Source organism: Ochotona curzoniae, unplaced genomic scaffold (assembly GCF_017591425.1).
Source record: "Ochotona curzoniae isolate NIBS_2020 unplaced genomic scaffold, NIBS_Ocur_1.0 patch23, whole genome shotgun sequence".
In the NCBI taxonomy this organism is placed as follows: Eukaryota; Metazoa; Chordata; class Mammalia; order Lagomorpha; family Ochotonidae; genus Ochotona; species Ochotona curzoniae.
The window spans coordinates 1-110,614 of NW_024466784.1; the positions used below are offsets into that span (position 1 = coordinate 1).

Sequence of the window (110,614 nt, forward strand, 5' to 3'; positions counted from 1 at the left end):
GGGATAAAGAGGGGGCAAAGCCCTCAAAGGGTCAATATATTTGTAGACCAATGATTGTGGGGAACCTGGATACACACAGGCCAGGAGTAAATAGAGGAAATGAAGTGGAACCCTTAACTTAAAGCATAGACAAAAACCAATCAAAAGGCCCTGGAAGAAGCTCCTGGCTCCTGGTTTTAGCTGGATTCCACCCTGGCCCTTGCAGCCACTTGGAGAGTGAACCAGTTGATAGATGATTCCTCTCTCTCTTCCCTCCACCTTTCTCCCCCTCTGAATCTCAAATAAATATATAACTATTTAAAAGAAAACATTCAGGCCAAATGTTGTGTGCAGATTTTAAGAATTCATTTGTGACCCAGCACAATGGCTCAATGGTTAAATTCTCACGTTCCAAACACTGGGATCCCATATTGGTGCCAGTTCATGTCTCAGCTGCTCCACTTTCTTCCCTGCTCCCTGCTTATAGCCTGGGAAAGCAATAGAGGATGACCCAAAGCCTTAAGATCCTGTATCCTTATGGGAGACCCAAAAGAAGCTCCTGGACCCTGGCTTCTGATCAGCTCTGGCTGTTACATCCATTTGGAGAGTGAACCAGCCGATGGAAGATTTTTCTCTCTGTCTCTCCTCTACAAATCAGATCTGCCTTTCAAATAAAAATAAATAAACCTTTTTAAAAATTCGTTTGATTCACTCACAACAGAATGACTGGGCCAGGCTCAGGCTCTGCTCTGTACCATGGGAGGTACAGTGATGGTTCACGTCTCTGAGTCCCTGCCACCTTGTGGGAGATGGAGATGCCATTGCCTGGCATTCACCTGACATGGCAGCTTCAAGTGCTGTTGGTGTCTGAAGACTGCACCTACAGATGGAAGCTCTGCATCTGTTTTTCATTTTTTATTTTTCCCTGTCTCCTGTCTTTCAAATATTAAACTTGAGGAAGAAAATTATTTTTAAAAATAAAAAAGTATGTGCACAGAGCACATCCACAGTGAGTGATGGTAACCCATGGAATGGGGAAAATAAAACTCCTGTGAGCCAGACAGCAGAAAAACACTGGCAGCAAGCTTGGGGTTTGCAAGAGTAGAAGGAACATGAGGAAAAGACCCAGACTCCCCTGGATGCTGACTCTGTCAATCACACACACACCTGCCCAGGCCTCAGGGTAGCTGGTATCCGTAAGAACAGAAGAAAGCCTCCTGGTGTCCACATCCAACTTCACAAAGACCCACACATGCCCACTGTACTCATCCCACAGCCAAGGACAGTGGCCAATAGCCTGAATACCTCCTGCTCCATCCTGACCCATGGCCCACCCCAGGGGGACAGGAAGCTGAGGCCTGTTGGGCTCTGCCCAGAAGCAGCAACTAAGGGAGAAATCAGAGAGCACACTCACGGCCTCTGCACACAGCACACAGGGCTTGGGCTCCAAAAGGCCACCCTGCCTGCTCTGAGGGTCACCTGACAGGTATACAGGTGCGGGAGGAAGCTTTCCTGGCCCCCACTGAGCCTTCATGACTAGCCTATTGCTCACAATCGCCTCCTTCCAGCAGTGTCTGCAATCGTCTGGCTTTGATCCCTACATCCCAGCAGGTTCTTCTGACCCAGGTGCATTTACCCAGCACCCTCCACTGAACAATGCAGCCTCTCTCCTCCTCCTGTCCTGAGGGATGAAGCATCTGGTCCCTCCTGGTCTCTGTGGGAAAGCCACGTTTTGCTGGAGGGGCCGCTGCACAGGCTGCTCCATCTGCTGGGACTGTGCTGCCCCTGATGCCCCAGGGACAGTTCCACTTGGGAGTCTCTGCTCACCCCTCAGTCTAAGGAAAATTGAAGCTCTGCCTTCAGTCCCTATTCCCCCTCAGACTCCTGTTGCACTTCTCTTTTCTGTAGACTGATCACTGCCCACAGCAGTGTGAAATGCACCTGCTCCTCTCTTCCCTTTATTACTCTTTTCCAATTCAAGCGCAAGGTCAAAGAACAGGCACACCTGTTGTTTGCCAAGCATTCAGAAGTGGACCTGTATGTAGAGGACACCCAGTGAGAGTCTGGCGAATGAGTGAATTCCCAGAGCATACACAGGCTGCTATTGACATTTGAGGGGGTTTTAACCAATTACAAATATGAGTTGATTATGTAATACTAGATATGAATTGTAAAAGCTCAATAATAAAAAAGCAGCCTGCATTCTTGGGCTCAGGGACATTCTCCCGTTGGACGCAGCTCCCCGCCCTGCCACACACTTTCTCCTTTAGCTTCTCTCCTCTCTGTTGTCCTCAGCACTGCAGGACAACTCCAGGAAAATGTCAGATTCTCCTTCCTATAGGCCAGGGCAGTTCTCTCTTTCCCTGACCCACTCATTGTGTTTGCCTGGGGATCGTGTCTCCTTCAATCAGTAGAGCCCATGTGGAACACCTTGGGATTTCTCCAGAACAGAAGCTTCAGCTTGGGAGCCACCCCAACCCCTGCCGCACCCAGAATAGAGCAGCCAGGGCTACAGGAAGCAGCACCTGCCTCTGCTGCTCACTCCCAGGCAGCACATCCGGGACCAGCCCCAAACAGCGACCTCCTGCGGGAGACTAATGCTGGCTGCTGCTTTCTGCTGTGCTTACTTCATTCTCTGTTTGTTCCAAAGTAACTGCAGAAGGCCACCAGACACATGCACATTGCTCAAGGGGTGGCGCTGGGACACTCTGGGTCACCCTGGGTCCTAGCGCCTGGGATTGATCCCACCTCAGCAGTGACCCGGGTTCCTACTAATGTACTCCTGGAGGGTGGCAGGTGATGGCTCAAACCTTGTGTCTGTGTCATCCACAGGGAGATCTGGATCAAGTTCATGACTTCTGACTTTGGCCAAGCCCAAGTGCAGCTGTTACAGGCATTGTGGGGCAGTAACCAGAAGATGAAGGATTTCTCTCCTCCGTGTGTATGTGTACATATATAATATGAATCTCTCTCTACCTTTTATGATAAAATGTTAAAAATAAAATGCTGAAAAGAAGGCCCGGCGCGGTGGCGCAAGTGGTTAAGGTCCTCACCTTGCACGCCCGGGATCCCATATGGGCGCTGGTTCTAATCCCCGGCAGCCCTGCTTCCAGCTCCCTGCTTGTGGCCCGGGAAAGCAGTCGAGGACAGCCCAAAGCTTTGGGACCATGCACCCATGTGGGAGACCCGGAAGAGGCTCCTGGCTTCGGACCGGCATAGTATCGGCCGTTGCGCTCACTTGGGGAGTGAATCATCGGACGGAAGATCTTCCTCTCTGTCTCTTCTCTCTGTATATCCGCCTTTGCAATAAAAAAAAAAAAATGCTGAAAAGAAATCACGTTGAGGGTACACTAGTACTCCAAGATAGCATCAGTCATGGATGTCAAACTCACAGAGCTGCCATGCTGCATCCTGATGCAGGATTTCACCCGTGAAGGCATCACTGGAGCGTTTCAAAAAGGCTACTGCAGGTGTTACAAGTACATCAACATGAAGAAGGGAAGCATCGCCCATGTGAACATGGTGCTAGTGGGCTACATGCTTTTCAGCAACTGTCTTTCATACAAGGAGCTCAAACAAGAATAGTGAAACAAGCACCACTGAAGGTGCCAGTGTGGAAGGCGCACCCTGTATTCCTGACACAGGCCTTCTGGACCCACCTCCCCTCCAAGAGGAACTCCATCGTCAATGAATTCTTTCAAACCATAACAGATCTAGATGGGTTAAAAATGACATTGAACTTGCTATAATTCTGCTGCTTTGACTCCACAGGCCACCGCATTTAGAAATGGGGTTGTCAGAACTATCTGAATGGGGGTGATGCGTGGGGAAAAGTAACAGTTGTCAAATCAATGAATCAGACCTCAGAGATGTCCAATGACAGATGCAGGATCCAGATTATAAGATTTATTTCTAATATTCAAATGACAAAATGACCTACTCATCTGGGGGAGGGGAGAACAGTAATAAGATATCAGTTCATGCAGCTTGATGGATGATTATCAAAAGATGAGAGATAAGGGTCAGGGTTGCATAGTGGGTAAAGCCTCTGCCTGTGACGCTGGTATCCTATTCAGATGCTACTTCGTGTCCCGGATCCTCTGCTTCTGATCAGCTCCCTGCTAATGCACCTGGGAAGGCAGTGGGAGATGACCCAGGTGCTTGGGCTGCTGCACTAATGCGGGAGACCTAGAAGAGGCTCCTGACTGCTGGCAGCTAGCTGCTGGCTCCTGCCACTGCAGCTCTTTAGGAGGTGAGCAACAGATGGAAAATGGATCACTCCTCCTCTCTCTTCTCTTCCTCTCTTCCTCTTATCCTCTCTCTGTGTAACTCTGTCTTTTAAATAAATAAGTTTTCCTTTTCAAAATGAATAACATCATTTGCAGCATAATGGACAGAGCTGAAAAACATCTATGCTAAATGAGAGAAGTCAGACGTGGAGAGACAGATGTCTCCTGTGCTCCCTTATATGTGAACGCTAAACAAACAGGGGCCCACACTGTGGGATAACAAGCTGAGCTGCTAATCTCACATGGGCAACACTTCGAGTCCCGGCTGCTCCGTCTCTCATCCAGCTTCCTGCTGTGTCATGGAAAGTAATGGAAGATGCCCAAGGGCTTGGATCCCTGTCACCCACAGGGGAGAGCTGGATGAAGGCTCAGGCTCCTGACTCTGGCCTGGTCAGTGTCAGCCTGTGCAGCTCTCACTCTCCCTGTGTAACTCTGCCTTTCCAATACAGAAATAAATCTTCAAAACATAAAGAGAGAATAATGTACTGAAAAGGACATAGAAATCATAATCGACCATATGGATCAGTACACACTCCACACATGCATTAAAATGCCACAGTTTATAGAAACACATACAGTAATCATGCATGTGTAGATCAGGATACATGGGACTTAACATCCCAATTCTGAGTGTGAGGCTGGCCTACCATGGATTCTGGATCAGGACGTTAAGCATGTTGCAGTTCCATTGTTCCCTCTGTCTGACACCCACCAGCTCTGGAAAAGCCATCTGCCTTGGCACACACAGCCCTAAGGAAAGGACCCGAGGCCAGGCTGTCTGATCTTCTAGTGGCCCCTGCACCCCTGGGCCGTTGCACACATCCCTGTATTCAATCAACTGCTGATGTAGATGCCACTGGGAATTGATTTTTTCAAATGCAATGAAGGTCTCCATCAGTTGGCCCTGAGACGGGGTTACTCTGGGTTGGACTGGCCCGTCTGGGGAGCCCTTTAAAGGACCGGGTCCTCGCTGTGCGCAGATTCACATGGTTGTCCCTGTCTGTGACAGCCATTCTGACAGGGCCAGGGGTCATCTCCTTGGGGTCTTGACTTGCATTTCCCTGAGAGCTGGTGCTGTCGAGCATTTTCCATATAGTGGTCATTTCTGGTTCTTTCAAGAACTGCTTATTAGGCACTATGCCCATGTCCTAACTGGACTGACTGGTTTGGTTGTTTTGGTTTATTTTGGTTTTAACAAATGCTGGCACAGATGTATGCCGGAGTCCAGCTCCAGCTGAGTTTGGAACTCGCGAAGGGTGCGTGGATGAGGCGCAAAGAAAGAAAGAGACGGACCACTAGGACTTCATCATCATAATGGACTATGCGGGAAAGCTGTCTGCTTTATTTATACACAATCAGTCAAACTCTGTCTCGGGCTTTTTACGTCACAGTCAAGTGGGTGTTTCCAAAGATAACTCTGCCGTTTGTTTCACCTAAGGCTAGGTTGTTATTCACCTGGCACTTGGCACCTGGCACCTGGCGCCTGGCTAGGAAAAGGTTTTCAATAGATGGTGCATATCAGTCAGTAACACATTCCTACCACGATTACTCTACAGCTTTGTCTTGAGACAGTCAAGGAAGGAAGAACTTCACAGGCGGCACTAAAAGATCAAAGAAAGAAGGAAAGAATAGATTCCACTACACCTGAAGACAGAACACCCTTGATTAGCATAGGATCAAAAGGGGAGTTAGCACCCTTGATTAGCATATTGCCACAGGATGCAGCCATAACAGCAATAACAGCTTTTTGGCTAAAAAAACGGCAACAGCAACATCAGCTTCTAAGCTCCTATTGATATTTAACAGTAACTCTGCAGAGGCAGACAATGCCTAAATAGATTACAGAAATCTCAGTGGGGTTGTCCGGTGTCCATGCAAAGGGAGGTGGAGCTGCATTCAGGTGTTGTAGAGACATCCGCTGGGCCTTGCCACACAGCGGGAAGTTCCTTGCGGCCCTGCCTGCAAAGGAGCGATATTCTTCACACATTCCTGTCTTCCACATCCATCACACGGACCCCAGCAGATGTAGAGAAAGGGAAAATTGTATACAATGTTATCAGGAATGTAAATTAATGCAACCATGCTGCAAAACAGTGTAGAGATTTTTTTTATTTATCTTAAAATTGCAGCTTCCATATGATCCAGAAATCTCATTCCTGGACACACAACAGAAGACCTGAACTCATTGTCACAATGGAACCTGCTCCACTGCTTACAGCAGCACTGCTCACAATGGCCAAGATTTGAAATCAACTAAGATGTCCATCATCACATGAATGGATAGAGAAAATATGGCATAAACACACAATAGAATATTATTCAACTACCAAAAGAGTCAAGTTCTCTCATTTGCACCCAAATGGTTGAAACTGGAGGACATCATGCTGAGTGAAATGAGCCAGGCACTAAAACAAATACTGCATGCTGTCTCATGTGGGAGCTAAAAATTTAAACAGTAAACCTTCCCTCTGAACATAGAATGTTATGATTGGAGGCCAGAGAAGAAGAGGAGTTAACGGAGTTGTGACCAAGATAAAGAGAGGGACTGAGAGTGGGAGGGGTTCAGTGTCAGGCATGACATCCCCCCAGTCCCTGACTCTGAGGACCCTGGGACAGGTAGTTGGGAGCCCTGGCTGTGAGAGCTGCTCCCCACTGAACCCTGACAGCTATCCCACGCACAGGACCCCAGCCCTCCACCTGCAAGGAGTTGGACTCTGCCCCAAGCTCCAAGGAAGCTGGAAGAGGACTCCAACCTCAAGAGGACAGCTCAGCTCTGTGAGACCCTGCCCAGGAGCACGGCCACACCAGGCTTGGACTCTGACCAGGGAATGGGAACAGGGAGGAGTGTGGTTCTGAGCACCCAGGTGTGGTAACCTGTGATGCAGGAATGGAAAGCTAGCAATACCTGGGTCCCAGTGTGCACCTGACACCCCAGGAAGTGTCATCCTTGCTGGAGGGATTCGTGAACTCTGGTGAACACTCCTCCCATGAGACAAAACCTTCCCTAATGTTTGTTTTGTATGCTTGTCACATGATGCAAATAAACACTAATACAATCTTATTTGGCTCTTTGGATTAACTGAGTGCCTTTTGTCAGCATGTATCACTCTGTGTGCTGGGGTTACAGCTTTGACCAACAGCCCTAAGTCTGTGCTTATGGGCCCTACATTCTAGAGGTTTCTCTAAAGTGAGATGGAGCCATTACAGTGAGTTACCTAACAGTCTACTTGTTTACATGAAAGGCAGTGTCAGGGAAGGCACTGTAGCACTGGGTAGGTTAACCACCCCAGATGAGAGCACCTGTGTGACTCCTGACTGCCCTGCTCGCTGCTAGCTCACCTGGGAAAGCATGGCAAGATGGCTCATGTGCTTGGGTCCCTGCAACCACAAGGAGGCCTAGATGGAGCTGTGGGCTCCTGGCTCCAGCCCAGGACACAGCAACTCTTGGAGAGTGATTCATCGAGTGAGAAATCCCTTAATTTCCGATGCCTTCCCAGGTACATCAACAGGAAGGTGGATGGAACTAGAACAAACTGGACTCCAAGAAGCCCCGGGATATGTGATGCTGGCCTTGCAAATGACATTTAACTCACAGCACCACAGCAAACGCTGCCGCTGGACTGTTTTCATGAAGCAATGATACACACAACTCACATCAGCGAGGCAGCTGACCACAGCAGAAATGACGGTCCCTGGGTGGCAAAAGAGCGACCATGTTAGGGCCCTAGTTCAGGACTGAGAGGGGGGTAGGAGAAAAGGCAATTATAAAGGAAGAGCTAAGAGGAGGTGAGGACAGGGGCAGAAGTCTGGGTGGTTTTTTTTTTTTTTAAGATTTATTTCTTTTTATTAGAAAGTCAGATATACAAAGAGGAGGAGAGACAGAGAAGAAGGGTTCACTCCCCAAGTGGTCACAAACGGCTGGAGCTGAGCCAATCCGAAGCCAAGAGTCCAGAGCTTCTTCTGGGTCTCCCATGGGATCTAGGGTCACAAGGCTTTGGGCCTTCCTAACTGCTTTCCCAGGCCACAGGAAGGGAATGAGATGGCAAGCAGAGTTGCCAGGATTAGAACAGGCTTCCATACGAGATCGAGGCACGTGGAAGACAGAACTTTAGCCTCTAGACCACCACACAGGGCCCAGAGCTCAGGATTCTAAAGCAGCAGGTGCTCAGGTCTCAACATGCTGTGTCCTGAATATTAACAGGAATGTCCACAGAGCCCAGCTGGGATCCCAGCATTCTGTATTTAATGCATCCTGTGGGGCTGCCTGAAATCTTATGTACTTCTGATATGAATCAAATTGAACAATAAAACACACACAGGCCTAGGTATAATCATAAAAATAGACAAATAAAAATGGACAATCCGGATCAGGTCTCTCAGGATCCCTCAGCCAGCTCCGGACCTATCCTCAGGGAGGAGACATCACTTAGGCCTGGGCAGCCGGGCACAGGGTCAGGGCACAGTCCCTGGTACCCGCCTGGCCCTCAGGGTCTCAGTCCCAGGGCGGGTCTGGGCCAGGGAAGCAAGTGCAGGGGAGTCCCCACCTCCTCCAGGGTCACTTCCCCTCTCACAGCCTGAGTGAGCTGCTTCTGCCCGGACACTCGTGACGCGGGGACACCTCACACTCCCATTGAGAGGGTTTCCAGAGGAGCCAATCAGAGCCGTCCGGTCCCGGTTATAAAGTCGGCTGCGAGGCTTCAGGATCAGACTCCTCTCAGCCATCCAGGATGGAGTCCATGGCGCCCCAGACCCTCCTCCTGCTGCTCGCGGGGGCCCTGGCCCTGACCGAGACCATGGAGCGTGAGTGCGGGTCGGGAGGGAGACGGGCTCTGCGGGGCAGGAGCGAGGGGAGCGCACGGAGGGACACGGGACCCCGGGGAGCCGCCTCCCCAGCAATCCCTAAGCAGAAGTTCCCACCACATTCCTCCCGCATTCCCTTCATCCAGCTCCTTCCCAGACGCCCCCTTTACTGTTTAGCAACACCAAGGACCCTTCCTTCCCTGCGGTTCCTTGCGAACTTAGACCCCCGGTATAACTCCAGGCGGGTGTCGGTCCTGATCTCAGCCCCTCTCTCCCCCAGGCTCCCACTCCCTGATATACTTCCTCACCGGCGTGTCCCGGCCCGGCCTCGGGGAGCCCCGCTTCTTCGCCGTGGGCTACGTGGACGACACGCAGCTTGTGCGCTTCGACAGCGACGCTGAGAACCCGAGGGCAGAACCACGGGCGCCGTGGATGCAGCAGGTGGAGCAGGTGTACTTGGACAGCCACACACAGCGCAGTAAAGAGCAGGCACGGATTAACATTGTGGACCTGAACACCCTGCGCGGCTACTACAACCAGAGCGAGGCCGGTGAGTGACCCGACCCTCCCCACGTGCGCCCAGGGCGCTCCGGGTCCCCGGGGCCGAGGTCCCCCACCCCGAGACTGCGCGCCCCGCGGAGACCCTCGGCGGGAGGAGCCGCGGGACACGCCCGGGTTTCGCTTTCGGTTTCAGCTGAAATCCCCGCGGGTCGGTGAGGGCGGGGCGGAGCTGCGTGGCCAGGGCTGACCGCGGGCGGGACAGGCTCTCACACCATCCAGAAAATGTACGGCTGCGAGGTTGGGGCAGATGGACACCTCCTCCTCGGGTACTGGCAGTGGGCCTACGATGGTACTGACTACATCGCCCTGAATGAGGACCTGCGCACCTGGACTGCCGCAGACTCCATGGCTCAGATCAGCAAGCACAAGTGGGAGGCTGCTGGTGATGCGGAGAGATACAGAGCCTATCTGGAGGGGGAGTGTGTAGAGTCACTGCGCAGATTCCTGGAGTTGGGGAAGGAGACATTATTGCTCAGGGCAGGTAGGGGCTACCCTTGCAACCTCCCCCAGGGCTGCCGCTGGGACTGTGGAGGAGGGGAGGAAAGTGGGACCCAGGACTATGTCCAGCTCTCGTCATGATTACAGCTTGGTTGTCCTCCTGGACTTTGGGTCCAGAGACAGAGACCCACCCTTCCCTCAGTGTGGAAGAGGGACCTGGGTTGTACAGGCATAGAAGATTCTGAAAGGAATCCTCTTGGTGCCCTGGACTCCTGCTGGGATCTGTGAGCCATGGCCCTTCCCAGGCCTGTCCTCATCTTCAAGCCAATGCACTCCAGGGCTTCTCAGTCTCCCTGCCTCCACTCAGAACAACACCAAATCCCTTTGACTCTGTTAGAGGCCAGGGGCCTCCCAGCCTGAACCATACCTGATTCTACATCTTTGCAGACAACAGATGATCCCATTGTCTTTATCCAGGCCAGGTCTGGGCTTGCACTGCTCCCCCATCCCTGTCCTCCTGTTCACTCTCAGGATGGCCACTGAGTATAGATTTGGTGACTGATGAAAAACATGAATGCCCTGAATGTTCCAAAATTTTCCTCAGACCCACCCACAGCACATGTTACTCACCACCCAGTCTCTGACCAGAAGGCCACCCTGAGGTGCTGGGCCCTGGGCTTCTACCCCAAGGACATCACACTCACCTGGCATCGCGATGGGGAAGACCTGACCCAGGACATGGAGATGGTGGAGACCAGGCCTGCAGGGGATGAAACCTTCCAGAAGTGGGCAGCTGTGCTGGTGCCTTCTGGAGAGGAGCAGAGATACACATGCCACGTGGAGCATGAGGGGCTGCCTGAGCCCCTCACCCTGAGATGGGGTAAGGAGGGCAAAGTGGACAGAGCCTTCAGCAGGGGCAGGGCTGAGACCTGGGGTCAGAGCCCCTCACCCTCCCTTCCCCTCTCAGAGCCTCCTCAGCCCACTGTGCCCATGTGGGGAGTCATCACTGGCCTGGTCCTCCTGGCAGCTGTGCTCATTGGAGCTGTGGTTGCAGCTGTGGTGATGATGATGAAGCGCTCAGGTAGGGAAGAGTGAAGGCTGGGTCTGAGTCTCCTGTCCCCTGGGTAGAAAATCCCCCTGCCACAAACCCTGGAAGCATCATGTACACACACCTACACCCCCAGCTAGCCCCCAGGTGCTCACACTGGCTTTAGTATGAAGCAAAAGTGAAAGGTGCACCATTTATACTCCACGGGGATGATACTGCTCAGAGGGACCCGAGTTTCAGTAGTCCCAGGTCAGGGGGATATCCCAGCTGAAGACACACCACAATAATCTGACCGTTTCCTGGATCTGCAGCCACCATTCTGGAATCCTCTCTGAGATGAGCCAGTACTCTGGGCTCCCTCTAAGCAGGTCCTCAGGCCCTGCCTTCTCCTTGCCTCTCACTACTTGTTTTCTCTCACAGGTGGGAAAGGAGGGAGCTACACTAAGGCTGTAGGTAAGCACTGGGGTGTGTTTTGGGGTCGGAGAGTCCCCAAGACCCTTGCCATAATCAGATGTCCATGGAGAAGTTGCCCAGCCAACTCCATAACTCCTCCCTCAGCCACACCCCCGGGGCTCTCACCAAGTTCTAATTGGTTCTTCCAGGTGTGGACAGTGCCCAGGGCTCTGACTGCTCTCTCACAGCTTGAAAGGTGAGACCTGGAGTTTCTATAGGGGGAATTGGCTGGGGCCAAGAGATACAGAGGGACTGCGGGATTCCTTGCATTTGCACATTGTCTCTTTTTTAAAAAGATTTATTTTTATTGCAAAGCCAGATACATATGGAGAGGTACGACAGCCTGGCTCTGCCGGGAGCAATCAGTCCGAAGGGAGCAGGACCCCAGGAACGGTTGGCAAGGATTCTGCAAGTGACAGACATGACAACTCAAGGCAATTGTATCTGAAGGCATTTTGCAAAAGCAAGGCATCAACTTATATGCAATAGATTATTGCAAAGGGACATTTGCTTGGTTTATTCATGTGGTTATATTTCTACAATTATTCCAGAGAAGTAAGTGGGACTGTTGAGGAAAGATTGTTCTCTAATAGCCTGGTGACAGACTGCAGTTCCTGTTTCTTGTGGACACAATTTGGCACCAGCTGCAGTTTTAATCATTAAGTGGTTAGCTCTCATTGTGCCTTGTGCCTTACATTAGTTTTAATATTAACCTGTCTATATTTCTTAGTTTTTCTTCCTGTATGGTTTTTTAAGCTATAGATCTCTACTATAATCTTCTTTTTAGAAATCCTCAAAAACAGTCCCGGGTAGATTTATTAAAGCTAGTGACTTGATAGTTTTTCTCTCACATTGCTTGTAATCCTTGTCCTGTCTCCTGTCAGAAGGCTTCATAGAACTATAAAGGAACGAGGAATCAAGATGGCGGAATAGGGTAAGGACACGTTTAAACGGACGGAGAAGCATTTAACCAGAATGAAGCAGAGAGGACATATTTCAGGAAATACGAAAGGACAGAACAACAGCAGAGGGGTACCTGGAGACTGACAGACACAGGAAAGCAGCGGGCACAGCAGTGTGGTGTTGCAGTGAATGATATTCCAGCACGGCGATCTAAACTCCACCAGCAGCCGGAACTCCACCAGCAACCAGGTGGGAAGGGACTTTGGGAGCTTGGGAGGTGAACCCAGACGGGGAACTCTCTGTCCTGCTGGTCCCTTTTATTTGACCAGGAGCAGAGACAGAGCAGCAGGTCCCAGGCAGGCAGTGCGAGAACAGAGTGGATTTCATAGCCCAGTCAGCCCCCTAGAGCTGAATTGTTCGCCATTTTGCCTAAGGAGGAAAGGGCAAGGGAAAGGACTGAGCATGCTCTGAGAGGGAGTGAGCTCATTTCTGACTCGGTGAACTGCAACAACGTGGCATTCTACGGGTTCCATCCAGGGCAGGTCTGGGTAGCCCTCGGATCTGACAGCCAGCAGATCAAGAACTGTTGTGGTAGCACGTTGGGCGCCATTTTGCGCACTGTGGCAATAGCTTTGGGACTGCAGGGACAACAGTGAACTGCACATGTGCTGAGCTCGTGAGAGCTTGCTGAGTCCCGCAGGAAAATAATACCAACTGTGGCATCGTACCGGTCAAAACAGGTCCGTGTGGCACCCAGACCTAACATCCAACAAGTTCTGACAAGATTAGCGCCACCAACAACCTAACTAGATAGGACACCTGGTGTCTCTTTAATCCTGGAACCCACTCCAACCGGAAGTGGGAGAAAGGTTGCAGAGACAACAGTGCAGCCTCAGCACGGTATCAGGAGGTGGAGAGTGGTGAGTCAAAAGCTGGGCTGTGGAGACCACGGTGAATATCTGACATAAGAACCCAGACCTGGAACTCGCTGGAGGTTGTGGCACAAGTGGCTGCAAGCAAAAAGTTGTGTACCAACTGCAATAAGTAAAATTGCATTGTAGACCTGTGGGTGATATAGCTTAGAAACCTGCCCCAAGAAGAAGACTCTGCTAACCAGAAGTACAATGACCAAGAGCAAAAGAAGAGACAAAGGCACAATGAATATTACTGAAAACTCCCCTGCAAAGGAGCAAAACCCTATGCCAACCTCAGAGTTAACTGAGGAAGACATTGAGAAAATGGGGGACACAGAATCCATAAGACTCATTTTAAAGATTCTGGTCAAAAATGAGAAGTTAATGCAAGAGTTCAAAGAATTTAAGGAAGCAGTAAAGGAAATCAAGGCTGGTATATCAGAAATTAAGAACACAGTAGAGCAAATTACAAGTACAGTGGAGAGTCTCCAAAATAGAATGAAGCAAGCAGAAGAAAAAATCTCAGAATTGGCAGATATCTCCTGTCACCAGGGGGAAGCAAACAAAAAGCTGGAACCAGAGCTGGATCAGGCCAAAAAAAGTATTCAAGAATTGAAAGACACTATTAAGAGGCCAAATATAAGCGTTATGGGAGTCCCGGAAGGTGCAGAAAGAGAAGCTGAGTTTGCAAATGTATTTAAGGAAATAATCAAGGAAAATTTCCCTAATCTGGAGAAAGAATTGGGAAACAAGATCCAGGAGGGACACAGAACTCCCAACAGGCTTGATCAAAAGCGATCTTCACCAAGACATATGATTATCAAGCTCTCTTCAATTGAACATAAGGAAAAGATCCTTAAATGTGCACGTGAAAAACATCAATTGACATATAAAGGAAAGCCAATTAAGCTCACAGGAGATCTCTCACAGGAAACTCTACAAGCAAGAAGAGAATGGAGTGACATATTCCAGATTCTAAAAGAAAAAAAATTGTCGGCCTAGGATAACATACCCTGCAAAGCTTTCTTTCATCTTTGAAAATGAAATAAAATTCTTCCATAGTAAAGAAAAGCTAAAAGAATTTGCCTCTTCCAAACCTGCTCTACAAATTATACTTCAAGATGTTCTCTTGACAGAGAAGAGGAATAGCACCTACCAAAACCAAAGGCAAACGGGAAGAACATCCCAGTAAAATGACAACAGAAGACTAAATCAATGAACAACCCATTCCTAAAATGACAGGACCAAAGTACCACCTATGTATATTTAACTCTGAATGTAAATTGCTTAAGCTCAATCAAACATCATAGATTAGTAGACTGGATTAAAAACAAAACCCATCTGTTTATTGTCTGGAGGAGACACACTCCAACAAAGATCAGCAAAAACTGTATCACATGGGTTTTGTTGTTTTCTGTTGGTTTCATCTCTTCAAAACACTTTCTTCTGATTAAATCATTCAATGACTCGTAGATCATACAGTGGCATCATTTTCTTCAAGAAGGTTCTTGATTTTCACTTCTTCAGCTACATGTTATACATTTAATAGCATGTTGTTTAACTTCTTGGTGTTGTTAATTTCTTTTTTCTCCTGGAAGTTGATTTTGTTTTGTGGCTCTTCATTTAAGGGAAGGTATAGTAGTTGTGTAATGGAGACTGTCATATCTAGTAACATGTCATTTAACTTCATGGCATTGTAAATTTCTATTTTTCTTTCTATTGTTGATTTTGTATCATGACTTTTCATTTAAGGGAATGTACAGTAGTTATGTAATGGAGACTGTCAACCAGATGTGAGGATGCAGTGTGGTCGGCATCTCTGTTTCCAGACAAAGATGGACTTACAGTGAAACTGTTTATATTATATTTTGACAATAGGATTCTGGACTCTCTGCCATTGTCCATGCCTGCAATGATGAACATATGACTGAGTATGAAGAACTATATGTTAATAATGATATAAAAGAACTGGGGGCGGGGAGGGAATTGGGGAGGGGATAGGAGAATATGGAACTGTATCGTAAAATGATAGCAATAATAATAAAATGTGAAAAATAAAAAAAAATTTAAAAAAAACCCACCAAAATCTAAAAAGAAAAAAAAAAGAACTATAAAGGAACATTGAGCCTTTGCTGCACATAAATTGTATTATTCCAGCCATAAAGATAAGAGCAAAAAGAGTACAGCCAGGAATGCCAAGACCACTAGAGATGCAGCCGAATCCAGGAGGCATCCTTCCTTGAAGCTTCTGCCTCGGCCTGGTGATTTCTCACACAGGCTCCACTGGAGGTGGCATGACCGAGAGGAAGATCTTCCGTCCGATAAATCATGCCCCAAGTGACCACAATAGCCAGAGCTGTGCCGATCCAAAACCAGGAGTCTTCTGGGTCTCCCATGTGGGTACAGGGTTACAAGGCTTTGGGCTGTCCTTGACTGCTTTACTGCTTTCCCAGGCCACAAGCAAGGAGCTGGATGGGAAGCGGGACCACCGGAGTTAGAACCAGCGCCCATATAGGATCCCAGCATGTTCAAGAAGAGGACTTCAGTGGCAAGGCCATGGAGCCTGCCCGCATTTGCACATTTTCAGGTGTGCCGGGCTGTTTCTGACCCCATGTACATTGACCTCAATTTCTTACCTTGTTTCTATAGTGTGAGACAATTGCCTTGTTTGGGACAGAGGGAAAGAACCTTGCTCAAGTCCTCATCCTTCTGTCTTCAAAAGCCCCACCCTCCCTTCCTGCAGTCATCTATGTTGCTGTGGGCACAGTGTGATGTGGGAGCCTGGTCCTCCCAGCCCAGCATGGACACCTCCGACTCTGTCTCAAGGCAGGTGCAAATCTGAACAGCAAATCATTTTTTCCAATTCCAATATGAGTGGCTCATGAGAAAATTATAAGAAAATTCCAAAAATTTCAGAGAAAATAAACAGAAGCACCAAGAACCTTCCAGAAGCCATGTGTCTGCTGTGTTGACTACAGGTGTGACAGGAGAGGCAGGGGAGACCTGCATAAGGGCAGGGCTGTGCCCAGGTGGTCCCAAGCCCATCAGTCTATGTCGTGGTCACTGCCAACCCATCTCAGCTGCCCCAGTGTCCTGGTCTGTCTGGTAAGACGTGCTTACCAACACCTTCCATCACAGGACTCAGCCATAGTTAGGCTGGCCTTGTCTCTGGGACCTGAGGTAGTGGAGGCTGGCCTAGGTAGGGCCAGTCAAAGCTCACACTTGAGTTCAACCCCGGGCTCCCATCCTCCTGTGTTCATTTTATTCCTTAGTATGATTGGTTAATTGCACCTGCACTTCCTGTGTGTGAACTCTAGTGGCCTTCACCTCTGTGTGTGCAGGAAGCAGTGTGGGAGGGAGTGTGACAGGAGGACAGAGGACACTTGTGAGAGAGTACAGGCTGCATAGACAACAGAGGAAGAGGATACCACTCTGCAGTGACCACAGGCAGCCTCTGTCTCAGGCTCCACTAATGAACTACAGGGTCTGGAAGGGGCAGGTGCAACATGCTGATCACTTAGCTCTCATTACTATGGGTCAGACCCAGTGCTGGGCAAGGTGGTCCAGAGTGGGTGTGAGGGCCAGGTCAGATGGCTTTCTCACCACCATGGCCAGTGTGCACTGCCCTGAGTTGGTGACCCTGAGGAAGGTGGGAAGGACACAGTGAGTCACCAGCAAAAGTGTCTGAGCAGGTGCTGTGCTGGAAGGGGATGATCAGTGCAAATGCCCTGGGCAGGAGTGAGTCTGCACACAGAGCAGGGAGCTGTCAGGAAGGCTGAGTCAGGCATCACTACCCAGCATGCCATGCACACCCTGGAAGGCTCAGCCCTGATTCTGACTGAGGTGGGAGCCACGAGACAGCTCTGAGCAGAGCAGGGATGTGTGCACCTTCTCCTGTCCAGGAACCACCCTGGCTGCTGTGTGAGGACAGGGCTGAGAGACTGTGAGGCTGGAGACAAAGCTCTAGGGCCTCCTGCCATGTCCAGGCAGGGATGCCAGTCACTGTGTGAGTGTGGGCATCGGCAGAGTTGGAGAGATGAGGTTCTGAATCCTTCTGCAGATGGATGCACAGCACTTCCTGTGGACTGCCTCCAGGGAATGAGAAGGAGGAGGCAAGGATGGACACCCAGGGCTTCAGGCTGTGCCAGTGGGGGAATGGCATTACCAAGAGAGAAGGGCGACCTGGGAGGGTGGATCCCAGGAGGGGCCACCCAGACATTCAGTGCAGGAGCAGTGAGAGCAGGAATGTTGGTGAGAAGTGACACTGAAGGGCTGGCAGTGACCACGAATCAGGGGCTAAGGGGAAATATCTGTGTGGGAAACACACTGTGGACGTGGCTCCATATGGACAACAGTTGCAGTCAGGAGTGGAGATGGGGCACCCAGGGAATGAATGGCTGTGATGAGAGCCCGAACAGTACCAAACCCTGGACTTGCAGAGCTAAGTGAGGAAAACAAGCCCATGGCCCAAGCAGCTGCAGGAATGAGGTCACTGTGAGAACCAGGGACCACAGACGTGCTGAGAGGATCACTTGAGCATTGAGAGGCTGATAAGTCTGGAGTGCACAGGGAATCTGCATGTGACTCAGGTGGGTGCTGACATTGCCACCCCAGAGCACACTCTGGAGGCAGGAGGGGAGACAGGACTCTTACCCTGACTTCAGCCTCCCCTGAAGAATGGTCACGTGAGCACACCTGGGTCTTGAGCCTCATACAGTGAGGAGCTGCTCTGAGTGCAGGTGGCCCAGCTTAGACTGGTTTCACTTAGGATCTTCCAGGCTCAAAAGGTAGGAAACAAATTCACCCAGTTCTTAATCACACCTCCCCCGACCTCTGACCTGTAGGGTATTGTGCTGGGCAGTGGTACCAGGCAGGGCAGAGAGTCCCAAGTCCAGACCCCACCCTCATCAGGCACCTTCCTGTTTAGCTGGGATGTCAGGGGGGAGGGGCAGTCACTGCACTCTCACCTTGTGATGTTTCAGCTCCCAGTGTTCACATCCAGACAGGGCACAGCCAAGGTCAAAGGCACCTGCATTCTCTGAGAGCCCCAAGATCAACCCAGCTGTCACCCACACTAGGCACACTAGGCCCATGAGCAGATAGCACCACAAGATGGGGGAGGGATCAGATAATTATTTTTATTTGTTTGAAAATTTGTCCATCCTTGTGAAAGGAGAGTGCTTCCCATCTCCTGGCCATTTCCCAAATGCTCACAGAGCTGGGAGTGGGGCAAGCCAAAGCCCAGAGCACAGAACTCTGTCCAGGCATCCTCATGCTTCATCTGCTTCCTCCGAGAGGGTGCACTGGTTGGAAACTGGGCAAAACATAGAACAAGGACTCCAACAGAGCACTGAGATGGGATCAGGTGTCCCACGCTGCATCTCCACCTCGGGTCTAGTGCAAATGCCTACATCCATGGTTTTCCATCAGGGTGGATATAAAGGAAAACACAGGATGTTAGAGACACACTGTGTCCTCTCTCCTGGTGGGGCAGAGCAGGAGGAAGGTTCAGGAAGAGCACACAGCTGAGAACATGAAACCTCCCAGGATCCTGCTGCCTCACATGGTGCCCCACACATTCTCACGCCTTGAAGCCCACAGTGAAATCCAGGAGTTGCTAAATTACCCTTCCCTTGGCTGTGTGACACTGTAGCTGACTGAAGGCAGAGGAAATGCAGAGAACCCAGTTGAGGCTGCACAGCCAGGAGCAGAATCCATGGCCTCACCCTGGGTGGTCCCAGCTGGGAACCACAGCCCTGCTGCTGGGCACAGAGGGCACAGCTCACACCCCTGACCCTGAAGTTGGACCAGAACCTGCACCAGGATTGCTGTCCCTGGTGCCCTGATTTTTACATTAGCGATGTCACTGACACGCTGTGGCTCCTGATGTTGTAGCTCTGAGGTGTGATAGAAATGCTTTTGTTGAGGCACGGTCTGGTGGCCCAGTAGCTAAATCCTCACCTTGCATCTTCTGGGATCTATAGGGACTCTGGTTCAAGTTCTAGCTGTTCTTTTTTTTTTTTTTTTTCCTCTTTTTTTTTCAAATTATATTTTTGACAATCTTTACATAGTTAATTAGGGTAAAAAGGTTCAAGGGCTATAGGAAAGTAGGTAAGACTATTATTTCCATATTGTTTCCTTCATGTTTAAAGGGGAGGTATTAAGGGAGAAGGCCCACCCAGTTTCCCACCCTCCCCAGGTCCCGGATGTAGGGTATGCTCCGAGGTTCTTGCTCAAGTGGTTTTGATATTTCAACAGTTATGAATCGTTGCCAATCTTGCCACTCCAAGCACTATGAGGTCTTTGAAGAATCCACTGATTGACATAGTCCATCATAGAGTCTCCATTTGCCCTGTATTTCACTGCCAACATATAGCTGAGATGGTTGATTGACCTGTTCTGTCTTCTCTCTTTTCTTGGTTAGGGTTCTGAGTCCAGCATTTCGATTGGGGAGATCTCCAAAGAAACTTTGTCTGAGGTGTTCTCAGACCAGATTCTTGTATGTACTAGCAAGTACAGGGCCCGGCGCAGTCCATCGCCCCAATCAGCTGGTGGTTGCGATCACTGGATTAGTTTTGTTTTCAGCCCGACTTCCACTGGAACTAATGGGTGTTGCAGTTCAGCCTGGTTCTGCCCAGCACATACTCGGCCCTCGCATAAGCAAGTGGGAGCTTCAGCCTAGTTGGAGCGATCCGCAATAACCCCCACCAGACCTGCCCCCTACCCTGGTTTGCCAGTATGTGTAGCAATAGTCCAGTCTGTCCCACACCCCATTCCTCCCCAGCCCCTGTCCTGGTTTTCTTGCCCTCCCATAGAAGTGGTAACCCAAGAGGGAGGAGCCCACTATTTCCCTCCCAGACCTCTCCCACTCCGGATTATGCACTCTCCAGATAGTTCTGTGGTTTGACTTGACAGAACTAGCCCCCAGTGCCAGCTTCTGCCAGTTAATGCTGTGGCTAAGCCCAAACAACCTTCACCCACTCTAATTTTGTTTGCACCAGTAGGAATAATCAGCCCAGCCCAGCTTTTCCCTGATCTAGCCACATGAGGCGTACAGGTGTTGTAGCCCTGCTTAGTCTGGTCTGCCCACATCCCAGCTCATGCTCTCCAGAGGGAGTAGCTGTCCAGCAAGGGACCCCCCCCCACCCGGAATCCCCCTGCCGGCTCTGCCCCCTCCCTTCCTGGTTCTCACACATGCTGGTTGGGCACTGCAGTCACATCCGGTACAGGCAACCTCACCTTGGCATTCCATATTGTGCACTAGTTTTTGTTGCAACCGAACCCAGCTCGACCCACACTGTTCTGGTGCTCGGATTTGCCAGTGGATGATGTGAACAGATTCAGCCTGGTCTGCCCCCAATCCATGCCATGTGTATGCCAGTGGGATAATTTCCATTGCCTGTTCTGGGCTGTTTCCTATTGTGCTTCTTGCGCTTACCTGCAGGGACTGTGTCCTGCCAGAGGAGTTGTCCAGGCTCCTCCATCAGAAACTCTCCCAATGCCAGATTTTGCGCATACCAGTGGGTCCATGAGCCAGCCCTACTCAGTTCACCTCCTGTCCTAGCAGGAACAGTGGCTTTTCCTGACTGGTCTTCAACCCAAACTGGTTCTTACTGTTGGATGTTTCAGCCCAGCCATGGCTCGTCCATACCCACATACAGCTCACACATGGTTCAGTAGGGGTTGAAACCTAGCCTAGTCCATCCCACATCTACCTTGGTCCTCCAGAGCACCAGAAGGTGTTGCAGTCTGGCCTGGCTTGGTGCATCCAATCCCAGTCCGCACTTATGCCAAGGGAGACTACAACTGTTTTCTGATCAGAACGCAACCCCCATTCCAGTTCACGCACCCCTTGATGAGAACCTCAACCCAGCTAAGTTTGTCCCCTTAGCTCCCCAATCAGGCCTGTTCCCAGCCATAGATCACACACATGCCAGTGGTTGCTCTGATTCAGCTTGGCTCAGCCTCTCACCTGTCCTGATCTCTGCCTTAGACACTGTGGTTTAGCATTCCTGGCTCACTCAGACCAGGAAGTGTAAGAGCCTAGCTCGCCGTGACCTGTGCTCCCTCCTGGTTTCTAGTTTTGCTTGTGAGCTAAGGTTTGCTCAGTCCTGCCTGGTCCACCCTGTTCCATTACCAATTGACACATTACAGAGCTGTTGGAGCTACTTTACCCGGCTTGTGCGACCCCCAGGTCTGGACCACGTATTCATAACAGGAACTATGACTCACCAGGGGAGTTTCCCAAGTCCCTCCACTTAATCCACTCCCAGACCAGTTCTCCTACATCATGTTTTAGCTGTTCTGCTTTCTGTCCAACATCCTGCTTTCGTCCAGGAAAAGCAGGAAAGGATGGCCCAAAGTCTTGGGACCCTGCACCCATCTGGTAGACCTGGAAGAAGCTCCTGCCTCCTGGCTTTGGATTGGCTCATCACTGGTCATTATAGCCACTTGGGGAGTGAGCCAGCAGATGGAAGGTCTTTTTCTCTGTATCTTCTCTCTGTAAATCTGCCTATCCAATTAAAAATAATTTTTTAAAAATCACAACATCAACGAAAGAACTAGAAGACATAAAACAATGGAAAAAGTATGCCAAGATCCAGGATTTGAAGAGTTAATATGATCAAATCATCCATGGTGCTTCAAGCAACTGCAGATTCAATTTGATCCCAATAAATAGATGGAGGGCTTTGTTCACAGAGACACAAGATCAAATAAAACTCCAGATTAGCAGGAGGTGAGAAATAGAGTCAGAGTCACATGAGTGAAAATGAAACCAAGACAAATGTGAATGATTAACCAAAATAAAAGCTGCTTTAAAAAAAAAAATAAGATAGGCAAATATTTAGCCAGACTAACAGCAACAACAAAATCTTTAAAAACCTCAAATAATTAAAATTAGAAATTAAAAAGGAGACATTAATGGCCCAGCACATTGCCTCACTGGCTAATCCTCTACCTCCAAGCACCTCCTTCCATATAGGAGCTTGTTCGTGTTCCAGCTGCTCCACCTCCCATCCAGCTCCCTGCTTGTGACTTGGGAAAGCAGAGGAGGATGGCTCAAAGCCTTGGGACCCTGCACCTGAGTGGGAGAGTAAGACGTGGCTCCTGGCTCTTAGCTTCACATCAGCTCAGCTATGGCCATTAAGGCACTTTGGAAGTGAAGCAGTTGATGGAAGTTATTTCTTTCTGATTCTCTTTTTATTCTGTAAAATCTGCATTTCCAATGAAAGAAAATCTTAAAACAAACACACAAATAAAACCAGAAGAACCTGGTGCTGTACCCAAGCGGCTAATGTCCTCACTGTAAGGACTTATTCCAATATCCCACCCTGGACCCTGCGCCATTTCTTCTTCCTCACAGCTCACAGAATTCGCGCCAGTCCAGCCCTCCACCAATCAGATGTAACCTGGCATTCCACCTGAGAATCCCACCCCCAATCTCCCAGCCCCTTCCCCAACCCCGCTCACTCACCAATCATCCCCAGGCATTCACCTGCAGGCACCAATCCCCTGGGGCCTTGACCTCAATCCTTCCGAATCCCCGCCCTCCACACCTGGCAGACAAAAAAAGGCCCCCAGATGGGGTTCTCTCTCTCTTGCTCTCTCTTCTCGGTTCCTCCCCCCGCTCTTCCTCTCTCCTCCTTCTTACCTCCCTTCCCTCCCCTTCCCTTGTTCCTGCCCCACTCGGTTTTCTTTCTCTCTCTCTCTCTCTCTCTCTCTCTCTCTCTCTCTCTCTTTTTCCTTGCTCTCACCCTCCTCCCCCTTTCCCCTTCCCCTTCCCCTATTCCTGCCCCGCTGGAATAAACTTCCTAAGATACCTCGTTGCGTCTGGTGTTTTCAGCTCACGGTAAAGAACCAGGTTGCGAGAATTAGCTGCGCATAAAGTATCTTAATATCGTATGACCTAGAACTAGAACTCTTACACTGTTTTAAATAACTAACACTCACCTTGCATGACCAGAATCCCATATGGCCATCAGTTCATGTCCTGTTGGCCCCACTTTCCATCCAGCTCCCTACATGTGGCCTGGGAAAGCAGTCAAGGACAGCAAAAGATCTTGGGACTCTGCACCCATGTATGAGACCTGGAAGATGATCCTGGCTCCTAGCTTCAGATTGGCTCAGTTTCGATAATTGTGGTCACTTGAGAAATGAATCAGTGGACAGAAGATCTTCCTCTCTGTCTCTCCTCCTCTCTGTATATCTGACATTTACTGAAAAGAGAGAGAGAGAAGGAGCCATTACTGGTAATTCCCTAGAAACACAAAGAAACTGCTGTGATGATACCCTTTTGGGCGCTGGTTCTAATAGTCTGACATCTCCACTTCTAATCTAGCTCCCTGCTGATGGCCAAGGAAAGTAGCAGAATGAATTATATAATATATAATATATAAAAAGTACAATCTAAATATTAAATTAGAGACTGCCATCCCAGCCCCACAGTTCTCAATGGCCACAGGGCAACAGAGGAGGCTGAATACTTCGCTCCTCTGCAGTTGTGGCTGAGCTAACACATGAGGGCCCTGGCAGGGCTGACTCAGCAGCTGCTCTTTGCTTCACTACCTTCACATCTGGTCAGGGCTGTCATCTCCATAACAATGCTGGTCACAGCATCTAAACACCTGCACTCCTCACAGGTGGCTGGGACAAAGGACAGCAGATGGGCAAGCAGCAGACAGACTGCCCAGGCTGGGAAGGAGTGAACAGAGGGATAAGGCTTGGAGAGCTCCCACCTTCACTGAGGAACCTAGGAGCCCACAGGCTCCCCAGGGATAAATGAGCACTCCAAACCTGGGGACCTGGGGCTGCAACCACTGGCTGAGCTTGAGGCTCTGTCTGTTACAAGAAACTGATCCTGGTCAGCAGTGCCAAGTCAGCATAGAGTACACGTCTGAGGATGAAGGAAAGAGAAAGGTTCCCAGATATCAGCACAGCTCCTCGAAAATGAGGACATAGTAGGATGTGGGACACAGCTAAAGAGCAACAGGCATTCATTGGATAATATGAAAGCAGCAAAGATTGTGTAAGGGATGGGAACCTGTCCCAGGAAAACGGGTTTGCTGCAGCTACTTAAGCTCCTGCATGTGAAGCCTACATCCCAGAGCAGAGAGCTGGTTCACATTCTGACCTGCTTCTTCTGATCCAGCTCCTTGCTGCAGTGTCTGGGAAAGCAGCAGAAGACAGCCCAATCATTGGGCACCTGAAAGCTATGTGGGAAACCCATTGAGAGTTCTGAGTTCCTGGATTCAGTTTGGAACAGTACTAGCTTTTATAACCACTTATGGATTGTACAGCACATGGATAGTTCTCTCTCTCTCTCTCTCTCTTTCTCTCTCTCTCTCTCTCCACTCTTCTCTCAAATAAATTACTTGTTTAAAACTATCTCAGCATGATATCTTAAGTGGGGTATCTATCTGAGGTAAGAGGGTGAGGATCCCAGGGCGCTCACAGCTGGAATTGGTACCCTTCTACTGCGGGTCAGGCTGAGGGGATTTCCCTCTCACCTTCATCTGCATTAACAACAAGGTTAGTGAAAGTAGAATCAGCTGGACTCCCAAAAGCCCAGGATGTGTGATGCTGGCCTTGCAAGTGGCACTTATCTCACAGCACCACAACAAAGGCTGTGAGATGAGAGAGAGAGAGAGAGAGAGAGAGAGAGAGAGAGAGAGAGAGGTGGGGGTTGCAAGGCGGGTGGGGCAAGGATTGGGAGGGATTGAGCTTAGTCTCCCATGACTTCCTCAGGATGATTGGTAAGTGGACGGGGCTGGGAGACAGGCTGGGAGCTGGGTGGTGGCTGGGAGCTGGGTGGTGGGTGGTAGGATTAGGTGAAATGCCAGGTTACATCTGATTGGTGGACGAATGGAACAGAGTTTATTTTGTGAGGAGAAAAATGAGCCGGGTCCAAGGAGGAATGTTAGAATCACTCCTTACAAGGGGACCACAGGGAGAAGAGAAAATGACAGGGGGAGTGCTGAAAGGAGGTGAGGACAGGGCCCCAGAGTTCAAGACTCTAAAGCAGCAGGTGCCCAGAGTCCTGAACTCCGTGGTCTGTGTCCTGGTTTTTACAGAAATGTCCACAGAGCTTCACTGGGATCCCAGCATGCAGCATTTAATGCATCCTGCGGGGCTGCCTGACATCTAATGTACTCCTGATGTGGATCAAGTTGAACAATAAAACACGCACAGGCCTAGGCATAAATAATCATAAAAATAGGCAAATAGAAATGGGCACAACCTGATCAGGTCTCTCAGGATCCCTCAGCCAGCCCCGGGCCTATCCTCAGGAGGGGACATCACACAGGCCTGGGCAGCCGGGCACAGGGTCAGGGCACAGTCCCTGGTACCCGCCTGGCCCTCAGGGTCTCAGTCCCAGGGCGGGTCTGGGCCAGGGAAACAAGTGCAGGGGAGTCCCCACCTCCTCCAGGGTCACTACCCCTCTCACAGCCTTAGTGAGCTCCTTCGGCCCGGATACACGTGATGAGGACATAACTCGCACTCCTATTGAGCAAGCGGCTTCCAGAGGAGCCAACCTGCTGCTTGAAAATTTTCCCCCCTCATCGCGGGAACGCCCATAATCAGAGTCAACTTAACTGCAAAAATGAGGTCCCTGCTACCCAGGACCCTCCTGCTGCTGCTCGCGGGGGCCCTGGCCCTGACCGAGACCCGGGCGGGTGAGTGCGGGTCGGGAGGGAGACGGGCTCTGCGGGGCAGGAGCGAGGGGAGCGCGGAGGGGACACAGGACCCCGGGGAGCCGCCTCAGTCCCGCCCTTACCTTCCCCATGGTAACTTTACTGTTTAGCAAGCCGAAGGACTCTTCCTTCCCTGCCGCCCCAAGCGAACTTAGACCCGGAGTATGATTCCGGATGGGGGTCTGGGGGTCGTCCCTGGTTTCAGCCCCTCTCTCCCCCAGGCTCCCACTCCCTGATGTATTTCATCACCGGCGTGTCCCGGCCCGGCCTCGGGAAGCCCCGCTTAATCGCCGTGGGCTACGTGGACGACACGCAGTTCGGGCGCTTCGACAGCGACGCTGAGAACCCGAAGGCAGAACCGAGGGCGCCGTGGATGCAGCAAGTGGAGCAGGAGTACGTGGACAACCACACACAGCGTGGTAAAGAAGCGACACGCTCTAACATTGTGTACCTGAACACCCTGCGCAGCTACTACAACCAGAGCGAAGCCGGTGAGTGACCCGACCCTCCCCACGTGCGCCCAGGACGCTCCGGGTCCCCGGGGCCGAGGTCCCCCCACCCCGAGACTGCGCGCACCAAGAAACCTTTGGCGGGAAGAGCCCGCAGGTTTCATTTTCGGTTTCCACTGAAATCCAAGCGGGTCGGTGAGGGCGGGGGCGGAGCTGCGAGGGCGGGGCTGACCGCGGGCGGCGATAGTCTCACACACTCCAGAAGCTGTACGGCTGCGAAGTAGGGGCAGATGGACGCCTCCTCCTCGGGTACTGGCAGTGGGCTTATGATGGCGCTGACTACATTGCCCTAAATGAGGACCTGCGCACCTGGACTGCAGCTGACGCAGCAGCTCAGATCAGCAAGCACAAGTGGGAGACTAGAAGTCATGCTGAGGACATCAGAGCCTATCTGGAGGGGGAGTGTGTGAAGTCTCTGCGCAGATTCCTGGAATTGGGGAAGGAGACGCTACAACGCACAGGTGTGCAAGGCTAGTGGGGCCAGCCCTCACCCACCTCCCCTAGGGCTGGGGCTGTGGAGGAGGGGAGGAAAGTGGGACCCAGGACTATGTCCCTCTCTCCTTACAGTTACAGCTTGGATGTCCTCCCTTCCCTCAGTATAGAAGAGGGACCTGGGTTGTACAGGCATAGAAGATTCTGAAAGGAATCCTCTTGGTGCCCTGGACTCCCGCTGGGTCCTGTGAGCTGTGACCCCTCCCAGGCCTGTCCTCAACCTCAAGCCAATGCACTGGGAAGATTCAGGGTTCTCAGTCTCTGCCTCCACTTAAACCACATCCCGTTAATCCCTTCAGAGACCCGGGTCCTCCCAGCCTGAACCATACCTGATCCTATATCTTTGCAGACAACAGATGATCCCATTGTCTTTATCCAGGCCAGGTCTGAGCTTGCAATGCTCCCTCACCCCAGTCCTCCTGTCTATTCTAAGGATGGACACTAAGTGCAGCTTTGGTGGCACATGAAGAACATTAAAGGCCTGAATTGTCCAAATTTTCCCTCAGACCCACCCACAGCACATGTGACCCACCACCCAGTCTCTGACCAGAAGGCCACCCTGAGGTGCTGGGCCCTCGGCTTCTACCCCAAGGACATCACACTCACCTGGCAACGAGATGGGGAAGACCTGACCCAGGACCTGGAGATGGTAGAAACCAGGCCTGCGGGGGATGGAACCTTCCAGAAGTGGGCAGCTGTGCTGGTGCCTTCTGGAGAGGAGCAGAGATACACGTGCCAGGTGGAGCATGAGGGGCTGCCTGAGCCCATCACCCTGAGTTGGGGTAAGAAGGACAGAAACTGGCAGAGCCTTCAGCAGGGTTGGGTCCGAAACCAGGGTGTCAGAGCCCCTCACCCTTCCTTCCCCTCTCAGAGCCTCCTCACCCCACGGTGCCCGTGTGGGGAGTCATCGCTGGCCTGGTTCTCCTGGCAGCTGTGCTCATTGGAGTTTGGTTGCTGCTGTGACGATATGAAATGCTCAGGTAGGGCAGGGTGAGGGCTGGGTCTGAGTCCTCTGTCCCACAGGGAGAATATCTGTCACCCCATTCCTGGGAAGCACCATGCACACACAACTGCACCCACAGCCTGGCCCAATGTGCAACACACTGGCTCTAGTATGAAACACAAGTGAAGTTTGGGATGAATACTCCATGAGGATGACTCTAATCACCAGGACCTGAGTTCCAGCAATCCTTTTCAGGGGGAGGTCCCAGCTGAGGACACACCTCTAGGACAGGCACCTCCTCATCCTTTCCTGGTTCTGTAGCCACAGTTCTGGAATCTCTATGAAATGACCCAGTCCTCTGGGTTTCCTCTAGGCAGGTCCTCAGACCCTGCCTTCTCCCTGCCTCTCACTACTTGTTTTCTCTCCCAGGTAGGAAAGGAAGGAGCTACACCAAGGCTGCAGATAGGCACTGGGGTGTTTTTGGGGGTGGGGGAGTCCCAGGACACTTGCCATGGTCACATGCCCATGGGGAGGCTGCCCCACCAACCCTTAGCTCCTCCCTCAGCCACACACCCAGGGCTCTCACCAAGTCCTGATTGGTTCTCCCAGGTGGGGACAGTGCCCAGGGCTCTGACTGCTCTCTCACAGCTTGAAAGGGGAGACCTAAAGGGTCTATAGGGGAAATTGGGTGGTTCTGAGGGGAAACTGAGGGGCTGGGGGATTACTTGCATTTGCACATTTTCATGTGTGCTGAGCTGTCCCTGTTTCCGTGTGCAGTGACCTGAATTTGTCACCTTGTTTTTATAGCATGAGACAATTGCTTTGTATCAGACAGAGGGATAGAACCTTGCTCAAGTCCTCATCCTTGTGTCTTCAAAAAGCCCCACCCTCCTGATGATATTTTGCCAGCCCTACTTTCAGACCAGCAATGGTTTCCCAATGAAACTGTTGAATTTGAGGGGTTGGGAGAATCCCAGAGCCTATACAACTTTGTATAAAATGAAATAAATGTAGTTTTTTTTAAAAAATCTGTCTTTCCAATAAAGATAAATAATAATTAAAGAAGCACCATGGGGCCGGCAGTGTGGCCTAGTGGCTAAAGTCCTTGTCTTGAACGTGCCGGGATCCCACATGGGCCCCGGTTCTATCCCAGCAGCCCAGCTTCCCATCCAGCTCCCTACATGTGGCCTGGGAAAGCAGTCGAGGACAGCAAAAGATCTTGGGACTCTGCACCCATGTATGAGACCTGGAAGATGATCCTGGCTCCTAGCTTCAGATTGGCTCAGTTTCGATAATTGTGGTCACTTGAGAAATGAATCAGTGGACATAAGATCTTCCTCTCTGTCTCTCCTCCTCTCTGTATATCTGAATTTGTAATAAAAACAAATAAATATTTTTTAATTAAAAATATTAAAAATAAAGAAGCACCATGAACCTTCCAGAAGGCATGTGTTTGCTGTGTTGAGTTGGCTGCAGGAAGGGACAGGAGAGGCTGTGAGGCCCTGCATGAGTACGGGGCTGTCCCCAGTCTGTGCTCAGTCCATCAGGCTTTGCCATTGTCACCTATGACCTGACCCAGCTGCCTCAGTGTCCTGATCTCTCTAGTAAGATGTGCCCACCAACACTTGCCATCACAGGACTCACAGAAGCCAGCCTGCCCTATCTCATGGACCCAAACAGTGGATGCTGCCCGAGGCCAAGACAGTCAAAGCTCAGGCTTACATTCAGCACTTGCTCCTGTCTTTCTGTGTTCATTCTGTTCCTTAGTATTGTTGACTGATTGCACCTGCTCTTCCTGTGTGTGAGCTCTGGTGGCCTTCACCTCTGTGTGTGCAGGAGGCAGTGTGGGAGGGAGGGAAGGAGGGCAAGACAACAGAGGACACTTGTGAGAAAGCACAGGCTGCATGGACACAAGTGGAAGAGGACGCCGCTCTGCAGCAGCTACAGGCAACCTCTGTCTCGGGCTCCACTAATGAAGATATCAGGTCTGGAAGGGGCAGATGCAACACGCTCATCACTCAGGTCATCCTGCTGTAGGTGAGACCCAGTGCTGGGCAAGTTGGTCCAGAGTGGGTGTGACGGCTGAGGCAGTGGCTGTCTCACCACCATGGTCAGCATGCATTGCACTGAGAAGGTGACCCTGAGGAAGATTGGAAGGACACCAGCAAAGTGTCTGAGCAGGTGCTTTGCTTGAACGGGGCGACCAGTGCAAATACCCTGGGCAGGAACAAGTCTGCACACAGAGCAGGGAACCATCAGGAAGGCTGTGTCAGGGCACCATCGTCCAGCAGGCCTCACGCACACTGGAAGGCTCAGTCCTGGTTCTGAGTGAGGTGGCAGCCACAAGACAGCTCCAAGCAGAGGAGAGACATGTGTGCACCTTCTCCTGTCCAGGGACCACCCTGGCTGCTGTGTGAGGACAGGGCTGAGAGACTGTGAGGCTGGAGACAAAGCTGTAGGAGTTCCTGCTGTGTCCAGGCAGGATGTCATTCACTATGTGAGTATGGGCATGGGCAGAGTTGGAGAGATGAGGTTCTGGATCTTTCTGCAGATGGATGCACAGCACTCCCTGTGGACTGCATCCAGGGAATGAGAACAAAGAGTGAAGGAGCATACCATGGGCTTTAGGCTATACCAGTGCAGGTAGCATCGTGAGAGAAGGGCAACCTGAGAAGGTGAATTCTAAGAGGGGCCACCCAGGTTTTCAGTGCATTAGCAGTGGGAGCCAGGATGTCGGTGAGAATTGAGTGACACTGCGGGGCTGGTAGTTACCATGATTCAGCGGCTGAACAGAAATATCTGTGTGGGAGACTGCTCCGGCCAGTAGAGCCAGTAACATGGACATGGCGAGGGTCTGGGGGATGAGGCACCCACAAGAGACCAGTGATGGTGGAAGTCTCTCTCAGCCTCTCTTTATTACCCCTTATATAGTCTTTCCCCAAAGCACATTAACCAAACAACAGGATGCCAATGAGTCCCATTAGACCAAGTGCTTTTAGCTACAAGCCCATTTCCTGTAGTGTTCAACTTAAGGAGTGCTAATTTTGCAGTCAGGAGCAGAGATGGGGTACTCAGAGAGTGAGTGGCTGTGATGAGAGTGTGTGCAGGACCAAGCCCTGGACCTGCAGGGCTAAGTGGAGGCACCAAAGCCATAATCTAGCCATGCAAGGCTGAGATCACTGTGAGAACCTGGAACTTCAGATTTGCTGAGGGCATCCCATGGTCACTAGGAGGCTGGACAGCCTGGATTGGCCAGATCTGCATGTGGCTCAGGTGGTCGTGACACACCACCCCCAGAAAATACTCAGCAGCCGGAGGGGAAATAGGATTCCAACCTGGTCCTCAGCCTCCCCTGAAGGACAGTCATAATGGCACATCTGGGCCCTGGACACCACACAGTGAGGGGCCACTCTGGCAGACACCTGGGTGTAGGCGACCCAATTTTACTTAGGATCATGCAGGCTCACAAGGTGGGACACACACGCCGCCAGTTGTGAACCACACCTGCTCCAACCTCTCACTGTCCCCAGGCTGTTGTGCTGGGCAGGACCATCAAGATGCTCGGTAGGGCAGGGAGTTCCAAATCAAAGTCAGCTGTATGGTTCCCAGGGCGGCCCCACCCTCACCGGGCACCTTCCTGTTTAGCTGGGATGTCAGGGGGGAGGGGCAGTCACCGCAGGCTCAGCTAGTGATGTTTCAGCTCCCAGTGTTCACATCTGGACAGGGCACAGCAAAGATCAAAGGCGCCACGCCTGTGTTCTCTGAGAGCCCCACAATCAACCTCACTGTCACCCACACTGGAAACCATTGGGTCATGGGCAGAGAGCACCACAAGATGAGGGAGGTGTCAGAAAATTATGTTTATTTATTTGAAGATTTCTGTCATCTTTGTGAAAAGGAGAGTGCTCCCCCCATCTCCTGGCTCATTTCCCCAATTACCCACAGAGCTGGGACTAGGGCAAGCCATAGCCCAGAGCCCAGAACTCAGTCCAGCTATCCTTGTGCATCATCCTCTGCCTCCCAGGGCATGTACTGGGTGGACACTGGGCCGAAAGTGGAGCCAGGACTCCAACAGAGCACTGAGATGGGACTGGGCGTCCCAAGCTGTGTCTCCACCCTATGGAAAAATAAAGGACACAGGTGGTCAATGCCAACCAAGGACATTGGAGACATACAGTGTCCTCTCTCCTGCTGGGGCAGCCCAGGAGGAAAGTTCAGGAAGCGGCCACAGCTGAGCACACACAACCTCCCAGGATCTCCCTGGATCCTGCTGCCTCACATGGTGCAGAGCATGTATTCTCACTCCTTGGAGCCCACAGTGAAATCCAGGAGTTGCCAGTATACACTGCACCTGTCTATGTGACATGGGTCTGACAGAAGGCAGAGGACCTGGTTGAGGCTGCAAAGTCAGGAGCAGAATCCATGGCCTCACCCTGGGTGGTCCTAACCCTGCATCTGAGGAACCACAGCCCTGCTGCTGGGCATAGAGGGCACAGCTCATATCCCTGACCTGACTCTGGCCCCAAGTCTGCATCAGGATTGCTACCCCACTGCTTCTGATTTTTACATTAGAGATGCCTAGGGGTGCTGATTTTGCAGCTCTGAGGTGTGACAGAAATGCTTCTGTTGGGACACGGCATGGTGTCCCAGTGGCCAAGTCCTCACCTTACACATGCTGGGATCCCATAGGGGCTCTGGTTCATGTTCTAGCTGCTCCACTTCCCAGCCAGCTCCCTGATTGAGTCCTAGAAAAGCAGAGGAGGACAGCCCAAAGCCTTGGGACTCTGCATCTGAGTGGGAGACTGAATAAGCTCCTGGCTCCCGGCTCCACATCAGCTCAGCTATGGCCATTGTGGCCACTTAGGGAGTGAACCAGCTGATGGAAGATATTTCTCTCTGATTCTCCTTTTTTTTCCTCCTGTAAGATCTGAGTCTCCAATAAAAATAAATAAACCTGTTTTTAGAAATGATAAAAGGAGACTTCACTGCTAATTCCAGAGAAGCACAAAGGGTCATAAGAAACTGACTACTCTACTAATCCAGCTCCCTGCTAGTGGCCTGAGAAAGTAGCAAAAGATGGCACAAGTACTGTGTGCTTCGCCCGCATGAGAGACGCAGAATGTATTCTGGGCTTCTGGCTTTAGCCCAGCCCAGCCCTCATGTTGTAGCCATTTGTGGAGTGAACCAGTGGTTAGATTTCTGTGTCCTGTCTCTCCTTCTCTCTCTCCCTCTCTCTCTCACTCTACCTTTGTCAGTCTTCTCTCAAATAAATTGCTTGTTCTAAAACTATCCCAGCATATCGTTAAGTGGGGTATCTATCTGAGGTAAGTGCGTGAGGATCCCAGGGTGCTCACAGCTGGGGTTGGAGCCCTTCCGCAGGGGGGTCTGGCTGAGGAGGATTTCCCTCTCACCTTCATCTGCCTGTGAGAATGAGGCTCCTCACCACAGTCCCCAGTGCTACAGATACCCTGGGGCATCATAACACATGCACCTGCCAGTGCCCACTGTGGGCCCTCCCAGCCCAAGCAGAGGAACTAACACAGGAACTAACACTCAGGCAGTACCTGAGACAACAGCACCAAGGGCACTGCACCCTCATGTCTCCAAGTGGTGGGCCAATAAGATGCAGAACTGCAGCAGGACAATGCACATCCCTCTTTTCCCTTCCTCCTCTGATGACTGCTGAGCTCATGACCAGTCAGAGTGTCCACTCAGACAGATCACTATCACTCCCTGGGAGTTCAGACAGCCTGAGAGAGTGGCTGAGGTTACACAGTCCCCACCTGCAGTCAGCAAGACCAGAGGGGAATCCTGACCCAGAAGGTGAAGGTGTGGTGACCAAGGGCTACAGGCTAGTGGGCTTCCTGCTGATGACAGACACCAGGAGCTCTTCACATGATGCAGCCCATGATGGCTGCAGATGGACACTCGGGGGCTCTGAGAAACACACTGAGTGTAAGACAGGGAGCCAAGGCTAAGGTCAGCTCAGGTGTTGGTCCACTCCTGCTGCAGGCAGAGATCCCAGCCCAGCTCAGGCCACATCACAAGGGACCCTGGATTTTTCTGCCACCACTGCCTGGCCTGGGTGGGGTCTGCCCCTAGGAGAAGTCAGGCCAGCAGACAGGAAGGACAGATCTGCTCCCCTCCCACACAGGCTAAGCCAGCAGTGGCAGCTGCTGGGCTGCTCCCTGCCTGGGCCCGCCACCACTGTATGCAACGGGGCCGCTGCTCAAGTTTCAGATCTGTTTCCTTAGGGTATCGGCAGGTGTTTGAGGAGTACATGCGGGTCATCAGCCAGTGGTACCCAGAAATCCTAATTGAAGGAGAGAATTTTTAAAATTTTTATTTTATATCATTTTATGACATAGTTTCACAGGTTCCGGGATTCCCTCCAGCCCGTTCCCAAGCCTTCCCCCCACATTGAATTCCTCCATATTGTTTTTTTAAAAATATTTATTTATTTCTATTACAAAGTCAGATATACAGAGAGAAGGAGGAGATACAGAGAGGAAGATCTTCCGTCCGATGATTCACTCGCCAAGTGAGCGCAACAGCCAGTACTTTGCCAATCTGAAGCCAGGAGCCAGGAACCTCCTCCAGGTCTCCCACACAGGTGGGCTTTGGGCCATCCTTGACTGCTTTCCCAGCCACAAGCAGGGAGCTGGATGGGAAGCTGGGCTGTCAGGATTAGAACCGGCGCCCATAGGCAATTCCAGCGCATTCAAGGCGAGGACTTTAGCCACTAGGCCATATCACCAGGCCCCAAATCCTCCATATTGTTACAGTAGTACAGATCATATCCAGTCATTATTCCTTCATTGCATGTATGGACCATGTGGAGAGCCCAGCTTCTTATTGTTGAAGGAAAGAATTATCTCCTTCGGGCCCAGCGCGGTGGCGCAGTGGTTAAGGTCCTCGCCTTGCACGTCCGGGATCATAGTCCCACTGCACGGCACTGGAAATGCTTTCACATTAAGGGATTTTACAAGAGCAATATGACTAAAGACAGCAAGGTGTATACAGACCAGATGCTTTTTTCACTGGCTCGTTGACCTCTTCGGAAACCTCAATGCAAGATAGATTTTCAGTGCTAGCACATTTTGGAATTCTGCACATTTCACAAAGTGCAATAATACTGCATAATTTTCTCCCTATCTTAAATTTATCTAGTTAATAAGTGTTGTTTTTTAAATGTAGACATTATTAATTTTCTTAGTCATATTTGAAAAAGAAAATTGAGTAAATTTGACTTATTCTCAAAGATACCTGTTACATCTGCTGTGCTTTTATATTAATTTGTTATGGTTTGAAAAAAATCAGTCTGTTTGGGAACATAGCTGAAACTCCCAAGTACTTTACAAAGAGTTCAACTAGACATCTTTAATTTGGTCATTCAAATTTATGCAGTTTTCAAAATACTGCAGATTGTGAACAGTGCTTATTATACAAGGCTATAGAGGAAAATCTAATATCCAAAGTACTCTACCAATGTGTGTGTGTGTGTGTTTACCAGAGAACTACTATAATATCAACTGCTTTTTAAGCCATGTTATATAATTCAAGCATCTTGCCTTGACCAGTCTAATGAGTTGATTAACTGGGCCTTTCTACTCAACTAAATAAAAAACTAAGTAGATGTCAGTTAAATAAAAAAAGTTTGAATTTGTTGCTCAGTATACCTGTTAACGTATTATTTAGCAACCGTATCTCCTATTTTTTGTTTTCACTATCAGATAATTTCATAAGGCACACACTTGAGGATCACTCCCCATTTTTAGGATAGCTGAAATTCACTCAGTTGAATCTTTGCAACATTGATATTAATTGAATAGAGATCACCTGTCTGATAGTTTAATTTGTTGAATATTTTAGAACTATATTTGAGGAATATAATTGGAAAAATTTTAATATTATCTACAGTTCTAAAATGGCAGTTTAAACAAAGTTAAACTGATGGACTGTAAGAATAACTTAGCAGAAATAAGTCTATAGTGTGGAAAAATAATAATATTGTATCAGTACAACATACAACTTTGAAATTGGAATACAGTGGTAAAGCCAGTGGGAGGCGTAGGTGTGTTAGAAATAAAGGGACTGAAGGCAACATGACGTCATTCAGCCTTGGTTTCGCCTAACACGTAGCTGTTTTTAAGACCTTATTTGAGGATATTTCAATGATTCATGGAACATGGAGTTAAAAGTAGGTTTATTTTGATGTAAAAAAATTAAAATCTATACATTTGAAGAATCTTCAAAATTAGTGAAAATGCATATTATGGAAAAGCTATGCACAGATTAATTTTTGCACCAAAATAAACATCTTTAATCCTGTTTTCCATTAACTGTTTGAAATATTTTTTGGACTTACATGTTGTACACCTAATGTACCATTCTGGAAGCTGGTCTGACAGTTCACTCCACAAACTCATTAAGGATTATCCTTTTTGTTAATAATAATTTAGATTATCTGTTAACAACATCGACTTCTTAATGTAGTGAAATGAAGTATTACGATTTAAGGTCAAATTTCCTTAAAGATTATCATTAGTTATCTCTGAGAAAGCTTAAAATTACCTTTGTTAGTTAGACACTCCAAACTCCTCATCTTGTGCAAGTTGGAATGTCTTGCTGAATCTTTCCAGGGATCTGTCCATAGAACATGCCAGCAGGTTGGCTAATGTTATTGGATTTTTTAGTATAATGGCCATTATGGAAGAAATTGTTCATCATGTTAATAAAAATGCTAGTAAAACATGGCTTTATACCTCAGTTTGTAAAATCTGTAAGACAAGTATGCTTTGGGAATATAAATTGCATTATTTGCTTAAGGCAATAGGATTCTTATTTTGAATGTTAGTTTGGAACTTTGATTAACTGGCCAACATTCCATTAATTCATATTTTAACATTAGCCCTCAGGATTTTTAAACATGGTTTGATACTCTGAAGCTTTAGTTATTATTCTATTTATTTATTTACATCTTTTTGGAGAAATAAGTGAGGAATTATAAAGTTTGGGGACTTACCTCTTTAGAATTGTGAAAATAGACTTTAAAAAAAGAAAGGAGAGACAGAAAGAATCTTCCCTCAGCTGGTTCACTCCCCACAGTCACTACAGCCAGAGTTCACTCCCCAAATGGCTACACAGCCACAGCTGAGCAGATCCAAAGCCACGATTCAGGAGTTTCTTCCTAGTCCCCCATGCGGATGCAAGACCCAAGGACTTTGGCTCTGCCCTGCTGCTTTCCCAGGCCATAAGCAGATGGGTCAGAAGTGGAGTCACAAGGACACAAACCAGCACTGATATGGGATCACGGCATCACAAGCAACAGCTTTATATAATGTGCCCTGTTCTTTTTTTTCATTTGGAGATTATGAAACTGGAGCAGTCAAGCTTCAATTTCTGCCTCTGGGAACTCTAGATTCCTTAGTGGCACCAGGGGACCCAGGAGTTGACACCACAGCCTGACCATTGGGCTGCTTGCTGCCATGTGGTCTCTTGGTGGCCCCTGCTGGTCATCCAGGATAGGCTGGCTCACACAAAGAGAGAAACCAATGTTCTAGAGGGCTTTTTTATTCCTTCAGGACCTTCCCTCCTCAGCTGCCCAAAACTCACAACCAGCCTTTGTAAGGAGATCGGTGACCCATGTGCACTTACTCTCAACCCCTTTGTCATCCTGGCTCCTCTCCTGCACCTCCATCTGCATGGCACCCTGTCCCTGATGTCACCACACAGCAAAGGAGTGGAGGGCCAGTACACGGCCCTCTCCTCCCTGCAGCCCCACATGGCAACAGAGCCTTGGCTCTTTCGGATTCATGCAGGATCTGAGTGCCTACTGTCAGTAGGTATGACTCTATTGCAACTTTGACCAACAGCCCTAAGTTCCTGTGCTTAGGGGCCTTACATTTCAGAAGTTTCTCTAAAGTTAAATGGAGGGTCAATTTAAGGTTTGTATTTGTTTATTTATTTATTTATTTATATGAAAGGTGGGGTAAGGACAGACACTATGGCATACCAGTTTAAGCTGCCACCTGCAACCCAAATATCCTAGATCAGAGTACCTGCGTGACTCCCAGCTGCCCTTCTGCTGCTAATGCAGCTGAGAGAGCAGGGAAAGATGCCCAGGTGCTCAAGTTCCTCCTCCCTCCTCACAGGCCTGGATTGTGCTCCCTCTGCGCTGCTTCAGCACACCAGACAGGGGTTTCCTCTGCCCCTCCTCCCCACTCCTCTCTCTCCTCCCACTTTGTGTGTGTGTGTTTATGTGTTAAATCAATAAAATTTAAACAGAAAGGAAGGGTGTCAGGCAGCAATTGAGCTGTTGGAAGGATGCCTATTTTCCATGTGTCCATGCCCAAGCTTGAGTGACAGCACGCTACCAAACTCAGGTTCCTGTTACTGTGCGCCTGGGAGGCCGTGGTGATGGCTCAAGTACTTGGGATGGTGAAACACTTTGAGTTCTGTCCTCTTGACTTCCACTTGGCCCAGCCTGGGTTCTTACAGTCATATGAGGGGTGAACCAGCAGGTAGATCTCTCTCTCCCTTGTTCCCTCTTAGTTTCTCTCTTTCCATTAAATAAACAAATCAATAAGTAGCAGGTAATGCATGAGCACTGCTGAGGAACTTACTGACTGCATTGCACAGCAGCAAACTTGAGATGATTAAAATGTGCAGAAGCTTCTACTTGATAAACTCAGTAGCTCACTGTGCCTCAGGGTTTATCTGGACAGCATCACTCCTTCCCCACTCTTACACTGAGCATTCCTTGGCTATATTTCACTTTACATTATTGTTATCACTTGGCTATGTTTCACTGTATGTCATTGTGAAATCATTACATGGAGAATTCCAGAAAAAATTCATAAGCATTAAATCACACCTTTTTATTTATGAACTTAATAATTACCACAGAGTGACACAAAGATGGCAAGAGCCCTCTGTCTTCTGATTCTCTCCCCAAGTGCCAACAAAGCCAGGTGGGGCCAGTTCTAGTTCCAGGAATCTGCAGCTCCTCCTGGGTCTCCCATGTGGTGGGAGGGACCCAAGCACCTGAGCCACCACCTGCTGCCTCCCAGGCTGCACAGCACGAAGCTGGAGCACAAGCAGAGGAGCCAGGCCTCACCAGGCTCTGATACTGAATGGGGCATCCAGGGCAGGGATTTACCTTTGTACCCACTGCCTGCTCTGTGCTCCTGAGGGCTTGGAGGAAATCTCTCACTAATTTGTCTGTCTCACACAGGGTGTGAGTCCTGTCTGTGTCCAGCCTGTCTACACTGCACTCACTGCACCCCGTTAGGCACCTGGAGGCCTCCAGGGTTAGATGGACCTGGTGGTACTGTGTTCCTGTGTTCAGTGTCCTGCCCTAATGGCCCAGCTGCCCCCACAGAGCCCATCGCCCCCTCACTCCATCTCATCACACAGCCCTGTACCCCCTCACACCATCACAGGGAGAGAAACAGCACCATGACACACTCAGAAATCACAGAGTTCCTGCAGTGCATTGCTGTAACTGTGCTGTTTTATTATTGCTTGGTGTTGCTAAGATGTTACTGCTCAAAACATACACATTCACTTTGTCACAGGTGTGCACAGTGCAGGGGTCGGTGTGTCCAAGTTATCAGCATTCCCTGGGGGTCCGGGGTTGCATCCATGGTGGCCATGGAGGGACCCCGTGCTGACTGTGCTCTAGATTCACACACAGTCTCAGAGCTGGAGGTGGGGAGGATAACCCAGGGCACAGGTGCACTGTCTGGGAAAGTGCACCTGGAGCGGTGGGAGTGTGGCTGGGACACTGCTCACTCTGAGGTATGAAGGGATCACGTGCCCCTCTGTCACAGACGGGGTTCTGATCATTCAGGGGGTCACCTCTATGCAGCACATGGGGCTGAGAAACTGCAAGGCAGGGCTCCACGGGCTCTTAGATAAGACTTCCCAGGGGAGGGAAACTCGGTGTCTCTCCCTGTGCTCCCCAGGACTGCAAACAATCTGCCTTTAAAGTTTCTGCAAGTGAGTTTCCTTCTATAAGAGTCTGGCTGGGGGTCAGAGGAGTATCAGCTCAGTTCAGGGAGAGAAATCCTAAAAGAGAAGTGGGGTGGGCCTGGTCAGGGTCTCTCCAGCCTATCAGATTCCCTGGGCAGCTTCAGGGAGGGGACTGGGCACTGGGAGAGGACCTAGGGGCAGGCCGAGCCCACAGTCCTGGCTTCCCCCTAGTGATCTCAATCAGAGGACTGAACTGGATTACAGAAGCTGAGCGGTGGGGAGGCCCATTCTCCCGGAATTTCACTCCCCTTCTCAGGAACTGAGCGAGTTCCTCCTGCCAGGACACTCAACACGAGAACACGTCGTACTTCCATTAGATGTAAGGTTTCCAGAGGAGTCAGTCACCACCAACAGACCCTGCTTAGAAAGTCAGAATGGAGTCACTTGATTCAGAGTCTCCTGAGAACCTGTTGATAGGGTTCAAGCCACCCCAGACTCTCCTCCTGCTGTTCACCAGATCCCTGGCCCTGATCGAGATCGGGCAGGTGAGTGCGGATAGAGAAGGAGAAGGACTCTGCAGGGAAGTGGGAGCCAGGCGGAGGGACGCAGGACCCCGAGGAGCCACCTCTCAGATGTCCCCACCTCAGCCCCGCCATCCCACCCTCCCCTCATCCAGACCCTTCCCTGTTGTCCCTTTCCTGTCACACAACCCCATGGACCCTTTCCCTTTCTCCCCAGTGACCGAGCAAACTCAGACCCCAGTGTCCAGCTCCATGTGGGGATCGGCCAGGGTCTCAGCCCCTCCCTCCCATAGGGGAGGATGGCAGTCAGACCAATCTGGAGATTTTCCAGGAAATGCTTGGGTTGTAAAACAGGTTGGTGACAGGATATAAAAAAGCACGTATTATAGCCCTGACAACTGATGAGGTCACCAATGCAGTAACTGGCTGTGTGAGAACCAGGGAACAGATACTAACACTTGGGCATTTCATGCTGAGCTGCCTGATGAGACCACAGTCTGGGAGCAGACTGCATGATTCTGGTGTTGTTTCAGGAAAGGCTGCAGACCAGGGAATCTCAAGGGGATTCGGGAATCACCTGGATGTCACTGGAGGGGGGAGACAGTACAGCAGGAGATTTCCTGTTGGTAACCATGTCAGTGCTGGTGCTGACACTGCCAGTCTGCAGGTCACACTTTCAGTAGCAACAACCATGACCAGCATCCCAGGCTGAGCACCAGCCTCACCCCTAGGCCTTAGTAAATCACTGACTCTTATTGTGTTCAACATCTAACACAGTGGACTTATGGAGAGACTTGTGTATTTTTTTAAGGAAATGAGGATTTTTAGATTTGTTTATTAATTTGGGAGGCAGAATTACAGAAAGAATAAGACACAGAGGAAGAGAGAGATCTTCAATCTGCTAGTTCATTCCCCAAATGCTTAAATAGCTGGGCCATGCCAGACCTAAGCCAGGAGCCTGGAGCTTCATCCTGGTCTCCCATGAGAGTGCAACAGCCCAACACTGATGCCATTTTTCACTGCTTTCCCACAAAAATGAGCAGGGAGTTTGATCAAAAGTGGTATAGCTGTGGGAGTCCTAACAGCATCTAGGTAAAGTGTCTATTCCAAAGTGGTGGTTTAATTTGCTATGCCACTGCATCAACCACACCTGAATGTTTTGAAGCCAGAGATCAGAATGTGTATCATTAGGGACAGGTAATATTGAAATGTTACCTGTTTCCGGGGAAGAGTATATATGACCCTCAATTATGACAATGCAAGATCCATGTCACTTCTCTACCATAGGATAGAACCAGAAAGTTCAGCTCATGGTTCTCAGCTCAGCATATGAAAACCTTGGGATTCTGCTCTTTGAAACTGCTGCTCACATGGATTTCTACCACTTCTGGGAGATCAAACAATGGAATGTAAATCTTTCTAATTTGAACCTAACAGAATTTGTATATTTTGTTTTGGAGTCCGATTTCAATTCAGGAGGGCCACAGAACTTGGCAGCAGCAAAATGCCCAGTCCATCTCAGGGAGGTCTATGCCAGAACCATGACACCCTCTGCTGGGCACCAATGAAACTGATCATACCACAGCCTCAGGAAGCTGGACATGGCCTCTGGCTAGAATTGCTATCCCTGATACTCTGAGAAATATCCCAGTGCTATCACTCACACCACCCTTGCCAAATGCATTTAGACATGCCAGCCTGTTTGTGTCACCTTGTCCCAGGCATATGACTGGATGACATGTAGCCATCTAACCACTGGAGCCCGAGTCTAATGCAGGGGCCAGCTGCAGTGATGTTGGAGCAACTAAATTTTCCTCCTTCGTGGCAAAAAAATGGTCTCTGCCTCCTGCAAGGACTGCTAAGTGTGGGAATTTCCCTTTAAAGGACAGATTTTCTGTCTAGGGCTAGAAAGTTAAGGAGGAATAACCACACATTTCCACTCCTGGCACAGTGATCCGAGACTGGAACATCCGAGACTGGAACATCACTGTATTGTGCAGGCACCTGAGTTTAGCCAAGTGAGTGACTGATTAGTGACATCTGTCAGCTTACTCCCTTCTGTTCATTTTGGAGTCCTGCTTTGATTTACACCAATTCATACTCTCAAATGAATGGACGTGCTTCTCTCTCTTAGGATTAAGTGAATAAAACCTAGGTTTATAAGACAGAGAATCTATATGTACATTGACATCTTATGTTAACTCTAGTATTTTATTGTATATGCACATATTTGCAGAGATTATCCGTAACACTTATCAATTTTATGTGACTTTTCACAAAGATTGTAAAACATCATCATTTACATGACATAGTGCTCAAACTTGGTTTACCAACAGCTTATGAACAAGGTTTCTTGTTTGCTTGTTTGTTTGTTATCCAGATCCAAATGTGAGAGAAGTGCTCAGGTGGTTGACTACTAGCACATTCAGGACAAGGTAAGGTTGAGTTTTAGTGGAAACCCTCACTCTCCATTTCTGTATGTATCTCATTGTGGGATATTTGGAAACGGTCCACAGACCAACACTATTCCACAAAGTAATCCTTGAGTGGGTGGTTAAGAAGACGGACACGGATTTCAGCTTTTTTTCTTTCATTCTTTTTTTTTTGTACCAGCAGATCTTAAGTGTATTCCAATTCTGCATCTTGTTAATACCCAATAATACATTAATTAAAACCAGAATTTTAATATTTGGAGATTGCTGCATCCAACCTGAACCTCTCTCCAAGAAGTATAGCCCAGACAACTCTGCTAAGCAGCAAAGTTTATTGAGGAGGCAGATAAATACACCAACCAGCTGGGGTCAGCTCTCCTTTCCTTCACAGAGTGACCCCAAAATGAGAGTCAGATGGGTCTTTATAGAAAGAGTGAGTTATATAGCCAAGTTATATAGCCATGGGAACCAAGTGAGTTGGACAGCCACAGGAGGCTGCCATGGGAACAATGAGTGAATAAATCATACAGCATTGATTCCTAGAACCAAGGGTTGCTGGCAGGGCATGTTACTCCTTGTGATCTGGCCCAAAAAGCAGGAAACTGGCAAAGCATTTTGTACAGAAGCATAAAGAGCAGGTTAGCAAACTTATGCAGGCCTGAACCAAAGTGACTCCATTTTGTGACTGGATTTTACAGAGATGAAAACAGGCCTCTAGTATAGTTATGCTAGAAGAACATCCTATTGTTTATACATTAAAACAAAAACTTGAAAAACAACCCAGCATAGGAACTATAAAACAATGCAAATGCTTTTTAAATAATGGTCCTCTCCTTCTTTGATTTTTAAGTATAAATCACTCTTTGTTTTCTATTTAAAGTAGTTGCTACAAGAACTCCCACAGCATAGGTGAATTTGGATTTCAAGAAATTGCGGGCCAGTGTGGTGTCAAAAGAAGTTAAGCCTCTACTTGGAGCAGCGGCATCACACTTGGGTGCCAGTTTGCATTCTGACTGCTCCATTCTTGGTCCAGCTCCCTGCTAATGGTCTGGGTAAGCAGCAGAAAATGACTCAAGCACTTGGGTCCCTGCACCCACATAGGAGACCCAGAAGAAGCTCCAGCCGTCTGGCTTTACATCAGCTCAGTACTGACCACTGCAGCCATGGAAGATTCTCTCTCTCTCTCTGCATTTCTCTCTGTAACTCTGCCTTTCAAAGAAAAATAAATCTTTACCAAAAAGCCACAGTTTCTTTCTGCTTATTTTTATAAAACTTGCTTTTTCATACATTTCAATCAAAATAAAGATTAAAATGCCAGAGGAAATACAAAATCCAGTGGTCTTATAAAAGTACCTAAAAAACACAAACTGTAAATAATTTCACTTTCTCACCACACTGTTTATTGTGGAAAATAGCTACTTTTCAGGTTTAAAAATACTATACAATGGTTATCATTCTCAATGAGTGAGGGGTTTTCAAAAGGTTTCACATTTTAATATTATTAAATACAAGTCAAAACAACAAATTACCTTTGGAGTCCTCATTAATTCCTAAGAGAATACACAGATTCTGCTGTATATGCTGGGACAGAACTCCTAGCAGATGGCTCACCAGGTGAGGGCAAAGCCACTGACATCCCAGTTTCACCTTTCCTCTCACAAGGAAAGGTGTTCTTCTGCTGCAAAACTGGGTCAGGTTCTTCTGCCCCAAGACTCGTGACACAGGCCCAAGTCACACTCCCATTGGTTCCTGGATCAGCACCGCCCATTCATTTCCCTTCATAAAGTCCTAGCTGACCTTTCCTGTATGAACTCTTCACTTTCCCCACACTCTCAACATGGCAACTTTGGGGCTCCAGCCCCTCCTCCTGCTGCTCTTAAGGGCATTGGTGTTGAGACAGGGCTAGATGAATGCGGGTCCGGAGAAAAAAAAAGGACACCACGTGACAGGGGCACAAGACCCCGGGGAGGGAGAGTCCCAGCCCTTTATCCTGTCCCTGACCCATCTTGCAACCACTTCCTGCTCTGCACCCCGCGCAGACCAACGCCTCATCCGCCAGACTTCTGGGGAAGCACGCAGATGAAAGGTCTGTCCCAGCATTTCCCTTTGTCCCCTAGGCTCCCAATCCCTGCTGTTCTTCACCATCGCAGAGTTCTGGCTCCTCTCCATCAACTATGTGGATGGCATGGAGTTCGCACGCTTTGACAGCAATGTTGCGAAACCCACGCATGGAGCCCCAGGCGCCTTGGATGTGGCAAGTGGAGCCGGAGTACTGGGACCGGAACACACAGATCATCAAGTGCAGCACACAGATTTACCGAGTTAGTTTGAAACTGAACAGCTACTACAACCAGAATGAGGTCAGTGACTGAGGCAGACAAGTGGGGACACAGCCCGTTGTCCAAAGTCGGTCCCAGGTCTCCCAGAGGATGCAAGACAGCTCCAGTCTCCTTTGACCCTGAAAGTCCCCTTAAGATTATGACTCGGATAGGGGGCAATAAAAGGAACGGCTCTATCCTTTAGGGTCAGTGCCGACCTGGGGGTGTGACTGAGGGGTGGGACCAGGCTTTCACACCTACCAGTCAATCTGTGGCTGCGAGGTCAGGGCGGAGGGGCGCCGTCTCCACAGGTACAGCAGGATGCCTGCAAAGGCAAGAACTACATCACCCTGAATAAGGACCTGCGCTCCTGGATGGTGGCCCAGACCACCCAGCTCAGTGGGAGGCGAGCCCTGAGGCTCAGCTCCACAAGGCCTATCTGGAGGACACATGTGTGAAGCAGCTGCAGATTCCTGGATATGGGACAGGAGACTGCAGTGTGCAGGTACCTGAGACACCTCCAGGTCTCCTTCTCTTCACCTGCTTCCCATGAGGGGAGGAGGCCATCAGAAAACTGCTGTCCCTTGGGGCCAGAGGGGAATGAGTACTGGATTTTCAGATCCTGTACTAGAGATTAACTGTATTCTCTCAGACCCTTAAGCATTCAGATCCTGGACGACCCAAGGGGAAAGCAGCTAAAATGACCAATTGGTCACAGGTTCCTGTGTGTCCTCCATGCTGTACCCACTGTCTTGGACAAGGGAGTCCTGGACCTCGTGTGCATGCCCAGAGCTGACAGCAAGCTTGCGCCACTCCTAAGACCCACAGACAGGCAGCCCTAAGCTTTCTCATGCGCAAAACCCATCTGGACAGTACTGTGAAGCTCAGATGTTCCACTGCCAAACAGGAGAGTCTGCATTGGTAGTAAGTCAGTTGCTGCTGCTACTCTAGAGACCACACTTCTAGTGGCACAAATGGTGACCACGACTGTAAGGTGAGAGAGAAATCCTGGTATTCCACCACGTTGGGAACCACTGTGGTCAGTGGGTAGAGTGCCAGGACAGAGAGCAGTTTTGAATCCACATTTAGATGTTGTTTGTCCCAGGAAAAAGAGACAGTTTGGCTGATTATGAGACAAGATGCTGGCAGACAAGTCGTTTTCTCTACTATGGGCTTTGGCCAGGTAAAGCATAGAGGACATGATTTAGCTTGGGATAAAGCTCTCTATGCTGCTTTCTGAACCTGCCCCCTACACTGATTTATTACTCCTTTTTTAAGATTTATTTTTATTGTAAAGTCAGATATACAGAGAGGAGAGAGAGAGGAAGATTTTCCATCTGATGATTCACTCCCCAAGTGAGTGCAACAGCCAGTGCTGTGCCAATCCGAAGCCAGGAACCAGGAACTTCCTCCAGGTCTCCAATGCAGGTGCAAGAACCCAAGGCTTTGGGCCGTCTTTGACTGTTTTCCCAGGCCACAAGCAGGGAGCTGGATGGGAAGTGGGGCCGCTGGGATTAGAACCGGCACCCATATGAGATCCTGGTTTTCAAGGCAAGGACTTTAGCCACTAGGCCACCATGCCAGAACCCTACCACTCACTTCTTAAACAGCAGAATGCACCATCCCCCTTTTTTTCTCCTAATTTAAACATAAAGGGATTTACATGTACTTGGGTGCATAAATATGGCATTAGTACTCATTGTATCTTGAGCTAACGCACAGAACCAAGTTTGAAGCTAGCTACACATTCAGGGACAGAATTCAGTCTACCTGAGATCAAGTCCCACACAGAAACCACTTCCCCTGCTGTTGACACTGTAATGCTGAACATGGGCCCCTGTGGTTTGGAATGCATCACTGCTAGTCTTGAACTCTGAGTATTACACTCACACCATCTTCAAACACATTCCGCTGGGGCCAGCACTGTGGCTCAACAGGCTAATCCTCCATCTTCAAGCACTGGCATCTCATATGGACACTAGTTCATGTCCGGGCTGCTCCACTTCCCATCCAGCTCCCTACTTACGGCCTGGGAAAGCAGCAGATGGCTCAAGTCCTTGGGACGCTGCCACTGCACTTGCAGTTAGACAAGGGAGATAAGAGGGGGGTGGTTTGCATAGGAGAAACCAGAGGGTATATCTAGTGAAACCAAGGCACTTACCCACATGGGAGACCTAAGCTGGGCTAACTAAGTAGCATCACTTGCTGCCTTCTGGCATATGTGAAAGTTGGCACTGGGGATTGGAAGTTGGGGGACCTGCCAGGCAAGATTAGATTACAGTACCAGCCAGTGAAGTGTCAGGACAACAGATGAGCTGTGCAAGGTTGGGCCATGGTACCAACTGGCTCCTGAGAGAACCAGGTCTGGGCACAGATTCTGTAGGGAACTTGTAGGCTCACCCTTGAATATCTGCAAGTTTGCTCAAGAGCTGGGTGTGGTGATGGACCGAGCCAGGCATGACCACAGAACTCACCAACATTCACAGGAGCTAGAGTTGGAAGCAGGCCATGTTGGGCCAGGCAATAACACCCACTGGAGCACCTCAGAACCAGGTCTGGAGGAGGACCAGGCTGGGCTGCAACACCCACCAACACGTGTAAAGCCCAGGACCTGAGGCAGACCATGCCAGGCAAGAGTATAGCACACACTGACACACATGAGACTAGGGCTGAGAGCAGGTCTAGGAGAAAAACTTGGAGAACTACCTTATTAGGCCATAGTTCCCATTCGTGAGCTTAAGAGCTAAGCTGTAGCACTAAATCTGTGTGGTATGGGCTGGGTCTGGAAATAGGTCAGGCTGTGAGTTATGCCAGGCTAAACAGCCACACCCACTAGTTTGCATGAGACCCAGGGGTAAGGCTGGACCAGCCAGACCAGGCCAAGCTGCAGCATCCACTAACAAATGCTAAGACTAGGGGTGGGCCCATGCCAGGTCAGGTCAAAGCATCCACGGGTCTATGCAAGATCCAGGATTGGAGTAGACCTGGAGGGGGAACTATGGGGACTCCCCTCATAGGCAGCAGCTCCCACTGGTGAACGCAAAGGCTCAGAGTCCAGGCTGAATAAAGCTGCAGCACCTGTTGGCATGCATGTGAGCTGAGTCCAGGGGCAGACAGGACTGAGCTAAGTCCCAGCATCTGCTGGCACTCATAAGAATCAGAATGGGGCCCGGCGCAATGGCTCAGTGGTTAAGGTCCTCACCTTGCACGCCCGGGATCCCATATGGGCGCCAGTTCTAATACCGGCAGCCCCGCTTCCCATCCAGCTCCCTGCTTGTGGCCTGGGAAAGCAGTCGAGGACGGCCCAAAGCTTTGGGACCCTGCACCCGCGTGGGAGACCTGGAAGAGGCTCCTGGCTTTGTATTGGCTCAGCTCTAGCCGTTGTGCTCACTTGGGGAGTGAATCATCAGACAGAAGATCTTCCTCTCTGTCTCTCCTCTCTGTATATCCGCTTTTCCAATAAAAATAAAATAAATCTTAAAAAAAAAAAAAAGAGTCAGAATGGCTGTCCACATGAGAGCCAGGTCTGGGGGTGGGCCAGGCAGGGCTGGGCTGTTACACCCACTGGCAAGAGCTAGGCTGGTCGGGCTAGACCACACTAACCTCCAGCAAGTATGGGGACCACAGCAAGCCATGTCAGGCTTGGCCAAGTATCCACCAGTGTGTAACATTCATTTCTGGCAGCAGGTTTGCCAGGAGAACTCCTCTGTTAAACAGCAGCCCCTGCTGATGAGCTTGAAAGCCAGTGCTGGGAGCAGTCCAGACAAGGTTGGGCTACAATACCACTTGGCATACGTGTGGATCAGATGTGGGGCAGGCAAGGCTGGGCTACTCTACAGAATCCGCTGGCATGTGCAAAACCCGGTGGTGCAAGCCAGGCACAAAACTTGCCAGTTCACTTGAGGGGTAGGAGCTAGCCAGACTGGCTAGGCTATAGCACCCACCAGTTTGAGCCTGGACTAGAAGCACGCCAGGCAGAACCAGGCTGCAGCACCCACTGAGAGATGCCAAGGCATGGGAGGCCATCCCAGACTGGATCCAGAACCCGCTAACACTGCCAAGACCCAGAACTGGGAATGGGCCTGGCAGGGGAGCTCAAGGGACTCCCCTGCTAGGCTGCTGCTTCCACTAGTGAGTGTGAGAGCTTGGAATGAGGATGTGCAAGGCTACAACACCCATAGGCCAGCATGTGGGCTGGACATAGGAAAGGGACAGGCTGGACTGAGCCACTGCACCAGCTGGAGCACCCAAGAGCCAGAATAAATGTGGATCAGCCAGGCCTTACCTCACCACCCACTGGCAAGAGCCTGGGTTGAGCTAAGCCACAGCACCTATAGGTGTGTAAAAGAGCCAAATGGGATGTAAGCCAGATCAGGCCAGGCCAGACCACAGCACTTGCCGGTACGTGTAAAAACAGAGACCAGCCTGGTGAGGATTATTGGGGGTCATCCCAACTAGGTCACAGAAACTGTTGGTATGTGTGAGGATTGGGCCTGTGGTGTGGTGGGCTGGGCTGGACCAGGCAGCTGCATCCACTAGAATGTGCACTGCCTGGCACAGATGACAAACCAAATCTGATCCTGCAATGGCTGGCATACATGAGAGTCAGGTCTGAGGCAACCCCAGTCAAGGTTTCTAGAGAAACACCCCAACTAGACCACTGGACTCAAACCCTGATCACGGGGAAAGTCACAAGATATGTGGTCTGGCCTTGGAGTTCACATGTCAGGTCTGGGTTTCCTCAGTTCCTGATGCTCATGCAATGGAAAAGCAAACACAGATGATGTGCACAGAGGACATGGCAGCCAGCTCATCTAGGACAGCAGAGGATTTTTTTTATATACAATTTTATTTTATTTTTGATGTTGTTCACATAGTTGAGTCCAGTGGTCTAATAAGGAGGTCTCCCAAGAACGCAGGCCCACAAGAACCATCAAATAGGATGGGGAGCAGTATGATATGGGGGGGTGGAAGCTGGGGCAGATATTTCCAATTTTCCTTCCCTTTTCTCCTATTTCTAGTCAGAGGGCATAGAGAGCTGCTCCCAGCTGCCAAACGACATCAGTACACATTTGATGTCATCTCAGAAACCCCAATGTGGAGAAGAACGTTCCAAAGATATTGCTTGTGTTTTCAGAGTTTCGAGGAGTTTTGAGAGTTCGAAGACACTGTTGGTTTCACTGCTCCAAGTTTGAGAAAATCCTCCCAAGGTCCATTGGCTGATAGAGTCCACCCTAGTGCTCCACTCATCCAGACACTTGCTGCCAAAGCTCAACCAGGAGAGTTGTCCAACCTGCTCTGCTTCCCATCTTCTTACATGGCATTCAATGTCCTCTGCAAGCCAAAATGAGCTGGTCATCATGTCCTCCACAGGCACCTGGGCATGTCTTCCATTGCCAGACTATAAATCCTATGATTCTCCCTGTGGCCAGAGTTTTGAGTCCAGTGGTCCAATAATGAGGTCTCCCAAGAAACCTCACGTGAGGTGACCCCAGATCTGACTCTTGCATGTGCCAGCCAGTACAGGGTCCAGTTCAGTCCATCACTTGTATTAGCCTACGCACATACTGCCGATTGTAGTTGCCTGGTCAGTTCTGTCTCCAGCCCCCATGCAAACCAACAAGTACTGCAACCCAGCCCAGTGTCACAGACCAGAAATTTGCGCACACATACTGGGAACTGTAGCCTAGCTGGATAATACCCACCAGGGCTACCCCAGCCCCAGTTCTTACACATGCCAGTATGTGCAACAGACTATTCCAGTCAGTGTCACACCCTAAATGGGTTCTTGCATACATCCATGGGTATTGCAGCTTAGCTCAGCTCACCCCACCCACGAACCAATCCACATGTATGCCAACAAGTGCTGCCACCTTCTCCAGCCTAGCCTGCTCCCACCCCTGGCTATCATGCACTCCACAAGAGCTGCTGCCCAGCAGAGTGCCCAGAGCTTCCCTATTAGGACCAGTCCCGTCCCTGATCTTGCACTTTCCATGGAGTACTGTGGTCCAGCCTGACACAACATGCACCCTGTCCCAGCACTTGATAGCACATGCTGTGGCAATACCTGACCAGTGAGCACTTATCCTGGCCTTTGCATGCACCAGGGAATGCAGTGGCCTGGCCTAACCCAGCCCTCCCACAAACCCAGCTCACATACAGGCTGAATGTTGTTGCAGCAGTCCTGCCTGTCTGCTGCAACCACCATCTGCCCATAGTCCCAGCTAATGTTCACCAGTGAGATCAGTAGCCCAGCAGGGGAGCCCCTGCACCTCCCTTTCCAGGTTCACTCCCAGCCTGGGGTCTTGCATGTGCTGGTGGGTACTATGGTCCATCTCACCCCACGTTTGCTCACAGGTGCTGCAGCCTGGCTCTGTCTAGCCTGCCCTTAGTCCCAGCTCGTGCTAGGGGTGCTTCAGTCTAGCCCAACCCAGCCAGCCCCCAGTCTTGGCCTTAATGTGAATTGGTGGATGATGCATGCCATCCTGGCCTACCCTGCTCCCTATCCTGATTCTCACACTTGCCAGTGGGTGTTGCAGACTAGCCCAGCCCAGCCCAACCCCAGTACTGACCCATGTGTATGCTGAGGGGTACTACAGCTTGGCCTAAACTGGACTCTCCCCAGCTTAGGTTCTTGCACTCACCAGCCAGAGTTGAATCTTAACAGGGCAGTTGCCCAGAACTCCCCTAACAGAACAGCCCCAAGTCACGGATATCGAAAACACTAGTGGGTATTTGGCTCAGCCTGACTTGGCCCATCTCTAGTCTCGATCTTCACCAGTTGGTACTATGACCTTGCCAGACCAGCCCACACCAGTTTAAACTCTCACTGGTGAGTGCTACGGCCCAACCCTACCTAGCCCAACCCAAGACCTAAATCTCATGTGGATCAGTAGGTGCTGCACCTACCTCAGCCCATCTCACATCCACTCTGGCTTTCACAAAGCGCCAGTGGATCCTAGATCCTAGCCCAATCCAGCACATCCCCATACCCAGCCCGTCGCACACGCCAAAGAATGTTGCAACCATGGGCAGCCAGGTCTACCCCCATTCCTGGCTCTTACACTCACCAGTGGGAACTGCAGCACAGGAGGGGCATCTCCTTAGCTCCCCAACCATGCTCGCTCCCAGCCACAGACTTTACACATACCAGTCTGACATGGCCCACCCTGCATCTTGGCCCTTGTCACTGGATGTTGGAGCCTAGCCCAGCAGCAGAGGATACTGAGTGCCTCATCAGAAGATGGAGAGTGGAACAGGTTGGACAGCTCTGATGATCAAACTTTCCAACATCTTTCTGTGCCTGTGGATGCACCAAAGTGGTCTTTGTCAACCAGTAGACCTTGAAAAGATTTTCTTAACCATGGAGCAACAAAACCTACAATGTCTCAAGGCACCCTCAGGACACTCTTACCCACATTGGGGTTCCTAACACATCACCAGATGACCATCCCTCAACCCTAGGTGCCAATGTAGTTATATAGTTTGACATCAAAGAGTAATCCTCTCTCTTTCCCCAACTCTCCACCTTCTCTGCAGATATAAGAATAAAAGAAAAAAAAAAATCCACCTTCCTCCATGCCCCAACCCTCATCACCATGATCAGATGCCTACATGGGCATGCATCCCTCTCAACTGTGTAAATAATATTACAAATAAAGTTTAAAAAATTAAAAAGAGAATAACCCTTTAAGCCAAACATAAATGAGGCAGGATTCAGTCCTCTGCCTAATCTGGAGCCACCTTAGCTTTGGTTTTCTCAGGCTCACGGGTATGAGCCTCGGACAGCCCCTACAGGGAGATCATGGAAGAGTCCGCACCCTATAAGGCCTGGGGAAGGTGTTCGGAGTCACAAAAGAAATGTTTCACACTCCAAACAAGATTGTGTTTAGCAAAGTTACTTTGAATTAGGAAGGAAAAAAAAAAAAAGGCGAACTATTTTATTTGAGAATTTTCAACCACTACTGAATAATTATGCAGATTTGCTGCCAAAATTGGCCTTATAATTTTAGTCAAGATAACTTCAAACTGTGGATTTTGTTTTATAACTGGATTTGTGGCCCCAAAAATGGAAGATACAAGTCTCTAGCGGAATCCATACTTAACCATTGTCAAAAGATTTACTGGCCACCAGCCAATTTGTTTCACATCTATCACCTAGTGCCCTACTCATACTCCCTTACTAAGCAGATGGGAGGGGGACCCTTTTTCTGCAAAGGACCACTGGATATTAATAATATTCAAGGCCATACAAAATTTTCAACTTAAAAATCAGCCTGCTATATAGTTACTGAATTGCAAGTTCCACTTGTGATATCCTTGGCAGGGCCAGACAAGTGATTTTACAAGTCTTAAATGGTTAGTGGGCCAGACATTCCCCAGCCCCTGATATAGCAGTTTACCTACAGAATTTATGGAATCCAGTGAAAAGCAAAAACTGCAGTTCCTTGTTCAAAATTACATAAAGTTTCATAAAGGTAGTAACAGAGTAATAAAACCAGGTAAACTGCATAAGGGATCTGCTCCTGGAGCTAGCCTGCCTCTGGCATACACCTCTGCAGGAATTACTAACTGCTCTTCCTGTAACTTTCTTACTAGCAAATGGGGCGACCTTGGCTTGAACCAAGAGAAGACAGGAAATGCTTGTACCCTACAATCAGACCTCAACTAACAGTGGTGCAAAAACACTCCAGCTTCTTCATCTGTTAGTTGCTATAATTCTGAGTAATCTAGTGGGCTTGAAAAGCAGGCACCTACAGTGGCAACTACGATGCTTTCTAGAATAACTTCCTCCTGTTCTCATATGTCTCAGATTGCCTCTTCTGGAAGCCAAACCAATGCAGGTTTCATCTTACAAGCCAACTCTTAATTATTTGTGGCTATTTGGAACACAGTATAATAAATACATTTAAACTTGGATTCAACAAGAATGGATATAATAATAGTAATGTTGGCCATCACCATAGCAAAGGGAGTGTTTTTTTTTTTCTTAAAGATTTATTTATTTTTACTGCAAAGTCAGATATACAGAGAGGAGAGACAGGGAGGAATATCTTCCGTCCAACAATTCACTTCTCAATTGAACACATGACCACAACAGCCAGTGCTGTGCCGATCCGAAGCTAGGAGCCAGGAGCTCTTCCAGGTCTCCCACACAGGTGCAGGGTCCCAAGGCTTTGGGCTGTCCTCAACTGCTTTCCCAGGCCACAAGCAGGGAGCTGGATGGGAAGTGGGGCCTCTGGGATTAGAACCGGCACCCATATGGGATCCTGGTGTGGATTTTAGCCGCTAGGCCACCGTGCCGGACTCAAGTGGTGGTTCTTTAATCTGAATGATGAAAGACTGTATTTGGATTTGCCAGACAAAAAGCAGCTGTTAAGGATGATAAGCAGCAGCTGATGGCTACCACAGTAACCGGAGAAGGGTAGAGTTTGCCTCCAACCAAACCCAGAATGGATGGCAGAATTCTGGCGGGCCCCTCAGGCTGTGACACCAACGTTGCATCAATGAATGGCACAGACCAATATCTCCCCACACCAATAAGGGCCGAGGCGACCTCATTTCGGCTTCTGTGTCAAGGAGAGTTTAAAAAGCCCCTTCCCCGTCTCTTCCACACTCTTCTTCCTCTGCAGCTCACTCCTTCACATCTAGCTTTCTGCTGCATGGGGAAGGGAAGCCCATGACCATGGTTCCCTGAAATAAAGGCCATCTAAATTCTTTTCATATATTCGGCTGAGTTATTCTTTCCCTAGTGGTCAGCGAATCTAACATTTTTGCAAGAGGCAAATGTAACGGCATTCACAAGGTGATATTTCCATTGTAAATACGTTTGATCAATTTAGAAGCTAGCAACTAGTAAAAAAGGACATCAACCTGGATGAGTCTCCATAACTTGAGAGTAGTTCCTGAACCAAACCAGAGGGAAAGCAAACTAAGATTTGCCAAGGCTCTGCTGCACAAAGGACCACAGTCCTGGGAGCACCTCCAACCTCCTCAGCAAAGAATGGAAAACAAGGAAGGTCAAGGGACTAATTTTGAAAACTGCCAACGAATGGTATCAGCAACAGCTCCTCCTCTAATCATTTCACTGCCCCCTGTCACAGATCTCTCACTGGTCTTGCATGTTCTTTTCAGAACAGTAGAAAGTACTGATATATTTGGACCTATGCTACCGCTGAAACTAAACCTGACAACTCTTTAGCAATTGAGATGTCACACCATGAGACAGTGGTAGACACTGGCTTGAGAATGTGTTGCAGGAAAGCTCTCAAGACTGGGGGAGGGAGGGGTGGCCAGCACAGTAGCCTAACAGCTGAAGTCCTTGCCTTGCACGGGCCAGTTTTAATTCCAGAGGCCCCACTTCCCATCCAGCTCCCTGCTTGCCACCTGGGAAAGGAGTCAAGGACAACTGAAAGCCTTGGGACACTGCATTCACATGGAAGACCCAGTAAAGGCTCCAGCCTCCTGCTTCGGATCAGCTCAGCTATGGCTGTTGCAGGCCTCTTGGGGAGTGAATCAGCAGATGGAAGATCTTCCTCTCTGTGTCTCGTCCTCTCTTACCTGACTTTAATAGAAGAGTAAATCTTTTTTTTTTTTTAAAGATTTATTTTTATTATTTTTTCATTGGAAAGGCGGATATACAGAGAGGAGAGACAGAGAGGAAGATCTTCCGTCCGATGGTTCACTCCCCAAGTGAGCGCAACGGGCCGATACTATGCCAATCCGAAGCCAGGAGCCTCCTCCGGGTCTCCCACGCGGGTGCAGGTTCCCAAAGCTTTGGGCTGTCCTCGACTGCTTTCCTGGGCCACAGGCAGGGAGCTGGAAGGGAAGCGGGGCTGCCGGGATTAGAACCGGCGCCCATATGGGATCCCGGGCGTGCAAGGCGAGGACCTTTAACCACTTGCGCCACCGCGCCGGGCCCGAAGAGTAAATCTTTAAAAAATAAATAAATAGGGCCCGGCAGCGTGGCCTAGCAGCTAAAGTCCTCGCCTTGAACGCGCCGGGATCCCATATGGGCACTGATTCTAATCCTGGCAGCTCCATTTCCCATCCAGCTCCCTGCTTGTGGCCTGGGAAAGCAGTCAAGGATGGCCCAAGGCTTTGGGACCCTGCACCTGTGTGGGAGACCTGGAAGAAGTTCCTGGCTCCTGGCTTCGGATCGGCATAGCACTGGCTGTTGTGCTCACTTGGGGAGTGAATCATCAGATGGAAGATCTTCCTCTCTGTCTCTCCTCCTCTCTGTATATCTGACTTCCAAATAAATAAATAAATCTTTAAAAAAATAAATAAAATAAATAAAAGACTAGGCAGAAACAAAGATAAGCTTGCCATTACAATGGCTAATACAAGGGCTACATCCCTATTCTATTCAAGGTTTAGGAAAAGCCAGCAGAAGGCGGCATGTGAAAACACCTTCCTTGGCAGATTGTGACACAAATTCAGCAACATAATCAGCCCAGGAGTAAGGAAATTTGTCTAGCCAGAGACTAGAGGATTTAAAATGAGGCACCGACCTTGCCAAGAAACCTTGAAGTAACTGCCTGAGGCACTATCTGACTCATGACAAGTTTCAGGAAACACAAACATCACTCTACAAGGCTGGCAGCAATGTTAATTAATTCCACAGTCACCCTGTCTCAGCACTCCAACTCAGGATTTATCTGTTTCTATGTAACCAAGCCCTTTATCGATAAACATGCAACTATCAAGGTAGAACACAACAGTTTTGACTTCAGGCTTCCACTTTTGATATAGAAAGTGCTGCAGGGCCCGCGCGGTGGCGCAAGTGGTTAAAGTCCTCGCCTTGCACGCCCCGGGATCCCATATGGGCGCCAGTTCTAATCCCGGCGGCCCCGCTTCCCATCCAGCTCCCTGCCTGTGGCCCAGGAAAGCAGTCGAGGACAGCCCAAAGCTTTGGGACCCTGCACCCACGTGGGAGACCCGAAGAGGCTCCTGGCTTCAGATCGGCATAGCATTGGCTGTTGCGCTCACTTGGGGAGTGAATCATCAGACGGAAGATCTTCTTCTCTGTCTATCCGCCTTTCCAATAAAAAGAAAATAAATCTTAAAAAAAAAAAATAGAAAGAAAGAAAGTGCTGCAAAGATCATTGTTAAGGTGCTGTTAAGAAAAAGTCAAAAGATCTGGGCCCAGCACAGTAGCCTAGCAGCTAAAGTCCTCACCTTGAACACACCAGCCAGGATCCCATATGGGTACCAGTTCTAATCCTGGCAGCTCCACTTCCCATCCAGCACCCTGCTTGTGGCCTGGGAAATAGTTGAGGACGGCCCAAAGTGTTGGGACCCTGCACCCACATGGGAGACCTGAAAGAAGCTCCTGGCTCCTGGCTTCAGATCGGCTCAGCTCCAGCTGCTGTGGCTGCTTGAAGAGGTGAATCAATGGACAGAAGATCTCTCTCTCTCCTCCTCTCTGTATATTTGACTTTCCAATAACATAAATCAACCTTAAAAAAAAAAAAAGTCAAAATATCAACAAAATCATAACTCTCCTCAATCTCTTTAGAGAGCTACCCAAGTCACCAGAGGCAGAGCACTGTAGAACAATGGCGCCATGATGTAGACGGACACGAAGCACTTGCCTGGTGTTATCTGTGAACTGCTGGAGGACAGCATGAAACGAGAGAACGCCCGGCAGCCACAGACACAGGAGTTATTAGCCACTTGCACACTTTTGTCCAGAGACCTCCACAGTTACTCAGGAGACAAACAGAACAGCTCCCTCATGACACATACGTAAAGGAGGGAAAATGGCAGCATTACAGACAATTCCCACATGCACACTTTTCACCTAAGGAACAAAAGGCACAAAGGTTTCCCTGTGAATTCTAACACCGAAGGAAGAAAGACTACCAATTGTATGCAATCTCTTTCAGGAATCAGATGCAATACTAAATACTAAATAAATATATTCAAAAATTAGGCTTAATTTTGCTTTTTCTGTCAGTTCTCTCTGAAGTCACCCATAGATTTACAGAATACTTTTTGTAGACATCCATAATTTGATTCTAAAATTTATAAGGAATGGTGAAAGAACTAGAATAGGCAAAAACAATGGAAAAAAGATAGTTTGAAATCATAATATTGGTACAAGTATAGATACATTTAAAAAAAAAGACTGTCAATAGTTTCCTTTCCCTCACATTTTTAACAATCTAGAAAGCCTAATATTCTGAAATGTTTCTACAAGAAAACAAAGGATACCAGCTTGGTGACTTTCCTTTGCAATGCTGCCATCCCATATGGGTGCAAGTTTGAGTTCCAGCTTCTCTGTTCCCAATCCAGCTCCCTGCTAATTTAATGGGGTGCAGTGGTTGATGGCTAGCATCCACTTGACAGATTAACTGACAGCAGGAAAGGAGGAAATGGAGTTTCTGAACCCCACCTTTTTTACCTCCTCTAGTGCCATTCAAGACTGGTGAGACCCTTACATTCAGCTCCTGCCTCCTATTGTACTAGGTTAGGTTAATTAACTACAGGAAAACTTTGGGCTCTGGTAACTCCCTTCCTGCCTGCTGCACATGGAATCTTTATTTTTACTGCATGGCTCTCAATCTGATTGAAGGATGAGAGCTTAAAAATCCCTGATTTGGGCCGCCCAACCTGGGGCAGTAGTTCCTGGAATGTAGTGGGAGCTGCTGTTACCCAGCTTTAGCAATAAAGACTCCTCCTAACATCCTACACGTGGGTCCAGTGTGATCTCTCTCCACTCCACAACACTAATGTATTCACTCACCAATAAAATGACAAAACAAGAAAACCTGACAATAGCACCTATGGCACAGATAAAGGAACCACAACTGCCCATACATTGCTGGTAGGAGTGCATGGCATCCCTCAGCGTGCTAAACTACTTGTTTGTTGAAGTTTTCCTCCTAGATTCACCTGGTGCTGCTTTTGTAGCCAAGCCTTACTTTCCAGAATAGACACAATCCAGATGTAATTCCATCATGATGCATCGTGTATATTACAGTTAACCTAAAATACAGGAAGTCATATCAAACTGTTTTATAAATAACTTTCACAATACAAATCTGGAATTCACTAGACCACTCCTTTACAGAAAATTACAGGTGACTCTGCAACTTACAGGTGAAAAGTGCTGAAGTTACATAATCAGTAACAGTAGGAAGTAACAGTTGAACCTAAGTAGATGGAGAGGCAGTACCCGAAGAATCAGATCAGAGAGGACACTCCGCATTTCCCTCATCTTTTGCTTTCCTTTGTGTAACAGAGGACACCTGGCTAGAGACTTAAAACTCTAGACAAATGTTGTTGTTGTCACAGGCAGGAAGAGGGAGCAAGTCAAAGATGGGCTAGAGAAAGCCAGAAAGACTGCTTCCAAGACCTGCCAGCAGCATTCTTCGCAGTATAACCTAGTCTCAACACTGGTCACCTATCAGTTTTAGAGGGAAACAATCCATTACTTTTCACTTCCTAACTAGGACTATCCTCCAACTCCTTCCCCAGCCCCCATCTTTCCAGGCTTGACCTAACCAGAAAGCTTGGAAGCAAGAGCTGAGCAAGCTTGGCTTGGCTCCTTGTCCTTTTTCCCTTCAAGCCTGCATGATTTCTCCTCTCTCCCCAGCCAAGCCTAGCTTAGAAGGCAAGTTCAGATGGGGGCTGGAGTGGAGGTTTGGTGCAAGTTCAATTTAAGAGGAAATAAACAAATCCACTGGCTATTTCAGAGCTATTCCCTCCAATTACAGCCTCACAAAATGAACAGGTGATACTTTACCCTTTAAGGTTTATTTATTTTTATTGGAAAGTCAGATCATATTTACAGAGAGAAGAGACACAGAGAAAAGAACCTCCATCTCTGGTTCATTCTTGTATCTCTTTCAAGTGTTGCAACTGGCATGGAAAAATATATTACCTATTGTGCCCCCTAAAAGTCCCAACAAATAAGTGACTAACACAGAGAATTTTCTTCTCCTTACTAGTGACAACAGGAATAACCTCCTCCAATAAGTTAAAATTCAACTTTCAATCAACAGCCAACAAAATCCACGATCAGGATCCATCTGTCTACATTTAGGATCACAAGTGATACAAGTATCTACTGAAACTTTAGTAGCTTTTACTCTTAAATGCATTCATTAAAGACTGAAACATAAGGCAGGAGAACAGCTCAAAAAATCAGAGTGCTAAAATCTCACACTCAGATGAGCACAACACAACAGCAGAGGCCCCAGAAGACCCAAGGCAGCAGAGCAGTGTGTGCTGGGTAGCACAGCCACAGTCCTGGCAGGGATCTGGGCTGCCTTCCCAAAGCTGTGAGCCCCACCATTTGCCCCCAAGTTGTTTAGCCAAGAAAGCATGAAGTAAAATTTCATCTGTAGTTACGTACTCTTCCTGGACAAAATATATATATATATACACACACACACACAATGCTCCTCTTCTCATTTTCATTATTTCATTGATCATCACCATGGGAGAGGAACAGGGATCCTAAACGCAGAGAATTCATTCCACTTGCCTTGCTCAAAAAACAACAACAAAAGGATTAAAAAAGAAAAAAAGAGGCGAACTAGCAACATGGCACAGTGGGCTAAGCCTCTAACTGTAGCGCCAGCATCCCATATGGTGCCGGCTCTTGTCTCAGCTGCTCCACTTCTGATCCAGCTCCCTGCTTATGACTTGGGAAAGCAGCGGAGAAAGGCTCAAGTGTTTGGGCCTGCCCCGGCACCCTCTTGGGACACCTGGAAGATACTCCTGGCTTCTGCCTTCCGATAAGCTCAGTTCTGGCTGTTGTGATCATTGGGAGAGCAAACCAACCGACAGAAAAATCTTTCTCTCTGTAATGTTCACTATTTTCCCAACGAAAAGAAATAAACCCTTTTTTTAAAAAAAAAATTATAAAGTTTGCACGAATAAAATCTTAAGATCTTACTGAATTAAACACGAATTAAATCATTAAGGCAAACCATTCTTGGATAGGAAGAAAACAGGAAAAATGCTAACCCCACCCAAACTAAATTCTATACTTATTGCTGTCCCACTCAGAATCACAATAGAGGCTTTTCCTGTGAGAAGACAATGAAAAAGTCAATAAAGAAAACCCAAAATGCCAGTGTCAAGAAATGATGAAAGGATTAGAATACAGAATCAAAAGTCAGAAAGAAATAAGGCAGCTCCAGGCAGGCAGCCCCTCCCTGCTGCCACAGAAGTTTCTCTGCTTCTTCCAATAAACCTTCACTTCCTCTTCTTTCCAAGTGCCTCATCGTTGTCCAAAGTCAGGAGACAAAGATGGCAGCACCCTACCCCGCTCCTGCAGAGAAGCTGCAACACAAGACTGTAACTCGATAACCCATGCAGAAAAAAAATGTGACCTAATTGGAGAGAGAAGGCCAGCTTTAACAGGGAACTGCGCAACAGTGACAACACAAAGAGCTGTAAAAAAAAAAAATTCAGATATGCTGCCACATTTCTTGGAGATGAGACAGACTGCCGCAACTAAAGCCGCAGACTCCTCCCGCTGTGGCTCCTGCAACATTTTGAAGCAGAGGGATGGAGAGACAAAAGATTTTCCACCTGCTGGTTCAAACCCCAAATGACTCCAAAGGCCGGCTGGGTCAGAGCCAGTGGAAAGTCAGGACAGGAGAACCCCTTCCCAGTCTCTCCCCTACGGGCCAAGGACGGAACATCTTCCTTTGTATTTCTAGGCACAGTAACGGGGAACCTCGGTTCCGAAGTGGAGTGCTGGAGTTGCAAGCTTCAGCGTAACCCGCAGGCACTTGATCATGTTTCTTGCAGGTCAACGCCCTCTGGAACCCAGGATGAGCAGCTAACGCGGCCCGGTGCCAGACTACTTCCTCTGCAAGGACACCAACATTTGCTCTTTCAATTAGCCCATCCGGCATCCCAGGAAGCGGGCTACCTTTTCTACCCGTTAGGACACACCCCTGACAGCACTGACTCCTCCTCTAGCAGTAGACTTGTCTCACCTCTTCCTCCACACTCGCAATTCTGCAAGGCTTTCCGCTGCAGAGCAGGAGCTATAAGGCAAGTCTCCCATGCAAGCACTATGGTAGAACTCAGAGATCGCAGCTCCCAAAGGGCAATCCCTGGTTCTCACCCGTTAGACTAGCGTTGACCAGACCCAAAAGCAAGCTGCCTCGCGGCGGCCTCCGCCCTAGCGACAAGGGTGGAAACGCTCGGAAGAGGTCCGCCCAAACAGGGGGCAGGATAAGGAGCGTTACAAACCTGCTGCGGGGAGAACTCACCTAATCCTCGCAAAGCCTAAAGCTCAACCAGTCGGAAGTGACGTGCAGACGGGACCTGCAGGTCCGCCACGCAATTGGCCGCAGCCTCAGCTTGGCCACCGGCTCGCCGCGCTGCCCCTCTGAGAGAGGACAAGTGTGGCTGAACGCCGACCACCCGCTGCGGCGTCTCGCAAACCTCCACTCCATCCCTCCAACCCCACGGAGGACCTGCAGAGCCGGGCCAGCGCCAGGGGTCCGGGCCCGCAGCCCCGACAGCACGGACTCACGGGGCGCCCCGGCCGGCCATGGGCTCTCCGCGCTCGGGCGCGCGCATGCGCAGCCTTCCCGTTCCAAAGGATTCCTCGGGTCACCGGGACGCCGGAGCCTCCGGCACCTGTCACCGCGGGTCCCTCGGCGGCCGGGGCTCCTCCCGCCGGCGCTCACCGCCGGCCCCCCGCCGTCGTCCAGACCCTCCCGCAGCCTCCGGCAGACGCGCCGGCTTCCACTGACACGGGTCTGGGCGCGGAACGGCTTCCGCTTCCGGCGAGTATTGTGTGTCGCGCGCCGCGGGGCGGGGGCTGGGGGAGGAGGAAGGAGGGAGGAAGCGCTCCGGCGGCTCCTAGCCGCGCTCTCCCGGACCCCGCAGCCGGGAAGGTAGGTGCCGCCCCTCCGCCGCTGCGCCAGGGCCGGGGCCGGGGGCCTGTCCCCGCCGGTCAGCTCTGCACGCCGCGTCCCCGCGCCCCGCGACTGCGTCACCGGCCCCCCGCACGTAACCACCGCTGCCTCCGCCCGCCTCGGGCCCGGGCGGACGTTTTGCCGCCCCGGCGACGTCAGCGCGTCCGGCGTTGCTTGGCTACCCCGCGGTTCCCCCTAATCCTTGCTGCTTCTCGCTTTCCCGGGTGGAAACTCCTGGCCGCATCTCGACGGGTCTCGGCTGCGTCAGAGCGGCAGGCATCCCACCTGCACGTAACGGCTCTGACTCACCTGGACACGCGTGCCTCCCAACCCCGCGCCCACCATCACGTTTCCTCATCCTCCTCTCCAACAACCCTGCCCCAGATCTGGCGGGAGAAGATGGAGACGCGGGGGGCACCGAGTTTGGGACGTCGCTCGGGAGAGGGTCGCCAAATGATAGCCGTGACTGGAGGCCGTCCCTGAAGTTTGTCCTTGTACGGAGACACGTGGAATGGAGGGTGAGGAAGGATACTCTGAGGCAACCCAGGCCTTCCTGCCGCTATAGCTCCAGGTCGCTCCATCTCTCCCCACCCGCTTTGCCCTTCTTTCTTCCCCATCACTTCTTGGCCCGTGTGGAATCATACTGGTCCCTCACTGTGCATACAATGCCACTCATCACAGGTGAGGAGGAGGCTTCCTTTCTGCAAGACTGGGGAAGGGAGCAGGGGTGCTAGTCAATCATTGCATTCCCACAGGCAAGAGAAAGTCCCATCTGATTTCACTTTTCTCCCCTGTGGAGGGTAGAAATTCAGATGCAAATAAGTTACCAGCCCTTGCTGCAAATCAGATACTTTGTGTCAAAAACTGACACCAGAAAGATCCTTGCTAACCTGGCTGTCCTTTCCTAACACCTAGGCCTACCGGATGTGTCTTGTTAAATTCCCGGGGGCTAGGGCTGGGGAAATGTAGAGGGGATTATGAAGTGAAAAGTGTTGATGTTGTAAGGATGGGGTGGAAGGCCAGCTTTTGTTTTATAAATCTCCTATGCATTTCCAGGTCTTCTCAGGTGTCGCTTGATTGCCTCATTTGTTTCCTCTTAATTCTCAACCACTTCAGAAACCTAATCATTGGAGATAGCGTTTGTCCAAGGAATTAGCAGTCATTAGCTATTTTGAAGGACTTCAGTCTTTGGTGAATTCAGACTTGTCAGCTTTCAAGAAACTACCGGCCTAGGCTCAGTAACATATGTCTCGGAGGAGGCGCAGATTCCAAATCCATACAGCTAGCAGTGGGATGAGTAAGACATGTCAAGCAGAGAGTCCGTGTCCTGTAGGCTTGTCACATTGTCTTGAAGAGCGGTCACTGCCTTCGCCTGACTGACTGAATTGATCACCAAGCGAGACTGTTGCAGAGAATCGGGCTTGGGCTCCAGCATACTGTAATGAAAAACTTCTCTGTGACATGAACCTCTACACATCATTTCAGAAATCTTAATTAAGACTTTGAATTTTATGCCACTTTTCACTCCTCTCTCGTCTGTTAGGAAAAAAAAAATGTGTGCAAGTAGGATACTTTGGTCTGAAAACTAAAGTTCAAGTAGAATGGACCTAGATCAGGAGAAGCAGGCTGGGCTGTGACTGAAGATCTGACTCTGAAAAGAACACATTGACACCTGGGAGTTTTAGAAATGAGGAAACAGAAGGTTGAATTTAGAAGATGATGAAAGACTGGAGTTACTGTGTGTAGCGTGAGAGTAAATGCCAGGCCGGGAATTAAAAAAAAAAAAAAAGTGAAACCTTCAGCTAACCTTTTCTTTGAATGTCCACTTTCCTTCCCCCAGTTAAATGATGGCAGAGACAAGTCTGTTAGAGGCCGGGACTTCTGCAGCCTCCACAGCTGCAGCTCTGGAGAACTTACAGGTGGAGGCAAGCTGCTCCGTGTGTCTAGAGTATCTGAAGGAGCCAGTCATCATTGAGTGTGGACACAACTTCTGCAAGGCTTGCATCACCCGCTGGTGGGAGGACCTGGAGAGGGACTTCCCTTGTCCTGTGTGTCGGAAAACCTCTCGCTACCGCAGCCTCCGGCCCAACCGGCAGCTCGGAAGCATGGTGGAAATTGCCAAGCAGCTCCAGGCGGTCAAGCGGAAGATCCGGGACGAAAGCCTCTGCCCCCAGCACCACGAGGCCCTCAGCCTTTTCTGCTACGAGGACCAGGAGGCTGTATGTTTGATATGTGCAATCTCCCACAAGCACTGGGCCCACACCGTTGTGCCGCTGAATGATGCCAGCCAGGAGTATAAGGTGGGCAGTTCAACCTGACCCCCCATATGTGGGGGAAAGGGAGGGAAGCAAAGGAGAGTGAGATACTCTCCCTGTAGAGAGAACTGAACACTGCACAGGGCAAGGTTGTGTCTGGTCCTTCTGTTGGTTGCCTCAGAGCTACCCACATAGGACACAGTGTTCTGGAACTATAGGCCTGAGACTCAAGTGGGATGGGCTGGACTTAGAGCGAGCTGTGTTTATAGCAGAGAAGAGAGCTTGGGATTTTGTCTCAGTGTCTGGTCAGTTGTCCTCTACATGAAAAGCAGTGGTGAGAGATACCCAAACTTTTTTTTTTTTTTTTTCAAATTTTTGCCACACATTTGAGTCTTGTGGATTAATATTGGTACGTGTGGTCTTGGAATATCATGTTTTTCATGAATGAATGAAATTTCAGGAAAAAGAGTAAGCCTAAGAAAAACTAAGAAGTAGTCTGCTTTCTTTGTCCTGCCACCTTGTTTAGAATGCTGATGGTTTTCCCGTTGGGGCTGGGGCTGGGGCTAGGTGACATCAGCTCTTTCTCAGATAGTGACTGCTGGTTTAATTTGTTGCTGGAACATAGGATATGTGTTTGAGTAATAGAAACTAATTTTTTTTTAAGATTTATTTATTTTACGTGAAAGACTTAACATGTGGATGGAAGATCTTTCTGTCTCTCACAATAAAAAATCAGGGTTGCCGAGAGAGATCTTCTACCCACTGGTTCACTCCACACGTGGCTGCAGTGACTGTGAAGAACCTAGGCGTTTTCTGCCTTTTGTGATTCCGCCTTAATGGCTTGGCTGGGGGCTGTGTGAACCTCAGACCTGATAGTCTACGTGACACCCGGCAGGACACCTGGCAGGTCACGTAGGCAGACCACTCCTCAGGAAGGAGGTACCTGGTGTTTGATAAGATTCACAGCCCAATAGCTCATCGATTTGTACTTTTTGAAAATTGCTTGTTTCAAACCCACCAATAGAAGCCTACTAAATCATGACTGTATAATTAATAGCCTGAAATGTATAAGAACTGGGGGGCTTGGGCTCTGGGCCTTTTTCCCTTGGCTTCTGGCTCGCGTTTCTTTGGTCCTCCTTGTGGATCCTTGCAGCCTCTGCTGTGGCTGCCCCTCCCCCGCCCAGCCATGCTGGGCTGGGGGAGGTCGCTGGGTTACCTAGGCTAACCTGAATAAACCACCTTTTTGCCTCAGCTCCGACTTCAGACTTGATGATTATCTGGGGGTTTCAAAAACCGGCACAACAACTGGAGCCAGGAGCCTAAGGCCTTGGACCATCCTCTGCTGATTTTCTAGGCCATAAGCAGAGAGCTGAATCAGGATGAGCACCTGGAGCTAGGAACCAGCACCTGTATGAGCTGCTGGCACCACAGGCAGAGGATTATCTACAGTGCTGGCTATGGAACCAGAGAGGGGCGGGTTGTTTATTTTTTTAATGTCTTAGCACTTGTCTTTCTCTCTCTCTCTCTTTTTAAGAGAAAAAGAGACAGAGAGGTCTTCCATCTACTGGTTCACTTCCTAAATGGCCACAATGGCTGCAGCTGGATTGATCTGTGAAGTCAGGAGTCTGGAACATTTTTTAGGTTTCCGGTATGGGTGCAGGGGCCCAAGACCTAGTGCCGCAAACAAGGCGCTGAATTAGAAGTGGAGCAGCTGGGATATGAACTGCTACGCATATGGAATGCTGGTGCTTGGAGGACTTTCCTTATGTTAATGAAATATTAGAAACAAGATTTAATGTAATTTACAGTATAAGTAATTAAGCTTCTGCTAGCTCTGTAGGTATAGTTGGGTGCGGAGGATAGGTTTAAAGGAGGATATCAGCAAGCAGAAGGTGACAGGTGGAACCTGTCTTAGTTCAGCGAGGAGAAAATTACATAATGTGACCTGGAATGATGATGGAGAAAAGTTGGTGGCCGGAGGAATGACCAGTAGGAAGGTGACACCCAAGTGACAAGTGAGGAGAAAGGAGTTGGATCACAAGATGGACCATGGATAGGAGGCAAACATGGTTTAACACAAATGAGTCAGCCTCTGAACAGTACCTGACAGCAAATATTACCCCTCTCTCTCATCCTCCCTGCCCCTCAGGAAAAGCTGCAGAAGTGCCTGGAGCCATTGGAGCAGAAGCTGCAGGAAATTACCCGCTGCAAATCCTTGGAGGAGAAGAAGCCAGCCCAGCTCAAGGTAAAGGCCTGTGGGCTGCTCTGCAGGCCATCTGCCTACAAGGAAACTGAGCACACAGTGTGTAATCCACAAGGTCTGGTCCATTGGCAGAAGACTGCTTGCTCTCTTAAACTGGTAGCATTTTACAAGGCTTGACTGTAATTTTATTAAACATTGTACTTAAATTGCTCATCAGGAATTAAATATTAGGGAGTGAGATAAAGGGCAGATAGCATCTTGCCCCTGGTGAACTGAGGAGTCCATAGTTCATGCCCACTGATTCTATTTTGTTTCTTTTTTAAAGCAAGGAAAGAGGCTGCCTGCTAAAAACGCAGGCACAGGAGTAAAGGGACTGAGCAGAGGAAATCTTAGAAAGTTCGAGAAGCGGCGGGCGGGAGGGAGTACCCAAGAGCAACCAGAAGAGAACTCGCCAGTAACATCAGGCCCCCATTCTTGTAACTAGAGGTCCAATATGTTACCTGATGTTGATTCATTTCTTGGAATGTCTCCCCATGATAGGATCCTAACCATCTCTAGGCGAAAGGATAGTCACTTTCCCTGCAGCCTTTCCTAGTCCTTCAAAGTAACTTTTTTTTCTTTTACATAATTGTGCATCTCTTTAGTTGCATTGCTCACTCAGTAACCATGTTAACAGGAAAAGCATAACTATTATTGAGTCCAATGCATTGATTTGTTGTATGTCCTTGACATTTCAAACTTACAGGGTGGTTCTTGGTCTTAGGATGTTGCCCAGATTAAACAGGCCATACTCTGGGACAAGTGGGACAAAGAGCAAACTACAAGACAAAGGGCAAACTTAGATAGCCTATAATGTCAGTATTATTACCGTAGTACACAGGAGGAAATGGAACTTAGATAATTGTCTGGTCCAAGATCATCCAGCCAATAAGTGGCAAAACCAGGGATACTGGTTCTTGTTGAATTGGTAAATATTTATTCAGCTCCTGAAAAAGGCCAAACCCTATCTTTGGCACCAGAACCATGATAAACAAAATGCGGTCCTTGCCCTCCTTGAGCTTAAAGTCAATGGAGAAAGTAGAAAATGACATTGTACAGAAAGCACAGCTCTAAGTTCATAGGACAGAAATGTGACCTAATCAAATGGTTCCAGAAGAAATGATGAGTATTCAGACTTGACATTTAGGGATCGCTGAACATGAGGGTGCTTTTTTTGTTTTGTTTTGCTTTGCTTTGTTTTACAGCAAATGACATTTGGTTATAAAAGTGAGCTTTAAAAATAGTTCTTTGTTCTTTTGGAGGACTCCTGAGAAAATTAAAACATATAAAACAGAAGCTTATTCCCAGTCATTAAATGTCCTCTTCCTGCTGATCACCTTAAAGGTAAAAGATGGATACAGAAATAAGTCTTTTAATACCTCATAAATACTTCAACAAGAGCTATAGTGTTTTTTATTTTAAACCTATTTAAGCTTTTAAAATTTATTTAGAAGAGTGACAGAGGAAGGAAGAGAGCTTTTCCATCCCCTGGCTCACTCCCCGAATGCTCACCAGAGCTGGGGGATGGACTGGTGGCAGGAACTCCATCTGGGTCTCCTGCCCAAGTCGTTAGGCCATCATCTGCTCTGTGCTAGGATTGCACACTAGCAGAGCTCAGGACCAGAAGCAGAGGAAGGTGATTTTATTGCTGACGCTCCCCTGTAAGACACTGGTTGCTCAAGTAAATTTTCTGAGTGCAACCCTGCACAGCCCCTTAGCATTTTCCAAATGACAAATTATCATCTCAGTGGTCTTTGATACCACCACCCACATTCCTTTGGTACCATTTAAATTCTTCTGCCTCCTCCCTCCTCCCACCTGCAGTTATCCTCAGTACTTCTTTTCTAAAGTTTGTCACTGTCTTTGGAGCCCCTGCACCCACATGGTAGAAGCAGAAGCAGCTCAGCTCTGGCCATTTCAGCCATTTGGGAAGTGAACTAATGGATGGAAGATTTCTCCCTCTCTGTAAATCTGCCTTTCACATAAAAGTAAGTACATCTTAAAAATAAATGAACATACTAAATTTTTTTAAGTTTATTTTTATTGCAAAGTCAGAGAGGAAGATCGTCCATCTGCTGATTTACTCCTCAAGCAGCCACAGTGGCTGGAGCTGAGCTAATCCAAAACCAGCAGCCCAGAGCCTCTTCCGGGTCTCCCATATGGGTGCAGGGTCCCGAGGGTTGGGGCTGTCCTGCTTTCCCAGGCCACAAGCAAGAAGCAAGATGGGACATGAGACCACCAGGATACAAACCAACACCCATATTGAATCCCAGCGCATGCAAGACACTTTAGTCACTAGGATACCACATCAGGTCAAAATTTTTTTTAAGATTTATTTATTTTTATTGCAAAGTCAGATATACAGAGAGGAGGAGGAGAGAGAGAGGAAAATCTTCCGTCCGATGATTCACTCCCGAAGTGACTGCAAATCGGACTTTAGCCACTAATCCACCACACTGGGCACCCAATACCTTAAATTTATTTAAAAAAAAAAACATAAGATTGTTATTAACTGCTGCAATTAAAATTATACATAAATAACCTTTCTGCATAATTTTGAAGAGACTGCCAAGTTCTAGTATAGTGTTCCACAGTGTAAAAATAACTGACAATAAAATCTAGATTATAAATATTTGGGATGTGACCACCCCAGGAAATCCTATAGTATAGGTATATACTTGAACCTGTTTTTGACATCATCAATGTAATAAACATATCTGGACAGGTGAGGTAGTGTTGTTGCAGGATGCGTAATGCGAAAATGTGGCAGCAACCTCATTTCTTATCTCACACAAAAGAAGAATTTTCATGCAAACTCTAGTTTGCAAAGTATGATTTATTTAGGAAAAAGGAGGAAGGAAAGAAGTTAATGGTGTCTTTTATGCACCATCTCAGGGGAGTTACTCAAAGGACAAAATCCTTCACAGTGGCATCTGGTTTCAAATCAAACCCCAAAGGGTGGGACTGGTTAATTTCCTCTTCCCACTGAGCCACTATCTCTTTGACAGTGACCTAGAGATGAGATTAGTTAGGTCACTTCTTGCTTTTTTACAACTCTGAGATGGCTAATTGATATGTTAATTCTGCCCCTTTGTTCTCCCTCAAGGGGAGAAAGTGCTCTCAGAAAGTACATTTTGAGAAATAATTTCACCAGGGACTAAAAACTGCCTACTATCCCATCTGGTCACAGTGTGACCAGATCCTCAAGTAGCCAAGCTGTGGGTGTCTTGACGTTTCAAAATAGTAATGTTTTGTAAAGTTCTTACAAAAGCAATAACATTCTTATTTTACTGAGTTTTATTTAGGGGCCATTTCCAAATAAAACTTCAATACACTGGACCTGGCACAGTAGCCTAGTGGCTAACGTTCTCGCCTTGAACATGCTGGGATCCCATATGGGCACTAGTTCTGATTCCAGCAACTCCACTTCCCATCCAGCTCCCTGTTTGTGGTCTGGAAAGCAGCCAAGGACAGACCAAAGCCTTGGGACTCTGCACCTGCATGGGAGACCTGGAGGAGGCTCTGCGCTCCTGGCTTCGGACTGTCTCAGCTCTGGCTGTTAGGGCCACTTGGGGAGTGAATCATAGGACGGAAGATCTTCCTCTCTCTCCTCCTCTCTGTATATCTGACTTTGCAATAAAAATAATTCTTAAAAAAAAAAAACTCCAGTACACTAAAACCATGAAAGAATTAGCCTGTGTTTACATATAAAAATGACGTTCAAACCAGGCCCCTTTTTTTTCAACACAGAAAAGGTTTCCATTGCAGAACAATGGCCAATGGTGCAGGACAAGTGCATGGTTGCCTCATACACCGGAGGGGTGCTAGCATCCTTGCCGGAAGTGCCTTCCCCCCACACGCACACACCATGCAGGCCTTGTGATGCTACGGGTTTGGTTGCTTGCTGGAACATCCCATAGCAGAGTGGCTGGTTAGCTTTCTGCCGATGTTTCTGGGAAGGAGCAGGTGATAATACATGGCTTCCTAATACTCTGGTGGGAGACCCTGACTTCTGGCTTGGCCTGGCTGTTACGTTTTGAGAGTGAACCAGCAGATGGGTGCTCTGACTCTCCCTCTTTTTAAGATTGACTTATTCTTATTGGAAAGTCAGATATACAGAGAGGACGATCTTCCACATGCTGATTCACTCCCCAAGTGGCCGCAACGGCTGGTGCTGAGATGATCCAAAGCCAGGAGCTGCTTCTGGGTCTTGCACATCGGTGTTTGGCCATTCTCGACCACTTTCCCAGGCCACAAGCAGGGAGCTGGATAGGAACCAACACCCATATGGGATTCCGACGTGTGCAAGGCGAGGATTTTAGCCACTGGGCTACCACACTGTGCCCAAATCCCATACTTCTACCCATGTCACCCGTAAATTCTCACATGCTCACACATGTATGACCTAAGGCAATATTTTTCTTCAAAACAAAAGTCAATATAAATTCTATTGTAAGTGTTGCACCTGAGAAGGTAGCAGTGGAAAGGAAAGCAGCAAATAGCCCTGGAACCTCACAGCATTTGTCAACCCCTGTAGGGAGCTAGGCTGAAGGCCCTGAATTCCAGGCTTGTCCAGCCCACCCTGGCTTTCATCTCTGTTCTCCTTTCACCCCCAGCATGGCCTTCCAGGCTCTGGTCTCTTCCTCTTTCCACCGGCCCAATATTGTTTCTCACTTTGCTTCACTCTCTGGTTGGTGTATCCTCATCAGTCACATGAGTCTTGGAGTTTGTTCCATGGGTGCCCACACAGAAGAGAGAGAGAGGGCTAATAATCCTTACAAAGTGCAGTGGCCAATGTTAGAGTACAGTATCAAATTTCAGGAATGCCATAGGTATATGTGCCAGAAGTCTGATTCAGACTTCAGGCGACTAATTCACTAGCAAACTTTCGCAGCTTGTTCCAGGACACATTCTCTGAAGTGACTTGAAACTATTTAATCTGTTTAGCCCCAAAATCCACATACGTTTCATAACAAGTCATTAAACTTACTGATTCTATTCTTATGATTGATTCTCTGATTTTTAACCCTTATGTGCCTTGTAATATACAAATGGTGACAGGTTAGCTTTCTAGTGTCTGTACTTCCCTTTTCTCAACAGATTGCATTGACTAGAACCCAGATATCAGGAATAACAGAAATGTCTGTAATGATGCCATAATGGTAGGTGACATCACACCGAGTACTTATTACATGAGTATATTTTATTAAGACATAAAAGCATAACTGCTTTAGAAGTTAATGAAGAAAATAAAAATAGTTTTACATGTTGATTTTTTTTTTTCTTATACTCCCCCATCTTTACTATCAAGCTTTTCTGTGGTAGTGACAGAGATACTGCCATTTTTTACAGCAGGAAGTTCTCCTAAAGAGGATGAGTGTTATCCTGTGAGCAAATGTCAGTGACATTGAAGTCTGTTGACATGCACACGTGGTGGACCAGGAGCCTTCCTCTGCCCCGCCGGCTATGCTGATGTGCCGTCTTCCCTGTCTCCTTAGAGACTAGTGGAGAGTCGCCGGCAGCAGATCCTGCGGGAGTTTGAAGAGCTTCACAGGCGGCTGGATGAGGAGCAGCAGATGTTGTTCTCACGGCTGGAGGAGGAGGAACAGGACATCCTACAGCGACTGCGAGAAAACGCAGCTCACCTCGGGGACAGGCGCCGGGACCTCGCCCACCTAGCTGCAGAGGTGGAGGGCAAGTGCTTACAGTCGGGCTTCGAGATGCTTAAGGTTCGACAGTTGCCCCTGCGTAGCCCCTCAGATCCTGCACGGTCTAGCTTCGCACAGCCAGTGTGTGAGCCTGGGGTGGTCGCTGTGGTGCTCAGCTCCCCTAGGCTCCAGGCCTTCCTTCCAGATACACCCAGAAGGATCCTTGCCTACAGGAAGTCTTCTGATTTCTTCCATCCCTTTCCAACCATATTATGTCCTGTCAATAATTATGTACTTCATTTGTGCCCAGAGGGTGGGAAGTCATTTTTTTTAAGACTTGCATTTTGAATTTCCTAGAGCTAAAAAAGAATAGAAACAGCTTAAATAACACGTGAAGTTATGTGTGAATAATACATTGCTTTGATATATGAATGATGCCTCTGAAATATTTGAGGGTGGTCTTGTTCTCTTAAACAGATGAATGACACTAGGAAGGCTATAGGGAACATACATCTTAAGGATCAGATTACCAGCAATTGAATCCTGAAAACTTCATTTATTTGCGTGTTATGTTGCTCAGTATTTATTCCTATGTCCTTTCATGTATGTGTCTCCTGCTTTCCACATTAAACTGGAAAATCTTTAAGGGGCAGAGATTTGTCGTCTTTGTCTCCTGGACCCCAGGTATTCTCAAATGAGGATTGGCACACAGTTACTAATGTTCGTTAGCCAGTACTGGCAAGGAGGTGTCAGACCACATCAGGAAGCAGTGGTTTGTTTTAACCTGCCAGTCTGAATCATGTGACCCAAGAACCTTAGACAGATCTGTGGCCGGCACTTGGGAGACAGAGTAAACAGCAGACACAGTCCCTGTCCCTTACAGGGAGCTCCTTGTGTTCCTGAGGAGCAAAGATAAACACTTAAGAAACCTTTTGGAAGTGATTCCAAATATCAAGCTTCATGATGACCGAAAGTTGAAAAGGGGGATCGGGTTGGGGGGCACCGTCCACTACCTCTGGAGCTCCCCTTGCATTGTAACCCTCAGCTTGTTCTGTGTCTCCTTGCTGGATCTGGAGCTCTTGGGAGAAGGGAAAACCTGTAGCCTTCAGCACCCCTGAGCACCAGAACCAATATTGCTTTCTTTTCTCCTTCCCTCTAGGATGTCAAAAGTACCCTGGAAAAGTAAGTGATCCTTATGTCTCTTTGAGTGAGTTAGGGCTTGGCTTATAGACTGAGGGTCCTGCACGGAGTCGGGGGAGTCAGGAAGGGAAAGCCATGCAGTCTGGTAGGATGTGGGAGGTCACTTGCATCAAGAAACCAGCATGAGAACAAAATCATCAGAACCAATAATCCCCCTTACATTTTCCCCTTTGAACATCAGGACTTCTCAGTAAAACAGGTGATACTATAGAACCAGTTCCTTGTGCCTGTTGGTAAAAGTGTGTCCCAACAAGATGGCAGGAGGAAGGGATTGGATTGGTAGGACAGGCACTTTCCCATTGATCTGAAATATGCTACACCCCTCTCCATACCCACTGCTGGTCTTGTCAAGTACCTATCCTGGGAAGTGGTGGCTTTCTGTAATTTGGTGGAAGGAAGCACTTGTCTTCAGGGAGGAGGGAGAAAATGGGAGGACATAGAGTTTTAATTTCTTCCTAAAGATGACAGCATCTGGACAGGTAATTGGCTTCAGCTTGGCCTAACCTTACCCTTGATCTCCCATCCCTCCTAGATGTGAGAAGGTGAAGACCATGGAGGTGACATCAGTATCTATAGAGCTGGAAAAGAACTTCAGCAATTTTCCCCGACAGTATTTTGCCCTAAGGAAAATCCTTAAACAACTAATAGGTGAGTTCTTCCCAAAAGGAAATTAGCAGAGGGAAATACCACAGAGAACAAAATCTTCAGATTCTAACTTATGTGGGCTTCAGTTACCCCACCTCTCTTGACACACACACCACACCGCACCACACCCCACACCACACCAAAACACACTTTCGCTCAATTTTCAAGGTCACCCTGAGTCACAGAACTCAAAATGAGAAGAAGCCTAATGTATCACCTGTTCTTAGATCCATACTTTTCTAAATAGGAACCCAGAAAGGTTAAATATAGGTTTACCCAAGCTATTAGGTAGGGTCACCATATAATTTACTCTGTCTAAATTAGGACAAAGTTAAGCATCAACAGAAGTGTCATTAATATTTATGCAGGGAAAATGGTCATAAATCAGGACAGTTCCTAGAAAATACACACAGGATCATCCTGTGGCTGGACCCCAGTGCTGTCTTGCTCGGTATCCCTAACACTTTGCTCTCTGGCCCACAGACCATGCCTTGCACTTCTCTTTGCTATGAACTAAATGATGATGTCAGAGAGAGATAGGAAGGGTGGGAACCTAGACTGCCTGTCCCTGCAGGGTCAGAGGTCATTATTCCTTTATCTGAGGGTTAGGATGAGAAGGCTCATCCCTTCCCTTGGGTGCCACTGTGGTCTGAGGGTTAACCCTTCAGGGACCAGGCTCTCTGAGGGTAGGTGGGGACAGTGAGGCAGGGAACTTTAGCTATTCCCATCCTCATCTAGCTCCCCACTCTGGCTTCTCCCGCCAGCGGATGTAACCCTGGACCCCGAGACTGCTCATCCTAACCTAGTCCTCTCTGAAGATCGTAAGAGTGTCAAGTTCGTGGAGACAAGACTCCGGGACCTCCCAGATACGCCACGGCGCTTCACCTTCTACCCCTGTGTCCTGGCTACTGAAGGTTTCACCTCAGGTCGACACTACTGGGAGGTGGAGGTGGGCGACAAGACCCACTGGGCAGTGGGCGTGTGCCGGGACTCCGTGAGCCGGAAGGGCGAGCTGACTCCACTCCCTGAGACTGGCTACTGGCGGGTACGGCTGTGGAATGGGGACAAATATGCAGCCACCACCACCCCATTCACCCCGTTGCATATCAAAGTGAAACCCAAGCGGGTGGGCATATTCCTAGACTATGAGGCTGGCACGCTGTCTTTTTATAACGTCACAGACCGCTCTCATATCTACACCTTCACTGACACTTTCACAGAGAAACTCTGGCCACTCTTCTATCCAGGTATCCGGGCCGGTCGGAAGAATGCTGCACCACTCACCATCAGGCCTCCAACGGATTGGGAGTGACCGGGTGGGACATAGGAAAAATTGGGATAAGGCAGGGTCCAGAATACAGGCCTTCCTTCCCATGGCCTGCAGGAGTGGCTTCATGTCAGCCTGGTTGTTAGTCGGGAATCATCTCAGAGAAACTCTGGTTTCCTTGATGGTTTGTGGGCAGGAGTGGATATGAATGGGCTGCAGTGAAAGCACAGCTGTGCGTCCCTCCTAACTGTTAAGATGGGGAGCTGGTTCCCAGGGGCTCGTGTCCCCCCGGGAGTCTACCAGGTTTTCTGTTGCACAGGAATGGCTTGGCAAGGAAGGAGGGTCTTTTACTTTAAAAAAAAAAAAAAAAAGTCCAGGGGAGGCGCCAACTTAAACTGGAGAAAGAAGCCAAAACACCACAATATCCTCCAGGGGGCGCTTCAACCCAGGATAGTTTTGTTTCCTGAGGAAGGTGACAGGTCTGTGCACCTCTAGATTGAAGAGAAGATGAGTGACAGCTGCTGTCACACATCTGAAAATTGAGTTGTTTCAAGGGCGAAGAATAGTAAAATGAAGGTCAGGACAGAAGGCATGAAAAGTCCTAGAGACAAATGAAAGGGTAGAGGATTTCTTCACCTTCTGATCCCAGGGTGGGTTTGTGATTATGAAGAAGAATGGCCAAAAAACTAGAAATGTAGGGGAAAAGGGCAGATGAAAAGACAGGAGGCCCCAGATCCCCACCTCACCTGCCAGCAGAGCGGGCTGCTTGCTGGCTCCCTCGTGGTGGGGTGGCTTGGCTCCAAGAAGTCACTCCCCCTGCTGCTCCCCAGAAGCAGGTTGGAAGAGCTGGTGAGACACATCTACCCTTTCCCAGTTTTCCCCAAGGGGACAGGGCAAGGAGCAAGTCAGGCATCAGAGAAGGGGGATCAAAAATGGCAGCAGGCAGTGTGCAAGGTAGCGGAGTCTCTCACCCTGAGGACAGGGTAAAGGAGGGTGGTATGTGTGTGTGTGTGTGTGAGTAAGAAAGGGCCAGAAAAGTGACCTCCTTCAGCCTTTGTGCATCTGGCCTGGTCTGGTGTTGCTGTTCATACGAGGCAGGCTTTGGCTTGTTTGTCACCATCATCTTTTCACCCTTCACCATTTCCCCTTTTCAGAGAATGTTAAAGTCATTTTTAATGTTAGGCCAAACTAAACAACCGGTAGGGTGCATAAAAAAGGGTCAGCACTGCATGCCAAGCCAAACTCCAGCATCTCGGGTGACCTGCTGCTTGTGTGTTGATCTCCAAAGAAGACCAGGACAAGCAACTGCAGCTCTCCAAGGGCATTTGTTCTTCCTACCACCTCAGCAGGACCACGTCCGCACTCCTCCTCTTACCTTTGTGCCTTGACTATGGTTCTTTGTGGCAAGATACTTTGGTTGGTTTAAAAAAAAAAATTATATGGAACAAAGGATCCACTGAAGCGATCCCTGTGTCATGTGGTGCTTTGGCAGTGGCCTCACACCCATGCGTGAGAACCACCAAGCTCTGGAGACATGTTCCCCAGCTTTCCCTCTGTGTGTGATCATGGTCTGCATGGGTGTTAACCTGGATCTGAGGACCCTGAAACAACCCCGCTCATGCATCAGCTGATTTCTCTCCTCTGAGCTAGAGACTGGTTCTCTGCTGCCTGCCACGAGGGGTCCCAGAGAGAGAAAACCTTCCCACCTCCCAGAGCTCATGCATGCACTGCCCCTAGGGTTGGCCACTTCTGGACTTGTGTCCTCAAGAACCAGTGGCTCCTTGAATCAGAAGTAAACAGGAAGGCAGAACAAATGGAAGATGGAAAGAGGTCAGGGCGTGGGCTGGGGTGTAGTTTCAGGAGCAGGGGATGCTACTGACAGGTGTCTGTTATGTGGCAAAACTAGTAATGGGAAACAAATGAGGATGACTTAGTGCATGACTCACTGTGTGGGTGGGTAGCCCCCACAAAGTGCTCCCTGAGTAGATGGAAAAGTGAGTAAACTGTTTTCTGAGGGGCGAGAGGCATTTCCTCCGCAGCACCCCACGGGTTTTGCCCCTTCCACAAGCCCGAGGGGCACTTAGTTTTGTCAACACACACGGCCGCCCCATCCTTTAGCTTCGGAGACTGATGCGGAAGGTCTAGCTGGACATATCTCACACACAACTTCCGCAATCTGCATTTAAGACACCAAACCTGCTCATAGGTTCATGGAAGGATTGGAGAGCAGGGTAAAGGGTTTTATACAAGATTTTGAGAGGCGGCAGTGGGTGGATTGTCCCGACCCGGGACTACATTTCCCAGAATGCCTTACGCGTGCGCGGTGGGCGGAGCCGGAGGCTGTCCCAGCCGGAGACGCCGGGCGCTGTGTGGATGGCGGGGCCAGTGAAGGACCGCGAGGCCTTTCAGAGGCTTAACTTCCTTTACCAGGTGAGTCCGGGCTAGGACGTGCAGAGGGAAGCGGTCCCGGTGCCTTCGGGCTGGCAGTGACCCCTCCCCGCCGTCCCCAGGCCGCCCACTGTGTGCTCGCGCAGGACCCGGAGAACCAGGCGCTGGCGAGGTTTTACTGCCACACGGAGCGGACCATCGCGAAACGGCTGGTCCTGCGGCGGTGAGACGGGGCGGGCGGCGGCGGGTGTGGGACGGGGAGGCCAGGCAGGCGTAGGGACCCGCCTTCCCCTCTGCCCCCAGGGACCCCTCGGTGAAGAGGACCCTGTGTCGCGGCTGCTCTTCCCTGCTCGTCCCGGGCCTCACCTGCACGCAGCGCCAGAGACGTGAGTACTCCCTGCAGGATGGCGGCCTCTCCCGAGCGTCGTAGCGTACGCTCCACTGCCACTTGTTCACCCAAGAAGTTGTTTTCCAAAATCTGTCAGGTGCTAGACTTAGGGGAATGACAGTCTGATGAGATTGAAGGTGGAAACAGTTAAAACAGTGTAGCAGCCCGAAAGCAGGATGCTAACCTGCGGTGGTGGTGGTGAGATTCCTGATAGACAAGGAGATTCCCGGCAAGGGTGAGGTGTTTGTCGCCTTGAGACCTTGGTCTCTGCTAATGCAAGCTCTCTACTCCTTCCTGCCACTGGCATCCCAGGCCGCAAGGGGCAGCGCTGGACAGTGCAGACCTGCCTGACATGCCAGCGCAGCCAGCGGTTCCTCAACGATCCCAGGCACGTGCTCTGGGGAGACCGGCCTGAGGCGCAGCTGGGGAACCAAGCAGGTAGGGGGAGGTAGTGAAGAAAATGGGGGCAGCCAGGAGGAGGTGGGGGTGGCAGTTGGAGGACTGCAGGGGACACTTGGGTGGGCTCTGCTGGGTGTCAGGAGCCACAGGAACTGATGCTGCCTGCCGCTCTCCTCAGATCCCAAACCTGCACAGCCTCTGCCAGACACGGCCAACTCCATTCCGGCCCCGCTGCCGGAGGAGGCAGCGCAGACCCAGAGCTCCAGGCCCCAGTGATGCGTTACCCCTGAAGCCCAAGTAAATACATTTAACTCTGTTTTGCTTTGTGTGATCCTGTGCTGTGCAATAACCGTTTCCTTTCTTTTTAAAAGATTTATTTTTTTTGAAAGGCAGATGACAGAAGGAAAGAGAAAAAGATCTTCTATTTGCTGATCCATTCTCCAAATGGCCACAGCAGTTAGTGTTGTGGTTTAGATTTGGGCCAGATATTTATTTCCTAGGTTCTTTGCTTTTATCTCATTTACTGTAACCATTTGAGAAATTATTTTCCAGAATACAATAAAATCTAGAAAATGCAAATCACTTGTTCAAGAAAGTCAGGGTAGGAAACATTAACTGAACAAGGAAACTTGGCTATGAGGTGTCAGGGCTAGAATTCAGTTCTGGGCAGTTTTATTCTAGATCTCACTTTTTGCCCCTTTGCATTATTGGCCAGGATTGCCTGAAGCAGCCTTCTCTGGCCAAACAGGTCCTTTAGCATAGTGAACATGAAATGCATGACTAATGGAGGATTGGGATTGGGAGACTAGAGGAAAGAGAATGTATTGAGAGTGTGGCTGCTGACTGCATTTGAGATCAGAATGCTGGGGGCCAGGGTGTGGTGCATCAGGTTGTTCTGCCACTTACCAGTTTGAGTCCCACCTGTCCCACTTCCAGTCCAGTTCCAGCTATGCCCCTAGAAAGGCAGCAAACAATGGCTCAGGTACTTGGGCCACTTTCACCTGGGTGGGACCCCCAGATGGAGTTCCTTTCGCCTGGCTTCAGCCTAGCCCAGCCCTAACTCAACCCTGAACAGCCATCGCCAAGCGACCCAGTCAACGGATATCTGTCTCTTCCTGCATTCCTCTTTCTTCATCGTTCTGCCTTTTTAATGGATAAATCATTTTAAAATTCACCATTCTATGGCCATTAATCCCTGATTTCCCACTGTATGCTATATCTACTCCCAAGCCCTAGAATATGTAGATCTATCCATGATTCTGAAAGGTATGACCTGGCATCAGCTGTTAACTTTTTTTTAAAGGTTTATTTATTTCTACAACAAAGTTAGGTATACAGAGAGGCGGAGAGACAGAGGAAGATCCTCCGTCCGATGACCCACTCCACAAGTGACCGCAACAGCCAGCGGTGCACTGATCCAAAGTCGGGAACCAGGAACCTCCTCCAGGTATCCCACGCGGGTGCAGGGTCCCAAGGCCTTATGCCATCCCCATCTGCCTTCCCAGGCCACAAGCAGGGAGTTGGATGGGAAGTGAAGCTGCCAGGACTAGAACTGGCGCCCACATGGGATCCCAGCATGCCCAAGGCAAGGACTTTAGCCACTAGGCCATGCCGCCGGGCCCAGCTTTGTGAATGGTATTCTTTTGCAGAAAACTTCCCATGGGTGAAAATTCTACATTTAAATTGGCATATTCAGTGTTCGGCGCAATAATGTAGCAGCTAAAGCCCTCACCTTGAATGCATTAGAATCCCATATGGGCACCAGTTCTAATCCCAGCAGCCCTGCTTCCCATCCAGCTCCGTGCTTGTGGCCTGGGAAAGCAGTGGAGGACGGCCCAAAGCCTTTGGACCCTGCACCCACATGGGGGACTTGGAAGAAGCTCCTGGCTCCTGGCTTTGGATTGGCTCAGCTCCAACCGTTGTGGCCACTTGTGGAGTGAACCATCAGAAGGAAGATCTTCCTCTCTGTCTCTCCTCCTCTCTATATATCTGCCTTTCCAGTAAAGGTAAGTAAATCTTTAAAAAGGACAAACAATAATTGGTATATTCAGGGCCAGCTTAACGGTGTGGAAGGCTAAGCCCATCCTCTACCCTACAGGACCAGAATCCCTTATGGGTAGCAGTTTATGTCTCAGCTGTTCTACTTCCAATTCAGCTTTCTGTTTACGATTAACAAAGCAGTGAAGCAGGATTTTTTGGTGGGCTCATGCACCCATGTGGAAGAACTCCTGGCCTCTGACTTCAGAGCAACTCATCTCTGGCCATTACAGCAGTTTGGGGAGTGAATCGGATGGAAGACATCTCTCACTTTCTTTCCTCTTGCTGTAGTGTCCCGGCCCGCAGAACTTCAACTCAGGAATCAAACCTATAGGACAAAGGAATGGGGACAGGAGGCAAGAGAGAAACGACCACAAGACAGGATTCTGATCAAGTGGCAGTTTATTGCTTTCATACACTAGCTCTTATGTTCAATGGGGGAGAGCGTCTGACAGACATTCAACACGATGTCATTTTGACAAGGCAACTCAAGCAGGATACTTGCGGTTGGCACACAGAAATTTGGCATGCTAACTAGGCCAGCACAGACTGATCTTAACAGTTCTGAGAATCCATTGTCATGGGGACCAAGCACCTATGTCTCAGGGCATAACCATCTCAAAACCACAAAACTTGTAAAGATATTTAGCTTAACTCACACTCTATATCTTAACAACTCTCTAATTCTTAAACTGCAAACTTACTTTAATTCATAATCTAACTCTCTATTCTAAATCTTAACTACAAACTTAATCTAATTCATAATCTTATTCTAGCTTATCTATATCTTGATCAATGGGGTTCAATGGATTAAGGCAGTTACTGGGTGCAGCTCTAGAGGGCAGTCTCCCACACTGCAGAATCTACTTTTCCAATAAAAATTAATGAATCTTTAAAAATATAAATAAGATAAATTCATGCAATCAGTACTGATAAGACTAGTACATATGAAGTACTGAAAATTCCAGAAATAAGTTGGAACTGTAACACTGAAAGACCAATAGAATACAGAGCACTCTCTTGGTAGAAATCTAAATTCCTGTGCTGAAATATACAAAGCAAAACCAAAATGGACTACATATTGAGTGAAATATCTATCTTGAAAAATTTTTTTAAGATTTATTGGAAAGTCAGATACACAGAGAGGCGGAGAGACAGGGAGGAAGATCTTGCATCCAATGATTACTACCCAAGCACCTGCAATGGCTGGGGCTGAGCCAGTCTGAAGCCAGGAGCCTCTTCTGGGTCTCCCACGTGGGTGCAAGGTCCCAAGGCTTTGGGCCATCCTCTGCTGCTCTCCCAGGCTACAAGTAGGGAGCTGAATGGGAAACAGGGCTGCCAGGGCTAGAACCAGTCCCCATATGAGATCCCGGCGTGTTCAAGATGAGGACATTAACTGCTACGCCATCGCACCAGGCCTATAGACATTCCCATTTTTTTTTTTTTTATTTAAACAAGCAATTTACTATGCATTTCCTTCAAGTTTAATTTTTTTTGTTAACATCCTCAGAATGTCACCTTTTGCTTGAAGTAAAAATATATATATATAGGGCCCGGCGCGGTGGCGCAAGTGGTTAAAGGTCCTCGCCTTGCACGCCCGGGATCCCATATGGGCGCCGGTTCTAATCCCGGCAGCCCCGCTTCCCTTCCAGCTCCCTGCCTGTGGCCCGGGAAGGCAGTCGAGGACGGCCCAAAGCTTTGGGACCCTGCACCCGCGTGGGAGACCCGGAAGAGGCTCCTGGCTTCAGATCGGCATAGTATCGGCCCGTTGTGCTCACTTGGGGAGTGAATCATCGGACGGAAGATCTTCCTCTCTGTCTCTCCTCTCTGTATATCCGCCTTTCCAATGAAAGAATAATAAAAATAAATCTTTAAAAAAAAAAAAAAATATATATATATATATATATATTTTAGTTTGTTTGTTTCAATCTTATTTGAAAGGCAAACACAGAAATCTTCCACCCACTGGTTAACTCCCCAGATAACCCTCAACTTCCAGGAAGAGCTTGTGCCCAACCCAGCAGTACTGAATTTAGTCCAGCCTCTCACATGGGGGCAGTACATTGCTGTGCCTAAGCAGTTAAAAGCAGCTGACTTGGAAGCAGGGAAGCAGAAAGGACTAAATGCTTGGGCCCCTGAACCCATACAGGTGACCTGGAAGAAGCTCCAGGTTCCTGGCTTCTCACTAGCACAGCACTGGTCATTGGGGTCGTTTGAGGTGTGAACCTATAACTCTTGTCTTTCAAATGGATAAAAATCAGTCTTTAAAAGGGAAAGAAAAGGACCCAGCATGGTGGCCTGGCAGCTAAAGTTCTCGCCTTGTATGCGTCAGGATTCCATATGGGCACCAGTTCTAATCCTGGCAGCTCCACTTCCATCCAGCTCCTTGCTTGTGGCCTGGGAAAGCAGTCGAGGACGGCCCAGAGCCTTGAGATCCTGCACCTGCATGGCAGACCTGGAGGAAGTTCCTGGCTCCTGGCTTCGGCCGGCACAGCACCAGCCATTGTGGTCACTTGGGGAGTGAATCATTGGACAGAAGATATTTCTGTCTCTCTTCCTCTCTCTCTATATATATATGTATCTGACTTTACAATAAAAATAAATCTTTTTTTAAAAAAGAAAAGAGCAAGTATTCAGTGCTCTCTCGAGTTGTGCCTGAGGACAATAACATCGTCCCTGGTTTCAAAGCCTTGCTGTATCTGATTGCTCAGCTGTGTGAAAAGGCCCTCTGCCAACCCTTTGCCCAGAGAAGAGATTTGAAGACCAGAGTCCCAAGGATGCATTCTCAGGTCATCCCACCCTTCAGCTTAAACACAGGGACGGCTTCCTGTGTGGTCCTGAGAGACAGAGAAGGTACCAGCTCTGGGATTGTGTTTCTTGTTGCAGCTGCTGCAAAGGAAATAGATCTGCAGTGACTCAGACTCTTGTAACAGAAGGTTCAGCTGTGACCCTAGTAAGCGCCACACAATGACCCTATTTTTTCCTGTGTGGGGTTAGAGAGGTGTGTGTGGCCTGACTCACAAATTCACACACATAATTGTGAAAGAAAATTAATATTGTAAGCCATGACATTTCCCTTATGTATCTTTCCAAAAGTTGAAGGAAATCCCCCCCAAATGGTGAATTTACCAACAATAAAGATCTGGAGTCTGTGGTATGTGGCATCAACCCTTGAGAAATGAAGGGACTTACCAAGAATGTGGGTGGAGTGGGAAGGGAGTTGCCAGAACAGAAAAGTACAATGTGAGCCAGCATTGTGAAAGCGGTAGGTAAGCCACCTTCTGCAGTGCCAACATTCTAAGAGCCAGTTGGGCTCCCAGCTGCTCCGCTTCTGATCCAACTCCCTGCTATTTTGCCTGGGGTAAGTATGAAGATGTCACCAGTGCTTGAGTCACTACCCCCTACATCGGAGACCTGGAAGGGATTTTTGGCTTTTGGCTCTTGGCTTTGGTTTGCCTCAGCCGTGGCCATTTCAGCCATTTGGGAGAGTGAACCAACAGAGGAAAAATCTCCTTGTTGTCCCCTCTCTCTAACTCTGGGAGGGGATGAGAGGGGAAAGACCCAACCTGAGCTTTCTCTATTGTTCTGGACATCCAAAGGTCTATAAAGCTCTAAAGTCCACATCATGGTCAAAATGGCACAAATCCTGTGTGCTGACCCATCTCCTTTTAAATAAAGGGAAACTAGGAGCTGTTGGCTCACCCATGGCCTTAGACATATCAACCCAGCGACAGTACCCTGGAAAATAAGAAGAAAGAAGCATGCTAGGCCATGACAGCTACAACACCCACCACAACACAAGAGATCCAGATCTGGGGGCAAATTGTGTAAGGGATTTGTAGGCTCACCTCTGTGGGACTGCAGCACTCGCAGGCTGAGCAGATAGCTGGGAGTGGAGACCAACCAATCCAAGCTAGACAATGAAACTCAGCTTATGACAAGAACTCACTTGGCACTCATAGGAGCAGAGGCTGGGAGGAGGCTATGTCAGGCCAGGACTGATGGCAGACCTAAGATCTGGGGTTGGGAGACAAACTTGGAGAACACTACTAGGAAGATCATGGCCAGTTTCCTGCCAGGTCGTGGCACGAGAGCCGTAGCTCCTGCTGGAGAGCATATGATCTGGGGTGGACCAGTTTAGATAAGTTTTTAACACTTGTCACAGTATGTTGGGCTGGATCTGGGGCCAAGCCTTACACCCACTGGCACAGAAGAGGGTGAGGGCTGTGCCTGGCCTGGCTACCCCAAAACACCCACCAATGAATGCTGAGACTGAACCCATGCCAAGCTGGGTGGAAGCACCAGCCACCACTCACAAGATCCATAGCTAGCAGCAGATCTTATATGAAACCATGGGCTCTACTCTGTTGCACTGCAGCTGGTGCTGGTTAGCATAAGAGTAATGGCTAGGGATGGACTGGGCTGGGCAAGGTGGCAGCACTCATTGGTGTGGGAGTGAGCTGAGCTCAGCTGAGCTGCGGCATACATGTGTGTTCATGAGAGCCAGATGGGATATGGGGTGGGCCAGACTAGACAACAGCACATGCCAATACATTCAACATTCAGGGCTGCTTGTATGCCTAGTGGGGGTTATTGGAGCTCACCCGGGCTATGCTGTAGCATCCACTGGAATGTGTAGGAACTGGATCTGTGGAGGGCTGGGCTGGGCTGGGCTGCAGCACCTATCAATTGACATGAAATATGGTGTGGGAGGAGGAACAGACCAGGCAGTTGCATTTACCAATATGTGCATTGGCTGGTGCAGATGACAGGCCACACCTGACTCTAAATTAGCTGGCACATATAAGAGTCAAGTCTGAAGTCACCCCAGGTAAGGTTTGCTGGGGTACTCCCCAACTGGATTAGCTGGACTCAGACCTTGGCCACAAGGAAAATCACAGGATATGTGGTCCAGTCTGAAGCACTTGTGTCAGAAATGAGCCTCCTCAGTTGCTGATGCCTGTGTGATGGATAGCATGTCCAGATGTACACAGAGGACATGAAAGTCAGCTAATCTAGGCCAGCAGAGGACGGAAAGCAAAACAGATTGGACAACTCTCCTGATCAAGCTTCGCAACAAGTTTCTGGATCTGTGGCTGCACTAACATGGACTTTGTGAAACAATAGACTCTTGGAAAAATTTTCTCAACCCTGGAATAATAAAGATAATAAGTCTCAGGGCTATCATCACCTCTCAAGTAAAACCCTCAGAACACTCTTCCCTTTGTCAGGGATTCTAACACCAAAGGATCATCACCCACCCCTAAGTGCTGATGTAGTTTTTGTTTGTTTGTTTGTTTTATTTTTATTGGAAAGTCAGATATACAGAGAGGAAGATCTTCCATCCAAAGATTCACTCCCCAAGTGACCGCAATGGCCAATGCTATGCCGATCCAGAGCCAGGAGCCAAGAACTTCCTCCAGATCTCCCACACGGGTGCAGAGTCTCAAGGCTCTGGGCCGTCCTCAACTGCTTTCCCAGGCCACAAGCAGGAAGCTGGATGGGAAGTGGAGCTGCCAGGATTAGAACCGGCACACATATGGGATCCTGGTGCATGCAAGATGAGGACTTTAGCTGCTAGGCCACCACGCCGGGCCCTGCTATTGTAGTTTGACAGCAAGAAGTGGACATCCGAGATCAGACCAGCTTGAGTACATTTAGGGTGGTATGGCCATAGACAAGAAGTGGACATCGTACCTTCCCTCCAGGCAGACACAGAAAAAAAAATTGATACCTTGATCCTCCTCACCTAATAAGAGGCCCACATGTGTCTCCTCACCTAATAAGAGACCCACATGGGTATGCATCCTTCTCAATTGTGTAAAAAAAAAGTTAAAAATCAAATAATAAAGTCATGAGGAAAAATGAGAAATAAAAGGGATGGCATGGGACTGGACTACCACTCATTTCTGGGGCTATTTTTAAAAGTTATGGGAATTGCCATGCAGCCAGCACATAATGAAATTGCCCTACCATCATGCCATTTGATTAGAAGGTCACTGGGAACCACAGCCTTTAGTCATGTTATTTCCAGCTAGCACTAATAGCAAGTTCTTATCATTGTGCAACCTGTGCTGGTTTCTATTTCTCATAAAGGAACCAAGGCTTGTGGGAAGAGCAGATCAGTCCTTTTTACTCAGCACACAGACAGAGTGGCTTGCCTTGTGTCCAAAGAGAGAAGGAACTTTGGATCTGCACAGTACAGGGCTTGGAAGGCTCACCTGTCTCTTACACTGATTCCCATGTATCCCCAACTTTTTGATTTCTCCATCGCTTTTGTTTCCCATCTAGTAATGTTCTAAGGGAAGAGGAAAACATGAAAAATAAAATGGTAAAAACTTCAGCAACTTAACATGTCTTTAAACCACTAATCTTGCACCTTTGCTTGATATAAAATGTTATGTTGAAAGTATTTTTCCTTGGCATTTGGAAAGCATTGTTTTAGCATCTTCTAGCTGCCAGATGCCATGGTTTTTAGTTGCCTGCTAAAGCCTTGAGGATCACTTTTTTTCATTTCCTTACAGAAATGTCATTTTATTGTGTCTTGTTGCAGGTCTCTTTTTATCTGCTGTGGTAAAAACTTGGTCAGAGGATTCAGTGCTGTGGTGTAGTAGCTGAGGCCTCAGCCTTTGGTAGCAACATCCCATATGGATGCCAGTTGGAGTCCCAGCTTTTCCATTCCCAATCCAGATCCCTCTTTGTGGCCTGTAAAAGCAGAGGAGGATGGCTCATGACCTTGGGTCCCTGCACCCATTGGGAAACTCCAGGGAAACTTTTGGCTCCTTGCTTTGGATCAACCGAGCTGCAGCCAATGCAGACATTTGGAGACTGAACTGTTGTATAAAAGATCTCTCTCCTCTGTGCAACTCTGCCTTCCAAGTGAAAATGAAAATAAATCTTTAAAAAAAGTTGGTCAGAATGAATGTATAACACGAAATAAATTCTTGAATTATGAATCATTTCCTGTTCTCTATTCTAAGTGAAACTTGTGTCATGATACTAGAATTTCTTTTAGTTTCTATTATTTTGCAATCACTTTTCCATTTTACTATGGATTAAACCATATAATTCATATCTTAAATCATTTCATTTCTATGATTCTCAGATTCTGTGATAATATGAAGGTGTGATTCTGTGACAATACTCTGAATACCATGACCTCATTCTTGTATATAATTTCATATAAGTGTTTCTGTTTCATAAATGCCATTGTGTTTTCTTATATCTTTTTTTAAAGATTTATTTTTATTATTTTTATTGGAAAGTCAGATATACAGAGAGGAAGAGAGATAGAGAGGAAGATCTTCCATCTGATGATTCACTCCCCAAGTGACCGCAACGGCCGATGCTATGCTGATCCAAAACCAGGAGCCTCTTCCGGGTCTCCCATGTGGGTGCAGGGTCCCAAAGCTTTGGGCTGTCCTCGACTGCTTTCCCGGGCCACAGGCGGGGAGCTGGATGGGAAGCGGGGCTGCCGGGATTAGAACCGGCACCCATATGAGATCCCGGGGCGTGCAAGGTGAGGACCTTAACCACTTGCGCCACTGTGCCACCACGCTGGGTCCTCTTATATCTTTCATATGTTATTGATAATCGTGTCAGGAGATCTATTGTGACTCCTTGTTAACTGTTTTCATGAAATTTTCACTCACAGGGCCCAGAGCGGTGGCCTAGCAGCTAAAGTCCTCATCTGGAGGAAGTTCTTGGCTCCTGGCTCTGGATCGGCATAGCATTGGCCATTGCGGTCACTTGGGGAGTGAATCTTTGGATGGAAGATCTTCCTCTCTGTCTCTCCTCCTCTCTGTATATCTGACTTTCCAATAAAAATAAATAAATCTTTAAAAAAAAGAAAAGAAAATTTCTCTCACAATTCACTCCCAATTTCACGTCTACCTAGGAAAGTGTTGTTAAGAGTCTATCTTTCACACAGTGCAAGTTCCAAATTACCAGGAGCTGTTTTGGCTCTTGCATTTTTAGTAAACAGCTGATTCACAGGAGGCCTTGGAAGTCATGCTGGATAATGTGGAGGTTTCTTACAAATTAGAAACATGTCCCAGGCACAGTAAGTCTTCATGTCATTTCCGGTGGTACCTCAGTTCCTTGATTTGCCACTTTTGTGCTCCCTACCTGCAGCCCAGGCCTTTGGGAAAACAGTGGTACAGATCTGGCAGAGTCTCCTCCTGTCCACACAGAGTAAGAAGAACAAGGGAGAGGAACTTGGGCCGATGGATCCTTTACATCATTTTAGCTTTGACCTCTCAGTGATGGCTGCTATTGATGGAATTACTGGCTACACAGAAGCAAGTAGTGTGCCCTCCTGGCTGCAGGGTTCCTCTTTAGGGCTTACCAGCTGTCTAAGGACCCAAGGGGCTCTGAGGTATGCCAAGCTACATTTGGGACCATGGCTGGCATTATGGAATGAAATGCTACCAGTCTGAAAAAGGTTTACCTGCAGGTTATTTGTGCCAGTTTGCTAATGGTCACCAAAGTTGGAACCAGTATGTTAAACTTGATCAGTAAGCATCATGGTCCCAGCCTGCACTCAAAGAATTAATCTCCAGACCTCACTATTTTCAACGATTTTGAGGAATAAGTGCAGTGTTTTTACATACTGTGATCTTTTACCTTAAAAAAAAAAAAATGACACCGAAGGGCCTAGCACAATAGCCCAGTGGCGAAAGTCCTTGCCTTGCATCTGGGCACCAGTTTATATCCTGGCTGCTCCACTTCCCTTCCAGCTCCCTGCTGTGGCCTGGGAAAGCAGCTGAGGACGGCCCAAAGCCTTGAGACCCTGCACCCACATGGGATACCCAAAAGAAGCTCCAGACTCTTGGCTTCGAGTCAGTTCAGCTCTGCCCTTTGTGGCCGCATGGAGAGTGAACCAGCAAACACAAGATAGTTCTCCTCTCTGTAAATCTGATGTAAAAAAAAAAAAAAAAATTGAACCTGACAGGGGAAAAATTAGTCATTACTATTACAAACACACAAAGGTGGCAGATATACCATGCAAGGACTTAATGATATCCTCACAATTTGATTCTTTTATTTTTAAATGATTTTGTTTTTTATTTGAAAGGCAGATTTACAGAGAAGGAGAGAGAGAGAAATCTTCCATCCACTGGTTCTCTCCCCAGATGGTCTCCCACATGGGTGCAGAGGCCGCAGGACTTGAGTTCTTCCACTGGTTTCCCATGCCACAAGCAGGGAGCTGGATTAGAAGTGGTACAGCCAGGACATGAACCAACACCCATATAGGATGTCAGCTCTGGCAGATGGAGGGTTAGCCTATCAAGCTACAGCACAAACCCACAGTTTGATTCTTGTACCTTCATGTTACCTTTCTCCTTTCTGTATCTGGGTAAAATCTCAACTTATGAAATGTTAGTTGTCAACAGGGAGAAGAAACTCTTCTGATGAGTTAGACTGTGTTTTCTTGTTCTCATCTTAGAGCTCAGAACCTCTTGGAAATTATGTTCAGTGAAATATCGCATAAATACAGTTTATTGTACATTTTTTAAAAACCCTAGGGATAGACTGGTCATATGCTCCAGAAGCTCACTGGTATGTACCCAGAGACGTGAACACAGTGTGTCAAAGAGATGCTTGCACTACCAGGTTTATTGCAGCACTGTTCACAACAGTTCAAACAGGAAATCAACCACGGTGCCATTTATCTGGTGAACAACCAATATGGGCATCCCATTGGGAAGGCAGAAGTCCTTGGCCCCTGCACCCACTGGGAACACCAGGAAGGAGCTCTTGATTTCAGAAGTAGGTTTGCCGCCATTGCCATGGGGCATGTGGGTGTCACCGGTAGTGACAACGCAGTGTGCCACACACCAGCCCTTAAAGTTGTTTTACATTTTTTTCTTTAAGATTTATTTATATTAGGGCTTGGGGCAGCACCCTAGAGACTAAAATCCTTGCCTTGCATGCTCAGGGATGCCATATGGATGCCAGTTCATGTCCCAGCACCCCACTTCCTGTACACTCCCTGCTTGTGGCCTGGGAAAGCAGTCAAGGATGACCAAAGAAAAGCAGAGCTACAAAAAAGAGGTGCAGAAAGAAAGATCTTCCGTCTTCCATCTTCCATCCTGGTTCACTCCCTAAGTGGCCAGAATGACCAGAACTGAGCTGATCTGAAGTCAGGAGCCTGCAGCTTCTTCCAGGTCTCTCACGTGGGTGCAGGTTCCCAAAGCTTTGGGCTGTCCTCAACTGCTGTCCCAGGCTACATGCAGGGAACTGGATGGGAAGCAGGGCTACCGGGATTAGAACAGATGCCCATACTGGATCCTGCTTCGTGCAAGATTAGGACTTTAGCCACTACGCTACAGCTCTGGGCCCAAATAAAAATAAATCTTAAAAAAAAAAAAAGGAAGGTGGATGGTGCCATGGCTCAAATGGCTAAATTCTCACCTTGCAAGCTCCAGGGATCCCATATGGGTGCTAGTTCATGTCCTAGCTGCTCCACTTTCCCTACAGCTCCCTGCTTGTGGCCTGGGAAGGCTAAGGATGGCCCACAGCCTTGGGACCCTGCACCTGCATGGAAGACCTGCAAGAAGCTCCTGACTCCTCACTGAGGATCTGCTCAACTCTGGCTGTTGTGGCCATTTGGGGAGTGAACAAGTAGATGGAAGAACTTTCTGTCTCTCCCCTGCCTTTCCAATAAACATAAAATTTAACAGAGAGAGAGAGAGAGCAAGCACCCAGCACGGTGCACTAGCGGCTAAAGTCCTCACCTTGAGCGAGCTGGGATCCCATATAGGTGCCGGTTCTACCTCATCCAGCAGCCCCACTTTCCATCCAGCTCCCTGATTGTGGGAAAGCAGTCGAGGACAGCCCAAAGCCTTGGGATCCTGCACCTGCGTGGGAGACCTGGAAAAAGTTCCTGGCTCCTGGCTTCGGATCAGCGATTATTATAGCCAGAGATCAAGAACATTATAACTTCGAAACTGCACAGTCTGCGCGACTCAGAGTTCTCGGTACCCGCGGGGATGGATCAGGCCCGCGGCCCTGGCTTGTCCCTCAGGATCTCTGTTCTCAGCAGAGCACTCCAGAGTTCCTGTCTCAAGAAATTCCTGTTTTTAAAGATTTGTTTTTGGGCCCGGCGCGGTGGCGCAAGTGGTTAAGTCCTTGCACGCCCGGGATCCCATATGGGCGCCGGTTCTATCCCGGCAGCCCCGCTTCCCTTCCAGCTCCCTGCCTGTGGCCTGGGAAAGCAGTCGAGGACGGCCCAAAGCTTTGGGACCCTGCACCCGCGTGGGAGACCCGGAAGAGGCTCCTGGCTTTGGATCGGCATAGCATCGGCCGTTGCGCTCACTTAGGGAGTGAATCATCGGACGGAAGATCTTCCTTTCTGTCTCTCCTCTCTGTATATCTGCCTTTCGAATAAAAAAATAATAAAACTAAATCTTAAAAAAAATTTTGTTTTTATTGCAAAGTAAGATATATAGAAAGGAAGATCTTCAGTGACCACAACGGACCGGCGATCCCAAGCCAGAAGACAGGAACTTCCTCCAGGTCTCCCAGGGTCGCCGGGACTAGAACTGCCACCCGAACGGGATCCTGGCGCTTTCAAAAGCAAAGCCTTGAGCTCCCAGGCACCCTCCGGTTTCGAGTTTCTTTGAAATGAAACCTAAAGAACCTGAAGGAGATTTTCCCCCCTCGTTACTGGTGTCGCTTGCACTGGCCGCACTCGCATTGGAGAGCTGTTTCCAAAAGAGCCTATCAGCGCAGCCCGTACGCGAACCGGTATAACTGAACTCTGAGTCAGTTTGTCCGACTCCAGATCGTCATCTCCCCGGACTCGGGATCGTCATCTCCCCGGACTCGGGATCGTCATCTCCCCAGACTTGGATTCAGAGTCTGCATGGCCTCGGGGTCAGAGTCTGCACGGCCTCGGGCTCAGAGTCTGCACGGACTGGGGATCAGAGTCAGCCCGACTCGGGATCGGCATCTCCCCGGACTTGGATTCGGAGTCTCCCCGGACTCGGGGTCAGAGTCTCCCTGGACTCGGGGTCAGAGTCTGCACGGACTCGGGATCGTCATCTCCTCTGACTTGTGATCGGCATCTCCCTGGACTCGGGGTCAGAGTCTCCCCGGACTCGGGGTCAGAGTCTCCCCGGACTCGGGATCAGAGTCAGCCGGGATCGGCATCTCCCCGGACTTGGATTCAGAGTCTCCCGGGACTCGGGGTCAGAGTCTCCCCGGACTCGGGGTCAGAGTCTCCCGGGACTCGGGGTCAGAGTCTGCACGGACTCGGAGTTGACATAATGGAGCTCCAGAACCTGCTCCTCCTGCTGCTCGCGGGGGCCCTGGCCCTGACCGAGACCCTGGAGCGTGAGTGCGGGTCGGGAGGGAGACGGGCTCTGCGGGGCAGGAGCGAGGGGAGCGCGGAGGGGACACAGGACCCCGGGGAGGCGCCTCTTCTCACACCACACATCCCCTATACCTCGTGTCGTTTCCTTCACCGTATCTAAGACCCTCCTTTCTCCCCACACAGCATTTCGCGGTCTTGGCACTTCCTGAGTGTCTTCCCCAGCCCAGCCCCACAGAGCTGGGAGACAAGGGTCGGCCCGGGTCTTGTAAGATTAGTGAATAGTTTAAAGTAATGATAAGGATTAATTAGGGATCTTAATGGATTCGTGAGAAGTAGATGAGGAAAAGGTAATGAGTCATAAAAAGCTGTTTGAATATTATACAACATTAGAATGGTAGTAATTGGGCCCGGCGCGGTGGCGCAGTGGCGCAGTGGTTAAGGTCCTCGCCTTGCACGCCTGGGATCCCATATGGGCGCCGGTTCTAATCCCGGCAGCCCCACTTCCCATCCAGCTCCCTGCCTGTGGCCCGGGAAAGCAGTCGAGGACGGCCTATCGGGGGTCTCCCGTCCTGCGGAAGAAATCACCCCGTACTTGAGAGAGTCTCAGAGGCGCTTCATTCCGATCTTCCGCTGAAACCATTATTACCGCTAAATCCCTTGCGCTCCAGCCCCTCCCCCGCCAAGCCCCCACCCCCGCTTATCTGTCAAACTTGTCCAATCAGCTTAAAGGTCACCAAGGCCCACCAATCAGGGCAAAGGACCAATCACAGGGCAGGAAATGGTCAGTGCCCCCAACACGACCCAGAGCCTTGGGAACCTGCACACACGTGGGAGACCCGGAAGAGGCTCCTGGCTTCGGATGGGCTCAGCTCCAGCCGTTGTGGCCGCCTGGGGAGTGAACCATCGGATGGAAGATCTTCCTCTCTGTCTCTCTCTGTATATCCGCCTTTCCAATAAAAATAAAATAAATCTTAAAAAAAAAAAAAAGAATGGTAGTAATTGAGTATTGATCATCTAACTGCTAATCTTACTTCTGTACTGATTGCTTTTGCTTAAGTGTAAAGAGACAAGACTAACAGCACTCGTGCCATTAAGTAAGAAAGTAGGCCTAAGTTGACAATGCCCCTGAGAAATGTAATCAAAAGTGAAAGAGAAAAAAAGCCCTTAACCTTGGGTGATGGCAAGGGACCAGTTGGCTCTCACAGTCCTTTGTGTAATTTGATCTGCACTGTGTGAAGGTGCAGGGCTGATTGGTGTACCTGACTAGGATATAAAAGCTGCCAGGATGGATGGATAAGGGTGTTCATGGAGAGGCATACATGGTGAAATGCTATCCTAACCTGTATGCAACCGAAAAGTAAGATCCTGTAATCCCTACTTGGGGGAGAATGAGGAAGAAGGACTTTCTGGAAAATTCGTTCGATGTTAAATGTTATTTGCTGTGCTTTATCCAACACTGAATTCACTGTTTAATCTGGAAATACTTATGCTGCGTAAGAGTCAAAGCTGTTCTATTCAGTTCCTTGTCTTTCCCACCAAGTTCACTCAGGCTTTTTTTTTTTTTAATACAGAAAATAAGACCTAACACATTTGGGAAATCTGTCACTATAATAGATTGTACATTGTTATGTTATTGTTTTTTAAATTACCCTAGAAAACTTTAAATACAGATAGAACTATTGAAAGAAATTTTAAAATGTTATGAATATATGGTTGTCAAAATAAAACATTCTTCTGAATATTAAAAAAAAAAAAGCTGCCTAGGAGGACCAAGGGGGGTCCCTGTCAGGACTCCACTGCCTTGGATGAGACTAGCAATAAAGTTTCTTTGGGTTTGCGTGGTTGCACCTGTAACTTGTCTGTCCACACTCTGGGGATCTTTTGGATCTAACAGTCTCAGCCCCTCTCTCCCCCAGGCTTCCACTCTCTGATGTATTTTGACACCGCCGTGTCCCGGCCCGGCCTCAGGGAGCCCCACTTCATCTCTGTGGGCTATGTGGACGACACGCAGTTCGTGCGCTTCGACAGCGACGTGAACCGGAGGACAGAGCCGCGGGCACCGTGGATACTGCAGGTGGAGCAGGAGTACTGGGACCAGAATACACGGTATGCCCAGAACACCGAGTTCTTTTTCAGAGCCAACCTGCTCACACTGCTTGGCTACTACAACCAGAGCAAGGCCGGTGAGTGCTAGTGGGCCTGGGTCACAGATCGTGATTCCTCCCGGGGCTCCATGGACAGGCCAAAATCCACCGGATTCTCAGGGTCTGACCTTCATCCAGAAACCCACCTTCACCGTACAAGTTCAGTTCTCAGTTTCAGCAGGCAGGGGGGCAGTGGATTTAAGTCACTGTGCCTTTTCCAGGCTCTCACACGCTCCAATGGATGTATGGCTGTGAGGTCCGTGAGGATGGGCGCTTCCTCCGCGGGTACATGCAGTTTGCCTATGATGGCAAGGACTACATTGCCCTCAACGAGGACCTGCGCACCTGGACCGCTGCCGACACAGCAGCCCAGAAAAGCAAGCTCAAATCTGAGAGATCCAGTGAGGCAGAGCACCACAGGACCTACCTGGAGCGCGAGTGCGTGGAGTGGCTGCACAGATACCTGGAGATGGGAAAGGACACTCTGCAGAGAGCAGGTGTGTGGGACTTGCAGGACCCTCAGCCCACTCCTCACTAGCTGGTGGCCACCCAGGGCTAGAGGGAAATAGGGTACAATCCTCCCAGGTTGCTAGGTCCTGCTCCTCAGAATGACTGTCAGGCCCACCCTTCTCAGAGTGGAGAAGGATACTGCTGAGCCTTTGGTGACTCTCCAGCAATGCTGCTCTCTCAGGCCTGGCCTCTCGCCCAGCTCAGGGTCTTGGGATCTAACAGCTGAATCTGATTTTTCCTAGTCTCCTCACCTCCACCAATGTGAATGAAGAGTGGAATCCCACCGCACACACCCCACGAGGGGACCTGAGCTGTGCGGCACTGGGACTTCTCACCTTCATGCTAGAGTTAGTGCAGGAACAAGGCATGATCCTGAAGCCTGTGTCCAGGCCAGGTCTGGGTTTGCACCCCTCCCCCTACCTAGAGTCCAGTCTACTCTCAGGATGGTCCTCTGGGTGTAGCTTTCGTGTCCCTTAAGACCACACAGGGCCTGAATTTTCCAAATCTTCCCTCAGATCCTCCCACAGCACATGTGACTCACCACCCGGTCTCTGACCAGAAGGCCACCCTGAGGTGCTGGGCCCTCGGCTTCTACCCCAAGGACATCACACTCACCTGGCACCGAGATGGGGAGGACCTGACCCAGGACACGGAGCTGGTAGAAACCAGGCCTTCAGGGAATGGAACCTTCCAGAAGTGGGCAGCTGTGCTGGTGCCTTCTGGAGAGGAGCAGAGATACACATGCCACGTGGAGCATGAGGGGCTGCCTGAGCCCCTCACCCTGAGATGGGGTAAGAAGGACAGAAACTGGCAGAGCCTTCAGCAAGGGTGGGGCTGAGACCTGGATCAGAGCCCTCACCCTTTCTTCCCCTCTCAGAGCCTCCTCAGCCCACTGTGCTCATGTGGGGAGTCATCGCTGGCCTGGTCCTCCTGGCAGCTGTGCTCATTGGAGCTGTGGTCACTGTTGTGATGATGAAGAGGAAGCTCTCAGGTAGGGCAGGATGAGTGCTGAGTCTGAGTCCCCGGTCCGCCAGGGAGAAGGTCCCCCTACTCCGTTCCTGGGAGGCACTCTGCACCCCTTGCTGAACCCTAGATGCTCACACTGGCTCTGGTGTGAAGCTTGAGTGAAGGTGAAGGATGAACACTCCACAGGGATGACTCTGATTGCAGGGACCTGAGTTCCAGCTGCCCCAGGTCAGGGGGAGGTCCCAGCTGAGGACACACCTCCAGGAGAGGCACCTTCTGACCCTTTTCTGGGTCTACAGCCATAGGTCTAGAAACTTCTCTGAGATGAGCGAGTCCTCTGGGGTTCCTATGGCAGGTCCTCAGCTCCTGCCTTCGCCCTGCTTCTCACTAGTTCTTTTCTGTTACAGGTGGGAAAGGAAGGAGCTATACTAAGGCTGCAGGTAAGCACTGGGATGTGTTTGGGGGTGGGGGAGCCCCAAGAGCCTTGTCTTGGCCAGATGCCCATGGGGAAGCTGCCCTGTGCACCCTGTAGCTCTGACCAAGTTCTGATTGCTCTCTCACAGCTTGAAAGGTGAGACCTGAAGGGCCTGGAGAGGAGAAGGGGCGTGACAGAGGGATACAGAGTGACTGGAGGATTCCTTGCATCTGTGCATTTGCAAAGTGTGCAGTGATGTTCATGTCCCCGTGTGTAGTGACCTGAATTTTTTACCTTGTTTTTGTAGCTTGAAACAACTGTTTTTTGGGGGACTGAACTATCCAAGTCTTGCTCAAGTTTCCACCTCTGTGTCTTCAAAAAGCCTTGCCCTCCCTTGCTGCAAAGACATCTGAGTGTGTTCCTGTGGCACAGTGTGAGGTGGGAGCCTGGCCCTTCCAGCCCAGCGTGGGCGCCTCCATCCCTGTCTCAAATCAGCTGCACCTGCTGCAGCTCCATCCTTCCCTGTGCAAATCTGAACAGCAATTCCTCATTGCAATTCTTGTTTGAGAAATTGTTAACTTTGGGCCCAGCGCGATGGCGATTAGAACAAATGCCCATATGGTATCCCAGTGGCATATGCAAGGCGAGGACTTTAACCACTACGCTATTGCGCCGGGCCCTGAGAGATTGTTAATTACAGCAGTAAATTGCTATAATTTGACAGAGAAAATGAACAGAAGCACCAAGAGCCTTCCAGATGCTGTGTGTGTTGCAAAATGGGAAAAGAGAGGCTGGAAGGCCTTGGGTGAGGATGGGTCTGGGCCCAAGAACTGCTCAGCCCATCAGGCTTTGTCGTGGTCACTGCTGAGCTGGCTCATCTGCCCCAGTGTTCTAATCTCTCCAGTAGGACTTGCCCATAAACACTTGCCATCACAGAACTCAGCGTGGCCAGGCTGCCCTGTATCATGGACCTGAGGCAGTGGAGGTTGCTTGCAGCTGGAGCACCCTAAACTCTGGATTGGTCATCCCTCAGCTCCCGTGTTCCTGTGTTCATTTTATTCCTTAGTGTTGTTGGCTGATTGTACCTGCTCTTCCTGTGTATAAGCTCCAGTGGCCTTTACCTGTGTGTGTGCAGGAGGGAAGCAGGAGGGCAGAGGACACTTGTGAGAAAGCACAGGCCACCTGGACTCCAGTGGGAGAGGACACCGCTCTGCAGTGACCACAGGCAGCCTCTGTCTCAGGCTCCACTAATGAAGCCACCAGGTCTATAAGGGGCAAGTGCAGCGTACTCATCACTCAGCTGACTATGCTATGGGCCAGACTCAGTGCTGGAGCAAGGTGGCCAAGAGTGTGTGTGAGGGCCAGGGCAGCTGGCTGTCTCACCATCATGGTCAGTGTGCACTGCCCCAAAGAGGTGACCTTGAGGTAGGTTAGAAGGACACAATCAGTCACCAGCAAAGGTGTCTGGGCAGGTGCTATGCAGGCGGAGGACAGCCAGGGAAAATGCCTTGGGCAGGAGCGAGTCTGCGAGTCTGCACACAGAGCACAGAGGCGTCAGGAAGGCTGGATCGGGGCACCGCTGTCCAGCAGAACGTGCGCACACTGGAAGGCTCATCCCTGGGTCTGAGTGAGATCAGAGCCATGAAAGCTCTGAGTAAAGGAAGGACAAGTGCACTTTCTGATCAGGGACCACTCTGGCTGCTGTGCAAGGACAGAGCTGGAGACAAAGCTCTAGGGAGCTTTCCCACATGGGACTGAAGCAGCCCAGGACCCTCCACTGACACACTGGAGTAGCACCCAGGAGCCCTGTGTGGTTCTCACAGTATAAAGAAGCTTGTAAGTGTCGTTTTGGACACAGGAGAGCGGCTTTCTCTGTTCTTAGCTCTAGCTTTGCCCTCTTCTGTCTCTTACAGTGACCATAAGGGTCTCTCAGGATCCCCAAATAAGCTCAGTGACAGAGATAGAGACTAATCCAGAAGTTTAGAACATCCAGGGAAAAGTTGACTGGCTCATCACTGTTCAGCCTGCACCCCTGCCTAGGCTCCCTACAGGAATGTTTGCCAATCTCTTTCTCAAATTTTTGCTAGACTTCACTGGCATAGGACACCCTGTGTGCTCTGAAGCAGAGCTCAAGTCTTCCTTACTCTGTGAATTATTTGGGGTTCTCTTCTCACTTACTTAAGATTCTTCTGTTCTCCAATTGCCAATAGGTGACTTGTTAAAATTATAGAACTTCTTAATTGCTTGCCTCTGTCCTAAAATGTATAAAGTTCTATAAAATCTTGTTAAAATACTATGAACTGTTGGATTATTATAAATCACAACTAGGGGCCCGGCACAGTGGCCTAGCAGCTAAAGTCCTCGCCTTGAATGCGCCAGGATCCCATATGGGCACTGGTTCTAATCCCGACGGCCCTGCTTCCCACCCAGTTCCCTGCTTGTGTCCTGGGAAAGCAGTCGAGGACGGCCCAAATCCTTGGGACCCTGCACCCGCTTGGGAGACCTGGAAGAGCTCCTGGCTCCCAGCTTTGGATTGGTGCAGTACCGGCTGTTGTGGTCACTTGGGGGGTGAATCATTGGATGGAAGATCTTCCTCTCTGTATGTCTGACTTTGCAATAAAAATTTAAAGAAAAAAGGAATCGCAACTAGTTTAAATCTTTTCCCATATACACTATGATTTAAGTCTAGCAAAAGTTTTTAGTGCTGTGCTTTATGTTCTAGACTGGATGTCTTTTTGACACTCTTAGGTCTTACAACAATTTGTAAAGTATAATTGTTTTAAAATCAAACACTTGTCATTTTTTTTCCTAGATGCAAAACTAATATGACATTTTCAAAAGTTAAATGCAAAAATTGCTAATGCTATGGAAACGTTAAAGTCAGCTTGTATTTACCTGTCCTGTGTGATGGCTTATATCCTGATGCTACACGTCAGTCCTTGCATTGTTTCTGTGCCTTCTAATTGACCTAGGTTAGCAATTTTATGCATCTCAGAAAAGTTTCATTCATTTAATTTGTTTCAAAATTTGAGACTTAAAGGAAATAATTTAAACTAATATAAATCTAATCCATAGTCTTAGACTAAAGTACTCAGGTCTAATATTTACTCTAACTAAGGTTAAAACCTGATCATTCTTTTACATCTAAAGCTCAAGTATTCAAATTAGGGTTTCCAACTGAACACATGACACGCTAGGTTGGGAAAGATTATAACTGCCTTATGTTTTGTTGTCTATAAAGTTCTATAAAAGTAACAAGCAGAAGCACTCAGCCCAAACAGAACTCCAGGCACCTCTCATGATTTTCTACATTCTACTGGGGACCTCTAGATTGACCGCCCCCTCCCAACAAGCCCCTGCTGCTATTGGTCCTTCAGTGCCCCTTTTCAGCGAAGCAGATGGAGTGGTCATCATCCTTCTGTCCCTAACAGCAATTGGGGTCCATTCTTCTGGGGGAGGAAATGTGAGGAGTCAACTGGAATAATAGGCAGTTAGGGTCTCTGGTCCCTGGTAAAGTTACCTTGTAAAATATAAAATGTGCCTCACCCCATTTCTTATGCTTCTAGGAGCGCATTCCTCCCTTGAGGAAGAACAAAGAGACAGAATCAACATATCAATCAGAGACACTTTAGCCCTAGTGAGAGATGATCTTAGAGGCAGAGAGCAAGAAAATTACTGGTGGTTCCAGAGCTGGTTTACAAACTCGCCCTGCATCACCACCCTGTTTTCAGTACTAGCAGATCTTTAACGTTAATATTTTCAGCATTACTTATAGGCCCATACATTGTTCATTGTATTGCTAGGTTGGTTAGAAATAAGTAGGAGCACAAAAACTAATGATCTTCTGTTGGGGTCCATGCAGCAGGTGTGGATGACATGAAGGTGTGAAGAGACAGCTCCCCTGTTTGGCAGGACCTGGCGGAGGCCTCTCTGACCACCTTGATGCAGTTTCACCCCCTGTTTGCATGGACACTCAAACACCCTACGAAGACTTCTTTCTTTTTCTTTCTTTCTTTCTTTTTTTTTTTTTAAAGATTTATTTATCTTTATTACAAAGTCAGATATACAGAGAGGAGGAGAGACAGAGAGGAAGATCTTCCGTCTGATGATTCACTCCCCAAGTGACCGCAATGGCTGGTGCTGAACCGATCTTGAGCCAGGATCCAGGAACTTCTTCCAGGATTAGAACTGGCACCCATATGGGATCCTGGCACGTTCAAGGCAAGGACTTTAGCTGCTAGGCCTCGCCACCAGGCCCAGAATTCTGTAATCTATTGAGGCATTGTTGTTTGCCCCTGTGAGATGGTTTTGCAACTGATGTGAGCTTGAGAGTTAATGTCACTGATAATGTCTTGGTGAGTGGATCTTTAACAATTTACACACAGGAGCACAATTAAGCCCATGCCATTTTTGGACACCTTATTGGGTACTTAACCATTGCCTCAGAATCTGGCCCAGACATGTAGCACACCTTCTGGGAAGGGGCTTGATAAATATCCTAAATATTAATGCAAGTGATCAGAGTGAGAGCTGAAACTGCTATGGCAATAAATATACCTATTGTTATCTGAAAAGCTAGCTTGTCTTTGCAATTTTTAGGAGTGTAGAAAATGTAATTGTTTTAGCCGCTTTTATAATTTTTAGCTAGAGGAGTTAAGGATGCTTTTATTAAAGAAATATACTTTTAATTATTGTTTCATTGTTTATGGGGTTGTAGAGCCTATAGTTGTAGGGGGATTTAACATTTGAAGTTTTGGTTTTAGATTTTTGCATTTTTTCCCTTGTAACCTATTTTCCCACTAAATAATGGGTGAATTGTAAAAACAGAAATGTGGTAGGAATGTATTACTGATTAGCAGATAATCGCATGTGCCTTGGCCTTGGAGTCCTGGCTGTTGCTCCATGGCTACTACTGAAGAATGAATAATGGCTTGCTTTGAAGAATATGAATACAGTATTTTGCAGAATTATCTTTAGGGGCACCTGCTTAGCCCTGAAGTGCAGACAGAATGACCAAATGTCTGTATATGCCCCCTTAGTCTTGAAGTAAAAATAGAACAATTAGTTGTTTGTGTAGAAGCTTGTGAGGTGTCTGAGTAAATAAAAAAGGACAGCTTCTTGAGCTGTTGCAAGAGCACACGAAGTGACAGTGTCCGATCTTTCTTTATCGCCGACTCCACGCACCCTTCCCAATCTCCGAACTTGGCAGTAGCTGGACTCCAGCAATCTTAAAAGCCTGTTGGGGGCCCGGCGCGGTGGCGCAAGTGGTTAAGGTCCTCGCCTTGCACGCCCCGGGATCCCATATGGGCGCCAGTTCTAATCCAGGCAGCCCTGCTTCCCATCCAGCTCCCTGCCTGTGGCCCAGGAAAGCAGTGGAGGACGGCCCAAAGCTTTGGGACCCTGCACCCGCGTGGGAGACCCGGAAGAGGCTCCTGGCTTCGGATCGGCATAGCATCGGCCATTGCGCTCACTTGGGGAGTGAATCATTAGATGGAAGATCTTCCTCTCTGTCTCTCCTCTCTGTATATCTGCCTTTCCAATAAAAATAAAATAAATCTTAAAAAAAAAAAAAAAAGCCTGTTGGATTTATTGTAGGTTGTTCCGTCTAGGCTACAACTCCCACTGGTTGGTGTGAATTCTTTATTCCACACTGACACACATGGAGAAATGCAATTTGATTTCTTTATTTTGGTTTTAAGTGGGATGCCCGCATTGCAAGAGGAATCTTAACTCACTGCATCACAAGGCCAGCACCATTTTTTTTCTTTAAGATTTATTTATTTTTATTACAATGTCAGATATACAGAGAGGAAGAGAAATAGAGAAGAAGAGCTTCCGTCCAATGATTCACTCCCCAAGCGACCGCAATGGCCAGTGCTGTGCCGATCTGAAGCCAGGAGCCATGAATTTCCTCCAGGTCTCCCACACAGGTGCAGGATCCTGAAGCTTTGGGCCGTCCTCGACTGCTTTCCCAGGCCACAAGCAGGGAGCTGGATAGGAAGTGGAGCAGCTGGGATTAGAACTGGTACCCATATGGGATCCCGGGGCGTTCAAGGTGAGGACTTTAGCTGCTAGGTCATGCCACTGGGCCTATTTTTTTTTTCTTTTTAAGATATTTAAAAGAGATTTCTTTTATTTTTTAAAAATATTTCTTCATTTTTTTTTTATTGGAAAGTCAGATTTACAAAGAGAAGGAGATTTACAGGAGAAGGAGAGACAGAGAAAAAGATTTTCCATCTGCTGGTTGACTCCCCAAGTGGCTACAACAGCCAGAGCTGGGCCAATCTGAAGCCAAGGGCCAGGCACTTCCTACAGGTTGCCCATGTAGGTGCAGGATCCAAAGTCTTTGGGCCATCCTCGACTGCTTTGCCAGATCTCATGCAGGGAGCTAGAAGTGAAGTGAAGTGGCCAGGATGTGAACCGGTGCCCAAATGGGATCCCAGCACATGCAAGGTGAGGACTTTAGCCACTAGGCTACTGTACTGGGCCCTACTTTATTTTTTAAAGGCAGATTTGCAACCAGGAAAGGACAGATGGAGAAAATCTTCCACTTGTTGGTTCATTCACCAAATGGTTACAATGGCCAGAGCTGAGCCCATCTGAAGATAGGAGCCAGAAGCTTCATCAGGGTCTCCCATGTGGGTGCCAGGGTCCAGGGATTTGGGCTATCCTCTGTTGCTTTCCCAGACCATAAGCAAGTAGCAGGATTGGAAGCAGAGTAGCTAAAAAACAATCTGGCACCTATATGGGATCCTGTTGCAACTGTAGGCAACAGCTTTACCCAAATTTGCCACAATGCCTCCTTCATTTATTTTCCAATTTAGAGATAAGAAAATTAAATCAAAGTTCTCAGGATATTGTTGGTGAGACTTCAGCACAGGAGGATTCAGGCTGCCTCAAATGGAACTAAGGACACAGGAGTTGACACCATGGATTTCTTCTGGTGTGATTTCTTGGCGCCACCTGCTCATCATCTGGGGCAGACAGGCTCACAGACACCAGGGAAGAGAAACCAGACAAAGTTCCTGGGAGCCTTTTGATTCCCTCAGGACATTCCCTTCCCTCAGCTGCTCTAAACTCAGACCCAGCCCTCGTGGGGAGGATGCCGATGCCCCACGAGCACTTGTATCACCCACTTTGTCAGCCCTGGCTACTCTCCTGCAACACTGTCCACATGGCCACCTGCTCCTGCTGTCATCACATATCGAGGGAGTTGAGGGCCTCTTGAATAGAGGATCTTCTCCAAGAGAAGATGCAGCCTTCTCCTCCCAGCGTGGTGAAACTCAGCACTGTTTTTCTCCCAGCAGCTCTGAGTGGCGCTGCGATCTGTGGGAGCTTTATGAAGCACACTTGGGGTCTGCTGGGCCTGCTGGAGACAGGAAAGGGGCCTCACCTGTGCAGCTCACGGAATAACACTTGTGTGCTGCATTTGCACAGCTCAGCCTGCAAGTTAGAAGACGGAGAGCAAACACTAGAATCTACCTGGGCCCAATGTTCCCCTCCCCGGCTGGCTTCCTGAGGGACAGACAGCAAATGGCACCCTGTGGATCTGAGAGTTACACTCGGTGATGCTGAACTGACAGAAGCTGTGACCACAAAAGATAAAGTCAGAGTCGCTTGTGTCCTCCAGATGCCACAGGTCACCTCTCCCAGGAGGGTCCATCATGGCCCAGCCACTATGACCTCAGTGGAGGGTGTGCCCTGCAATTCCTTCTCCAGTTGTGCCTCTGGGGGCCAAGATGCAGTATGACATGGGACATGACCTGCCATGGGAGAGGAGCTGTTAAGGACGAAGAGAGATGACAGGTGACATCTCCTAGCTGGACCCTCTCCAACCTTCCCCCCAGTCTTCACCCTCAACATTCTCACCCTCCAGTGCTTCCCCACACAGGGGCTGAGTGGCCTTTCTCAGTGGAAATCTCACCTTCTCTGGTCCCAGCACCAGGCTGTGGAGCCTGCAAGGGCAACTGAATCATCAGCCTGCCCTCCCACCATGTTCCCTCCACCCATGTAAGCCCAGATGGTAGAACATAGATTAAATACGAAGTATATGCTTTCTTTGAATGCTTGTGTATGTATGTATGTATATACATATGTATGTATGTATATGTATTTACTTGAAAGGCAGAGCAACTTAGAGATTTTCCACTTACCGATTCACTCCCCAAATGCCGATCTAAGCTGGGCCAAAACCAGAATCCAGGAACTCCATCTTGGTGTCCTGTATGTGTGGCAGGGACCCAAGTATTTGTTGCCTCCACAAGTCGGATCAGAAATGAAGGAACCAGGACTTGAACTGGCACTCTGATATGGGATGCTGGCATCGAGGGGTGCCTTCACTCTCTGCCCCACAACACCATCCCTACCAGGGTTGTCTAAGTGTGGTGGACAATAGGCCATTCTGGGCTCACTCCAAGCTCTCCATTCATGTATGAAAGTGTTGAAGGTGGAGACATCAAGAGATGCAAGAAGCAGTATTGACTTAAAGCAAAGGAAAAGTGAACACTCAGGATATAAGTGTCAGGGTCCCACATTGTGGTGTAGTGCATAAACTGCATAACTGCATAACTGCATAAATCTGCAACACCAGCATCCCATATAGGTAAAGGTTCATGTTCCTGCTGCGCCACTTCTGATCCAGCTCTCAGCTAATGGCCTGGGATGTCAGCAGAAGTTGGCTGGAGTACTTCTGCCTCTGACTCCGGGCTTCATCCGGGCCCTTCTCTGGCTGTTGTGACCACCCGGGGAGTGAACCAGAGTATGGAAGGTCTCTCTCAGTCTCTCTCTCTCAGTTTCACTCTTTGTGTGATCTGACTTTCAAATAGAGATGTGCAGGCAAGCTGCAGAGGACGTCTCTAAAAAGGTTTCAAAGACAAGGAGTAAAAAGCTAAAGCATAAAAGACCTTAACAAAGTTCAAGCTGTCTTTTTATAGTATTAGGAGGCATAATGTGGTGTACAGGAAGAGGCCTAATTGAATATTCAAATTGTAGAGATTTGGCGCGGAACTTGTGTGTCCACATCTCCACACCCTTTTTTAGGGGGTATCTAAGAAGTGTCATGGTCCCAGGGTGATGACTCATTGATTAATCCTCCCCCTGAGAGTGCCAGGATCCCATATAGGCACAGTTTGTGTCCCAACTGCCCCACTTCCAATCCAGCTCCCTACTTGTGATCTAGGAAAACAGAAGGGGTGGCCCAAATCTTGGGACCTTGCACCCACATGGGAGACCTAAAAGAAGCTCCTGCCTCCTGGCTTCAGAACAGCTCAGCTCTGGCCATTGTGACCATTTGGGAAATGAACAAGCAAATGGAAGATTCTCTCTTTCTCTCCGTCTCTCCTCTCTGTGAAAAGCAGCTTTCCGGGCCCGGCGCTTTGGCAAGTGGTTAAGGTCCTCGCCTTGCATGCCCGGGATCCCATATGGGCGCCGGTTCTATCCCAGCAGCCCCACTTCCCTTCCAGCTCCGTGCTTGTGGCCTGGGAAAGCAGTTGAGGACGGCCCAAAGCTTTGGGACCCTGCACCCGCGTGGGAGACCCAGAAGAGGCTCCTCGGCATATCATCGGCCGTTGCGCTCACTTGTGGAGTGAATCATAGAACGGAAGATCTTCCTCTCTGTCTCTCCTCTCTCTGTATACCGCCTTTCCAATAAAAAAATAATAAAAATAAATCTTTAAGAAAAAAAAGAAAAGCAGCTTTCCAATTAACATAAATAAAAAAAATGTTAACAATATGTGTCATAGCATAAGTACATGATGAGAGTGGAATTTCCCCCTATAGTAATTATAATGACATAATATTATGACATTTCTGTATATATATACATATATTTGTATGTATATCTACATATATATAAAACATCTGCAGCTGTATCGAACACGTCCAGCAGGTGCTGGTCTGCATTGAGATATGCAGACCTTTTGGTTTCCTGTAACATGAAAAAGCTGGGGGTCCAGAAGGCAGGACTGGAGAAAGTAGGCTGGTCTGTCAGGTTGGCAGAGTGGGCAGCATGGGCTCTCCCCTCAGGGGGCTGGCTAAAGGTGCTGAGCCAGATTGGCTAGAGCTTCAGCATGGGTTAAGTACTGCATGGGATCAGTGGGCCTTGCCACCCAACACACAGGTCAGCAGGCAGCCTTGTGTCAGGTCAGCTACAGTGCTGTTACACCAAGGGCTACCTAGAACCATCAAGCCTCAGCTCCTGCCTTCAAACATGATGCACTTGCCTACACTACAAGTACCTCATGTGCATGAGCTCAAGTGACCCTCAGCATCCATAAAGCATCATCCTCTCCAGCACACTGTGAATGAAAACTTGTCCAGGGTTCCAGGGTCGTGCTGGGGAGGAGAAAGTGCTCAAACCCAGGCGGTCCTGAGGGCAGGCAGGCACTCCTGAGCACCACACTGCAGCTGTCCCACGTCCACTTCTTTGGACTCCATCTATCACACCTGAGTGTAACAGCAAGCACTTTCCAGCTCTCTAGCAGGCAGTCCTGCCCTGGCATTGCAGCTGTGTGCACTGGGCTCACTGCACCCCTTGCAGAGAGGATGTCCTGAGCTGCTCCCAGGCAAGGCGGGCCCTGAGCTGTCCTCCAAATGCCTTCCACTTTGTGCTGTTTGTGGGAGCAGAGAGTAGGAAGGCAAGGACAAAGGGTGAGGCTCAGATGAACAATAAGAATAATGACAACTGTTTATTATAAAAGGAGGTCCGCTCCTTAGACAGCAGAAGTGCGCCAAGATTCCTGATAAGCAACATGGTGAACCCAACCAATCTCTGAATCTCCAAATACCCACCCAGGAATGCTTAAGTGAGTAAGTTGACTTAAACTGTTTGATATGCTCAGGGCCTTGTCTATACAGGATCCTGGCATACAGAATTGGACTGACTTTAAGGGTCTACATTTCTTTAACTAAATTAGACTTGACACTGGAATAGACTTGACCCTTTGTCATGCAGTGAGTTTTCTAACACTAACGTGTAACCACTTGCTCTTGATTTCATGTGGAGAATATTGACTGACACTGAGGGTATCAGACCCCTTCCTGATGGCACAGATCTACAGAGAGGAGATAAGCAGGGAAACATCTTCCATTTGCCAGTTCACTACCCAAGTAACCTCTAAGCCTGGAGCTGAGCTGATCAAAAGCCAGGAATCTGGGGCTTGTTCTGGGTATCCCATGTGGGTGAAAAATCCCAAAGCTTTGGGCTATCCTCAACTGCTTTCCCAGGCCCTAAGGAGGGAACTGGATGGGAAGTGGAGCAGCCGGGACATGAACCAGCACCACATGGGATCCTGGAGTGTGCAAGCAGAGAATTAAGCACTAAGCCATCAGACTGGGACCAAAAAAATAATTTCTTTTCTTTTTTATTATTCTTTTTAAAATTTAATAATAAATTCATTTTACTTTTGATGGTGTTTACATAGTGAAAAGGGATGCATGCTCATATGGACCACTAATTAGGTTGGGGCAGGATCAAGGAATGAGGGAAAGTGGACAAGACAACTGCCTCTAAATTCTTCCCCCACCCCCTGTATCTGGGAAATATGGAGAGAGGAGAGAGGGCTCCTCCCAGCAGTACAACCACATCAGTACCCAGGAATGGGGGACAGCTACCTTATATCACCCCACATCCTCAATGTGCAGCATGTTCTGAGGGAACTGCTTAAGTAGTTTTGATAATTCTGAGATGTTGTTGACATTGTTGTCCCAAGGTTGAGAAAATCCTTCCAAGGTCAAATGACGATATAGTCTACCTTGGAGTCTCCATTCACCCAGATACTTGCTATCAAAGCTTGGCGAGAAGGGCTGTCCGATTTGTTCTGCCCTCCGTGATGCTAGACACCCTATGGAGGCCTCAATGCTGGCTGTCCTTTCCCTCATGTGCAGCTGGGCATGCTGTCTCCTGCACAAGCTTAAATAACTAAGGAGACCCAGTTGTGACACATGCACTCCAGGTCAGATCCTGTGATTTTCACTGTGGTTGAAGTTCTGAGTCCATGATCTAGTTGTGGGAAGGTCCCCCAAAAAACCTCATCTGAGGTGACACCAAACCTGACTCCTGTGTGTTCCAGCCAGTTTGGGGTCCAATTTAGTCCATCACCCACATCGGCCTATACACACACTAGTGGTTGAAGGAAGTTGCGTGGTCAGTTCTGTCCCATGCCCCATCTCTTTCACAAGCCAACGGATGTTGCAGCTCAGCCTAACCCTGTGCACCACACACTTGGCTCTCATGTATACCAGTGGGAACTGCAGCCTAAATGGAACAACCCCATTAATCCCAACCAGTCCCACCCCCAGTCCCAGTTTCTGTGACAGTGTGTGCAGCAGACTGGTCCAGTCCATCCCACATCCATTCAGCTCTCATACACATCAATGGATGTTGGAGCCTAGCTCAGCACAACTCACTCCACTATCCAGCCCACACTTTTGGTGGGCATTGTCACTGCATGTCCAGCCTGGCCTGCCCACAGCCCTGGTTCTCATCCTTACTGATGGGAGCTGCAGCCCATAATAGAGATGCCCACAATTTCCCTGGTAGGCCCACTCCCAGCCTCAGGTCTTGCATTTTCCAGGTGGTTCTGTGGTCTAGCCTGACAGAACTTGCTCCCAATCCCAGCATTTGTCAG

At 48.9% G+C, this 110,614-nt stretch overlaps 5 protein-coding genes and 2 long non-coding RNA genes across 7 annotated transcripts; 5 read left to right on the plus strand and 2 right to left on the minus strand.

Moving 5' to 3' along the window:
• The first annotated feature begins 8,980 nt into the window (after window positions 1-8,980).
• Window positions 8,981-16,100, plus strand: LOC121166792 (HLA class I histocompatibility antigen, A alpha chain-like). The gene is made up of 8 exons (XM_040996079.1): window positions 8,981-9,068; window positions 9,349-9,618; window positions 9,832-10,110; window positions 10,672-10,947; window positions 11,035-11,148; window positions 11,536-11,568; window positions 11,718-11,764; window positions 16,035-16,100. Exons 1-7 carry the CDS (start codon window positions 8,996-8,998, stop codon window positions 11,759-11,761), a joined length of 1,089 nt encoding a protein of 362 aa, XP_040852013.1. The 5' UTR covers window positions 8,981-8,995; the 3' UTR covers window positions 11,762-11,764; window positions 16,035-16,100.
• A 9,857-nt stretch (window positions 16,101-25,957) lies between these two features.
• LOC121166790 (HLA class I histocompatibility antigen, A alpha chain-like) lies at window positions 25,958-35,260 on the plus strand. Its single transcript, XM_040996077.1, has 6 exons — window positions 25,958-26,059; window positions 26,299-26,568; window positions 26,772-27,047; window positions 27,585-27,860; window positions 27,950-28,023; window positions 35,219-35,260. The coding sequence occupies exons 1-6, from the start codon at window positions 25,987-25,989 to the stop codon at window positions 35,258-35,260; spliced, it is 1,011 nt and encodes a 336-aa protein (XP_040852011.1). The 5' UTR covers window positions 25,958-25,986.
• Window positions 35,261-49,180: 13,920 nt separating this feature from the next.
• On the minus strand, window positions 49,181-60,838 carry LOC121166797. The gene is made up of 3 exons (XR_005885486.1): window positions 59,428-60,838; window positions 49,595-49,599; window positions 49,181-49,190 (listed from the first exon to the last, which is right to left on the minus strand). It is a non-coding gene; the product is annotated as an uncharacterized LOC121166797 (long non-coding RNA).
• Window positions 60,839-63,179: 2,341 nt separating this feature from the next.
• Window positions 63,180-77,273, plus strand: LOC121166791 (E3 ubiquitin-protein ligase TRIM39-like). The gene is made up of 7 exons (XM_040996078.1): window positions 63,180-63,683; window positions 65,006-65,465; window positions 67,570-67,665; window positions 73,161-73,391; window positions 74,470-74,492; window positions 75,043-75,158; window positions 75,920-77,273. The coding sequence occupies exons 2-7, from the start codon at window positions 65,010-65,012 to the stop codon at window positions 76,465-76,467; spliced, it is 1,470 nt and encodes a 489-aa protein (XP_040852012.1). The 5' UTR covers window positions 63,180-63,683; window positions 65,006-65,009; the 3' UTR covers window positions 76,468-77,273.
• A 1,470-nt stretch (window positions 77,274-78,743) lies between these two features.
• On the plus strand, window positions 78,744-79,913 carry LOC121166795 (ribonuclease P protein subunit p21). The gene is made up of 5 exons (XM_040996081.1): window positions 78,744-78,852; window positions 78,933-79,033; window positions 79,114-79,196; window positions 79,511-79,636; window positions 79,776-79,913. Exons 1-5 carry the CDS (start codon window positions 78,796-78,798, stop codon window positions 79,871-79,873), a joined length of 465 nt encoding a protein of 154 aa, XP_040852015.1. The 5' UTR covers window positions 78,744-78,795; the 3' UTR covers window positions 79,874-79,913.
• Window positions 79,914-85,430: 5,517 nt separating this feature from the next.
• On the minus strand, window positions 85,431-88,104 carry LOC121166796. The gene is made up of 3 exons (XR_005885484.1): window positions 88,014-88,104; window positions 87,856-87,932; window positions 85,431-85,520 (listed from the first exon to the last, which is right to left on the minus strand). It is a non-coding gene; the product is annotated as an uncharacterized LOC121166796 (long non-coding RNA).
• Window positions 88,105-93,435: 5,331 nt separating this feature from the next.
• Window positions 93,436-98,566, plus strand: LOC121166794 (patr class I histocompatibility antigen, alpha chain E-like). The gene is made up of 7 exons (XM_040996080.1): window positions 93,436-93,973; window positions 95,870-96,136; window positions 96,319-96,594; window positions 97,123-97,398; window positions 97,485-97,598; window positions 97,981-98,013; window positions 98,296-98,566. Exons 1-7 carry the CDS (start codon window positions 93,907-93,909, stop codon window positions 98,298-98,300), a joined length of 1,038 nt encoding a protein of 345 aa, XP_040852014.1. The 5' UTR covers window positions 93,436-93,906; the 3' UTR covers window positions 98,301-98,566.
• Window positions 98,567-110,614: the final 12,048 nt, after the last annotated feature.

Coding starts and splice junctions, on each gene's coding strand:
- LOC121166790 (XM_040996077.1), top strand. CDS start 25,987: ATGAGGTCCCTGCTACCCAGGACCCTCCTGCTGCTGCTCGCGGGGGCC. Junction 26,060..26,298: donor CCTGACCGAGACCCGGGCGG/GTGAGTGCGGGT, acceptor TCTCTCCCCCAG/GCTCCCACTCCCTGATGTAT. Junction 27,861..27,949: donor GCCCATCACCCTGAGTTGGG/GTAAGAAGGACA, acceptor TTCCCCTCTCAG/AGCCTCCTCACCCCACGGTG.
- LOC121166795 (XM_040996081.1), top strand. CDS start 78,796: ATGGCGGGGCCAGTGAAGGACCGCGAGGCCTTTCAGAGGCTTAACTTC. Junction 78,853..78,932: donor GGCTTAACTTCCTTTACCAG/GTGAGTCCGGGC, acceptor CGCCGTCCCCAG/GCCGCCCACTGTGTGCTCGC. Junction 79,197..79,510: donor CTGCACGCAGCGCCAGAGAC/GTGAGTACTCCC, acceptor CTGGCATCCCAG/GCCGCAAGGGGCAGCGCTGG.
- LOC121166791 (XM_040996078.1), top strand. CDS start 65,010: ATGATGGCAGAGACAAGTCTGTTAGAGGCCGGGACTTCTGCAGCCTCC. Junction 65,466..67,569: donor ATGCCAGCCAGGAGTATAAG/GTGGGCAGTTCA, acceptor CCTGCCCCTCAG/GAAAAGCTGCAGAAGTGCCT. Junction 75,159..75,919: donor AATCCTTAAACAACTAATAG/GTGAGTTCTTCC, acceptor TTCTCCCGCCAG/CGGATGTAACCCTGGACCCC.
- LOC121166792 (XM_040996079.1), top strand. CDS start 8,996: ATGGAGTCCATGGCGCCCCAGACCCTCCTCCTGCTGCTCGCGGGGGCC. Junction 10,948..11,034: donor GCCCCTCACCCTGAGATGGG/GTAAGGAGGGCA, acceptor TTCCCCTCTCAG/AGCCTCCTCAGCCCACTGTG. Junction 11,149..11,535: donor GATGATGATGAAGCGCTCAG/GTAGGGAAGAGT, acceptor TTTCTCTCACAG/GTGGGAAAGGAGGGAGCTAC.
- LOC121166794 (XM_040996080.1), top strand. CDS start 93,907: ATGGAGCTCCAGAACCTGCTCCTCCTGCTGCTCGCGGGGGCCCTGGCC. Junction 93,974..95,869: donor CCTGACCGAGACCCTGGAGC/GTGAGTGCGGGT, acceptor TCTCTCCCCCAG/GCTTCCACTCTCTGATGTAT. Junction 96,595..97,122: donor GGACACTCTGCAGAGAGCAG/GTGTGTGGGACT, acceptor ATCTTCCCTCAG/ATCCTCCCACAGCACATGTG.